General features: G+C 39.1%; 2 protein-coding genes and 1 long non-coding RNA gene across 3 annotated transcripts in view; all 3 read left to right on the plus strand.

Moving 5' to 3' along the window:
- LOC104691452 overlaps positions 1-4,306 on the plus strand; it is a 170,199-nt gene extending 165,893 nt beyond the window's left edge. Inside the window, exon 21 of the mRNA XM_039549741.1 lies at positions 1-4,306. This exon is cut by the window's left edge and continues 2,704 nt beyond it. The gene's annotated coding sequence lies outside the window, so the exon portion shown is untranslated.
- Positions 4,307-36,066: 31,760 nt separating this feature from the next.
- C2H1orf216 (chromosome 2 C1orf216 homolog) lies at positions 36,067-43,971 on the plus strand. Its single transcript, XM_039550155.1, has 2 exons — positions 36,067-36,343; positions 36,929-43,971. Exon 2 carries the CDS (start codon positions 36,954-36,956, stop codon positions 37,740-37,742), a length of 789 nt encoding a protein of 262 aa, XP_039406089.1. The 5' UTR covers positions 36,067-36,343; positions 36,929-36,953; the 3' UTR covers positions 37,743-43,971.
- Positions 43,972-52,661: 8,690 nt separating this feature from the next.
- Positions 52,662-74,760, plus strand: LOC120409770. The gene is made up of 3 exons (XR_005601570.1): positions 52,662-53,625; positions 72,983-73,022; positions 74,556-74,760. It is a non-coding gene; the product is annotated as an uncharacterized LOC120409770 (long non-coding RNA).
- Positions 74,761-144,179: the final 69,419 nt, after the last annotated feature.

The following is a 144,179-nucleotide window of genomic DNA, read 5'->3' on the forward strand; positions in this document are numbered from 1 at the left end:
TGCATTCAGGTTACTAATTTCTAGCTTTCCTCTTCTATCCTTGCTATTGTTGTGGACACATGCTCTCCTTTGAGCACAGCTGTGCCACCTGAAGAGATCATCTACAGCTGCTTTTTCATGCAGGAGAAGCTCCCATGGGAGCTTTCCCTCACCCATTTCAGATTGAGCAGCAAATACCTTCTGCTCCAGCTGCTCAAGCTTCACGGGGCCACGTTTAGCCAAAGCAGGTGTGAGAGCATTCACACAAGCAACTCTACCAGCAGTTCTGAGTGCAGTCATCTCTGAGAGAAGGGTGGTGAGGACAGGTGGGAGTGATGCTGTCATTCCCTCATCCAACACAACTGTGACTGAAGCGGATTTCTGCCCCCTGTGAGTGTGTCTGGTTTAAAGGTTTGTTTGGAAATCCTGTGTTTCTTATTTGATTATGAATGTTGTGAGTGATAAGACAGACCTTGAGTTAGGAGTCCTTACAGACAGCCCACCAGCTGATGATGAAACATGGACTTTAATGCTCATTTTAGACTGAGATGAAAAAGAAAGCCGGAAGTGTGTGCATATTACATTACATAAAATGTAATTTATGAGCTTTTTTTATTATTATTCTCATTATCCTTTCAATTATATACTCTACTGCTGAGAAACTCAACCCGTGCTTAATTTACCACTCACGTACCTTGGGGTAAAAAATAGCACTAAAATGGGAGTTGCCAACCAGCTTCAGACTTAACAACACTGAAGAAGGAATGGAAGCCTCTGTATGTTCCCTGAACACAATGGACACCAGCCTTAAGAAGCAAATAGGATAGTAGTTTCCTCTAGTACCTGTGCCAGCTGCTCTGTGAAGCCATGCAAAATTCTGTGTGCTGGATAAGGAGTCGCATCCACCCTGCAGGCTGCAGACTTCCAAAGCCCACTCAACAGAGCCATATGCGGTCCCAGATTTTATGCTCCTGGGTAGGATGCAATACAAAGATGCTGCGATAGATACTGCTTTGGGTGAGGGACCCAGTCAGAGGAGTTCTCAAGGCTTCTGATCAGATGGGACATGAAGAGGAGAGAAAAGGGGCTTCATGCAAGGTCAGAGCTTTGTCAGCTAATACTGCAGTGTTTCTACCGGCTCTACAAGGTTCCAGAAAGGGGAGTGATTTGCCTGGGTAATTAGGTCAGGATTGTAGCAGTTTGGCTTCCTTTTATCCTTGTTATGTGGATAACTCAGATTTATTTTTTCTTCTCCATGGACTCAGCAGTACAATTTCAAAATTGACATGGTGCTTATCAGAAGTTAGTAATTGGATAGTGCAACCCATTTGTTTGATAAAGCTGAACTGTTCATTTTTGGTTTCTAAAAGCTAATAGGCATTGTTCCTTCTTTGACATTTGATTTTAATGGCTGTAATGTTGCTCCTGTCTCAACAGCTATATGTCTGGGTGTTTTCCTTGACTCCACGCTTCCTCTGCAGGAGACTGTTTTTAACACTTTAGCTTCTGGCAAATGTAGTAGTTTCCTCACTCCTCCATATGCTGCAATATCCCATAGAGTTGGCAAAGGCAAAGTGCTAGGATTCAGGGGTGAATTAAAGCTGAAAGCAGCGGCACAGGTTCTCCCAGGTCTGCATTGCTTTAGTTTATTCAGAAATAGTGTAATCATAAAAAAACCCCAACCCCCAAATCCTCTCCATTATAGTTTTGCACGAGCATCATCTTAGGAAAGATGGTTAGGTGAGGCAAAAGTTTGGTATAAAAAGGATGTGTAAAACTCCTCTGACTCATTTGCCACTGAAATGTGTTTTCTGAGGTACCACTTTTGTTACTATAGGACTGGGTTATTGCAGCTCCTTTTTCTCCGGCCTTTGAGGAAAATCAATTCATGAACTATGCAACACTGCTTCAAGGCTCTTTTTACGAGACTAGCCTAATCTACATATGGCATTGTGCCTACTTTACAGTCTTTTAATTGGCTACAAGCAGCTTACCATATTGATTGAAAAATTCTTCTTGTTACATTTAGAGCTATGGCTAATTATGATCTTTCTCTTCTCCTTGTCTTCTTGATTTGTAGTTCACATCTTCTCAGGAGCTCACTCTTCTCTTTCATCCTGGAGTCTCCTCTACTGGGTCTTATTCCCTCCCTGGTTTCATAAAACCTCATGGCTAAGCTGCTGGTGTTAGAAAGATACTGAATAAGATGAACCTGGAGCTCAATGGCAAATTCTGCTTTCTAAATAAATACTGGAAAGCTCTTGGTAGTATCATTACGTTATCTAAGATTGGTCGTTTAGAGAATATTTCAGTAGCAATATAGAAAATATAAACCAAAAAAAAATCAACCCTAAATATTTTGTGTATGTTTTATGAGGGCTAAAGAGAGGTTACAGAGAAAAGGTCAGTCGGTAAATAAAATGCGTATTTCCTTACAGTGAAATACAGTAGAATCCTTACTCAAAGGGCTGTTAAAAACAATTGTCACTCTTGATAACTGTAAATGTGTAGCAAAGTTAATTCATCCACTTATTGTTATGGAAGGAATACCAAAAGAAAATGCTATGATAAAGTATTATTTTCCAAATATCTGACTGTAATAATTTCTCCTAGATGATCATCCAATGATCCATGAACTAATAACTCCTGCAAAAAATAAAAAAGTGTTAAATATTGCAGGACATCCATCTTATTTTTAAGACTGTTGCATCAAATTGCTGTACAATCCTCACTGCTGATGTAATCAATGGGAAATCCGTCTAAGCAAGAAAAATGTGAAATGGCATGCCACACTGTCATGAGTAAAGCTGATTGAAAAAATTCCACTTGACACCATGTCACAAACTGGGGGCAGAAATTTTAGCATAATTCAGGAACTCAAAAGAGAGCTATTCCAAGACCTGGAAAATGTCATCACTCTCTTTGGAGTAAAATGTGTGAAATTTTTTTATTGTTGCATTCGTTAGTATCCATATTTCCTTCTTTTGTGCCTTAGTTTACACATTTAATTTAAATGAGAGAAAATGTGTTCTGGCTGAATGTCATATACATGTTGTATATAACAGAACTATGATTAACTGTGTGATTAATTACCAGTTGCAACTAAACAATTCAGATGGATAGTTTCATTAAGAAAACAACATGGGGTCATTATAAGGTTCTGGTCACTGCCCCAAGTCTTAGAAAAAAATATAGTTCTCTGAACCACCAATCTGAACTGGTGATAAAATATCCCAAGTAGGCTCACATTAAGCTGGATAATATGCAGGCTGCTTGATTTGTATTGAATATGTGTCTGGTGGCTGGAACCCACTGTAATGAACTAGCCCACAAATCACGGCTTAATGGGAATCTACTTATACATATTGCTTAATTAAAAGTTGTGAGCTTATTAACATGTGTCTTTGGCACTGAGCTTTGGGGATGTAATCTCTGTGCAAATAAGACTAGGTTGTAAAAGTTTTATAGATTGACAATGATATTAAATTCCATACCTTAATAACCCATCATTTTCTCAAAGTGTGGTTCCCATTCTGTATTTATTCAAAGCTGTGACAAATTGTTTGTTTGTAACCCTTTACTCCATAGGACTTTGTGTGCTTTCTTTATCTCAGAAATGGTATTCCTGATGTCTCTTCTACTTCTGTCCATTTTTTTTGGGTGTTGCTAGATTTCTGGCTGGCATACAAGCTCAGAGACTCTTTTTTTATTATAGAGGCACCCCATGGCACAACACTTTAGTTAGAATTGTGCCAGTGTTTCCATTATAAACCTCTGGTTTTATGGATTTATAACTTTACTGTAAAAATTTGCTTCAGGCTTAAACTTGGACTGGAAGTTCCAAGAGTGGGAGGGAACATTTTTTAACAATTAGAACAAAAATCTGCAGTATGTTGCTCTTGGTTACATGACTTTCTTCATTTCTGTATGGCTAGTTTCAGAAACCCTTCTGTCCAATTTTCTGTTCAATTATTTTTTTTTTTTTGGTCTGTATCACATTTATCTCAGCTAATTCCACTTCATGTTCATTACTGAATTGATATTACTTAAGGAAAAAAAAGGAATAAAGCAATCTCTTGAAATGCTTTAAAAACACAAACTCTTTCCCTATGGAAGTACTTATTTCAACGTATTTGGCACCTCCCCTTAGACACTTGGCAATCTGATTATGCTATATGGGGCAGAAGAAGGGAGAAAATTGGTAAATGGAGATGGATGAGCTTTCAGAGGCTGTTGCAAGATTCTAGTGGTTTTCATGTATATCACATATGCCATAGCTGTCCCTTCAGAAGAAAATCACACATTTTCACATTACACCCTCTGAATCACAGATCTGTGAAAGAGCAAAGCAAAGCTCTATTCTCATTAATTTTGCTGTCTTTCTCTTCAGGAACTCAGCTTGAGAAAAGGACTGTTAACTGTGGATATACCTCTTCCCCTTAATGCCTCATTCCCCATGCCCTCACCTCAATGTCCCACCAGAGAGCAGACAAGGTTTTCCCGAGCTGACCTGTTTCCCAAAGAAGGGTTAGGAACCATTTCAAACAGATGTGCTTCTTCATGCGAGAAAGTTGTCTTTTTTGCCAGAATCATATCACTCTGAGTAAGTGCAAATGGAACCTGCTCTCCTTAACGGACTTGAAAGTGAGAAGTGAGACCTTGAGTCTCCATGAAGGACTTGAACATGGGAGGTGAGATCAGTCTGAGGGGAACTGCTCTAAGCCTCATGATGTTTACCAGAGGTCTACACAGTTGTTCTACCCTTGAGGAGACAGGAGGGTGTGTGATACACCTTCATCTCTGTATTTTACTATCATGCTGTCCCTAAAAAACATACCTGGGGGACAAACAAGCAAGGATGGGTAGGATTCTGGTATGGCAGATCTGTCATATCTGACATAGACAGTCTGAGACCTGTGCATCTGTGTCTAGCCCGAGGTTTTTCTGCAGCAGCATAAGTACAGAGCACTATTGCCATATCTCTTCCAAGATTTGGTGTTACCAAACCAGGATGGTTACCAATCCTTGGAGATCGACATTGAGAATCTCACATTTGAGTTGCCCTACAAGAATGCATCTCCTCCACCCTGGAATTCAGCTTGTGTTCAGTTGCTGTCCTGAGGCCCAAATGCTGTCGTGCCTTCTAAAGCTTTGGGCCGAGAACTTTGTGGTAGATCATTACCAGGAGCCTATCACAAAGAGAGGTTTGTGTTGAGGAAAAGGAGGGAAGGAAGGGTCTGCCTCTGGAGAGGGTTTCTGAATGGTCTGGATCTAGTTCCTACTCCAGTCTTTTGTAACATGCTGGACGCTGCAGTGGGATCCCATTGCAACAAAGCAGCCAGCAGATCTGGACCAGGCTGTGATATCTCACAGTCCTGATTTGTACAGAGCCTGACGCAACAGGTGGTCCCTGTGGGAGTTTTTACAGTGAGCATCATACAAAAATGAAGGATTAGTCACAAGTGACTAACAACTAGACAGTTCTTTCTAGAAGATGAATGTGTCCTGATTGAAGTAATTAAGTATTGTTTTCAATATACATACTAAAATGGACTGTATAGTTACTCTGCGTTCACAGCAGTTAACACAACTGCAGATGACAATTGAATAACCAAACTTATAATAGACTATCCATGAAGGATCTTCTATTTGTAGCCCACAGATTTTGAGTTCTGTACACAAACTGCTTTTATTCCAGCTCCTTCCTTTTTTTGCGTTCATCAGCAGTTCTGACAGCTCAAAAAGGAATTATTTCAGTTTGGCATGAAACTCAGTTATTTTGAACAATTGATTAGAAAAGAATCAAGTCAGATGTGGTTTTGATTTCACACTTCACAACTGTATAGCAAAAAGGAATTTTCAAACAAATGATTGTTTCAACCTGAATTGTCAAAACATTTAATTACAAAATGAATGCACTGACAGCGCTGAATTTCTTGAAAGAAATTATTTTGACAAGAAGTTCAACAACTTGTCTATATTTTCATAAATCCATTTGATGGCACCTTTTTGTCTCATAAAAATTTTCCCTGCTTTAATCTGAAAGCCAAACTATTACGACCTGACCCAGGAAAACAATTAAATACCACTGAAGCCTGGAACTTGAAAAAGCATTTGAAGTGTTGAACATGCTAAGTTTCTGGCCTGATTCCTTCTGAAACTCATTCTTTAGAAATCTACTCCCTCTTAATTTGATTAAGTAGCATTTTATCTGAGACACCCTCCATTGTGAAGAAAAGGAAAGTAAGAAGAGCTAGCTGGCAGTTAGACTAATGAGAAAATGATAATTTCTCTTATACCCTGCCAGGGTCCAGTAAAATACTACTCGCATTAAAATAAAGTTATATTTCCCTAATCTTTTAGAGATGTGTGATTCTTTCAAAATTATATTAAAATCAAAGATTTATTACTGTCCCAAGCCTCAGCCCATTTGTTCTAAGAGGTATGTTTGAATTCCAGGGAAGAAAAAGGAGAATTAATTGCAAATCTGTCTTACACATTTTTGTATCATATCCTTTTCACAATTTTATATTATTTTGTTTTTATAATAAAATTGAAGCTATGTCTTTTGAATATCCTGATTCATTAGGGAGCCAAGGGTTGCTTTGGAAGAAATGTTTGAGTGTTATTTTACCTGGGTAAGAGACTCAGACGCAATAACCCTAGCCTTTGCTGTGAAACACAGACAGCTGAGCAATTAACCCATGAAAGTCCTCACTTTGTTGCCCTTCTCATGCACACTGGTTGTGAGAAAGCCTCACAAAGGGCACCCGGAGACACAGCCAACTTGATGCCAGGGTGCAAGGAGAGCAAGGGACAGCCAGCAGGGGTGGTGCCATATGGGACGTGTCCTGGGGTTCTGGTGGTGCACCACAGACTGCCTGGCTGCTTTCATGGGGGGGTCATGGCAGTGGTTGAGTGTTCATGGCAGTGGTGGAGGCTCCAGCAGTGACAATGCTGCACAGAGTCACAGAATCTCTCATCTAGGGGAGCTTGGTGTGCAGCTGGGCAGGTGCCTTCCTGCTTTTGGGGCTAGCCCATCCTCATCCTCCCATGCTGCCGTGCTTGCTGACTCCCTGAGGCTTTGGAGGAACATGTGCTGGCCACACAAAGGGACTGTACTAATTCTGTAGCATCTGCGGCACAAGTGACCACAAAATGGGCAAGACCTGAGAAAAATCAACCTATTGGTGCAGCTGCCTTTGGCAGGAGCTTTTCAGCTACTGCTCCTTCTGTGCTCCAGATGTCAAGCACAAAGTGACCTGCCAGAGGTAACTGGGGATCACAGACACTCCTGAGCCTTAACATAGGTCCTACCTACACAAAGACAAGCTGAAGCCATTAACTCCACTCTTTTTGGGTCCTCTGCGTATGTGACTCAGACTAACACAGCACAAGAGTATACTTTCTCAAAGCCCTAATTGATATTCAGACATAACTTTCTTCATATTAATGGAATTCACAGTTAATCTTCAGGGAAAAAATTCAGCATTTTTTTGTGAAATTAGGTGTATATTGCTTAATCAAGGCTTTTCTGAATTAATTCACTAACAATAAGTATTCATGCTGGTTCTTTTTCAAAAGTCTTTGTTTCAATACAGCTAATAATTTTTAAACAGTTACAGCTAATTATCAAAGAAAAACTAATGAGGCTGTTCATGACAGTACAAGAACAATTTCTGTTAAAATATTATACTTTTTCTATCATTGAAATGCTCACAGTTTTTTTTAGGTTCTTCTATACTGTAGGTATCCCAGGACCAAATTATGTTTTATCTGCTACCCCAGAATGCCATTGAACAGAATTTCATTTTCCATCAAAAACCCTCCGGATACCCCAGTGCTTTACAGAAAGAGGTGCCAAATCCTTCCTTCACCAGTCCCAGATCAGCTTTCTGCCCAGACATTGGACCTGACAGAAAAAATGCAATGCAATCCTGACTACAGCACCAAGAACTTAAATACAAGAGAAGCAAGGCCAAGAGAAGTGAGATCTAGAGAGACATGAGTAAGTGGGTTCAGGGCCTTAGGGCCAAAGTTGCCTTTGATCAGGCTGAAGTTTACAGAGTGCAAAGTATAGAAAGAGTTATTTCAAACTGTGGAGTAGTGAATGCCCACAGTGCCTGACACCTGGATGTGCATTTCACTGTACAACCTTGGATGAAACACTGCTCTCTCTAAAATCAGCTGGAACTTTGACCATCTACACCAGGGAGCTGTCACGAGCGCTGCATGGCAACCAAAGAAAAGGGGTATGACAATATTGTAGGATGTGATCCCCTTCACCTCACTCAGGAAAATAATCAGTTATTACTCAAGCAACTGAGGCGGAGATAAACTTCTTTGGTGATTAAGACAAACAAGATAGGGCTGCTGGTGTAATATTCTGAGAAAAGCCATTTTTTCTCCAGATCCCATGAAAATGAAAAAAAAGAAGAGACAGAGACCAACAATTCTCTGGATGTGTGGGTTCCTAGATGAAAAATGGGATCCTGATAGTTGAAACTTCTTGAGCTTACTGAGCAGGAACTGAAGGAATACAAGGTAATTTTTTTTGTTTATTCAATAATGGTCTTAGAGGAAGTCAGTGCAGTGAAGAGATAAATGAAAATGTTCTTCCGTTGTTTAAAAACAATGAAAAAGAAATTTATTCTGACCTTAAACAGAATCATGAAAAGATCAGTGTATCTAATTTTAAAGCAAGTCCACATACCCATCTGGGCATATCTAGAACACTTGCTGAAGGACTTACACTGTAATGCCAAAGATTGCATTGTTTTTTCTGGCCTCTTATGAACATACGCAAAAATAAAAGGACTCTCTTTATCCACCATGCAAGTACAGCTGAAATATTGCCAGTGCAGGCTTTTCTGTCTTGTCCTACTGTTCTATGCATCCCTAAAGGTAGGATGATAATTCATTCTTTTTTCCTAGAGCACTCTGGACCAAAATACTAAATGGGAGAAGGACTGAGTGTCCTAATTTTGGGGAATGAGACTAAAATACCAGTATTTTTGACCAGTATCATTGACTAGTAGGTAATCATGAAACAGTAAAAGCACACAGAGCCTAACACAGTGACCACAGAAGACAGAGGGAATATTTCCATTAGCTTCCCCTGGGCCCTTTGTGCTCTTGGGCTAGGTTTGATCAACCAAAACCAGCAAAAGGTATATCTGTGCTGCAATAGTTGTGTTCCTTCTGAAGCAACTACCTAAAATTGTTCCACAGAATCTTGAGTGGCAAAACTGTAACTAAATCCCGTGCTACAGGGATTTTTTGTGCTCAAAACCTATCTAAAATATACAGTATGCAAAACATTAGTCCATATTTGTAAACATAGCAAGTGCCTTCTAAGGCTCAAAGTCTACTTAAAATGGTCAAAAATGTCTTGCCAACTTGTTACATAGGGATTGCAAGCAAAACATTAAGATCACCTACACTTAAATCCACTGAATTAAACTTTCTAAAAGTAAATATGTATGCTTGGGTCATACTTTCTTCTTTCCTAACCTGGATGTGCCAAGTGATAGGGGAAGAGTTGCTTTTTTTTGGTGTGGATTGGTTTTTTGTTGTCATTGCCTTTTGTTTTCATTTGTTTGTGGTTTTTGGTTTTGTTCATTCGTTTTGAGGTTTTTTGTTTGTTTTTGATTTTTTAATTTGAGCTCAGTTGAGAAACACAAATCTTGGCATTGTCACACCTGATATTTGCTGTATTTCCTATGTAACAGTGTGTTGTATCAGAAGGCTTGAATAAGCATTGTTAGCACCTGAGATTTTCTAATTGCTGGCTATAATGAGCACCTGATGCTCCAAGATAATAAAATTTCTTTTCACCTTTCCCTTGTGAGGACATATTGTGCTGTGTTTCTCTGTGCTGAACAGAAGAGTGACTCCTGGTGCCAGATGAAATAAAATCAAGATATCTCCCAATAATTTGAGAGCCAATATATGTCACTGCTCTAGCTCCCTCTGCTCTTGACATCATTTAAGGATTTCTGTGTGAACCCACCTGGGAATGACAGAGACAGACAGCAATCAAGGCAGACCTTCTTGAAGACACAGCTGTAAATCTGACAGAGAACGAGTTTATTTACTCCTTTGCTTCTTCAGACCTTCACAAAGCCATTTGGGAATTACACTGGGATGGATATGTGAATATGGCCCCTGTGAACTTTCGCTTACTGAGAGAAATCTCTTACATTTCTTATTGCACACAATCAGTACATGAAACTTCCTTGGCAACATATACACACAATATCAGGAATTTTACCTCTACTCATCTCAAAATGTAACAAAACCAATGTTTTCTGATAAGGAGGAACTTATAATTAGGCAATGAGTTCACTCAGTGCTGCTGACTCTGCAGTTCTAATTTGTGGGATCTGAAAGCGTCTGCTTTATGAGGAAACAAAGCCTGGACTGGATAAAAATTTCATAGTCTTCCCCATGCTGCTCTCTACCCCTCCTTAACTTGTGAGACCAGATGTGCTTTAGAGAGAGAATCCTTTCTGCCTTCCCTTAGTCTGCATTCATATATGCTATCAGAGGTCTTGATTTAAGAATTACCAGCATTGGAATGAATCTCATTGCTGTTCATGAACACTGGTTAGATTAAGTATATGTCTTTCACTTGTTCATCTTTTCTCATGTGATTGCATTCAGCAGTGCTGAACATCCTTGGATGTAACCCATTGAGGAAGTAACTTGCTGTACTGGGCAATGATCAGCTGCAGGTTCTGAGGCTTCAAGCAACAGACTTAGATTTATACAGGGCATTGAAGGCAGGGCAATAGCTCTGCCTCCATGCCCTTGCAGGAGCAATCCAGCTCCAGTCTGAGAGCACATATATAAGTGGCATATATAAATATATTGTGGCATTGACTCTGCCATCCTTTTCTTGTTTAGTGCAACATTCACATGAAGACTTGGTAAGTCACTGCTCAGTCTAAGAATGGGTGGGTTCATACACTTGCACGTGTTTAATTCCTGGGGCATGGCTTATTTATGCCTTTGCCTGCAGATATTTTGTTAACTTTTTTTTGTGTGTATGTGTGTGAATTTATTCTAGCATTTAGACTTCATGTTGTTTAACACACTGCAGTTTACTGCCTCTTATTGAATGATAGTGGGAGAACACTTTTCCTATTTTTAACCATTTTTGAACTGTGCTTCCACTAACATTTTAGTTTACAACACTGGGACCAAATGCACTTACAACTGTGGTATGAGTATTACTGTGTGGCTTTGGTTTCTACATAGTTAAGCTTTAGTTAAGACTATCCATATGATCAGCTGGAACAGTTTCCAATTACTACTTGGGGTTTGGCTGTTTACTTCTGTATTTCAAGCTTTCAACTCATGTGAAAAGTAAAATTCATTATAAATTTATCTATATTGTCATAATTTTAAAATTTAATTGGAATTGTTTTAACAAAAGCAGTGTGTTCAAGCAGCAACAGTGTTAGTAGATTTCTGGGAGAGAAGAAAGGATAAGCTCATACATTCAGTGCAATACCTGCAATATATCTTAAAATCTTGGTATCAGTAAAAATCAAAATGCTTCCTACGAAATAAAAATATCTGATTTCTTCTATTCCTAAAAAAGCACACAAATCTCATGTTAATTTTTTTTTCTCTCAGGTCAATGTTGCTTCCTTTCTCTGGTTCTTCTCTTACCTTTCTTTTTACTCACTAAAGGCTCCGGTTCTTGATCTTCTCTCTCTTCTGAGTGCTCTCAGCATGAACACAAAAGCATCTCCTTTTGCTCTGCTACTGACTCCCATTGTTACCTCACCTCTGGACCTGTTTCCTTCTACTCAAAAATACCAGCTCCTCTCCCTCTCTTCTGTCTCTGAAGTGTCTCAGATCTGCTCTGAAGTCCACAAGGCTCTCATTCTCTTCATTTTCCATGTGCAGCATATCCCTGTGCTTCTCACCACTGCTGCCCACCCTCCAAAGCATGCTGTTGCTCCCTCCTGAGCCTTGCAGATACACAACTCTACATCTTGGAGAAGGTGCTGCTTTCTCAGAGCCTGTCCAAAGCAATCCAACCACTTTGGTAAACAGCTGGAAGGCCACTCCAAGGAGAAGTCTGTTTGTTAGTTGCTTTGGCTGTATTACTACTCTCCAAGTATCTCTTCCACACTCCCCTCAGTCTTCTACACCAAGTGATTATGTTGGCTTCTACACACCCCTATTCTCCCCTTTTTTTTTTTTGCAGTGCTCAAAAACACTCTTGCTTTTCTTCACAATTCCTACTCAACCCTGCCTCATGACTCTCCTTTAAATTCCTCCTTCAAGCTCCTATTTTAGTGTGTTGCAAAAAAGTTACTGGGCTCTGCCAAGTGCTCGGGAAGAATCTGATAATAATTTACTATTATTCTGCAAAAAAATATTATTTCATTTTCCCTCCATGCTCCCCTGTCTGTCTGACTGTCTGACTTTATCTCTTGTGTCTTGTGGTTTTCTTCTGGAGAGTCTTAGGGTTTTGTTTCTTTCCTTTGCATTGCTTCCTTATAAATTTGATTTTTTTTAATGCATCTGGCTAAGAATGGCTTTGAACAATAGTGATGGATACCGGTCTAGCTCTTGATATGTAGCTGTCTGTGGATAGGCTATTGAAATGGAGGAAAGTAAGAGTGCTGCACAGCAGAAGTAATCCTCACATTGACATCACTGAGTGCTTCATAGTTGGCAGAATAAACCCAAACAAAGTAACCAATACTGTCATGCAATATTTACATTTAAATCTAAATCAGGACATACATATGGAAAAACTGTATACGATGACATTGCAGATTGCCTTTTATCAAGTAGGTCCTTCAGGGTAGCAGCTGGATTGGTTTTCAGATAGGAGCTTCTTAATCCAGGCAGATGTAGCTCCCATCAGAAGTTAATTTGCAGAGATATTCACATATGCAAATCATGTCACAATGGTGAAATGCAACCACGTAATGACTGGAAAATGTTATACCCATAAATCATACTACCACGATCATCAAAATTTCCACTCAGCCAGTACAAATTCAACAGCATTTATGTCTTTCCAGCTTTTAGCCCATAAAAAATCTGTGTTTTTGGAGACTGTGTTACACTGGTGATCTTAAAACTCCCAAGTCTGGTATAATGAGTCCTCAAGTGCGTTATAACTTACCAGTAATTACATTTCAACATTTCTGCTTTCAGCAGTTAGTGTTTTATTCATAAACATTTAAACACTGAATTAGGTATAAAATAAGAATGTTGGCAACAACCCGGCTTAATTTCATTAACTATTAGGTAAACGTAGTATTGCTTCTTCAAATAATCCTTGGTTTGAATGCTAAAGATGTAATGAACTTCATGGTTCATAGCATCTGACATTGCTTAATTAATGGGTGCATTTATAGTACATAGGCCTTGGTAATTGATTTATATGCATGATTTGCACATACAGCTGTTAGTTCCTGTAGGAAAGTCATAATTCAAATGTGTGCATATATTCAAGATATGGGGAAAGGGGAGAAAAACCCACCTCACAAACTTGTCTAGTTCCCAACAAAACACAATAACAAGCAAATAGCACAAGAAAAATAAATAGCATCAGAAAAAAACTACCAGAAGAAACATTAATGTGATCACTTTGAGTTTCCACAGCTCACACATTCCAAGTGGAAAACATGACAAAATGCTTCTCAGCATTTTTTTCCTCTTTACAGTAGATGTGGTTAAGTCTATATATGCCCACACACCTCTGTGAGTCTGTTCATATTACAGCGTATGTAGGGTGAATGGAGTCCACATTTTCCATGCCCATTTGAGTTTCTCTCCCTCACTCAAATGCACATAAACACACCCAAGGTATACATAATTCAGATTTAGGAGCAAGAACAATAAAGCTAAGAAAAGGTTACGCTTAATATTACACATGTTTAGTCTTGGGGCAAATCTTCTCCTAACCGAAGCCAAACATTGGAGGCGAGGGAATTCAGCACAGGTTTTCTAGCCTGTCCAACAGATTACTTCTGAAAGCCAAAGTGGTGTGTTGAGAAGTCGATGCTGAAGAATAACTGAGCTCTGAGTGGAAAGAGGTCTCCTGTGGCAGTTTAAAAAGGTTGAGGAAGAGAAACAGCTATTTCTGGATTATCCATTACCTTGGAGCTAAGGCTGCATCCTTCCTAGTACTTTTCTTGCTGTTCAGTGTATCCCAAGCAACAGTCCCACGTGCTGAAGCAAATGTCCCCATTCCAGCATGCAGAGGTCCAATTCCCCCATCTTTCTCCCTTACACTGACACCTACCCCACATTAGAAGCAAACTTTATTTCAAGGGTCCTTGCAGGAAGGGCTTGCCATTTTAGGGTTTTTGGTTTCGGTTATCAAAGCATTTCATTGTACGTTAAGGAATGCAGAGTGCAGGCAGCTTGATGGCTTTCACAACCCTGGCTCCATTTCCTGGTGCTCTAAGGCAACACTTAGCTTTTCACTCTCCAGACCCTTATAGGCTCTACATCTGCTATTCTAATGCCTGCATTCATCAGTAGACTGGCAATAATAAATTTTCTTCTTTCCTTTCTCTTTTTTTTCCAAAGTCTCTCCCTTGTACACACGTTTGTCATTTCTTCACTATTGACTGCTGACTGGCCAAACCTCCATAAACAATAATTCCATTATAATGTAAGCCAGGGGCATGGCTGGCTTTATGGTTTGACTGGAGGCAGGTGAAAGGGTGGAAAGGAGATTATTTTAAACTCTTAATCATCACTCATCTTTTTTCAATATTCATTGACAAGTTGTAGTGGAAACTATATTTTTTCTTGTGAACTGAGGCACTCTTCCAGATTCTTATGCCTCAGTATTAGCTCAATGCTTTCCTTCTGAGAGTTTTACTGCAGTCTTCTGAAATCAAATCTTTCCCACAGTGTTAGTGACTATGCCCTTACAGTCTGGAAAGGTGTAGCACTGAAACTGGTGGGCTAAAATAATTTACATCAGCAAGACCTAAGAGGCATAAAGAACAAGAGCTGAACAAGCCTAGTCCCCGCACAGTGCAGATGAGTTTGTGCTGTGTGGATTGAAAGTCTCATACACCAGGTATCACTTGAGAAATGCTGCTGAGAAATGCTGGGTGATTCCATTTGATTCAGAAGGTAGAGAGTTAAAAATAGAGATGGTGGTGAAAGGCAACATCTCCTTTTCTCCTTGTTGTAGAGAAGTAGAGGGATTCAGGAAGCTGTGGAGTGGTAAGGACCAGCTCAGCTCTTAACATCTCCAGTGCAGCATTGATGGGCACAGTAGATCTGTCACAGAAGAACTGAATCACAGAAAAATTTGGCTGCAGGGATATGGTTCATGTCATGAGTGAGCTCGGAGCCAAACTGTATGACTATATAAATATCCCAATGTTCACTTCAGTGGTATGTCTGTTTTACTGTCTCTACATGAAACACACACACTGTTCCAGCCTTCCTGGAAATGGGCAGTAGCCAGGATTTAGTCCATGGAGGGAATTGCTGTAGTTGCTGCTAACTTTTATAGTGGAGGAATCTGAAAGGCAAAAAATTAAGCTATGTTTAGGAGACATTCTATTAACATTGACTGATTTATAATATATGCATGAAAAAAAGAAGTAATTTGAAATCCTAAATCTAAAGAAGATGAAAAGTGGGAGAAGAAAACAGAAAAAATATACCGCAATCTTTGAGTCAGATGATTAAATGGCTTCTCCCCTTCTCCTCCTCAGCCTGATTTTACTGATCTGACACACTGGAAGTATTTCAATTATGGGTTTAGATTTTCAGAGGAGTTGGCCTCTGAAATTATCCTGAAATCATTACATATTTTTCAGAGCAACAGAATGAGTTTCTTGGAAGATGTAGGCAGAAATGGTGATTATCTAAGATAACAAATACTATGTAATATAAACATTTTCTGCTAATGCTTCCTCCTCTCCAATGTATAATCCAGTTCTCATTGATTTCAAAAGCAGTTGGGTTTCATCTGATCACTAGTTATTAAACAGCTTCTAAAGCTATAAAAAAATCCCAAAGCTTTGCTAGAAATAATCTTTGTTTTCTTGCCAGACTGTAACAATAATAACAATTATATCTAAACATGCATATACACACATTTCCTTTCCATTTTTGTATCTTCAGTCATTTGGAGTTCTTCAAGCATTTTATGCAGGTGAGTAAAAAATAATTATCTTTGTTTTGCAGGCACAAAGGGAAGGTATGGTTGAAGTTGGCAGAAAAAGGAATAATACTGTGAATTTTCCACCAAGTTTAAAAATGATCACGTTTATATGAAAACTGCACTGTTTCTTTGCCCAAATAGGCTGTGTTCAGCATTTTTTACCCTTTCTTTTAGTTCTCCCAGCCTCCTTGAGATGAGGTTTGAACTCTCACAGCAGTCTTGGCAACATTCTCGATGTTAATTTCGACAATTGTTAGAGCATGTGTTCCTTCAGTTCGGATAGGACCGTTGTTAGGTCTGCCGCTTCTAAGAGTCTGATTCTAGTCCCCTTGCTTTCATTTGGTGTGCTTTTTCACACCACATCAGGTACAGGCTGGCACTGCCAGCAGGGGCCAGCCCCTGGCTGCCCATGCCTGTCCCTGTGCCCAGGCTGTGCAAACAGGCAGCGTTCCTATGCAAGGGCAGGCAGAAGTGGAACACTGGGGCATGTCATGCCCAGGAGGTTTTTTTTTCCACTCCAAGCAGTTCCCTATCATTTGCCCACAGGGCACATGTCCTTCTCATCATGCTGCTGAGCAGAGACTGCTCATCTGCAGCAAGGTGACCACAGCCCTTCCCCTCCCCAAATCTGTCCTTACCCATGCAGAACCAGCAGTATCTGCAGGGATAATGGTAGATGAGGAGACAGGCAAGACTGAAGGTGTTAGTTGGTTTATTAATGTGGCAGGATGCTGTTTATTATACATCAGATAGCACTGAAAAACTGATTTTTCAATCAGTATTAATGTTTCTTGCTGGAGGGGTGAATCTTATTGTGTGCCATGTCCTCCTGACTGGTTCTAGAACGTGTTCTTTCCCATGCACTGGTTCCCAAATCTGTGGGTGTTTGCACAATGTGATCTTGTGATTAAAAATAAAGTTTCCTCTAAACAGGTTCCTGGGGAAGTATTTGTCTGTTCTGCAAAGGGATTGCAGTTAATTCTAACTAAGGAACACTTTAAAACTATTAGGAGAGGGTAATTTTAGCAGTTCTACAGATGATTAAAAAGTCATTTTCTAAAATATTCTCACTGGAGGTTTTTTTTCTTTTCTTAAAGAAAACATTTAATTGCTCCAATCAACCATAGCTACTTTCTGTTCATGATGTAATTTGTATACAAGGTATATAGTAATTTTTCATATTTGATTAGGAATATATTCCCTATAGTTCCTATCACTCACCTTTAATTGACTATAACTCACTCCTCATTAAAGAAAGAAGGACTACAGTAAGATGGAGAAGAGAAGCACTCTGGTTTTGCAGTAACATGACCTGGCACACTGGGTGATGTTCCTCTGATAGCTTCTATTTTTTTTCCACTCCTGCGACACCAGCAGTGGAAGTCCCACCTCACAGATAGGTCAGGTCAACTTTGACTTTTTAGTTCCAGAATTTACCTTGGCATCACCCACCTGTGTACTACAAAACCAGTCTCTCCAATAAGCAGAAGAAATTCTGGCCAGCAAATGCCACCAACACTTGACAACTTGAAATATGAAATAGCTTAAATGGTCAAAGAGTGTGACTCCTCTTCCCATCCTGGGTGCTGAAGTTGGACCTCTCTACCATGCAGCAAAGAAGGCTGTTTCCAACACACCACTCCTTAAGGACATGGCATGGTAAGTAACAACAGAGTGCATGTATTTTAATGTGTTTCTAACACCCTGTTTAAGCCCTCAGTTTTTCCTGATAACCTATCTTCAGGTCTCGGATGAGTAGTGACACAGGAAAATCATGTATCCAGCCGACATGCAGCATGCTGGCAGTCTTGCCTGTCTTTGGATTCTGTCTGTGCAATAAATCCAGCAAGTGATACCGTGGTAGGTATTGGTGAGCAGTGTATATGGAAGGGCAGCTAGGCTGCCACTTCTCTGTAGCTTCCTCTTGGGATTACCAGCTTCATTTCATTTTAAAAAACAATCCCAACAAGCAAGTGCTACTACAGAGCATTGAGGTTCATTCAGTATCAAGGGTCTGCATTACCTTGCTTCTCATTCTTGGGAGACACCATTCAGTGGTGTCTTAACATCCATCGCTTTATGCTTTATTTTTATGAATTTGTTTCCTCACTAGAATAAACCCAGACGCATTTTCTGTGGTATGACTCTGAATCCTAATTTTTTTTTTTTTTTTTTTTTTGAGGGAATTGTTTTGTCCTAAGGATCATGCAACACTCAGCTGCCCATGGTGGAGCAGTTCTGTAAATGAGGTTTTGGCATGGTACCTGGCACATCCATTGCTGTGAAGAAATAGCTGCCAGTGACTTAATCACTAAGACCACTCTAAAATTACTTGTTTTCAAGGACTCAAATCCCAACTTTCTCTTCATCATTTTTAATTTCCAGACCTTGTGTGATAGCCCACTGAAACCCAAAACTTCTGTATGTTTTCCCCAAGAGTTTTCTCAGAAGTTTTGAAAGCTGAAGCATTTTTATTTTCTTTATAATAGTTCCCAGGAGCACCTGTCAAGGGCTGGGTACTCTGGTGTCATAAAAACATGAAACAACAGAGTGCCTGTAAGCAAAAAGCAGCCACGGTTCAGAGCAGTGGAGCGCTGGCAGTGACTTGTTGGGCTCTCCCTGTTGATGCTGGCGGTGCCCAGAATGCTTTAGTTAGGCCTTTGAACTAGGAAAAAAAAAGACCTGATGCTGCCCAGATTGTTCCAGAGCATGCCTGGCCTTGCCAAGTGTGGACTGCAGCTTCCCCTTCACTTGTAACCTTGGGCTGGAAGTAGTCACTGTTCCTGCTGATGCCCCAAACTCCATCTACCTTCCCAGATTTCTTGAACTCTTTCCCTACATGCAGCAACCTGTCTATTCTCCAGGTGGTTCCCTAAGAGGAGCAGTGTCCACACCTGTGTGGCTGTGACCATAGCTAAGCTTCTGCTGACACAAGCAACATCATTCTTTTGAGTCACCACAGAAAACTGACCTCACCCAGGATGACTTGTACCTTTAGCAGCCAGGGGACTCGTTAATGTGAGGTTTGGCCTTTTTTTCACCTTCTGGCTTAGTACACCACAGTCTGATGGTCTGCAGGAGGAGGTGGGGGCTAATCAGGGCACCCTATTATAAGTCCTTTCCCCACTCTTTATATTTCTGTTCCCCTGAGCCACCTCTTTCCAAAAACACAGTAGCTTTCATCATGTCATAACAGAGAATACTCCATCCAAAAAAGAGATCAGTGCTAAAGAAACCATTACATTGCTGTGCAGTGTTCTTTGTTCTGTAATATTAAAACCTGGTAATTTGTTGTGACAAACAAATAGTTCATTTGTATGACTACTTAGTAGCTCCATTTTTCTCCCTGAAAACCAAATACTTCATTTCATGACCCTCTATTTCCAATAGAAATTCCTGTGTTTGTGTTGAACTGGCGAATTTACACCATTCCACAAACTTTCATCAAGTCATGGTTCCTTGCTATAGGCCCTTCCGTCTGACCTCACTAAACAGTCATACCTTCCCTTTGCCCCTGGACACCTATCTTTCTTCACATCAGTTAATTTTGCCCTCACAAGTGTTGTGGACACATACCTGACTACATATGCACCTATGGAAAAGAGCAGAATTTAACAGGGTGATAGCTGCCTCTAACATAGGTAGCTTTATGCTATCTGTGACCAAGGCTCTGTGTAGCTATCCTGAGACAGTAACTTTTCTGCCTGTTTTCTCATCTCTGAAACCTCCTTTGCAGAGGTTCCTTGAACCCATTACCTGAGTAACCTTTCCTGAAAGCTCAGTATTGCAGTAATTAAAAAAAACCTTCTCCTTTTAAGGAATGGAGGGCTGTCTGGCTGGTGAGATGAGTCCTGAGGAAGCAGTGCAGAGGGGTGAGGGGAAAGGAAGGATGCCCCAGACACCTGTGTTGTGTTGAGACCCACCTGACAGATGGCCTTGGGTAGATTATCACATAGAGCTTTTGCTGACAACTGTCACCTGCCTTCTAGATGGCCCTGTAAGTAAGGATGTAAGCACATGGAAATGGATGTTGGTAGCTGTTGTGTCCCCTTTTGTGTGCTCTTTCAGACTTTTGCTTTGTCAGGAATGTTAATAAACGTTTCAAGTACATATGCAGCTATCTGTTTTCTACACTCATGAATCCAAACAACTCTTAAGCTAATCTGTTAAAATCCATCCTGGGGTAATGTGCTAAACCAAGCTTGCATTTTAAAAAAATTAAATGAGATCGTTTGATCTCAAAATGTTACATGTTGTTTATGTGTATTAACTCATTTCTGTCCCAGTATTGGGGACAGGGGTTGGTTTGTTTAGTTATCTGAAAAACCAGATTTTTCAGATTTGTGCCAAGCTATAAACTTTTCATTTCTCTAATCCTAGCACTCAACATCATGTCCAATGAAAGGCTGTGTGTAGCCAGAGACTGCTCTGACTTTGCAGGTGGTGGCTCTGGTTGTCTTTACAGTTGTTTAGGTGAATGCAGGCCTGGGAGTAAAGGCATTATGCCAGCTAGACCCTCTGCCTTTCCAGAATGGCTGAGGGTTGGTACAGCTTCTGATATCAATCTATCTCAGATGATGCCATCACTAAGAAATCCCAGAAGGCAGCTGTGTCCTTACAGTGGCCCCCTTGCCATGCCCTGTATCACTGCTGGGGTTCTATCTCAACTGAGGAAATGGAGTAGAAAGCTTTGGGCTATCTGGGCGTGCATTTTCACAACGAGTCTCCCTGGGTGTAGAGGTACAGCCCTTTGTGAATTTTCATTGTACTTCACAGAAAACATCAGGTTCAACCAAAAAAAAGCTGTGTTATAGCAAGGAAGAAAAACGATGGATCAGGTAGTGAAACAGAAATAAAATTAAGAATGATTTCAGTTTAAAAAGTTTAAATGTTTCCACACCTCACAGGCTCACTGTGGAAACTTGACAGTCAAATATTAAACAGTACACCATCTCACTGAATTTTATGTAATTATAGTAACAATGTTATTAAACTTGATATAGTTTTCTTTTTAATTTCAATGAAACATATTTCCTGATCTTTTCATAAAAATGACCTTTGGGAACCATAGAAATCTAGACATTTCTTTATTTGTGCTGCTGCATCAGCTAATGCTTCCAGTCAGAAGCTATATTGGAAAGCACATGAAAGCCCTTATATGATACAGTAATATTGCAAGCTAAGTGTTGCATTAGAACATTTTATACTAACAAGCTGAAAGCTTTCTTCTATGAAATTACTTGATGTGTTTCTGTGAACAAGATAGTGTCAGCGGATCTGTAATCTTTTGCAAATATTTCTCTACACTCTTCATTCTATTCTGGAATTTTATACATTTAGACAGAATTTTCTGTCTTACAAACCTTCTTTTTATAATACATCTTTTTCACAAAGTAAAAGAAAGGCATATATATACATATAGTTTAAATAAGCCATTATTCATCTTTTAAAAAAACAGACAAAACATTTTTGATGGCTTTCCATTATATATAGTAATATAAAATATTATTATAAATATTACTATAATATATAATATTGCTATATTGATTTTCACTGTTGATTGAATTTTATAGATGGCTGTGATTTCTGAGAACTGTCCAACAGACAGGATGTTCTGAATGGATCAGGAAATCTTGAAGTCTGGGCTTAATCCAGTCTTTCCACGGACTTTCTTCAAAGGACATAGCTTTAAAAAAATGAGAGTGCTCCCACGCATATCAGTTTGGAGTTAATGAGGAGAAGAAGCCTAAAGGACACTGAAAGCCCTTTTTGTGCTCCAAAAGGCTTTTTGAATGATCTGAATACTTCAAAATCAAGTAGTATTTGAAAATCTAAACTGGATTCACAAACGGCCAAGTCTCCAAAAATCACAGGCAGCTTCTGAGAATATGGACTTTTAAATGCTGGTCCTTAAATCCTTTTCTAAGCACATCTCATAAGAAACCCAGCCCAGTATTCAGAAAGTTGGGGAAATGAAAAATGATGAGAAAAAATTTCTCTTACTTTCAAGTATTCATCAAGTGAGGAGAAGAAAACATCAGAAAAGAGCAATTATCACATCCATACAACTTTCAAAGCAGATCAGGAGTAACAAAGGGGTTGCATTCTGTATGAAGCATTGCAATATGGATTGGAAATAGGAATAAATAAATAACACTATAAATACATAAAAATAAACTTTTTTTTTTCAGAATTGGTCTACTAATTTAGAATAAATATGCACTGCAGAAGTTGTTTTCTGACTTTCCAAACTCTCTGTGAGAGTCAGGTCAAGTGAGGAATTTGGAGATCTGAGGTATTGTAAATATCATTCTGCAGAAATACATATGAATATGTAAACCAAACCACAGTTTTCAGATAACACTAAGCACTCTATGTCAGATCCATCAAAAATTAAGCCCTTGGATCAAACAGATTTGCACCTGCTTACCTTGGAATTAACTTTAGGGCATGACATCAATTAGAGTAGGCAGAGCTGTGTTCGTCTCTGCTAATGACAAAATGAAATGCTGAGTATCGCCCCATTTTTTAACAGAATGGGCCAAATGCTGCCCTTGGTTACATTCCCAGGCCTCAGATAACATGAGTATAATTGAAAGCAGTTTTGGTTCAATATTTCTTGTATTTTAGAAGCTATGGAGCAATCAAGAAATATGACCTTTTAGTAGTCCACCAAAGAATCAAGTTCTGTTCTGTATGGGATCCAGACTAATCAATATCCTATTATGATCACAGCCTGTTTTGGCTTTTTTTTTTCCACAACTGAGACACATTGGGAGTAGCTTGGACAAAACATTTGTCCCTGGAACAACTGAGACTTGGCAGATGCACAAACTATTATGGTGTTAAACCCATGCTTTTCAATAAAATGACATGAGTGTTTAAGCTGTATCGTACAATGTAGTGCAAATATACCCAGGCTTAACTCATTCAAGCACTTCTCATTAAGCCAAATCTCCAAACAACATTCACAATGAGAGAGAGTACAGAATGATTTTATGCATTAATAAATACATAAAAACAACAAGCTCCTACTAACTTGTCAGGTATTGTAGGGATTTTACAATCAGAAGCATAGGATAAAGTCCATATTGGTACAATTTCTAATTTTTCTCTTGGATGACAGAAGACAGAATTGGCTGAAGGAAATCTGAACCCCACAGGGAGCCAATAACTTTCCAATGAGTCAGGGTATCATCCATCATTTTCAAGCACAGGGCTGACTGATAGATTCTTTGACTTGCTGAAATATGGGGTGAGATCCTAGGGTGAGTTCAATGGCATTTCTCCAGCTCTTCAGCATGTTCAGACTTCCACTGGTGAGATCAGTGCAAAATAAGGGTGGCACTACAGGTGTGCCTGAGCACACATGTTGCATACATGTTGATGAGTAGAAGGAAAAAAAGCACCAGGCCTGTTCTTATTTAACAAGACCATCTCAAAGGAAGTAAAGCCAGCCTGTCTCCATGTGCACTCAGCTGTATTTCAGACCAGAAATAAGGAGGAAAAAGCACAAACCCTACTCAAGGTACATTTTTCCTTCAGAACAGTTTTTTTTTTCTTAAAACCAAATAGCCACAGCCCTGTTATTAAAATCAATAATGAAATAGAGTCAGGTCATAGTTGTTCTTTGGTTTTTAGGCTGAACATTTCTGAGGAATAAATCTAGTGGACTTGTAGGTCACAGTAACAGCAGTTTCACTTGTTTGTGTTTGCCTCCCAGTAAGGGTTGCATGTGTGCATTTTACTGCTTAAAAATATTACACTGGCCATCATGGAAACCGTGGGGTGAAGGATAAGAACTCTGTAGCCCTCAAGTTGTTTGCAGTGAAGGGGATTTGGGCAGGGGTCCTGCACTGCCACATTCCTGCAGCAGCGTGATGATGCATGGGCGAGATGCACCAGTGTGGAGCTGGAGCCTGTTGTCACCCAGTGAGTCCACGCCTCTTGAATTTGGGTTTCTCTGCAGTGGCTACAGGAGGCAGTGAAGGAAAAAAATGGTAGGTGTAAAGGCCTTTTATTGAAACTTCATACTGCACCATATTTAATATGCCTTTCCCTGGATACTTGTTTGGAAGAAAGAAAGAACCTCTAGAGTCTCTCAAACTCCTATTTGAACTCAGTAAAGTGCTAAAGTAAATGCATGAAACAGTATTTTTCTTATTTATTTATTTTTACACACATATATGAGCAGGGCAGGAAATCTGTAGTGTATCACTGTATTCTGCACCTGCTTGATCACTCTTTGCTATGCTAATGAAAAACTAATGGTATTTGACTTTCCTGTTTGCAGGAGGCAAGACAACTTTTTATAAGAGTGAGCAGAATTATTCAAAAATGTTTTAACTCCTCTTGGAGTCAAAACCATGCATCCCTGAGGCCACGGCTTGAGACCTGGTAAGCCATGAGCTAACAGCGTATGCATCCTTAAAACTGAGATAATGGGAGGTCTGTAACTGTTGTGGCATGAACACATTGGCTCTAAGTATCTGAATGAAGTTGATCTTTTACATACTAATGTTCCATTGCTGCTAATAAAAAAAAAAAGAGCGACATTTTTTTCAGAAGCAGGAGTAGAAAGAAATATTACTAATACTTTAGTAAGATCTATGGTATTCTCACTGCAATGAAATGAGAAAGGTCAAATTTTCTCTCCCATCCTTTTTTTTTTTTGTATTCTCTAACTTCTCACCCATCTTTGTTGTACTAATGAAATTAAGATATCCTTCATGATATAACTGTGAGCTAGGGGGATCTAAATTACCTTCATCTGGCATCATTCCAGTATACTATAAATGAAGTAATTGTCCTTGACTATAAAATTTGCATTTTCAAGACTTAATTGCTATCATTACATCTTTTTGTAATTCTATTAATTTAACTGAATGGAGCATTTGGTTTTATGGTAAAAAATTTGCATTAAAACATTGTACATCTAAATAGAATTTTAATATTTGTGTCAAAAAGCTCAGTACAGTTGTCCCACAGGACCTAAACAATTTCACATGAAGAGACTAGGAAGCAGTTGTACTTTAGGTCAACAAACAGGTTTCCCTTTGGTGAATATTAATATAACTTGCTGTAACAGACATCGTGTGCTGAAAATCACTCCTGCCTGATCTCTGCAAAAGTGTTATTAATCTATGAATTCCATACCATAATTCTTAACAGGAAATGTATTTGCCCAGATGCAGAGGAGGTAGGATGTATGTTTGTTCTCTCAGGAAACAAACTTTTTTATTCTTCTTCCTTTCCTTATTCTTTTCTGACAGAACAGGGTACTTTGGTCAAAGACTGTGGACAAATGCTTAAAGCAGTGTGAGGACTCTGAAGTGGCTGAATACATGGCAATTGCAGCGATGTCATGTGCACTTTTTTATACATGGGGCCCAGTGGTAAGGTAAGAATGTGTTGCCAAGTGCACCTAATTTGAAACTGGGTCCATCTTCTTGCAGCGAATTTATTTGGTATTTGGGGCTGTGACCTCTCATTAGGTCTTTGGAGGTATCTAAGCCACTGGAGCCCTTGGGAAGTAGGTACCCAATGGGTCTGGGGTCCCACTCAGGCAGCACTATGGGCAGTCACTCCAGGCACTACAGGAAACCACTGACACATGGATGAGTAAACAGTGTTTCATGCTGGTCAGAAAAGTCTATGCTATTTTCCATTTTGTGCTAATAAATACTACTGAGTTGTATAGCATTATTTATGCAAGTAATCAAGATGGATTGGCTTTACATTGAATATGTGATTTTTTTTTGCGTTTTTTTGGGGTTTTTTTTTAACATATGAGTAATATTTCACAAGAGGTAGAGTGTACTAGTGACAGAAATCTCATTAACTGCTCTTAATATATGTTGTATTTACTGGACTTCATAGTCATTGTGTAATTAAGCGTCACAACTGGCTTGTGAAGCAGAAAAGATGAAAGATATCTCCATGAAAGAGATTTATGGGATGGCAAAATTAAAGACAGATTTCCATAAGTGTATAGGTACCACTTTTTTTTGGTTTTGGTGGCTAAATATCTCTGAGGGCCCAAAACTCTTGCAAAGCTGTGTAGTGAGACACTGGCACCAGGCTAGACCCAAACCTGGGAGCACAGGGTGAAGCCTCTATTTGAGATCATGGCTTTTGGGCAATTGCAATAGTGGGTTTGCCTTCTGCCCTTGTCTCTTGAATGGGAATCACACTTACTCACTGTGGGGATTTTGTGATGGTTCAGGGTAGGCTGGAAATGCAATATAAAAGTCATAAGAGCAGGTAACCTGCTTCTTCTACAGCCATCTATATATGCAACATTTCTGTGGGGGTATTGGCCTTTATTAGAAAAACTTCAGCATCACAGATGGGGGGCGAAGGGCTGACAAGAGTTTTATTTCAGTGCTGAATCTCCCAGACCTACAAATATCAGCTCCACCGTGCCACTGGAGTCTGCTCTGTTGTTCTAGGCATGTGCACAGGGTACAAAGGCTCACAGGGGATCTGCTGTACACAAAGACTGCATTTTTTCCACTTCAGGGAGGACTCTGAGTATATTCTTTCTTAAAGGGTGAATTTCATTTGATGTGAACACTATGTTAAGGCTGAATTTCTAGGCAGATTATATGACAGTGCATTAGAAGAAAAAGAGCAACCCACCCCACCACCACCAAAAATCCCCAAATCCAAAACAAAACACATATTCTTTTGAAAATCCAGGTCTAGCTGTTAGCATCAATTATTTCAAACACCTACTGACTTTTCTGGCACATCTATCTCAGTGAATCTTGGAAGTGATTTTATGTGCTTTAAGCATGTGATCACATAATCAGCTTCTGCAAAGCAATGCAAAGGATCCTGAGCATTGTCCTGGCAGATAGTCAAGTCAGACCTGACACAGAAACAAACATAAGGGAACAATTGTTGTCAAAACACATTGCATCACTTTGCATGGTAAAGCATTTGCTCTGGTAATCCACCATGCTGACGTGTCCCTCTGCTGATGGCATCTGAGCAGGGACTGTATCCTTAAAGTTGACATGTGCATCACATTACAGCAGTGATTTTGTTATATATCATCGGCATAATAGATATTCAGAAGAGATTCATAATCTTGAAAGGTGGCTTGAATCCACAGATCTCATCCATGTTCTGGTGACTCAGAGCATTTTGGAAACTCATTTTATAACATCTTACGCTGGCTTGGGCAAAGGCAAAGTAAACAGTCGCCTAGGGCAGCAGACTTGGGAGAGGGGCAGTCCAGGTCTCCTTTTCTACTCACTCTCTGCTGACGACAACAGGAATACAATCCTTTCACCTGCCTCTCCACTGTCCCTCCACTCCCCTTTTCAATTTAATTCTTATGGAAATCTAAAGACATCTTTTTGCCTTCTCCCAGTCTCTTTTTCTTATACACTCTCTCTCTAAAACTCCTGCTGGTTTCTCCCAGCTTTTCTCCTCCAGGGAGATTCCACTGCTTCCTACTTGGCCTGTTCCAGGACTGTGAGAGGATTCCTTGTCCCCTCCCAGCCTTGCATTTCTTTCTGCAAACAGCTGTTTATTACTTATTATTTGCCACCTTTGCTGAACAGCCTCAGCCATCCCCAGGTTTATGGAATTTATAGCTCATTTATAGAATGAGCTATGCTGTGAAAAAGCATACCAGATCATTTGCCTGTTGATAGCCATTGCTTTAAAAGAGCTTTTTGGGGAAAAATCCAGATAGCTGTAGAAAACTTTGTTGTACTGCTTATGACTCATGAGATTAAATGAGACAAAAGTAAGATGGTGTCAGCATGTTACTGAATCCCTGGAAAGGTGCGGTTTGCTCTGTTGGTAACGCTAGTCATGCAACATAAAATTAGATTGCAGAATTCATCGCCATGGGATGTTACAGAAGCCAAAAGGCATAATTGTCTTCAAAAGGAAATTAGGAAAATTGTTCCATCAACGACTGTCAAATGCAGTTATCTAGATGCAGCATCAAGCTCAGGAAACCCCTAAAACACAGGCTGCTGGAAGCTATTTGGCTGTAGCAGTGCAAGGATCACCCTCTCCATGGGTGAGAACAGTTCCTGTTCTAACTGTGTTAAGGCTGAACTTTCAGTCTCTCTCATTAATACATACCTCATGGTTAAGGTGAACTGCTCTAGACTTAGTCATCTGAAAGTTAGCATCATTTGAAAGTGAAGTTAAAGGAAGCTTTTTCCAAGAGGGAGTTATACCTGTCTGTGTTGAAAACACTAAAGGATGAGATAAATTACCTAGATTAAGTGTCCTGTACTTATGACTTGTACTTTTGTCCATTAAGTTTGATGGCTTTGTCTGTAAAAATGAATAGAGTTCAGAAAGGAGTTTGTTTTTCCAAGCAAGAAAGCAAGACCTCAGGTAGTCTGTGTGGGTGTTGTTTATGCCTGTACTGTGTCCTTCCACACGGATTTATTTTTCCCCTGTCTCAAAGCTTTGGATTGCCTTAACTTGCTCAGCTTGGCCAATTCCACGTCCTTCTGGCATACATAATATGCATTCAGTCCCTCAACCTACACTGAAAGAAGCTCAGAGGTGTGCCACCTCTCTAAAATGACAAAACAGCAACCTTCATTTGGGAGTAGTGCAAGTTTCTGAAATCAGTAATTTGACAAGCTGTGGCAATTTGACAAGCTATGACAGAAGTCTCTGGGAGCTTCTTGCACATCAGTGTATGCACAACTGCCATACATAAGAGAGCAGCAGATCCTTCACTCATTTGACTCATTATTTTTGCCTAAGGAAGTGGAGCTCACATATGTAGGCAGGTATTTGTTAGGGGTTTTTGCTGCACTCATTGCCTCAGATCCCTACTGGCAATGGTTGTTATCAAGACAATCTTGTGAAGGGAAGCAAGGAACTGTGAGTAATTTGCCAAGTGTGAGGCCAGACATGAGGTTTTTTGCTTACTGCTCTCAAAGTCTTAATTAGTACAATACTTCCACTAAGTATTGGGATCTCTTCAGGAGTCAAAAAGGTGCTGCTGGTGGTGCCTTGGCAGAGGGTCTGGAAAGGAAGGGGGAAAGCTTGCAAGGTGACAAATAATACACTGACAGTTGGCAATGACTATATTAAATGTTCTTTTAATGCTCTTTAGGTAGATCTCAAGGAGGTCCAGTAAAAGCATGACTGAGGATAAAATTGTGCCCTGGTGTCACTGGAGTTAATAAGAGATTGCTAGTGTCTTCTAGGCATAAGGAGGATTTTGAGCCACTCATGCCAGTGGGGTTCTAGCAGGACGTTTTCTTGGGGCTCAGGGAGGTTCAGCTAGGGTTCAAGGTTCAAGCAGAGAAGGCTGCAGGCAACAAAAGTGGTACAAGGAAGCATTACCTCTTTTTGACATCCAGAAACTAACTGTGCTCACTGTTTCTAGGAGGGATGCATTATTTTTTTTGTTCAGTCTGAGACTTTAGTGGGATTGGTATCTCACATTCTTCTTTCTTAGCCTGTTCTCTACTCAATAAAGTAGAAATCGGACTCCGTATTTCTTCTTCCTTTAAAAAATAAGTATCTGTGGATACACATCTCTAAAATAAACCTCCAAACATTTAAAAGCTCATCTTTCATTAATTGTGTGTATATATATATGTGTGCGTGTGTGTTTGCATCTATCTTTTTTCTGTTACTTTCTAATCCCTTAAAAATTTTTCTCATAGAAAAGTGATAGGGTTTTAGCTGATAATTCAACAGGTAATGAATTGGACTTTGACAGAGACTCAAGAAAAAGCCTCTGGATGTAAAAATGAACCTGTTGATGTGAAAATACTATCTGTACTAACCACTAGAAGCAGGCTGCAAAAATCCAGGTTGCTGAGCAATGTCTAGTAGCAAAGTAAGAACATAGTCAAGTACAACAAGCCCTGTGGTCCAAGTGCCTTCTCTCCCTCTTGGAGTCTGTTAACTGCTGTAGCTGAGATTTAGATCAATTACACTGCATATTGCTGAGATCATGTGTTTTGCTGACAGACAGGCTTGTATCCTACTCACTCTCATCCATCTCAGTCACATTAGCAGCTTCAAAGGTATTAAGGAGTGAGACAAGCCTGACCTTCTTCTCAGCCCCAAATGACCTTGGGGAATTTTTTGTGTGTGTGTGTGTTTGTGTGTGGACAACAGACAGCAGGTGAGTCTATGTAGACGCTATTAGTAAAGCTGTATGGCTCTGCAGCAAGGCATTCTGAATGAGAAAGTAGAATTTCTGAGAAGGTGTTTGTAGGTGCACACTTTTCAGTGCTTGATACTGACCTGCAGAGTTAAGCTTCTCATGAGTCAATTTAGTATTTGTGGAAATGGTTAGGCTCAAACAGCATGAATGCATCCATTTTTTATTTTCTTTTTAGGTGCTTCATCTGAAACTGTTTTTTAACAAAACTTTTTGTATTAAATGTAATTTCTGTAATATTCTCCTTACACACCATTTTGGTTTAACAGCTAAGGCAGAAAATTAACACACTTTTAAAAGCATTTACTGTTGTTTAGAAAAAAAAATCTGCTTAGCTTCTGGAAATGCCTGTATGTTCATTTTAAGTTGTAGAAGCATTAAACAGTTATTTTTCTATCCATTTATGGCTTAGCTCCATTTCCTGAAGTTTTCCTCCCATGCATGCTGAGTTTTTTTCCATCTGTCACCGTGCTCTGTTTATTATTCTTACAGCTTAGAGTTTTCTTCTTCCTCAGCTGCCAGTTTGTCAGTTATGATCAAGTGTCAAAATGAAAGCAAGCATAAGCATCAATTACCAAAAATTACATAGCCTGTTTACATATTCATTAGAAGAAAGGATTTTTCTCTCAGTGCATACCGGATGTGAACTGTAACTAGACACGTGAGTTCTCTACATACTCATTTTCACATCTGAAGTCTAACAGCTAGGTTGGGTAATCCAGTATTCACCTGCCAGGCATGGAGTTCTTGCAGTACATGAGCAATACCTTTAAATCTTTTAATACTGGTGGTTATTCAAAATATTTCAAGTAGGAACAATTTTTTGGTCTCTTCTCCATAGGAAGACTGTAATTCAGCTTACATGATCTTCTGCTTTAAATTCTTTTGCGTCTTCTTCTCTCCCTCTCCATCACTTTATTTTTTCCTCAACAAAATGATGGGCATTCTACAAAATTAAGGTTAAGAAAAATAGAAACAGGAGCATCAAACTGTAGAGGGTTACTTTTAATTTTGCTACCATGAAACAAAAGCTTTTCTTTGTTATGGGGGAAAAAATAATGAAACCATTGATACATTAGAATTTCCTTTTCACCTAACAGTTAAGGGAAATTATTTTTTCCAATTCATAATTTTTTTCAGTGTATAGTCAGATTTTCCTTTTTGGTATGAAAATTAATTATAGACAAGCATATACTCTCAATTAGAAGCAGAAAAAGTAAATGGGGTAAACTGGCAGTTCTTAAGGTTTTTTAAGTCACTACAAAGATTTCTATTTGCCTCCCCACTAATTTGTAGGGTATATGCTGCAGACGTCCTTGTTGCAAAGCATTCTTTAACCACTCTAGAAACATGAAGTTTCCTTCATGTTGAAATCTGCTGGAATTTTTAAGAACTATATTTAAAGTGCTTCTTATGCAGTCTGTTTGGCCCATTTGATGCCAGTTGGGTCTGCCTAATATAAATTAGTTTGCTGAGATGGGAGAAAAATCAAGAAAAATCCCAGATTTGTGTACCCACAGATTGTCCATTCCCACCTTGGCCTCTGTGACAACCTTCAGCTCCTTGTTGTGCAAGGTGAAGTAGATCCCTGAGTTCATAACAAGACTTTTTTGGACTTTGGAAAGTTCTTTGTGGCTGCTTCAGCATAAAAACACAGCTCTGTGGAACTGATGGCAGGAATGTGCACTTAGACTGGTTTGGGCAATGATGCTGTTATTCTTTCACTTGGTGAGTGGTGATTGAAATTGTAAACTAATGCTTTCTGCATAGATGATGGGGGAACAGCTGCTGCCTTGAGGAAAAAGCAAAACATTTCAGTTCTAAAATATCTTTATAAGGCCATATAAATGTATTTTTCATTTTTTGTACCTGGGACTAGCTAAGCCCAAGCAGAGTTAGGGGTAGAGTTGCCGAAATATTGCAGTGAGAGTTGTCATCAAGCCCTTCCTAATGTTTGGGTCACTTTGGCACCTGCAGTCTTAAGAATTCGAAGCTTGCATACTCAACTCAAACTCAGTCTGAAAGCAGTGTGAGTCTACTCCTTTAGAGATTTGCACCTCTGACAGGCAGCTCTGTTGAGGCTGGCAGCAAGCCTGCTAATTTTTACCAGTTGTGGCAGATTGTTTCAATGTCTTTTACCCTTAATATAAAGATGGTCTGCTCAAATGCCTGTATTTTCGTGTTTAAAGCCATTGAACCTTTCTTCACTGGTAAAGTCATGTATTCACTCTACTTTTCTTAAATGTTTCCAGAACACAAAATTGTGCTGCATCTCTGTACATGTTCCTAATTTCCTTCTGTCTGAAAGCCATGGAGATGTCCTGCAATGCTTTTCCCTGACTCTGAAATATCTAGAGCATTTCTTGATGTCATCGGTGGGCTCCATTTTTTATTTGTCTGTTTGTAGAAGGATTGGAGAAACTCCTGGGTGTGGATGAGCATGAGAGCAGAACGATGGCAATTCCTGGCTGGCCACTCGCCCCTTGGGATCCTGTTACCATCCGGTGCAATGCAGAGCAGCCTGTAACTCCTGCCTGTTTTGGGTATGAAGGCAGAAGAAAGGGAACATATGACTTTCTTCTACGACTTACTGCCCTGTAAAAGGATTTTAAAGAATCTTTGGGGAAAAATTTAGGCCTGAGATGCACATATGTGGATCTCATTGAGTTCTTACAAGGCCATGTGAGTGTGTACATTAACAGACAAAATATGGCTTTTGATCTTTAGGAGCAATTAATATAAAATATGTAATTACACTCCTGTGTAATAGGATACTTTTTAATACTTTGTTAAAAATACTCCCCAAACTGAAATACAAAACAAAATAGCATCCCAGGCCATGGTCTTTTAATGGCCTATCTTCACCGATGCTGATCTCACCGTTAATGCTGTTTATAAATGCATTTGGCTGTTATGCTTTGAAATTCAGTAAAAGATTTGCACTTAATGTAGTAACAAGCCCAAGCACCTTCCTGTCCTTGTTTCTGCCCATGCTTGAGAATGGCATCACATTTGGAACAGAAAGGAGAAATAGTTGTCTTGGCTATCTGCAGGGACTCCCCTGTGCCCAAGCTTTTTCTGCTACCACACAAAACCCCACTGTGATGGTTCAGCTCTCATTCCATCAGCCTGCAAGCACAGAGACTTTCAGCACGTGCTTACATTTATGAGCCTGCAGGTAGCCCAGCACCTCTTGTAAATACTGCCTGAAAGAGTGTGATGGATTAAAAGCCTCTGCTGGCATAGACCTCTCAGGGGTGTGCAAGACTGACAGCTTGAAGGTGGCTCCCAGGGTCTATCGGTACCTTGAAACTGCTGCAGTTGCATCAACCTGTGAGTGAGTGGTAATGAAAGGCAATGAACCTCAACTGAAGACATCTTGGCTTTCGTTTTACCTACCTGAAATTCTCAGTGCGTTGGTCTGACCTAAATGTTCACTGTGAAATCTGAAGCAGCTTCTGCCTGGAAAGGTTCCCACAAACGGGAAAACAAATTCAGGGGTGAGCAAGTGGCATTGAGCAGAATCTGCCTGAGACAGGTTCTTAGGACGAACAGCAAACTCTCCTATTTCTTCACCAGAGAAATAGCACAATGTGCCTTTTGAAGACGAAACTAACATAAGGTCTTTTCAGGTCTCTATTGGTCTGTCAAATTGCAAATAAAAGGGAGATAAACTGTAGGAGCCACTTCTTCAAGGTAACAGTCATAGGTGAATAGGATTGTTGTGTGATATCAGAACAAGAATTTACACGTTTCCATTGAAATGAGGTGTGCTCTTGTTCCCTGTTCACCATTCTGTCAGTTACACAAAAGAGCTTTCTCCTGAAAGGTTTCCTTAAGTCTTCCCAGTGTAAGACTGGTTTTGCTCCCACTTTTGTACTGGAGCATCTCTATTTTGTGGCTGAAGTGTTTATTTAGTATGCATTCAGGCAGAAACTGAATCTAGAACCTTTGCATCTGATCCTTTAGCTGAGATTTTATGAAGTCATGAACAATGGAGGGAAGTGCTATAATAGAAAGATGCATGCAGCCCTAGCCATAAATGATACTTGTATTTTAGCAATAGTAATTATGTATTTTTTGCATAATTTTGCATAAATGCCCATTTCTATTTTGCTGGTTCTTTAAGTCCAATGGATTGAATATTTTTTTTTTGCTATTAAGCTTCATATATTACAGATAAAGTCCTAATATTCTATGAAAAGCCATCTATATAAATGAGTTTCGATTGGAGTCCTACTGTTTAGTTGATTGCATCAGATGCTATCTATTCCATTCAGATCCACACCTACAAAACATTTATTATTATTTTTGGTGACAGTAATTTGGTGTGCAAAATTACTTTTTTGTCTCCCTGCCCATCTCTTTAAGGAATACTGACTGTAAAATTTTGCTGAAAAAGTTAGAGCAGCAGAGAAGTAACAAAAAAACAAAACCCAGGACCTAAAAACAAACAAACAAAACTACAAGAAACACCCCAGAAACTAAAACTCTGTTTTTTCATGCCTTGTTAGACTATTAGAAAATACTTATGTTGCAGCAAATTGCTACAAATGTAGAAGTGAGGAACAGAATACTATAGCTGATAGAAAAGTACTGACATAGCTGGAGATCAGGTACACTACCTAGCACCCATCCCCTGTCCTCTTTGGAGTGGGAGATATGCCTGCAGTGCTTTGGAGACAAGAGAAGCTGAAACCAAGGGACTCTCTCCATAATGCTGTATTGCAATGAACCTTTTCAACATGTTAATACAGTAAATTCCCCATTATCTGAATTCCATATTCTTCAATTACCATAGCTTGTGATTCAGATAAATGGGAATTACCAAGATATAAACTTGCACTGTATATTAACTCACTGGATATTAATCTCTTCCGAGTATTATTTATATAATCTACAGCATGATTTGGCACATAAACACAGCAGGTTTAGTTTATTTTACAAATTCAGTGCAAATTATCTCTTGCACCAAAAAATGCATTCAAGTTATACCTTGGGGTACAAATCCGAATTGATGTTAACCAGGCTTTGTGTGTTGAAGTTTGTAAGCATATCCTAGCAGACTAATCAGAAAGAAGGCTAGTCAGTGCAGATGAAAAATAAAAAAATATTATCTGTGTTGCAGCACACGTAGAAGTGGAGATAGGATCTACTTTCATTTTTTTCCAGCTGCAGAAAGATTTTAGATAGTGTTTTGGATTGCTTCTTTCTTCTATTTGTATTAGCAGAATGGAGTAGAGAAAGTCTTGGGGCAACTGAAGCCCTGTGGTAAATTGATTGAAGTAGATGCAGGTAGATCATTTGTGAATTTTGTTCCTGGCATTACAGCAAGAGATGATGCTGAAGGTAGCTTTTCTGAACATCAGAAGTGCAGATAAAGTTTATTGTTTTGTGGGATGGTTTAGCTGGATGTAGTGCTGCTCTTTAAAGATTAGGCCAGCCTCATTAAACATGGGTGTACATTAACCACTTCGATCTACAGCTTCTGCCTGTCTTCATGTTTAGCATTTGGTTGGTGCTGAATGCTTGCTTCATTTTTAGGTTTAGCTTGTTCATGCAGCTGAAGTTTATCTAAGCTTGCTTTTTCTGAACGAAAACATGCACACCAGAGTCTGGAATGCCTCACCCTCTTTTGGTGCTGTACTACCTCCTTGCTGACTGTCAGGGATGGGAAGGGCCATAGGTATTGCCCCCTGCAGAATGGGTGAATGAGGTGTGTTTGGTTTTGAGGTGGGAAAAAAGTGCCATCCAATCCTGGTATTCATTTTGATGCTCAAAGATGACATAAAAGCCGCATGCCAGGGAGGAATGCCCACTGAGGAGTAAGAAAGCAGCCCTGCACTCCTCTGTGATTGGGACTGACTGTGTTGTTGCTGGGTGGAACAGCGTAATGCTGTTGCTGCTCCTGCTCCAGCACTGTGATGTTTCTGTTCCAGATTGTGCTGACTCACATTCAAGAAAACATGATACACAGACACAATGCACTGTAACTCTTTTCCTTCCCCCCAGTAACCTCGGTAAGTGTTTGATTTCTTTTTCCTCTCTTTGGCTAGTGTGGTGCTAATATAGCTTTACTGTTAGAATTAATAGGAGGGGGAAAGGCAACCTTGTAAACAAACTGGTAGCAGACAAATTAATCTTGGAGAAGGCATTTAAATGCAACCTACTGTTTGTGGTACCTCCACCTCCCTTTAAAGCTGATCAATCCTGATAACTCGTCCATCTCTACAAACTACACTTGTTAGACCTGTGCTCTTAAATGGGAGAAGTGCTTACAATGCCCATTTACAACTGTATTCTGTTTAATTAGTCAGCACAGCCAGTGCTGCAGGGATAGATTACTTGCCTTTAAAGATTTGAGAATGTTAATAGTACAGTATATCATTTTAATTATTATTGGATTAATGTTGTGTCTCGAAGAACATCTAATGCAAATCACAAGAAATGGCCTGAAGTGACCCAAGGGTTGTGCTTTATTAGAAAAGTAATAGGTCCATTGCTTAAATATAAAAAGAGGTTCTTTCTTCAAATGTCACTCTGCACTGGGCTTCTCTCTGTGTGTATGTGGAAATGAAATCCTTTTACTTCCACTTTGTCCACAGAAAGTTTCTGTAGCTCATGCATTAAATGGCTGAGACAGCAACTGGAATATCAAGAGATGAAGAGGAGATCCAAAACAGCAGTGATGATGAAGACAGATTTCCGACTCATGGTGCTTTAACAGCATCCCCTGATTGCTCTGCCAGCCTTTTGCTAGACGGCCTTAATGAAGACGAGGGAAGCTCAGCGGTGCCAGAAAGACTGTCTGTCCTCTCCAGCAGGGCAGTGGCCCAGGTAAAAGCCCTGACTGGCCCAGAGACAGTTAGTGGTGGCCAGGCACAGAGGACAGCTGCTGGGCTGGCTGAGCATCCTCTGGCAGCTGTGGATGCATCTTTAGATGCCTCCTCATGTCCTGAGGCAGCTGATAACCTGCTGCCTGTGAACATTGCCTCCCTGCACTCCAAAAGCCCCTGCTGTGATGGCGAATGGAGTTCAGAGGTGCTGCAGGCCCTAAGGGTGCCCGCTGAGGCCAGTGAGGCCCTGAAGGCTGGGACTGACCCCGGAGACTGCCACACACAGCAGGCACGGAGCGGCACCAAGAGCAGTATGGCCTCTTGCAGTTTGGGCTGTGTGATTTGGATGAAGACCACAAAAGTAGCGGAGGTCTTAGAAAATAAGAAAAAGGAGGAAAAGGAAAAGTACCGTCTCCAGCTAGCTATGTACCGACGGCTCCTGCTGTTGCGCTCCATCAGGAGTTTGCATAGGCAGCTGGAGCAGCAGCAGGCCAGGCTGCAGGAATGCTATGGCACAGTGATAAATACAAAGAAAGAAGTGTTGAAACACATTTGCTCAATCTCACCCTCACCTTCACCATAATCATGTTGCTGCTTGCAGAAATGAGCTTTGCAATGCCACCAGAGCTGCCAGTAAGCTTGCGTGCCATAGGGGTGGTGTCCTCATGTGCGCCAAGAGTGGAGAGGAAACAGCAGCAGCAGCAGCAGAGCAAGAAAAGAGGAGAGAAGGTAAAGTGTTGGCCCCTGAATTTGTCTGGAGGATAAAAGAGCAAGGGTGAACCTGTGCAGGAAGCTGACTCCTGATGCCCACTCAAAGCCTCAAGGCGAAAAGGATTTTTTTGCCATATAGGTTTGTAAAAAGAAAAAAATCACCTCAAACTGGGAACCTAGTCTGTCACCTGATCTGTAAAGGTGCCTGGATGCAAGGTTGCTGCCTGTTGAATATGTGATATGGCACATGTCCCTTCTAATTTCAGCACCAACAAAATTTGAACAGAATTAGGGTTTATTTGTCTGCAAGAATACCTGAATCTAAAAAGCCAGGATATTTGAAACACTTATCTCAGGCTTGATTATATCTACCTAGCTGGCTGTTTTTCACAAAACTGCTAAGGACACTGTATGTTTGCAACCTCTACTTTCCTTTAAAATTTATTCAGATTAACCAGAAATTATTGTGGGAAGGTAGGCCAGCCAAACACACAGAGTAAAGGAGTGAAAATGCCTAAGCCTGATTTCCTCAGGAAAGTAAGCTAAAAACAAAGGCCTCGTAGTCTGACACTTGCACTGGAAACCCAGGCTGGCAGTGCCAGGGGAATGTTCAAGGTCTGCACAATTATTAATCTGCTGCTAATTCCCAGTGGCACGAGCATCTGCAAATCAAGCATATTTTGTGCCTTACTGCTGTCATTTAATGGAAGTTGGTGACAATTAGCACTTTTTATCCAGGTGTATTAGACATGTGGAAAACCCTGGAGCGCTGTTTCTCCAATTGCAAGGTTAGGATGCCTGCAGGGAATTTGATGTCAGTATGTAACAAACACGCAGGGAAAATGAAAACAAAAAGATGCAACTTTTTTGTATGCATTTAAAAGGCAATGTGAGTCACTATTATTGAACAGCAAATTGAATAGTTGAACGTGCTGTTTTAGAATCGGAAGCAAAATATGTTTCAAGAAGAAAAGGTACAAAAATGTTTCCTTTTCTAGGATTTCAAGGGATATGGAGAAATCACATTTTTTTTCAAATATATTTCTGATCATGCCAGCTTTCCTTTCCCCGTTGTTTTTGTTTTGTTTTCTTTTATATAATTGATTAACTAGATAAACAATCAAACAGGTTTTGGTGTGGGTTTTTTTCTGCATGAAAAGGCAGGTCTGCTTTTAATCATCCTATCTTTATGAGAATGTGTTATATATAGGAAAATTGTTATTCTCACCTTTCTTTTAGTGCATATAGAGAGAGGGGTATATGTGTATTCGTGTATGCGTGCACACGCACCTCCCTGTATTCAAGAGGTTGTGAAAGGCTGGTGCTTCTTTTTCTGTAGCAGAAGCAGGAATAATCTCTCAAAATAATCTCTGCTGTCTACGAGGAGTTTGGTTGATTAGATTCACATGCACACATCTGCGAACAAGGTATTGAAGTAATTCAACAAATGAAGTGCAGCACAACATTGTCATTATTCCATCTTTGTATTTCTGTGCACCCAAAATTATGGAAGCCCCCTGGGTATGCACAACCTTAGATAGGTTCATTCATTTCCTTGGGCCCTTGTGCATCCTCTCATGCAGCACGAACCAGTAACTTTGAATGCAGAATTACCATAGAAACATCCTTGGCATCAAGGAGATATTTGAAGGAGCATCCTCTACTGCCTCATTTGGGGAATTCAGGTTGCCAGAGGCCTTTAGTGGGCTACAGAAGAGAGCTGGTGGTCGCATGTGACTGGGAAGCATTACTCCTGAGCTCTGATCCCATCTAGCTCTCTGCTCAGCCTTGGGAAAGCTGTTCTCTCTCAGCAGTGCAGGATTCCCAAAGAATGCTTAAATACTAAACTCACCTCAGAGGTAACCTGTTCTTTCTTCACGTGCCTCTCAAGAAGGAATCAAGGAGTTGATCATGGCCAATAGGGCTATGTAAAGATTTTAAAATTTTTTTCACCCCCATACCTCTTGAACTAGAAAAGCCTTTTTGTGACTAGTTAAGAGTAATTGTTTTGTGAACCAAGTACAAGCAAACCACTGTGGTGTCACCTCCTTTGGGGAAAGATATAATGGGGAAGGGTCACATCTCAAAAAATTGCTGAATTTTGAAACCAAATGTCAAATTGTTTCCATTAGGAAGACAGTCAAAATGAATATTGTTGTTAATGTTAGCCAACTTTTCTTTTGAACTGAAAAAGAATTATTTTTTAAAGTGTATTCAGGTTGACTAATACTATCATGTAACTTTCCACTGAATAAAAATAGATCAATGAAAATATAACACCGCCCCCAAACTACAAAAAACCCTGTTAAAACAGAGTAACTGTTTTGCCTTAGTAGCTGCTGAAGTACAGCATTGTCCTATATTTGCTGCAAGAGTGCCCTACATTACTGCATAGAGTTACCTATAGTGTTATATTTGCATTAAGGAGTGACTAGAATAAGATCAAGAAATACTTATAACAGCCAGTGCAGAAATAGTTAGTCTGTCAATCTGTCCAACTGTAAATTCTTTGTGGCAGAACAGTGATAGTCTTTGTTTTGTACAACACCTCATAAAATTTCTTGATCCTAACTGGGATCAGTAGATGTTCTGCATTATGAATATTAAATACAGAAAGATTTGTGCATGAGCAACGCTGTCTGATAGCTGGTAGGAAAATGAAGCCAAGAGTTATTGTGTGTGTGCACACTCTTTCCATGTAGTACTTCTATGGATACATGCAAAATAAATATTAACTGAGGAAATAACATCAGTCTTTGCAAGAATTTACTTTTTAGCTGGTGCTTCTAGTGTGGTTACTAATAAGTGGAGTTGGAAAAAACAGTTAAAAGCAATATGATTTTTAAAATGAGTTTATTTTAGAAGCTTGGAAAATGTGCTATGGTTTTTTTTCCTTGTATGTTTTACTGTATTTTGGGAGTGGAAGGCCAGTGAGAAAGTTTCAGAACACCATGGGTAACTCATGGAGGTTTTTTCAGGCATATCAGACTGAGCAACAGTCTCAGGTTGAACAAAAGTGGTTCATCTCATATTATTTGATTTCCTCATGTTCTTAAGGGGTTTGGTAGTTTGGGTGAGGTCCAATGAAATTTCTTAGAATTTGTATTTTTATCTGAATTCAACTCATGGCCCTCACAGGAACTGGGGTAATGATGCCAAAACAAGCATTTTCAGTAGGGCCTTTCTCTCCATTACCTTACTGACTTCCAGAGCCTGCCAAACGAACAATCTCCGGGAGAAATCTTCCCTGCAACCTTACAACTTGTGTACTTTTACAGCAAAGGTTGAAGGTAAATGATGCTGCCTGAACCGTAAGGTCCTGCTGCTCACCTATTTCTGACATGGCAGAAAATAATCATGGGTTTACTGTGAAAGAGTGGAATATTTAAAAGGTGTCAGCCCTCTTGGAATAGTTGCTAACACTAAAAAAGTTGTAGCTTGTGCCAACTTGAAATCAGAAATATTCAAGAACAGAATGGAGTTATGTATACCTAAGGGACAAAATGCATTACTGAGATGTTCTTCAACACAAGTGCTTTTCTTCTGCATCTCCAGCATTTCAGTTAGCTAAACTGCTGCCCTGGAGACTGGTCAGAACCATGTTTTTGCTGTTTCGGTTGTTGATGGCCATGAGTCAGCCAAGATAAACAGTCCCCTTAACACGTTCACTTACTACCTTTTGTGATGTAGCTATGCAATAGATTTGTTCAGTTCCCCCTTCCTGAGATTTTCTTATGCATCTGTCATATTTTTTAATTAGGACAGTGAAGATTTGATGGGTTTGAAGTAAATTAATGATGTTGTGGTAAACTTACAAGTCATGTACTACTAAATGCAGATCACTCTGCCTTGTCCTTGGAACTGTGAAAATTATGGACTCTGGTGATGACATAAGCATACAAAACATAGATTTAAAGATGAGGTTGTTTAGATCATCCCTGGATGATGAGTAGACTTGGAGAAACTCTTTAGAGTCCTTGTCACAGTTTATTTCTATAAATGTTATGAATCTAGAATATAAATGCTTTGGAGAGCCCCTTTTGCTTATGACTGTTGAAAGCAGGGCAGTAATGCAAAGATGGATTTGGGATATGCTCGCGTGGGACCATACTCCAAATGCACTGGGCAAGGAGTAAGTGTTCTTCATTTTTAAAGCTCAGAGATTCAAAGTGTGATAGCTAAGTGCCTGGATGGTGGATGGAGAATAGGAGTGGAACTACAAGGACAAGATGTTTCAGGGTTTGATTTTAATGCGGCATGGAGAATGTCACACTGAACAGTTTCTTTTCTCAGTTAAGGATAACTTTTTACTTCTTCTCATTCCTGAAAAAACTCTTTTGGATCATTAGGCTAGATGCATACTAAGAGTTGTTTGTGCACTGTGGGAGCTGATACCCATCACTGAAGTTGAATGATGGTAGTTATTTTTGCCAAAATTTATACACACAACTTACTCCCCTAACTCTGGCTTCTACCTAAATTGTAATGTATTGAAGGTGAGTGTCCCGCTGACCTCCAATGTCATTTGAATCCATGTCAGGACTTTGAAGTATGCCTTGTACATGTTCCTTCTCAATTTTGATGCATTTTTCTCTCCTAGTGTCTTCAAACAATTACAAATGTCTTGTATGGCACTAATCTTTGTCTTTCTGGCTTTTCTACATTTTGAGAAGGCCTTCCCATAAATCTCTTGTGCTATTAAAGAAAGGGGAGTTAGTTGTTTGTTTTTTTATAATTTAGTGAAAACTTGAAGAAGAGGAGAGGGTTCTGTGAAAACATTTTTAGAGGTTTTACTAAAATGTTTTGAAATAACAAAGGTTCTCACAGCTGCAAGTAAGTTTCCCTAATTGTATTTATCATCTTCTCACACAATTTTAGCCAAGTCTACAAAACAAATGAAAAAGTTTCCTCCATCTCTGACAAATGAAGTCTCCAAATCCACAGCCCAAAGTGACTTCTGTGTGCATGAGAGGCAAGGAATTCTTGAGAATCTCAATAAAAGTTCCATTCTCCCTTTGATGAGTGGGGGTTGGAAAGGAAAGGGAATGTGTGACCATTCATCACAGCACCAGGCTCGTTAGTACCCAGGAACTTTCTACTCTAAATGACAAAGAGTTTCACTGTCACCAAAGAGAAATTGCTGCTGACCTTAGACCTCTTTTTGGAAAGTAAAATAATGGAGCACAGGAGCAGAGTTTGATATTTGACCGAATTCTACACAATTATCATGCATGTGTATATAATAAAATTAATTCTGTGTCTCTGCATTGTAGCCTCAGGCAAGCAGCGTACAATCAGTTTTGTATGTATAATAGATCACAGAGTTGTTCATGAATAATACAAATGCATTGAGCAGATACTAGTGAGTGAGGATGTTTGTCTTTGCATGGAATCGAAGTGAACATGTAATATTGTGATAATATATATTTGATGAATTCAGGTCTGACTTGCCTTTGCCATAGCCTGCTAATTCCCCGACAAGGGTTGCCACAATAATTGAGTTTCCAATAATATTATGATTATTTCCACATGATAATTTAATTGTAGGTATTTTTTAATATTGTAATAATGTAGATTTGTGATTATTATGCATTTGCATGCAGATTTTCATGGTGTCTTGGAGCACATCCCTACATTTATAACTTAATTTCCTCTATTATTGCATATATATTTTGGGATGAACTCATTAATGCAAACTAAAAAAAAAAGTAGGTCTTTTTGGTCATTTTGCCTTTATTATGAATGGTTGAAAGCTTTGCTCATTTTTTTAGACTGGCCTAAACAAGTGAATAAACAAAAGACAACTGTAATTCATGGATGGATTAATTTAAAATAATAATGTAATTACAAATCATGGCAGATTTGTCTGAGGTAATTGGGATGTAGACTGGTACAAATTTTGCTTTACTGAAACAAAGCTTGTTTAAATGAATCACCAAGTTTAGTAGAGGCTGTTTTCCATTCTTCCAATTCCCCCATATAATGTGATGGTAAAGCAATGGTGGCTCAAAATTCATGGGTGCCTGTACAGATGGGTATAACAAAATACAACCTGGAACTTCTGTACCTACCTAGATATTATTTTGGCAAGCAAAGTGTCCAGTAAGAATAGAATTGTGTATACAGAGTCATGACAGCAGCAGGGGTTTTAATCAGTTAATTTGTCCACTCTGGAAAGAGGCTGGTTGCTTGCCTTATAACAACCTTCAAACTGTTAGAAAACCTGGCCTGAAACTGCATGGGACAAAGGGAGGTAGAAATAAACTCTGTTCCCATTATTGGAGGAGACATTTTTGTGATCCTGTGAGCATTCTTCTTCAAATAGGAGAGTTCTCTTCCAGACCTATCAAAAATTCAAAGAGAAGGAAATGCCTTTAGCTAATACTTCTGTTTTGAAAAGAATCTTCCCAGGAAAAATGACATAGGCTTTGGGTGTTGTTCATTTTTCTGGTACGTGAGTTGGAGGACTGTCCTCTTTTTATCCGTAAAATCTCAGCTCTGCAAATTGAACTAGGGTCACAACAGAGTTCTTGGTCTCTTTCAGGTTGTCCATAGCTGATATGTTCATTTTCCACTGCTTGCATGGCAGGAACATGCAACAGGAACTAGGAGAACTGGCCTGGTCCAAATCTTCTGAAATGAAAGTCCAAAACTAGGCACTGGAATATCTAACTTCTTGCTCTCCTTTCACATTGCTCTTTAGTGCACATCAATGCTACTGTTTCCAGTGTGGTTTGGTATCTGCTTTCTACTTTCAAACATTTTCCTCTAAATTACGCACAGACAAGACACAGTGAGATTAAGTCCCTTGTCTTTCTTCGTTCTTTGTTCTGTGGACCTAAGACTTGAACAGAAAAGCTAAAGTCTGATTTAGGCAGTGAAGAGAACAGTCATGACTCTGCAGTATAAGATGGTCTCTCTAGGTTCTGCAGCAGAACAACTGCTTGTATAGGTAAATTAGATTCTGTCCTGAAACCCATGAAGCCTTTTGTAAACTCCATATCTTACCAAGAAGTACTTTGATAACTGGCTTTACTTGAAGCCGAAAGTATCAAAACATGAAGGTGGTCCTGACAGAAGTTTATAAATCTATACTCATGCTTTTGGGAGATCAAGAGATAGTACAACATAGGATCTGGAAGGTCAGTCTAACTGCTATTTTGTTTTATAATGGCCTACCAGCACAAAATTAAGGTTGTCTTTTACCCTGTGGCATTAGATCTAAAAATAATCTCAGGTGTTGTCATATATGAAGTACCATGGAATATAAATATATCATTCTTTCCATAAGTCTTGGATGCATTTTATAATTCTTGCTTGTTGTGAAGAAACTTGAGATTGTGTCAGATAACAAATTATTTATAATCAGATGAGTGTCTCCATTACTATATGTTTCTGATGTTACTTACACAGATATGATAGGTGGGTGTACATAAAATTAGAAGAAAGCCTGTTGGAAAGTACTGATTTGTGTCATATTCATGAGTAATTTTCTCTGATGAAGAAACTGCTTATGTGCAGAGTCCAGAGTATGTAGCTGGCCTGGCCTCTCAACCCTTCCAGCATCACAGAGGTTAGGACTTGGAAGTGCTTAGTTCCTTTTCTATCTTTACCTGATGGGTTTTGAACTTAAGTCACGTGTTGCAGTGCTAGGTTTGGTTTAGCAAGCTGCAGCTTTCCCTGAGAGCTCAGCAGAGCTGCTTAGGGCAGTGCGACCATTTCGCCCTCCCATAGTCCATTTCGGACGGCTCCGCTCTCTTGCTCTGGCTAGCTGTCAGCTCTACAACTCAGTGATGGCAAAGGAGGCGAGAAGGGTCTCTGCATGAGGGTTTCAGAGGACCCTTAATGGTTACATCTTGTCCCAGTGACTTCCAGAGGCAGTGAGACCTCGTGATCCGGGCGCAGGGGGTTTTGTCAGATCGCAGGGGTGGTACATGGGCGGAGTTGGGGTACAGGAACCAATAGGGAGAACCGGAGGGAATGGCCAGGGCTAGGGGCAAGGGAAAGCGGGGGGAACAGTATGGGATAAGAGAAGCAGTGGGTAAACAGATCACCACAGTCACCCATTTGCTCAGAGATTTCAGAATTGCTCTAATGTTTTAAATTGGGGGAAGTGGAGTGGAGCCCCTCAGCCTTTCCTATTTGTACTGCTTCTCATTGTGTAAAAAAAGTTTAATGGTCTTTAAGGTTCCTTCCAACTGAAACCATTCTATGATTTTGTGTCCCTTACTTTGCTCACAATGTGTGACAAGGAAATGTTTAATTTCAGGTCACTTGGAAGGAAGGCTTCTTTTGACACAAAATCATTTGTTGTTGCTGCTTTGTTCCTTCAGTTGAATGGAAAAAAACCCAACAGAACACCTTCAGTTTTCTTGCAATAATTTTTTTCCATTCGTAGTTGTCTCTGAAGCAGTGGAACTATGTCATTTCTGCACGAGGCAGGGATATGTTTTCTTGTGCACAGACCAACACTTCCCAGCTTATTCTTAAGGAAAGCATCCCTCAAAAATAAGGAGGTATTTATGTATTGCCCATCTTCTCTAGTGCTTGAAAAATGCATGATTCATGGCCACTGGTTGTTCTTCTCTTAGTGGGGAAGGTTTATTGGCCATAATCCTGGAAGTCTGGAAGTCCCCTGTGTGTCAAATGATCACTGATTGTATTGGAAAAGGATGCTTCAGTGACAGCAGGCAGCCCCTGGGCAGAAAGAGGTGTCCCTTGTCCCTGAGCAATAACCTGTATGGATGATTGAGACTTGTTGATAGACCTCCATGAAAGTCTTACCTACTAGTCAGGGCTTAGCAGTGTCTGGCTAGTGAAGGATCCCTCAGTACAGGATGCTTGAACTTGATTTGTTACTCTCATCAAGGAGGGCATAAAGGTAGGCAAGAACTGAACATGCCTTGAGGCCCAGGCAGATGCAGTTTTACCACAGCCTCTGTCTTATGGGAGAGAGAGAAAGAAAGAAACGGCTGCTCGAATTTACAAAATATAGTTATTGACTAATTTCTTCATCAGCAAGAGCAGTAAGAAATCAGTGAGGTCTCTCCTGAGAGATCAGTGGTGTCACCTCACATGTCCTCAGGGTGCCAAATGGTATAAAACACTCACTTTGAAAGTACTGCACCGTGATAAGCTTCAACTCCCAAGGGATGCATTGTGTGTACATTTTGTTATATGTAATGACACACTGAAAGGGCAGTGAAGCTGTTAAGGGAACGCTGCATGTCTAAAAAGAACTTATTTTTCTTTCAACCAATAAAAGAAAGAAAGAGTCTTTCAAAAAAGCACTTAAAATAATATCATTTAAAGGCAAGAAGTGATAAAATACTAGAGAGAATTCACCTGTCAGATGAAGAAACTTAAAACATGAGGTCTTCTATGTAACATACACAATTCAAATTGGACCATTTTCCTGGTAAAGCAAGAGACCTCTGCAAAAAACTTTTAAAATAGCTGATATGTATACAAAATTTTAAGGCTGACACAACCAGCATAATGGCAACAGTTATTTAAAACAGTAGATTTGAAGAATAAAGAATAAATTGTAGTAATTTCACGTAGTCATTCTTGACAATATATGAGAGGCTGTGAGTTTCAACAAAACCAAAGTTGAATGTGAGACTCTGGGAGTTTCTCAGCAAAGGTGATTTTGTGGAAAAACAGTTCAGGGCATATAAAAAACACCCCTAGAGATGACTACAATGCTAACAACAACATTTTGAAATGAAGCTAAAAAAGACTCATATTCCCTTCAACATAATTCCACATGGACACATTCAAAAATTCTGTACGGCCCCAGTGTGCCAGGGCCCATTTTCCAGCAGAAATACTTCTGCCTACAAAATATATGGAAATGTATGTGAATGTTTTCATGTATTTCCAAGGCAAAAGTAGTTGCCTTCCTTAAACCTGACACAGAATGAAATCTGACTATATGAAATCCCCGTCAGCAAAGTGACAGAACAATTGGGCAAATGCATTTCTGATGAACTTTAAATGTGAAATTATAATTGGACAAATAATTCATTTGATATTATTCAGAAATAAACAAGGACTGGTAAAAAATAGAAAAGTGAATTGGATGGAATTGTGCAGTTGTATCTACTATTACTTCAGTACTAGCCATCAATCACTGTCAGTTAATTATCATTAAGATTGCATAAAAAAAGGCCCCTGTGGGAGTTGGATAGGCTGTTTCATTCTTTCATTAAAAACAAGATAAACAATATAAACCTTGTTTTAATTTTTGGTTTTATTTATTTTGTTTTGGTTTGGTTTTATTCATTTGGATCTTTTTGTATTCAAAGAAATTATGTGAAAAGGTGAATCTTGAATAATTGTTGTGAGTTATCATATGGATTGCAGAGACAAGGAAATAGAACAAGGGATTCAAAATTAAAGTTGTTATTTGTCAGGAAAGGTTTAAAAAATTTTAATTTCTTTCTTTTTTCTGTCCTTCCAATATCCAATTAAATAGTCTTTCTGAGTTGGAAAACTTGCTGGATTTTAGGAAAAAAAAGTGCTTGTTTTTTAATTAACTGTACGGTTTTTAATTCCCTAGGGTTTATATGCCCAGTTTGGAAACCTACCTTTTAGAAAAAAGAATTTAAAGCTAAAGTTATATGACTCCAAAAATTGATTCTTCAGCAGAACACAAACCAGCATGAAACTCCATAAAGATATAACCCACAGAAAATTTTGGAGGTTATGAGCTGATCTGTGCGGCTCCTGAGCACTTGGCTAAAGACAGAAACAGGAATGCAGTTGTGGGCAGGAGCAGCTGCTGTTATTTCCAGGGTGCATCCCTGCACTGCTGAGTAGCCATTCACACTCTTAAAAGTGTCAAGGTTTATCAATAGTGCTCACCAGCATCACAAACAGTGGCTGGTACCTGGGCTCTGTGTAATTTCTGCCTTGGATATAAAATTGGTTCTGTCAGCTGGTGCTTGCTCAGCCTGAGGATCACAGAGCTCTCCTAGCCAAGCACTCTCTCTGCAGAAGCAGGCTGTAGAGATTAAACTAAGCTAAACTAACTATGATTTTATTTATTTATATAAATTTATATAACTGCAATCTTTAGATAACTTATTATAACTTACTATAGATTATAATTTATTAAAATTATAAATGATATATTTGTTTATAATGGTTTTATAAATTTATATAGCTATATAAATCTAGTCAATTTTATATAAATTTATATAACTAAACTAACATGCATTTTTCACATCTTTGAGTAATTGTTTGTCATGGTAAAATATCTCTGTTATAGGAAGCATCTTTTGTTTGTGTTTTGGGATTTCAGTTTGCTTTTTTAAGTGAGGCTTCCTTGTTAACTTTTTTTTCCCTCAAATGACATAAGGGCCTCGTGAACAAGAACAGTTTAAAGTCTGAAGCCGTCAGGGCCAAAGGCCTCTCTGTTCAGCAAAATAATAATTAAAAAACCTGAACCCTTGCCCTTGGAATTAATCACATTTTGGTCAATTACTCAAATAAACCTCAGAGCTGGAGATTTAAATGCAAGTGTTCCCACACAGATGTCAAAGAAGCAAAAGGCCTGTAAATGACACAACTTCAAACTGAAATGAACTCTTTAACACTGCTGAGCAATGGTTTCTAATGAGGACAAATGGCTGAAACTAGAGCAGAGCTGTCCCATTTAGGTCTCTTCAGGCTGAATGCAGCCCATCAGGACAATTCATCTGCTCCTTATCGACCTCCTCCTCTTGGGAAAGCCTCTTTGCCCACACCCAAACTACAGGCAGCACTTGGGGTGTGATGGTCAGCCAGATGGTCACAAGATAGAGACCTGTGATTGGATGAGGTCAGGTAACTCACATTGTCCATGGATCCATTTTATTTTATTGGGTATATTCTGATGTATCAGGAGAGGTTATACTTTGAATAAAACCTCATCAAGTAAGCTCATTTCTATTCTCCTATCTTTGTTCCATCATGTGTGGAGTTTCATCCTTCTTATTTAGCTATTGGAGAAGGAAGATAGTCCAGTGCCAATTTTATTTTGCAAGGTTGGATCAATGTTAACATGTCTGTAAACTAGTAGAAAGGGGAATTAGGCCATAGCAGAAAGGGACAGTGCATCTTGAAAGAAAACTAAGACGGAAACCCTAACCTCTTCTAATTTACATATGGTGACATTTTGCAGAAATATTGTAACATTAGCAGTGGCATAATGAAATTCTGCCTATCAGCCGTGGAAGGAATAATGTTACTGTAAAGGTAACCTGTCCACAGTTTGTTATCAAGAAAATATTCATGGCAAGAAACATACATTTACCAATGAGTGTTAAGAATAGTAGTTTTCCCTTATAGTTTTTCCTCATGGGCTATCCATCTTCCCCTCCAGATTTACTGCATGATCACTCCCTTTACATGCTAATTATGTGCTGCTCTGGTGAATTTGTTAGTAGTGACACTTCGGGCACCCAGTGGGACTGCAACTCATTATGTGGCAATGTCCAGATATATCAGATATTATTAGCTGTCATTAATCTGCTGTGGAAGCATTGAGAGCACAGCCAGGAGAGAGACCAGGAAATAGAGTAAAAATGAAGTCTGCAGCCACTCTGGCCCCCAGAAGGTCAGAGGGCAAATCAGCAGGGGAGAAGAATACACCTTAAAATGGCCAGTGCTTAGCAGCAGATTTTTAACCCATTATAAACCAGTGTTTCTTAGAAGAGGAAAGATAAAAAGAAACTATACTGCTTATATTTACTGACTGACTACACCTTACTGGAGGAAACAGGAATACAGCATCTCAAGCTAACTTTTTATAAACTGTTTTGTAAACTGAATCAAAGCAATAAAAGTGTATGAATATGAAGAGTGAGCAACACGCAGTGTCCATCTGAATGTGGATAGCACTCAGGCATAAAGCTTTGAAATTAGGCACATGTAACTTGGAATAGGATTAGTCCCCCCTCCATTTGAATGTTGTATTTTATGGAACTGGACCTGGCAGTAGAGAAAATCCTGCAGAAACGAAGAGGTAGCAACCTGTTTCTGTCCATCCAGTCCATAATTTGCCTGTGTAAGGGGTTTGCCTCTAGACTGTGAATGCCCTGCTGATCAGCCTTTGCTATGCAGCTTTAAAAACACAAATCACAATAGGTTGTATTTTTGCTATTGATTCTGAAAACTAGTCACTTGTAAGAGTTGTGCATATCTGTGTTTGTGCAGAATTAATTACATCTGTTTGGAGTGAGCAAATAAAAGCTGAGGAAAGATTCTTCCCAGAAGGCTTCACAGTCTTTCCAATCTCCAAGACGACTTGCAGAGTACTGTCCAGAACTGTAAGAAGAAGCATTTTCTTTCTTTACATCAGCTACTAAGGCTGGAAGAAACCAGTCAGGCTTTAAGGCAAGCAGGGTCTTCTCTTGTCTGAAATTAAACAAAAACCAGCAAAGCAGAGGTTAGAAATCTTTGAGTTTGGTGGTGATGTATTACATAGACTATTTTCAGACCAGGGGAAAGGCAAGAGGTTGGTCAGTCTGTGTGCATTGGCAACTTACAGGTGCCTTTTGCTACTGTCAAAGAGCAACCTGAAAACTCGGTGACCTTAAAGTAAAAGGATGAGATAGACAAATTTAAGAGAAGAAAAACTGCATTGTATCAAGGAAAGTAAAAATAATCTTTTGTTTCCAAGGTTGCAGGGACCTATGCTCCCTTATTTAGAAGTTTCAGTGCTTTAGTTAGAAGATTTGTACAAAGACTAGAGGAAAGAAATCATCCTAAAATTCTTCAACAAATGACAAATACATGTTTGGGAAGTTGGAATGAAGTTTTTCATCTAGTTGCTTGGATATTTCCCAGTGAGCCACCCATCTGAGTTTCATGAAGGAACTTGGGAAGTACTGGTTTTATTCTTGTGTAAGGGATCTAATTTAATGCTTCACAATTTTTCACATACTATGACCTTTCTGTGCTCTTATCCTATCTTAATGAGGGTAATAACAGGAAGAATAAAAAAGGCCTGATGTTTTATTTATAGAACTGTCTTTAATTAGACAGACTGATAAACCCATGCAAAAACAACCACCATGGGATAAGTCTTAGGTTGTCTTGAATTCTGCACAATCCCATGAAATAGAAAGCAATGTTAGTATTTGGTGAAGTAGCTCCCATTAAGACTTCCTAAACTAACAGCTGTTCATCAACTCAGGTTCTAGGAAATGCTTTAAAAGTGATTTTGGTGTAATTGTGGGGTTTGCAGAAATACCTTGAAATATTGGGGAGTGCAGGGTTAGCAATGGGACAGGTGGTGAGTACCCAGGGAAATAATGAACATGTCTTATCATTGGTCTTGAACCTTTGCAATTTTGGTGTTCAGGAGGATTGGTTTAAATTTATGTGAGAACAATGAAATATGAAAATAGAGTTACCATCCAATGGTATTAATGTGGACTAAAAAATTATAAAATCCAGGTGCTATATGAATACATTCAATAATTCATTCATAGTTTCTTTGTTAATCTTTTTCTAGTGTTTATGAAATTTTACACATATGGCATGGCTTGCCCTTTTTCCAGGGAAGTGGAATAAAACTTCATTCCAGTTTTCTTTTCCTTTGAGTTCTTTGAATAACTGAATATGAGGTGAATACTGTTTTAGTGGGAGGTTAATGAGTTAGAGGTCAGGCTTACAGTGGAAAAACTGCAGTCAACCTCCATGGTTCTGTTTGCCAAATTTGCACTGACGAAGCTATTACAGCAGGCTCACTTTTTTTTTTTTTTTTTTTTTTTGGTAGAGGAATATTCCTGTGATTTGCCCATCAAGATTATGCTGTCTTTTCAGTGCCTGTGTTGCTCCTTAAAATCCTGCAGGCACTTATTTTCACATTTAACATGATACGCATGAGTAACCCTCTCTCAACTGGTGGAACTAGTCAGGTGTAAAACTCTGATGAATGTACTCTTTAGGGCTGGGGCCCAAGCAAATTCCACAGAACACAAAGTGTGTTACGTTTTACAGCTCCCTGCATCATTTCAAGTTCCATCGTCTATAATAAGATGAACAGTTAGGTCTTATCTAGAGAAACGTGTATCAGCAATGCTAACAGATATCTGCACAGCTGTCTTTGATACTTATTGTACTGAAAATGATGTGTTAGTCATTAAGTACAGTCTTTAAAAAGGTGATTAATAGTTGTACTCTTTCATATACATACACAGAATTGTTTTCAAAGTAAAATCCTAGGGATAGGTTTAAAAAGATTGTAAGTTGTAACATAATGGCAGGAGAAGGCCATAATCTTGAATATGGATTGTGGAGAGTGCTGGAATGCTCTTTTTCTTGTGGCTCAGACCCCTACCAGCAATTTTACCTTGCTGGACAAGCATGAACACCTTTAGGAATATCTCACTGCATTTGGTTTTTTTGCATTATCTGCTTTGCAAAAACTAATAATGTTAGAGATTTATAGTGTTTAAAGCGTGCACAGTTAGTTGAAACTAAGACTGCATTCATCTTTCTGAAAGTTAAAAGCAGTATCAGCTCTGAACTCATATATTTTATTTGCCCAGGAATTTCTTTGGCCTGTGAGCTGTTAGATCAGTGGGAAATACTCTCAGAAGCTGTGGGAGGACATTTCCTCCTGAAGTTTAGGATCATGACATGAGCATCTGATTCTGCAACTCCTCTGCAAATGTGTGCAAGTGGCAGGGCTCCGTCACAATTCTGCTCTCCTTACCTCCTGCAGCTCTTTATAGAATGCAACACCTGCACAGTAAGTGGTAAGTGTCATAAATTACCCCACCTCAAGTAAAGGGCAATCAATACTTGGGGTGACTCACTGTTTTTGCAATGTTTGCTAGGAAAAAATGAAAGGAGAAATGAGTTAAAGTTTATAGTCACTGCAGTTTTCTGATATGCATGGCATTTACTCATTATCATCATAATCACTCATTTAGGTGACTAAGCCTCTTGCAGAATGAGATGCTGGTTAGCCTGAGTGAAGAGGGGAGGATCTGACCTGATATTACTGGGCTGTGAATGGTCATTAACATTTTATTTTAAAGAATTTTGGTACAACTGAGACAGGAGCAAGAAAATGCAACCAGAAAGTACAACCACCAAAGCCTATGGCAATGTTTCAAGATTATTTCTGGAAAAATCTAAAGATTTTTACTATATTTTCCAAAGTCACAGATGTTTTTTATAATTGCCAGTACTTTCATTTTGTTAGCACTAAAAGAATGGAAATCAGAGCCCTCTTGCTGTTCTTCTATCTAGAAAAAAGGTAGGAGTGTTTTGAACCACAGAAAAATAAAATTTAAATGGATAAAACAGATTAAAGAAAGACTTTTAAAAGTGTTTGGAATGATGAACATTTAAGAATTCACGTTTTCCTGCCACAAATCTTTGCAGAAATTGCGTTGCACGTGTCCATGCACGTGTCTGTGTTTATATGTGCTGAAAATACATATCGCTGTATCAAGAGTGAATAACAATTTCATAAGCCTCCACCAGACAGTGGTAACTGTTCCTTTCAGATGAAAACAAATGATTTCACAACCAAATATGGAAAAATACTCCTTAAATTCACTTGAATTTCTTTTAGTGAGGAGTTACATTATGCAGTACCAAAACATAATAATTTCCTAGACTTATTGCAATATGTTTCTAAACACATCAGGTGTTTACTGAGGTTTTGTTTCCTTAGAAGCATTGTGGCTGTGCATTCAACTTTTGAACCTTATTCTGCAATGTTGTAGAATTAACTGCCTCTGGAAAAAAAAAGAAAGAAACAAACAAAATCTCCCAAAGCAACAATAGACAAACAAACACAAACCAGAAACTCCAAAACAAACAAACAAAAAACACTGCTGAAATTTTGTCAGGAGAAAAAGATCCAGAGGTTTGCAGGTATTTTTCTATTCACCTTAACAAAGCCAAGGTTCTGCCCTGGTGGTCTGGACCTGGATCTAGCATAACGCTGCATTAGGTAGATGCCTCCCCTGGATGTGTTAAAGATCCTAGTGATCTCCCTCACTTTCTTCCTCCTCTGTGCACCCAAACCTCCCCTTGTTTTGATGGCATCCCCTTTTGAACAGCTTTATATGATTGCTTCCATCCACAGGTTACTTTATTCAAGTTGATTTGTCACAGAGCACTCGCCCATTAGCAATCTCGTCTGTAGCCTGCTTTAAAATCTGCTTATGGTTATGGCCAGATAAAAGCATGTGAGGTCAGTTTGGTAGAGCAGAGACAAAATACTTTAACATAAGGTTTTCTATTCTGTGCAGGCAGCTAATAAAAGTCCCCGCAGGTGTTGAGAATTATCCTTCTCTCGGAGATTTCTTTACAATCTGAACCTAATCTTGGTGAAAGCTTTGGCAAGGATAGCTGGCACATTAATTAAATTACTTTCCCTCCCCCACAGGTCTTATGCTGTAACTTTGATTAACCACCTCTGTGCCCAGGAAACAAACTGCTGGATAGGCACTATCAGTTTTGCAGGTGTATGGATGTTAGAGATAACATGGGATTCCTCCTCTATCTGGATAGATTCTCCTTACTCTTTCAACACTACACAGCTTTTCCCTTAGCTACAGCTACAGGGATCCTGCAGGTGTATTTTGATATTTTAGTATGAGGACCTTCTTATTCAATGTGTATCTCTGGATGGCCTCTGCTGAGAAGTTTCAGATCCTTAGGGGAAAATGCCTAACTACTCCAAAGCTCCCCCTCTATTTAAATGACTTTTCCTTGCTGCAGTATCACACCCGTGACACATCAAAGCTAGTAGCTGGTGTGGCAGGACATGCATTCCCAAATCAGCCTCAGTGACGAAAGCTGATTTGCAGTGACAGGTTTCATATCTTATGGTGTCATTTTCATGAATGGCTTTGTTAATTAAATTTAATGTGGAACAAGAGCTTGCTTACATTCTGCCAGGCTTAAGATGTTCTTACTCACACCTTACTTAAAGAACAATTCCTACTGTTGAATAAGGGCTCCAGGATTTAGCCCTCTGTTAGCAGTCTTCCATAAACCCTTTGTTTTCCTAACATGTTAAAAACCAAGGCTTAATGGGTTCATGATGACATCAGTTATCAAGATTTGTGTGGTGTTGGCAGATGTTGAATTTTCAGTGGAAAACCATTAAACAGATTTGAGTCAGGGCAAGTTTCACAACATGCACGTATTATACCGGTGGTTACATGTGTTGACTTCAGCTTTATTTATTACAAAGGAAAACAGGCCTGTACTTATACAACAACAGCAATGAGAAATTAATCTTCCCAATAGGAAAATCAGTCTTGTCTTGTTAAAGGTACTCAAAGTTACTTGTTGAGCATGCTGAGCTTGCAAAAACTATGTCTGCAACTTTCAGATTTAATAAATCTAAAATTAAATACTAAAAATAAATATAAAAAAAAAAGATTTTTGGTTACCTGGGCCTTTTTTTGGTATCAAGTGCAAAGAAGGTAGTATTTCAGAAAGTGTTGAATGTCCATTTTTTGACAACCTTTCTTTCCAAAATGTCTCAAGTTAAATATGCTTATTTTCCTCTCCGATTGGATTTGTTACTTTTGAATGCTCATTGCCTGTCAGCTCAGAACACAGCAATTCTGTACTAGTTCTAATATTCTTCAACATTAAAAAGTTGCTTTTTGTCATATGAGTACAAAGTTTGCCATATGTCAAACTTTGCCAAAGTTTCTCATATGAGTACAAGGTGTTATTGTCTAGACCAATGATGGTGTCCAGGCCTACACATGGTGTGATACGTGCATAAGAAACATATGCCAAACACTGAAACCAAATACACAGGGAAAAATAATTCTTCAAATAAAAGCAAGGTCCAATGTAGGAAAAAAAAAAAAAAAAGAAATCCCACAACAAACCAAGGTGATAAGAGCAACAAAAAGCAAAGGAGAGCACTCTCCATTTTGTGTATGTAGTAATTTGAAAGGAGACGGATTTAGTTGCTGCAATGTTTCGTGCATACATTAATTAGGACTTCAGTTTGGAGATTTACTAGTGCAGTGTACTGAAACAAAAATGTATTGTGTCTCCCTTTCTATTCAACTGTAAATGTGTTGGAGATTGTATTTTCTTGGAAACTAAAGTTCCCACAGTTATTACAAATTACTTCAAATTCTGCTTATGCATCAGGAGGCATCTAATCTTAGTCCTTTTGTTTTACCAGTAAAGTTCCTCTTATAACACACCTTTTTCACACCCAAAGTTTTTCTTGAGTCTCTTGACTGTTGATACTGCTAAGGCATGAAGTTTTCTGAATGTCAAAATTCATACTGACAGCACCTAAAAGATTTCAAGGGGTACATCAATTTTTTTTCAGTCTTATGGCACACTGCATAGAGAATCATTAGAACATTAAAGGGATATATTTCACTTCTGTGTGTTTAAAAATAAAAGGAAAACCTAACATTCTATCTTATGAAGAAGGACTTAATTTTCTATTTTTTTAGACACTTTGAGGAAACTTTGCTTTTCAATATGCTGATTTATAAAAATTGAAACTCTTTCCAATATGGCTTTTATTCAGAAAATCTTAAAAATAATTTCATATTGAAATATTGCTTTGATATTCTGGGATTCAAAAAGATTTTTAATTTTTGTCAGCTTTTCAGTTTATTTTCTTCCCATTTGTCTTATTTAACATTATAGCTGCACAAAATAAGATCAATGTGTTTTGAACAAGTAATGGAATTTTCCTTCACTATTCTTTCCACTATTTTAGGTTTAGCTCCAGGTTGGAACTGAGTCAATTTTTTCTATCTTGCAGTCCTGTGTAAAACAAAACTTTGACTTCAAGGGAGGGCTATTTTTCATCAGGCAAACAAACAAAAAAAAGACCTTTATTGGGTCCACGTAAAACCATAGTTTCTTCATTAGCACGATTTTTCCAGTACGTGAAACCAGTCACCTGATAAAAATGTTATCGCAGATGATAAGCTTTGAATTAGGACCTCAGTTTTCACCAGCTGGAGAACAAATGATCATCCACAGATGCAAGTGTGCAAAAGGAAAACATTCTTTCCCAAACTTTTCAAGTAAAAAACAAATGATTAAATGTTGGATAATTATAATTTCATGAGTTACATGATCTCCTACTTACTACAAATGGGTAAATAGAAAGACTCTGATTATTTACACTGCTGACTTGCCCCAGGTTTATGGCATTTATTATAGTCAGTAATGTTTATGGCAAAATTTTTCTTAACAATAACATTTATAATATTTTAATGTGTGTGTACGGATGGAAATAGTACATGAAAGAATTTCAGCGCAAACAAACCTAGACCTTTTTGCATTTGGAACTCCTCTGTATTATTTTAGGACCCCAGTTCTCAAAACAGTTATGGTTAACTTTATTCACACAATTCCAATGGGACAACTCATATGTAGAAAGCTAAATCTTCTCTTAAGTGTTTTCTTCCTGATGTGCATGGGGTGGGGTAGGTATGTCTAAACATATTCCTGAACACGCTGAACTGTCTCTTCATTCTCTGGAGCATATAATTTTAATTAAATAAATATACAGGGGTTTGTGTATGGATGAATGTACAGATATTTGCACAGGTATTAATTAATTTATTCCATGAGTATCAAGTAATTATCTCTTTCGCTGTAAGGGCAATTTGCTACCACACTAAGCAGAAGGCATTCTTTTCCCAAACAAAACAAACATAGCACCACTTTCAGCTGAAATGTTAGATCAGTATTATAGTGTGTTAAGCATGGCATCATTATTCTAAAACCAGCCACAGAGATATAAAATGCACTGTGAGACTGCAAACTGAGCACAGTTTGATTGCAGGACACCCGGGTAGAGGAGTTTTGTATTAGAATATACATCGCATTTATAATGGCTTCTTCTCTGAAATGTAATTAGGTTTTTTTATGAACTGGCAAAATATAGTAAATAAAGGACTCAGGGGATTTCCATATAGCCATATTTATTCCCACACGTCTTTCCAAATCTTAAATGGTTGTCTTCCTTAGAAATGGATTAGGACAAATTGCATTAGGACACGATCGTGAATCTGATTAAGGTGGAACCATGATCAGGTTTTTCTTTTGGGCAACCATGTTTTCTTATAACAACCAGAAGACAAAAAAGCCTTTGGCAAGATGTTTCAAAAGGCCTTTCTCATATGCACATAAAAGCAGTTTTCATGCTAATTCAAAAATTGGTCCACACCTATAATTTTGTTATATAGCCAAGACAAAGCTTTGGGCAAAATTTTTCGGTAGTATACATTTCAGCTACAGACTTGTGGTTTCAGTGAAAGCTCCTAAAAAAGAATTTCCATGCATAATTTCCTTAAGGAGAACACTCTGAAAGCAAGCTGCAAGAGAGGCAGAAGATCAGGCATTGATTCCAAATTGGTTCAGGGAGAGGAATGCTGAGAACAAAACCATCCCCAGTGGAAAACTGAAGTAATATACAGAATAAACACCTTTTCGAATGAACACACTCTCAGAAAGACCCAGCCCTTCTCTTCCTGTATTAGCAAGTGACCCAAGCTGAGAACATTATGTGACATTATTTGACAAAGAGGGAAACTACATGGATGTGTCTGTTGATACACAGAAATGCAAATGTTTGGAAAATTCCTATCTCAGCAAAAAAAAGCACTGTTTCTTTCTTCTCCACTCCTGCCTATTTATCTTTTTTTTAAACAGTAGTTTCAACTCCACATAGCTAAAGGGAACTTAATTGAAGTGTTGTTACCTCTGTGTCATTGTCAAATCTGTCGGTGACTGGAAGGGTCTGGGAAGGACATCTTCGTTCATCTCCTTGGGGTTCCACGGCATATGAGTGTTTTGGTCTCTCAAACTAACATGTAGAATTCAGCCGACAGGAAGAACTCCACTATAAGTCTGTAGAAGTCTATATAAATAAATAAGTTCCCTGACTCCAAGGACTAGTGTTTGGCATATGAAAATAAAGAGAATTCGTGGGTCTAATGAATAAATTCTGGAAACTAAAGGAGCTCCATAATCTTTGTGATTAGTATTGTAAGTATCAGTGACATTACACTGCTCAAGTAACTCTATCCATCTGCTTTATGGCTAGTCTTACTGGTTTTTACTTGTTTGGGGATTTTTTTCCAGTTTAGACCAAGATTCAGTGATGTTTATTTTAAGTTGTTCATGTTTGACTTGATATTAGCATTGTTTTGGCAAATGTAAGAGTCTGAATTCTTCACGTGTTTCACACAGGCAGAGACCAGAAAAAAAAAAGAACAGATCTACACTGTGGTCCGAATTTCAGAGTGTACCCATCTGAACTAGATTTTTCCTGAGGCTGGAAAACATGTAGCTATCTCTCGTGTGTTGTTCTTGGCAACTTGCTCTGATTTCATCCAGAAGCTGAGGGCCTGACATGAATGTGGGTGGAAGCTGGAGTTAGTGACCCAGAGAGTGAATCCTCACTACTTTTCCAGGCTGACAATCCTTAGGTACTCCACCAGACATTGCATGTTTATATAAACTGTCAGAAAGCATTTTGAATCAGTAACATTAGTTCATAGTCTGGTGAAATAATGACCAGACAAATGCAGAAACCCTTTTTTGTCTTTTACTTCCCCTGGCATTTCTAAATGGATTTGCTCACAGCTGGGACTTTCAACACAACTAGAGGAGGATCCGGTTCAGAGGGAACAGAATCAGCAGTGATGGGGCACACTTCAGGATTTCTTGGCCAAGCTGGGACGGAGCTCTGAAATAAAAATTTGCATGCTCTCCCTTGGGGTCTTCAAAGCAGAGGTTCAGCTACATTTCACAATAATAATTTTCAGCTGAAACAGGAAAGGTGCAAAAACGCTACCCTGATGTTTCCCAAACCATCTGTTAGACACCACCCTGTACAATAGAACATGCTCATGTTCATAGAGTCATGACTTGTACAGTTCAGACCTTTCCAAAATTGTTAGAAAACACAGGGTCAAAAATAATTATGGTGAATTGGGAAATAATTATGTTAATCAAAAATAAAACAAGCTAAAATGGGAGAAAGAAAAGGTCAGTCAAAACTGTCACACCAAGTTTTCTTATCTATTGGAGTTTGTCTCAGGTATGTTCCTCTAGTTTATAGAAATATACGAAAAGAGAGTGAGCAAGACACAAATACACACACTTATGCTAATATAAAGAAAAATTGTTGAGATCAAAAATCCGAAATCAAAAATTAAATTATTACAGGATGTAAGAGACAGAACAGCTTTGGTAAATTATTTAGATGGATGATGTGTCCATAATAACAGGCTATTATTTTCAGAAAATGTAGTCCTCTTTTTCTCAGTAATATTTAGCCTCTTCAGTGCAAATTTTACTTTGTAGAAACTTAAACGTTTCTGTGAAATGCAGAGCTGGTTGGGAAGTCAGATAAATTTCCATGAAAACAGTTTCTTTACCTGTATTTAAAAGTATATCCAGACATTTTCGGAATCTTCCCAGCTCTAAAGCTGACTGAGCTGCGTACTAAAATGGGGAAAAATTTTACATTGTCTTTGTTCCACTTATTTTTCTTGACCATTTTAGCTTTTGTTTTAAATTGATAACAGACCATTCCAATAGAATTGATCATTTTTTTCTAAAATGGAATTTTATGTCTAAAATGTTAAATGAAAAAATTTCAATTACATGTCATGTAAACAATGTTCATATTTGATTTTCCCACAGATTCTCTGCTTGGAAAGTTCCTTTGAAAATTAAATAGTTCATACAATCTATCAGAACAGTTATCTCAATCACGCAGTTTTCTTATTTTCTCTGATTGGGTAAGGTTTTATAAGCTGCTTTCACTTCTGCCTGAAGAAAGGTTTATTTGTTTCACAAAATTATTTTCATTTCATGAATGAATTAATCTCAGCTGCAGACATAAAAATTCATTCTCTTGACACTGTGTTTGTACCAATACTTGTGAGAAGTAACAAAGATGAAGCAAAATTCAATGTTTCTTAAAAGTGTCGTTTATTTTATTTTTCCCGTTAATTAACTGGTACCTTGCAGCTTGACCATCACGGTAAATCTGTTCTTTAATTTCTCTACAAAAAGAGGTAAATTAGACACCAGAAGGCCCTGCAATTCAAAGTATGTATGGAAAGTGATTGGAAAACCTGGGCTCCTGGTTGTAATTATTCATATGATTTACCTGCAGTCATGTCACTTTTATGGCACTAAAAGATATGTTATATCTATTTATTCAGGTAATTGTTCCAATCAATTTCTGTGACAAATGTACTTAAATCCAATAGGGTTGGGTGCTACATTCTTAGCTATCTTAAAGCTTTATGGAGTTATGTCAGATGGAATATCTGGCTAAGGAAAAGGTGGAAATGGAATAGACCAGAATAATCCCTGGGACCTTTTTATCTCCTTAATTATTCCTGTTATATTTCAAATAATTTCTAATGAAGAGATGTGCTGGAAAGACTATCACAGTAATAGAATAATGGTGGCTGGAATGAACTTTTGGAGGCGTCCAGTCCAACTCCTATGTAGAGCTCCAATCTTTAGCCCATGCAAATGCTCTTCAGCAAGACTCTCTCCAGTTTGGCCCTGTCTTTCTTGTACTGAAGGGCCAAAAAGTAGAGACAGTAAGAGACCTGCTTTTTCAAAGTTGTTATTTGCCATCTCTAACAGCTACTGTAACATAAAGTTATTTTGGCTAGATTTGTTCCATACTGCTGACTTTAGACCATCTGAATATTTAGCAATTGGAAAAATTTCCAAAGCTTTCTCCAATTTCTAGCTAAACATCAATTATCTGTACTATTGGAGAGCTCTTTCTCTGTCGATAAGTATTTGTATAAACAAATACAGTTGTCATATGCCCTCTAGATATGTTGGACATGCACAATCCTGCCTCTTTGAGTCAAAGAGATCACAGGTGTCACTGAGGGAAAACAAAACTCTGTTAAAGGAGGCTGTGAAAAACATCTTGGAGCAAGGCAATTAGGGCAGCAGTGTCTCTTCTGCTCAGAACAAGTGATGGGTATGGCCTGTCTGACCGGATGTACGATCCAATGTATAAGTTCATGAATGCATCGCCCACCATTCCCTCCTGCTACCACATCAGCCTCACTGCTAAGGAATTCTTGCACTCTCAGCATCTAAAGATCTCAATTAGTTCTGTGCAATGTCTAGCATGCGTGTCTGCACAACAGCAGATCTAGCACATCCACTGAAATTGGGAATAGACCTCATGACAGAAGAGCCTCAGATAGTTGATCGACAGACTTTGAAAGTGACTGGGAAGAAGTCATTCTGCTAAATGACTGAGTGAAGACACACCACAAGTATGTATTAAAGTGTGTGTATACATGTGGAAGCATACACATGCATGCACAAATAAAGTTGATTTGTTTCTTCCCTATTTCAGCAGTTTGTTTCAAAAACCACAGAAATTTAGATTATCAAGTGCACTTTATTTAATCATCTTGCAATTACAAAGTCATATATATATTGAAATGTAAAAGTCATTAATGTGGGTCAGGTTGCTAATATGAATAAGAATTTAACTGAAGGGGTTATATACAGCTATCTATGGTTAGCAACTGGAGTTTTCTGACAAAACTGTTACGGAATAATTATGGGATTTAAAAGCTGGAATAAGGTTATTTAAAAAAATGGTGTAAGGTAATGTGAGCCAGAACTCTCAAAGTCCCTTAATAAGAGTCCTTAACTCAGTGTTAATACTTTATTTAACATAATGTGCTGTGCACTCTTTAAATTGTTAGCCTGGAACAGAAGATTTATGTTGCTCTTGCATCCAAACAAGAATTAATGCCCTGATCCTATTTGACTGGAATTGTTAAGCACTTTTGTTCTCAGGGTTCTATCAGAATGATAACAAAAACATAAAATCAGCAAGCTTTTTAACGAATGTGGGGTTAATTTGAGGTGCCCTGATTTACAGATATTAGAGTAATGCTCTCTCTCAAGTATTTACTGAGGTGTTAAAAAGTTTGTGTTCGCATTCATCGCAAACAGTTAGTGTACTGCAGTTTCTTTGTTTCCAAAATATTAGAAGGTTGCAGTTAAGAAAGCTATTGGAATCAAGTACCTTTTTGGTTTTTCTTTTAACAAACAGTGACATCTTTCATCATATTTTGAGGGAATCTCAAGTGAATACCGCAGGTGGTTCTTTTGATCCTATTAATATCTTGGTTTTGTTGGTTCCTGGTTTTTTCCAGGTGTTGTTTTTTTTCCCCCTTCCAATGTTTTAGTTTAATTTTATGTATTTTGTGCCTGTATTATGGTTTACTCATCTGCTTTAATTACTTTTATTGGCTAATCTTGGTACAACTGGATTTTTCCAGTGTAAAAGGCAGTGAAAGCAGTGACTGATGCAGTTACTTGCCAGTATTTCACTACAGGTGTGCAATATTATAGTCAGCTGTACAGAGGACTTTCACTGCAGATCTTTTTGGTTTAACTACTGAAACAAATGTGTGCACTTTCCTTTCTTTGCTGATTATTTCCCCGTGGAGTTTTGCTGGTAAGAGTGGCAGACAGTCCCCTGTCCTGCTGCTGGTGGTTAGAGCTGTTCAAAGGAACTAAAGAATAGGTTCATCAGAACTTTTATGAGAAAACCTTCAGTCCAGAATATTCAGAAAAGCTAAGATGTTTTTATGACCTGGCATATAAAGCAAGGTATATCTTCACCTTGACATAGTTTTAACTTAATAGAACCTCTAACAAGAACTATGTAGAGCATTTAAGTGATAACATGCTTACATATATTCCTGAAAAAAAAGAAAATAAGTAGAAGAGAATAAATGTTAGCTAGTGAATGCTTGATGTGCACACAAATGAAAGGAAGAAAGTGGAAATAAAAGTTAAAGCCATGGCAATGAGAAATGACATTTCCTATGGGCACAGTAAAATGAAGTTCAGTGAGAACCCTAAGTGGCATCAATGGAACTGTCCTGAGATAAGAATAAGAGAATTTCTAAAACTAGTGGGATGAACACCAGCAGAGAGTTTGATGTTTTTCCAAGCCCTGTTAGGGCACTTCAACTTCCTGTGCTCAGCCAGACTTGCCTGAATATTCACCAAAATGTGATTTCTGATGATTGTGAAGGTTGGTAGCCCACCTCAGCTTGAATATGAGCAGGAGAGTGATTGGTGACAATAAAGAGGACATACACACTGTACTTAAATATCCTACAATAGTTAATTAGGCAGATTAGCAGAACTTCAGTCTGTGTGTATTTATAGTCTGATATAGTCCTTCCTTTCTGATCGATTCTTTCAGTCCTAAAGTATGTACTATTTATTTAACCCTGCAGGAGAGTGAGATTGCAGTTACCAATTTAACCTTAATATCTGGGTTTGAGAGAATGTTTCTTATGAATCAATGCAAGTTTCTAGCAAATATACAAAGCCCTTCATGTATAAAGCATATGCATAAAACATATCCCTTCACTTCCTCCAAGTATGAAGGTCTTCAACTTATTCAGTGGTTGTCTCCTTTCTTCTGCCTCAACCATTCAAAAATAGCTAGAGCCCTGATTTGAGAGCTGAGAAATAAGGGAGAGATGAACACTTACTTTTCAGTTTTGTGTCCTTCAGTCATTAAATCCTTCATGTCATGTGGTAGGAAGAAATTAGCTGGGAAAAGATATGATATTTTAGAACCACTATGCCTCTCACTGACTTAATCTGGCTGATTTAGCTGTCTCAAACTGGGCTTCGAAAACTCTGGCAGTCCATAAACCCAAAGTTTTGTGGGAGCGGTCCTGGAACAGCTAACAAATCATGCTATATGTGTGTTACATCAAACAGCTCTGAAGCCCTGAAAGGATCAAGATCCAGAGACTCCATAAAGTCCCTTGAGACTTTTACTTTTGCTATTGGTTGTACATGCAAAACAGTCATATACTCTGGAGATGAGAAGGAGAATGAAAGCCTGAGGAAATAGCATCCATTTCTGAAAATGTTACAATAAGTGACTTTGCCAAGGTCATGCGGGAAATGGGAGTCAGACTACATAAATCTAAAGTTTTTAGTCATGCCCCCCCAAAAGCACCCTTTCTTTCTTTCTTTTTTCTCTTTCAACTGGAGCTGCCACAACCCACATATATGATCTAGATGTTGTCCGAAAGAAAGGAGAAATGAATTTTCAAATTTTCTTTCTGTTACATTGTCTGTTTATTACACACAGTGTTGTTGCACATAATGCCAGGATGTAAAATGATTCAGGGACTAATGTCTTCAGTCATAACAGGGGAAAACAGAGAAGCAGTTGGATAGTAATTTCTCACACTGTTCTGCCATGGCCGTTCTTTCTGCTGTGATTTAAGAAAGTGCAGGCAGTGGAAAAGGTTCCCTTTGAAAGTGTTTTAAATGTCAAATATAAGATTCATTTCTATACTGCTTTAATCCAAATGCCACAGGTCTGAGCTAATCTATCAATCTGACCAGGACTTCATGTGTTTTACCTATCCAAACAGCCATTTCTTGAACTAGAAGTCCTGCTAACACCCATGCATAATATCAGTGTATTTTTTAAGAAAAGACAACATCCATTTCTTAGTGAACGTGTGCTGTGGCATCCTTAGGCTCTTTTAGTAAGGTTGTTCGTGACAGGGCCTTGGATATGTACTAGCTGCATTGTGCCTGGTTGCTATACACTGGAACAATGGGCTGGGGAGCCAAGAATATGGGAGGGAAGAAACCCCAGAATTATTCAGCCAGTGGAAGAAAATCTGTAGTATTAAGGATATTTCATATAGAGATGCTATGTCTAGATCTGATCTCTGCTGTCATCAGCCTGTGGCCTCTGCCACAGGGACCCCGGAGCTGGCTCTGGTGCGTTATCATCTGCTGATGCTCTGCTTGAAAAGAGCAAGTCTCTCAGAAAATTGGTCAGCTCTGCCTGTGAGAGTGGATCAGCTGTTATTGAACAGTCTCTTCTCAGTCATTGCAAAGGAATATATACCCTCCTGAAAAATATATGCCCTCCTGCAGCTCAAAGTACAACTATTCCCAATTTTTAGCTGGGAGGTCTTAATTTCCCTTTTGATATTAGATCTTTTCCTCCAGGAGAAATTTACAGTCTTCTCCCATTTTTTGTCTTATTTTTCAGTCCTTTATTTGTGTGATTCTTCTAAATTTTTCCGATTACTTGACCCATTTTTTTATGTATGGACATCAAAGTATATTCCAGTAGCACTTTTCTCATTACCAGATGTAGCGTTAGTATCACCTATTTGCTTCTCCACAATGCCATCCTGTCTGGGACATCAAGGTAGGACAGTTAGCCACTGCAGTACACTGAGTTTCCCCTCTCCAGGGTGTTCAGCATCTTTTTTTCTGGGCTATTGTTTTCCTACATCATGTAAGGTCTACCTTCTTTGAGAGAAATTTCCTTAAAGATATTTCTGTGAATTTTTTTACTGACTTGGAATACATATATATATATGTTTTGTTGGGGTTTTTTTTTTTCAATAGAGATAGTTGTGTACTTTTTAAATTTCAGTAGAGTGGAAATTTCCACAAGAGGACAATACTACTCTGACATTTGAGGAGTTCTGGGGCGAAGAACTCAACAACATGGAGTGGCTAAAACACAGAAATTGCTGTCTGACACTTAATTCCACTAAAGCATAAAGGCTGTCTGACAGAGAGTCCATGTTTTCTAATGTAAAATAGAAGGATCTCAAATCCCTAAGCTGTTCAGACAAGCAGGGATTACTTACCTGAATTTTTATTTTTTTTTTAAACCAAAAATCTACATGACCTTATGATTTACCTAAATCATAACGAGCAGATTATGGTTATTCAGCCACTCTCCTTCCAGGAAGAGCTGCTCACTGGTTTTGTGTTGCAGGAAGGTAATTATGTTCTGTGGGAACCAAATTTTGAGTCATCAGCATGGCGATGGTAAGGAAATATCTCAGCCGCATCTCCCTGCACCAGTCTGTCTCAATGCCCTTACTGTGTCTTCTGTTTCTTAGCACCCATCTTCAGGCATGAATATCCAGGTGTGATTGTTTCCAGAAATGCTGCCAGGTAACAGGTATTTCCTACGGTTACATTTGTTAGGGCAGGTTGTGTAAAGCAAGCACTGACACTGGTTTCAGGGGCAACCTCGGCAGTGCTCACTTTCTCCCATTTACTTCACAGAAATGTTCTGTCTTCCAAACCTCTTTTTCATCAACCCCATAGCTCTTGCAGTTGGTGTGGGGATTATTTCCACACAGGCCCATTTGCTTCAGGTAAGCCAAGCTGTTAAGGTACTGGTTAAGGAAAACTAAGGTGAGTCACTGAGACTGAAATTGCGTTGACCACTTATGGGTTATTTGTTAGTTAAATTAAAATATTTAAACCCAAACTAGTGAAGTTGAAGTAGGTACAGTCTAAAATGGAGTCTACAGGGACTTCCATCCAAATACCAATATCGGGTTCTCTTTTTGAAGAAGGGACCAAACAACACTCTAGTCAGGAGCAGATGTGCTTTGTATGAACCTGTGGAGATAAAATGAAAGTACTTTTGTTTTTCTTGAACAGGACCATGCATGTAAAGCTACTCTTGGACAACTAACACTATAGGTATTTGTTATTTTTCTCTAGTGAAATAAAATAAAAAATTAATTAAAGGTTCCCATCATCTTCAAGTTTTTTTAATAAGCAAACCAAGTGCTTCTGCAAAAGCTCTATGTAGGCATGGTTAGAAGAGGAAGGGAGGGATCAGATTATTACACAAGCTGTTTGAAGTTTTCTTTTGACCATAATTAAAGTCAAAGAGCCAATCTGCATTTTATGTAGCAATTTCTTTTCTTGGAAGATGTGTCATCCTTGAAAATTAGGATGTGAAATACTGATTCTGTAAAATAACCTGGAACAATTCAGATGACTCAGGAAGGTCGAATATCCATCCTGAGCACCTAGATTCATATTATAATGTCTCTAGTACAAAATCCAAGATTAGACATTTGTTAAAGTTTTTATTTTTTGCTGATTTAGGTTTAGCACTGGATTTTGGAAGGGAGTGTTAAGACAGAGACCGATTTTTATGTGGGTTTAGGAGTAGGAATAGGAGATTTGGGAGTTGCTTTCTTTTCGTTGTCCTTGTTATTTTTTAATCAACGTCAAAAAAGAGAACAGAGAGTTTTTAGAGTTCTGCATTCATTTTTCCTTGCTACTAAGAATGATGTGTAATAGAAATGCTCCCCCAGGTTTGAAACAAAATCACTGATAATCCAAAGGTTGTCACTGTTGAGCAAGTATGATAGTACATTTATGTTGCATTAAGATTTGTTTACTATCCTGGCTAGTTTTCTAGTTTGAAAAGTTTTTTCTTTTTTTTTTTTTCCCCTTTTCTTGTTTAAACGTTTTTTAAACAGGGAGTTCTGTAAAACTGAATTATAAGTGTAATTCTTGTGGTCAACAGCAATTAAGACTTGAAGCATGTGAAATCTGGCAAGATGCAGACGTTTGGGTTTGGTTTTTTTCAGGTTTTTTGGGGTTTTTTATGTTCTTGTTTTGTCTTAATGTGTAGCTGAAATGCAATATGACATTTGGAGAGCCAGCTCTTCCTCTGGGAAATCCATTCAAGTAGTAAGCACAGCCATGTCTAGAATGGGACTTTTGGAAAAAAAAAAGATTATCTTATTCATTACTTTGGAAAGGAATCAAAGCAATCAGAAGTACTTGATTTTTTTTTTAACAGAGAAATTCTCTCAATCAAAAGCTAAACAAAATATAATGGGTGGGTTAAAGGGCCCAGGCCCTACCTTGTTGATTTTACTCAGATAAATACTTCCATTGAGTAGGGCAAATATACTGTGTCCAAATGGGCTCCTTTAGGGGGAGTGGTCCTATTAGAAATCATTGTAATCTTTGGCAATGGCAGAAGGAGTCCAAATTTCCTTTTTAACAGACAGGCTAATCAGTAGCAATTAAGAAGCAAAGTAGCAGACTAATAAAGTATACTTGTCACCAGTTGTCATCTTAGTGATCAATTCACACCTCCACGACAATAACATCGGCCCTTCAATGCTCTAATGACCCTGAATCCCCAAAGTGACAGAAGGATTAGGGCAAAGATAATGTGCTGGAAAGGTGCTAATGAAGTGGCGGGGTTACAAGATGAGTTTCATCCTTGACAGACAGCAAAAGGGAGTGTTCCGTCCCACTCCAGCTATGAGATTCACATGGATAAACTCTAATTGACTTCCATTTCCTGTCAGGATCAGGACCTTAATTTAATTAATTAGGGTTTTTTATTTTCTTAGTTAAATCCGAAACATGCATCTTGGTGTTTTCTGAAAGTCGTAGATATTTCTTAGGTAAATAAGTTTACTCTCCTGTGTTGCTTTTTACTTATCTCTGCAAGTTGTATGTTGCAGATATTTGTGTTTGCATAATTTTAATTTTGTGCAATTAGTTTTACAGAGATTTAATTTTTTATGTCTTTAGAATGTACACAACTGCTTTTCCATGCACTGATTGTTTTAAAAAATGAGAAACAGAGTATGTAATTAGAGTATAATGTCATGTGTTCAGCAAAAAAATGGTGTCACCTTCTTGCTCCCCATTACAAGTGGATAGATAGAGATAGATAGATAGATACTGTGTGGCAGCAGCATTTTGAGATGAAATGGTGTTCTAGTAGATGTTGCTGGAAATACATATTTTAAAATGTCTGCTATGTTTCACGTATAATCAAAATAATCCTGTTCATTAAATGCCACCTGTCTCTTGTTAAATTATACTTGAACCATATCTGTAACCCATTTCGAAAGAATATGTTGATATTAAAGATGGAGAAAAGGGTACAACAGGCCAATTCTGGTATTTTAAACCCCGGTCTTCATTTGATGTTACTCTGCTGCTTCATTGTAGCTAATTAACTTGTATATTGAAAACCCTTTAGAATGATTTGATACAGGGAGATGTGGGAATACATCGTGCTGGGATTAGCACATTTATATTGCTGTTGCTGTGTCCCTGCTGTTTGGGTGCAGGGGGAGGTAACCATTTGAAAATTTAGCTGTATTAGGATCATTTTCAAGTGGTATAAATTCTACTGCTAGCAATTTGAACAAAATCTGCTTGACTTCAGTGGGAGATGTATGGATAGATTGCTGCTGCACATTCTAGTGCCAGATTTTGTCTTGAAAGATTAGTCTTGAGAAAATTTATTTGTTTAAATTATTTTGTGATTTGTGTGTGTGTGTGTGTGTGAGTGGGAAATAAAGGGGTTTCAAGATTCTAACATTAAAAAGTTGTATTTTGAAACAAGGTATTGTAACTTCTTTGATAATCAAAATAAAATTTTAAATATGTCTGTGTCATGCCTTCTGTTTCCCTCAAGATTTTGAATTTTCTGGTTTCTAATTTTACAGTTAAGCACTCAAAAAACTAGCTGACCATGCTGTACATATTTTTCCTATTGTGTACTTTACACCATACAGTACTATTTATAAGACTGTAAAATATTGCACATGTGCTAATTAATTAACTCTTCCTAGAAAGCTTAGCTTTCTGTGGAAAATTGGCTCAAAACTGGTTTCTTCCCCAATTTTAGGAGTAAAAAATGAAAATTGATTGTAATACAGAGCACAGGTGTAAACTTCCCTATGCTGAACACAAGCCAAGGAACATGGCTCAGGCATTTATGAGAAAAGTCATGACTGACACGTTTCAGCACCAGTAATACATCCATGAAGTATCATGAACTTGAACTAGGAATGAATGAGATCTTCTAGCGTGTCATATGACATTTTTTTTTAATTACCTAAATTACTTTATAATACATTTAGGGTTATTCATAAAACCAAAAAAGTCATTTCTGTGGCAGACCTTAGCCTAAGCTTGTAGTATTAATTTTGATGCAGTTGCTATGATGTGTCACTTCTTTACACCTTGGGAGAGAAATGGAGCCACAAGACCTGTTTTGTACAAGCTGTAAAAGAGTTTCTGGAGAGAATTGACTTTTTGCCATTAACAGCCAGGGATGAAAGAGAGCTGATGGTCCAGCCTAGGAGATTAAGGCAGTGTCTCCTTGCCAATTCCTATCCACTGTCAACACACCCTTATGAGAGGTAAATACTGAACTGCAGGAGTTTACTGTGGGCTTTTTTGTTCAAAGATGGGATCAGATCGTATAATTTATAAGGCTGTTGAGTTCACTACATGCTGAATGTGAGATAGGCAGTATATAAAGGTGAATATCTTTATTGCAAAAATGTGGTCTGTATTTAATATTCTATATCCATACATGTGAACCCTGTAATCTTCTGTTACAAACCAGAGTTGATCTTTCTTTACAGTTGCAGTACATTGGGGTAGAGGTACTTTTAATTTCACTTTGATATAGCACGGTGAGCCATTTTTCAAACAATATGTTCAGCCAGTCTTTTATTTATTATTTCCTTTTATGCTTAACAGATTGCCCATTCAAAATGGAAGAGCACGAGCACTGTTGCCTCGTCGGTCACCTTGCTGTGAAGTTGCAATGTAGCAAATGGCTAATGTATGCATACATGTGGGCACTGTTTTAACCCACATTTCACACCGCCATAATCAATTCATTGGTTTTGAAGAACAAAACAAAAACAACCACCCTTGTCCAGCTGCAGCAGGCAAGAGTTGGGACATATGCTGGTGTGAAAGAGGGAGTAGAGCCGGACACCCCTGCCGAAAACATCAGAACAAAGGGAGCGCAATTGCCTTGGCAAGGCTTGGGATGACTTAAATGCCCTATTGTATGAAATATGAATAGGTTGGCATTGTGAATTGCGGCGTGGGGGGCTCCTCCGCGTCGCCGATTAGCCACACGATTACCCAGATTACACGGGGAAACGGCTAAGGTAAATAAGGCCAGCCTTCTGCCACCTCCTCTCTGGGGCCAGGAGCGGGCTGGCCCAACCTCCCCTGCTACTGGGAGCTGGAAGGGAAGGGGATGGAGGAGAAAGGGAGTGAAGTCATAAGCCCTGTGGATAACAAAAATAAGGATTTCAAGGGCAATAGTGTAAAAACTTCTTTCTGGTCAAGTGATCTATGGGCATTGTTCCCTGCTACCACACAATGTACAAGCAAACTGCTTAGTCAAAAACAGAAAAAAATATCCTCTCCATTTTCTCTCTCTCCTCCCAGGTTAAGGGACAGCCACTGGATGATGATCACAAAAAGTGTGGTAGGTGCAATCTGTGTCCTGGGATCTTCTCTCCCCTCCATAATCTTGTGCAATCTTGCAAGATTGGTTCGTCCCTCCCTCCTCACCACGCAGCTCTTACAGTCAGGGGGTAACAGTGCCAAACCCATGTTTATCCAACCTAGGGCAGCTCAAGGAGAGATTATTTCACTATGCTGGGGTTTTAAGGTACATATAATCAGCTGTGATCCAAAATAAATTCACGTCTATATTATCTCAGTCTCAAATGAGATTCAATATATACATGTTCACTGTATGAACTGTATAATGTGAAATTTGTGTGTATATATTATGGATTTCAGAGTGTCCAGCAGTCCCACTTGTTACTGAATCACTGAATCACAGAATCAAAGAATATGCTGAGTTGGAAGGGATCCACAAGGATCATCAAATCCAGCTCCTGACCCTGCATATCACTGTCCCCAAGAGCCATACCACATGCCCAAAATCTTCTTGAACTCTGTCAGGCTTGGTGCTGTGACCACTGCCCTGGGGAGCCTGTTTCATTGTCCAACCACCCTCTGGGGGAAGAACCTTTTTCTAAAATCCAACCTAAGCCTCCCCTGACACAACTTCAGGCCATTCCCTCAGGGCCTGTCACTGGTCACTAGAGAAAAGAGATCCATGTCTGCCCCTCCTCTTCCCCTCATAAGGAAGTCATAGACCACAATGAGGTCTCCCCTCAGTTTCCTCTTCTCCAAGCTGAACAGACCAAGTGACCTCAGCTGCTCCTCATATTGCTTCCCTTCAAGGCCCTTCACCATCTTTGTAGCCCTCCTTTGGATGCCCTCTAGTAGTTTAATGTCTTTCTCATATTGTGGCACCCGAAACTGCCCCAAGCACTCGAGGTGAGGCCACCCCAGTGCAGAGCAGAGGGAGACAATCCCCTGCCTTGCCCAGCTAGAGGTGCTGTGCCTGATGTCCCCAGGACACGGCTGCCCCTCCTGGCTGCCAGGGCACTGCTGGCTCATGTTCAACTTGCCACTGACCAGGACCCCCACGTCCCTTTTCATGGGTCTGCTCTCCAGCCTCTCATTCCCCAGTCTGTCCGTACATCAGGGTTGTCCTGTCCCAGATGCAGAATCCAGCACTTTCCCTTGTTGATCTTTCCTGTTGGTGATTGCCCATCTCTAGTTTGTCAAAGTCTGTGAGCAGGGCCTCTATGCCTTCAAGGGAGTCAAGAGCTCCTCCCAGTTTTGTATCATCTGTAAACTTGCTCAGTGTCCCTTCCAGTCCTGCGTCCAAGTCATTTGAAGAGCACAGGGCTGAGGATGGGGCTTAATGGGAACCCCTCTAGTGACAGCTCACCAGTCTGATGTCACCCCATTCACCATAACACATTGTGGCTGACTTGTGAGCCAGTTGCTATAGATGTAGACTTAAGTGGTCTCAAAAGTGAAAATATTTTTGTCTCAAAGAAGTTGTATCTTATTCTAGCTTTTCAGTTGAAAAGGCTTCTAATGTTTGTATGTTTTGTAGCATCTTTTACAACAGTAATCTCCATCTCTTTTCCAGAATCATAGAATTGCTAAAGTTGGAAAAGACTATCAAGTCCAACATTAACCCAGCACCCAGCATGTTGACTACTAAACCATATCTCCAAGTGCCACATCCACGCATCTTTTGAACGTTTCCAAGGATGGTGATACCACCACTTCCCTGGGCAGCCTGTTTCAGTGTCTGACCACCCCTTCAGTGAAAAAATGTCTGTAATATCCAATCTAAGCCTCCCTCGGTGAAGCTTGAAGCCATTTCCTCTCATTCTGTCACTTTTTACCTGAGAGAAGAGACCAGACCCCACCTTGCTACAACCTCCCGTTGCGTAGTGTAGAGAGCAATAAGGTCCCCCCTATCCTCCAGAGAGTTTAACTGGAGGTGCTGTGGGATCTCCCATCTCATTGCAAAGGTACTGTTAGTGCGTAAATGAAGACACAACATCCTTGCAGGGAGGAGCCTTTGCACCAGGAGCTCTTTGACGCAAATGATGTTCCCTGCAAGGCACTCAAAAAACAGCTGGGCTCCCAAAGGAGACCGCAGTTCCCTGGGTGTTTTTAGGGAAATTTTGGTGTCTATAACTTACAGTTGCTCAGAAAATATTTAAGTGGGTTAAATTGAGACCTGGTTTTCCCTAGAATGGAAAAGAATCATTTTGAGTCAATCACTGGAAACACTGTTTAAAATGAGGGGAAAGGGGCGGTTTGACTTTTGTGATTTTCTTTCTATTTAGTTTCAGGTGACCTACTAACAAAATTCAGCACAAGTTTATGAACAGTTTTTCTTGTCCCAAATTTGCATTCTTCCCTAAATAAAACATTCAGCTGGAAATTTTTGCCCAAGACTAACTTGGACTACTATGTTGAGATTATCAGTTAATGGCAAAACAGATTAAGAAACCAGCTACTGAATGAGAACAGTAACTCTTTAGTATTTAATGTATTTTTATTCATAATATTCAAATAGGGTTCTAATTATGAAAATATTCACAAACCTTAATAGATCTCAGAGAAAAAGGTGCAACTTTCACTTTTGCTTTGATACACAGTTGGAAGTATAAAACAAATTCCATATCCTGTCTCACTGCTACAGAGATCGAACAATTGGAGTAGGAAGAAAAACCTCAAACCCAAAGTAAAAAACCACTCAGCAGAACTTAAAAAAAAAAAAAAATTAAATGAATACCCATTGCTTTTAGCAGTGCATATTTTAAATCTTTATATTTCTAAATGTTGGAGAAACCCCCCAAAATATAATCTCACAAAAAAGTATTCCCTGATCATCAAATAGGGTGCTTGTTGTACTTTGCCAAAAGTTCTGGTATCTGTGAACTCCTTGCCCTTTCTGTGCTGCAAGCACTGATACCAGCATCATAACCAATTTAGCTAATTGCATCATTTTATGTAATCTAAATGTCTCTTATTTTTCTCTTCACACCATAATCTGCTGTGCACTGTGACTTTGTCTAGTTATATGGTATTTGTGTTTCACTCAGGGCTGGGTTTGTACCTGTGTATATGCTTTGTATTGAAGGTGCAACCTCTTGGAGAAGTTGTGTTTTTCTAATGACATATTTCCTTATATTTTGGATTAGAAAACACGTCTTGAATGTACTGAACTTTAATGATAATTTCTGGTGAAGTCAAATGAAATTGCCTGGTTTACAGCCATTCTTTATTTTGAGACAATTTTTTTTTTCTTTCTGCATAGCTGTCTTTATTTGCAGTCTCTGGATGTCTAGAGCTTTGGTTATGGGCACTTCTTATTGTTACATTTATCAAATTCAATCAGAATAGTTCAGTGGGATAGAATGATTTGTAAAAGCTTTATACTGCCTAAAAGGGGTGCAGTTATTTATTACATTCTTAATTTTTAATTTGATGATATTGTGAAATTTTGCATGTACTTCTGGTTTAACATATAATTCCACCGGTTATCCAAAGAGCTGCACTGTTATTGGGCATATAAGCTCAGTTCAGATCTTTCTGTTGTCTTAAAATCCAGTACCCTACAGTATTGTTTTGAATGTTTGCCATGTTTGTGTGCTCAGGAAGGGCCTGGCAAGCCAACCATATGTAGGTAGCATGCCAAATAATAGCAGAGAAACTTCCTAAGCAGGTTTCTTTCCAGTGACCTGTTTGTTGTTTAGGACATGCAGAGATTATCGATCGAGCAGCGAGAAGGAAGGGTAAATTGATCTGATAGTGAAATGATGCATTTTTTGCTGAGCAGGGATTTTTCTGACGGAGAAGGAACAAATTGACTTATTGGTTAATTGAAGGGGAGAATTGACTGGGAGAAACAGTGAGAATTTGATGAATGTCATCTGCAGGAAAGTAGGGTTCTTCAAATATATGTATAAATAAACATTTATTTATTTTCTCATTTGTCTGCCTCTTACTTAATGTGTAATAGAGATGGGTGGCTTTACATTGACTCTTTTTGGCAAGATGGGTAGGCTGACTTTGTGTGAAACCTTTTCTCTTTTTAAAGATGGCTGGAAATGTTCCTTCATTGAAGTCTGCAAAAGTTTGTTGCTGCTGTTTTTTCCTAAAGCTATGCGTTCTGTTTCAGTTTATTAAGTCTGCCAGTGTATGTGTATGCTCTTTGTCACTAGCTGCAGTTGTCTAATCCTGGCCTGGGTTTTAATGCATATAGGGCACCTAACTTCCACGGGAAACAACAAGAATGAAAAAGTTTTTTTCTTTAAGTAATCTTCCAGATTTCACTAGGCAACTCTCTGTATTGGTAGGACCAGAACTGCTCCCGTAAGTACAGCCACTGGTCTTGCATCCTTTGAAGAGCGGACCATGACTTGTTCTGTTTCGCAGGTACAACAGTAGTCTTATCTGTAGTGACAGCTTCTAAGTGCTACAGCAATAAAAAAAATAGTAAAAGTGATACCAACAACACTCATACTAGTAGTAATAAATAGTTACATATTGGTGCCACATACATATTAATTACCCCAATGCTTAATTTAAAATCTAATTAATTTAGAATTAATTTCCTAATTTCTGTCTGGATGAGGTTGCCATAACCTTCATATGGTGCCTTTAGGAGACCAGAACTGTTTTCATTCCCATTTTACAGGAATGGCATTGAAGGCATCCAAAACTGTTTTCTGAGGACTCGTAACTCTTAGAGTGTCCTCAAAGAAGTTTCTGTTCTCTCTTGGAAAGACTGTGTTTTTAATGGGGTTAGGGAAGAAGCCTATTTAGGAAATATTCCATGTTGTGGGGCAGCAAATAGCTGAGTCCCCAGGGACCAGTGTGGTTATTGGAGCTTAGTGTTGCAATGTTACAATAATTTCCCTCTTGCAATGCCATTACCATGGGGATTGTGGGGAAACTGAATGCTAGGGACTGATCTGACTTGTGAAGAAACTGTGTCTGTCCTCCTTCTCTGTGTACCCTTCCAGACTGCTCAGATGTGCAATGGCCTTATTTTTATAATTGTTAGGAAGGAGTCAGCTGCATTTACAGCAGGGATATTGTAGGAGTGAGCTCTGTGAAGAAATAATAGTAGAGATTTTAAACTCCCAAGAGGAGAAAGAAGGACCTTTAATTAGCAAATAATAGGTTTAGCCCATAAACTACTCACAAAAAAAAAAGTCACCAGGCATCAGAAAGGAAAGGGATAAGCAAAAATCTTCAAATAATTTACACATTAAAAGAATTCTTTTTTGTGTCTGGGGCATTGCTTTATTTTGAAATACATTTGTTATTTTAAAAATAATGGAACAGCTTCTCTTGAAGACACTCATCCCAGAGAGTGACACTTAACACTTGTATGTTGTTGAAGCTTGTGACTTGGGGGGAAGGGTGTTTGGGAAGGGTGTGCAGCTGGAAAATATCTTCAAATTTGAATTCATAATGGGAAACTTATAAACATACCAGAGCTGAACAAATTTTTCAGTGTGAATAATTTATATGACAATATCCCTCATAATATCAGGCTGCTGGAGTTCTGTGGGATGGCTGGCACTGTTTGACTGACAGGAGGAGAGGTGTCACCATCACATGATAACCTTTGCTCTGTCTTGCATCGACTGGGATATCACCTTGAAGTGAGCCAATCCATCATCCTGCTAAAGAAAAGATAACAGCTGGCTTTTTCCATACAACAAAAGAGTTTGATTGAAGGAAGCATTTCTCCATTTACCTCCCTAATAACTTAACAAGTTTTCCCTAGTAGAAAGTGGAACTTTAGAAAGTTTCCTGCAAAATCAAAAGCTTGCCCGCAGATTGACTGTTAAATGTGCGCTGTGTGTTTGTCAGAAATGCTCTAAGTGATACTGAAGCTGACAGAATACAAGCAGGAGCTGACAACTTCACTCCAGTTTCAGCTGATTAAAGGCTGCAGGGGCCTGGGGGCCCCATCTCGGAAAGAGGACCTCTGCAAATGCACCAGAGCACTTCCAGTCTGCACATTTTCATTGGCTGGCTCAGAGTACTACAGGTATTGCACTCAGTAATCAATTTCTGCCTCAAATTTTGGAGTATTTGAAAACCAATAGAGAAAATAAGTTAAAAATGCAAATGAGGATCACCTTATTTTTTGTATGCATATTATATTATGTGCAACAAACGGCAGTGTAAAATGCAAGAATTGCATATGTGTGTACATTTAGAGCCATTTGCGGCTCTAAAGCACAACTTAAATCTTGAGGTTGGGTCCTCTCATAGCCTTCTCCCCATTCCCATACCTATCATGCATATTGAGCTCTTGCAGGCTGAGCATGCTGGCTGCTCAGTTTCAGAGCTCTTCCCAAGGCCCTGTAGCCAAGGTGCTCAAGTATAACCAGGGATCCAGCATGACCTAATCAGAGCCATTGAAAAAAAAAAAAAGAAATTATCAGGATCAAAGAGTGCTTGGCACTGCCTGGAAACAAGAGATGGATCACAGGTCCTGCTTTTCTGAATGTTTTCCTTTATAATTTCCAACTCCTACCAAGTCTGCAGTGCTTGTGTATGCTGTATGTACCTTGTGCTTTAGCCTATGCTGAATGAACACCTAATTGCGGAAATCTTTTCCTCTCTGTTCTTTCACAGGTCAGTTTTGTATGGTGGTGTTTTTTTTTTCCTTCATTCCATCACTAATGCAAAGAGAACATGGCAAACAAATATCCTCTCCCAAACATGAATAATAAAATACCACTTTTTAAAATATTTTATTTTACCAAAATAAATAGTGAATTTTTCCTTGCATTATTTCTTCCAGGACCTTTCTGTTAAACAAGACAACTGCATTTCCCCTTTCTTCCCTAAATTTAAATGTCAGTCTTGCTTTATTAGTACCAGAAGTCAAATTCATAAAACTGCTGATTAAAAAATTCATTCAATCTTTAGAACACTTTGGCAAGGTACTTTTAAAAACACTTGAAAATAAGTCAGAACTTGTGGCTTAATAATCAGAACTGCAAGCACAAAATATAGTAAGTCAAGTAACAGACATTTGTTAACTTTTTTTATATTAATCCATTAATATATTTTTAGAAATGCTAAATATTTAAAGCTCCAGACCAAGAGCTATTCTTAGGGTGATTTCTTCCCTTAAGTTGAGCTCAGGTAATGCTTTTGATCTCCATTTCCATTCACCTAACTGAAAATTAATTTTTCAGAAGTGGATATTTGCTGAGAGGAAGACACAGAAGATATGCCTCCAAATAAAAGGAATTAAGGAAATATATTTGTCTTGATCCCTTAGTTGTTTATAATAATTTAGACAAATTGTTGAACAGTGTATCAGTATATCAACAGAGCCTTTCCATAGTCTGAGTCATCTTGTATTGATTTTTAAATGGGAGCCAGAAAGACCTGGGGGCTTTTAAACTTCAGAACTCGAGGAATTTGTTAATTTCCCCACACTGAGTAATAAGAACCCTATACAGGCATATTTCAGTGTGTATGTATCTGGCTGTATGTGTGTGTCTGCATGGTTTTTTGTATACATACATACACTTACTATTTACTATATACACATATATGTGTGTGTGTGTATATATATTTATATATACACTCAGGCATGTATAAAATACATGCCATACATGCAAACGTGCATACACATACATGCATTGTCTTAGTCAACTTTTCTCCCAGTCTCCTTTGAGCTTTTCCTTTTTGGTTTTAAATCACTTTTTGATTCATTTAAGGCTCTGCTGGACCCATTAAATTCTGCCTCAGATGGTATATCAAACTTGCTTTAAATTAAAAAAATTACAAAAAATAATTTTGAGGTAATAGAGAAGACTAATACAAAGATAATACAAAGCAATAACAAGAGAATATAATTTCTGTTACTGGAATAGTTTATTAAAAAAAAACCAAAACAAAACACAAACAAGAGATATAAATTAGAATCCTCACATTAAAAATGTGTCCACTTTTAAAGGGTGGTTCTGATGTTTTGCATAGGATTTGGACTGCCAAAAAAAGAGGATGAAGATGCTTATGAGAGAGACCAGGAAAGAGAGCTTAGGAAAGAAAATGTGCTCTGCAGAAGTAGTTCAGTTTGCATAATTTATTTTAAATATGGATCCTCTCTGGTGTGTGAGCACTCCCTCCCTCACCACCCCCACCCCCCTCTTTCTTTTAAAAATAGGAATTTCTGTCCTGCTTGCGTTCCAATATTCCAGTTCAAATAGGGTGCCTGGTGGTAGCTCAGCACTTGTGTACTTGACTACTTACTGCTGAGGAGCCTTGCTTGCCGGTAATCTAGATTTATGGTAAGTCTACCCTTTCCCTTCATCTACAAGGTCCAGGGACATTTGGGTAGCCAATCTGCCCTTAAATATGTCTCTGAGGAAATGGTGCTAATTAGTATTGGAATTTACAGCCTTTCATTTTATTGACTTGTCCTACTTTCTTCGATAATTAACTAATGAGTAAAGTAATGAGCTATGTTAGTCAGTCATGATGTTCAATTAAACAGCAAATCAATTATTGAAAATAGTTTCGGACAGCTCTGGTGTCGTCACAGGGAGAGTGTGTACGTGTGCGTGTGTGTGTGTGCTCACATGTGCTTTAAATGTGTGCCCTAGATGTGGCAGTGTCCCTCCCTGGAGGGCACCTGGCTCCTGGAGGGCTCTGTGATCACAGCCAAACCAGACCAGTGGTCCCTCTTGCTTGCCGTGCCCATGCTCTGTTCAGCTGGGCTACAGAGTGTCCTGACACTGCACCTTCACAAGCTGAGCTTATCTGTAGGGGTTCTCAAAGCCAGAGAAAGATTGCTGTGAATTAGGGAGCACTTTTCCCAATGGGGAGATTGGATGTTACAAAGCAGGTGTTTCTGTTCACTGGTGCGACCCCTCTGCTCTTTCTTGGCACATGCAAACTTTCCCACTGGTGAGCAGGGTCACCAGTCCCAGAGCTCAGAATTACAGCAGCAGGGACTGACACACAAATGTGTGTCCTCAGAGCCCTATCTCTCTTCTGGCCACAACAATATCCACAAACAACAGAGAGGTTGGCAGAGAGTTTAGGGTTTTTCCCCTTTGAAGGCTTTGCATAGCAGCCTGAGCAGCAGTTGTCCATGGGAAGAGGCTTCTAGGACCGTCATGTCGCGAGTCCCCTGCACCAAACCTGGGGAAGCACACACAGTCTTGTATGGCCAGTGGCAGGTCAGGTCACAATTTTCTGGGGCAAAGCCATGACATTGGGCCTGGTACAGGTGTCTGTTCATGCAGCACAGACAACTTCTTTTGGCATGGGCCTGGCAAAGACCTTTGTTGGCAGGATGAGAAACAGGCATTCATTATCTCCCTTATCTGGTGAGTTCAGTTTTGTGTAGGAAATGTAAAGGGCAGTTCCAGAAAAGAAAGGTGTAGCTGACATCATCATTCACTAACTTGCTGGCTGTTTAGGTTTAATTATTCCTCTTTTGGAACTTTTTACCCTTCCTGTTTCCTTCAGGTCTTTTGCTTCATCTTGTCTTCTGCAGGAGCTGGTAGCATGGTTGCACCTGCTGCTCATGACTCTTCAGGATTTCACACTCACCTTTCTGGCACCCACCTTAGCTCTGTTTGGTGTTGGAGTGTACCACAGCATCATTCCCTCATCCAGCAAGCAAACCTGTCCTGAAGCTTCAGAAGTCTGTGAACAACTTTAACTGTGCTGTGCTCTACTCACACAAATAAATTTTGGCTTGCCCTGTCAAAAGACTGCTTCGTTTTGGACAGCAGCGGCTTTTAGAGAGGACTGTAATATTGCATTAGGCAAAAAGAAAAAAAAAAAAAAAATTTAAAAGATAAGGTCACTAGACTGAAAGTTTGGGTTGGGATCAAAATTTTAACCTAATATCATTCAGATATGCTACCAGAAAGAACATTCTGGAACAGCTCTGTTTGAGTAGCAAAGCAGCACAAATAGTACCGTGCTATGCTTGTAGGTTCTCTAGTCATAAAAAATATTATTTAGTAATAACAATAACCACCTAATGATGTTTTTTTTCAAAGATAGTGAGCATGCAGAAAGCTCCCCCTTGCCTTCCAAATTCAGAAGGAAAAGCAGGCCAGTGAGCAAGCTGCACAAATACAGAGAGAGGAGATTAAATGCACTGGCCTTAGCCATCCAATTGAATCATGATTCATTAGAGAAAAAACAAGCCGAAAGAAATCAAAGACAGTTCAAAAAAGGCAACATAAAGTTTTCATTTCCAAACAGTTTTAATTCACTGTTTGTGCTCTTTACTGAGAATATGCAAGGAGCACAAACATTCCCATATGATTTAAATTACAATTTACATATGAATTACATTAGAAATATGAGCTACACTAAAGAGATAATTAGTGCTGTCCTGGGTTATGTGAGCACAAACAAAATTAAATAAGAACAATTTCAAAGCCAAGTTTTGTTTTGCCTTTTCAACTAAGCTGGTTTAATCAGTGATAATGACTGAAATAAATCCACTACATACAAAAAAACGCACAACGTATCATACTGTGTGAAATGTCATTACTACATCCTGTGCTTTGGTAAATCTCACAGTCAAAAAGGAATACAACATCCCCAGTGGGACGATACACAAAATTTGCTCCTGCTGGGTGCTCAGCACTGGAGGTGATGGTCCCTAGGGCTTGCAAGGACGCAGGACCCACAGCAGGCCAGCATTGCTGCACCACTTCAGAGAGAGTAACAGAGAGGGGAGGGCTGTGAGGGTGTGTGACAGGGATTTTTTTTAACATGACATATGAATGAGAAAGAGCTGCCACAGGAAAAAAAGGTCAATGTTAGCAGAGAGCAATGAGAGGGAGGGGAGATGGAGAATCACTGAGCAGAGGAGGGGGACAGGGGAAGAAGAGGAGAAAGTGAGAAGGATAAAAAAACCACACAGAAGCCAGCTACCTGAACATCAGTGCCTCAGCCCCTAAATAGAGCTATGGTTTATGACTACCTTGCCTAATGAGCTAAACTCTGGTGACCATAAAACTGAAATATAATTATGACATTAAAGATGCCTATATTTGAACTTAATTATTAATTAATTTAATGAGAGAATAGGAGGTTGTAAAATTGCTAATTAAACGGCTCTGTAAAACTGCAGACGGCAGAGGATTTACCAAATGATGAATCCCACAACAGTATTTGGGCTATATCAATATTCTATTAATATACAGTATGCCAGAGGTACTGGCTAGTACGCTACTCACAGTTAAGCCGATGTGACAGGCATACAGATTGAAAGAAAATGAAGGACATAAAATTCCAGGTGACAACAACCTTGAAGACGATCTCTTCCCCCACCTCTGTGGCAATTTCTGAAATCAGTTAAATAAACTCTGAAATGCAGGATAAAAATCAATCTTACCATCGCAAATGTGAATAAATTGGCTTGAAGCAAAGGACCCACCTATGGCCTTTGGGCACTGTGGTGCTGTGTCGCTCTCTGCTTGTGAGCGGGAATGGTCAGAGCGAATCTGGACTTAAGTGCAACAGAAAGGGAGGGATGCAGCATGAGTGAGTGTGTGTGTGTGTGTGTGTGTGTGTGCATGCTCACAAGTGAAAGAGAAGCTGAGCAAGAGCAAAAAATAACTGTCCCCGTGTGATTAGTGAAATTAAACTCAAGTGAACCTTCAGGGGCTGAATTCGAACCTACGGGAGACAATTTTAGAGATTCCCACATTGCACTATCAGCATGTGAGGAATTTCGTTGTAAGATTGGAGTGGCAATGCCATTTGGATGACATTAATTTAAAAATACAGGGAAGGGGCGCAGGGAAATGTTTTCTTTTAGCACTAAGTCTAATTCAAGGAACAACAAAAGAAAATGCATTGGGGTATCTAGCCCTGCATATCTCTAAATGTCAGTCATGACTAATTACTGGGATAAAAGAAAAAGAATAAATTCAAATATCCCTTTTGTAGGAAACAATGAAACACCTCTGGGCAGTGTAACAAAAAACATGAATAACACTAGGTTAACTGTAGGAGGTACATTTTAATATTTGCATGAATCCTTAGAACTGTTGCTTTTTATACCTGCCATGTGGCATAGCTTTTCCTTTATACATTTTGGTTTTTAAATACCCTGTTGACATCCACAAGAAGGAATTTAATAAATAATATCAACAAAATCATGTGGGAGGGGACTTGCCTTTCACTCTAAGGGATTCAATATAGTCATTATAGTAACATCTCCCACTTCTGAAAATGAATGGAGGATCTTGAGAGCAAGGACAGGAGTTGTATGCCCAAGTCCTTTTTCAGTTCTGAAGAAACTACATAAATTCTCAGTGCCTCAGTTTCTGCCTTCTAAGCTAGGAATAAAGGCGATTTTGTGCCATTTGTCATTCATGTTTCAGAACAGTAAATGGAAACTTGCACGTAATTTCTGAGGAAATGATCTCTAGAAGTTGCTTTTTATTGGCAGGTTTGGGAAAAGACTTTAGAAGTGTCACTCCTTACCTTTTTTTTTTTAATGTCCATCTTTGTTTATATAAGCAAGATAATTTAAAGCAGCTATGCACTTCACATGATGGTCTTGTTACCTTGTCTCAAACACACAGTATTCAATCTCTTGATGCTCAGAACCTTCACCGGTGGGTTTTGTATGAGGATCTGCAGCTGAAAGAGCTGCTGCTTTAAAAAACCTTGATCCCAATTTAGAAAACTACTCTGGCTGGTTTCTATCTTATTATATGTGCAATTAATAAATATGAAAGCTTCTATGCATTTATCATCGTTGTATCATGCCCTGCAGTTTTATAGATCCAGTTTCTCAAAAAGTGACTTCATCTACCAGAAATAAAACCAGACAGACTTCTTCTATTGTATAGTCAGCTATCAAACCTGCCCCTTGACTGGAGGCTTTTATGAGATCTGAATTGTGCTCTTTCTCAGTTTTCAAGCGTAGCAAGACAAGCAATGAGTTAAAATTGGTGGGTTTATAGTAAAAAGGAATTTCCAAACAGCTCGTCATCAGCACGTTGCAGGTTAGACATCTAGAGCACCAAAGAAATTGCCTCTATCTCCACCAGAACTACCCCATGGTTAACTTTATTACAACAAGGTCTCACTCTTTGCTAGAGAAATTCAACTTGCAGCGGAGTGGCTGGCTTGAAACAGAAGAGAAAGTAAGGCACAAAATCTGGGGATGCCATTACCTCCAAGTTCCCTCGATGCAGCCATTGTAGCAGCCCCCTACGAGAATAGAAATATTCGAGAAAGGCTAAATACTGGTTAGTTATTGTCCAATCAAAATCCAGTTGATATTTTCTGTGATACTTGCTGCCTTCCAGTTATGAGGAGATCCTGGGTGAGGAGTGTGAGAAGTCCAGCCAATAGCTCTAAACCTGAATTTCATGGTCATCTTTGTAAGACTGGTCACTACAGACCCTGGGAGAAACTTCTTTTGTCTTGTTTCTCTGCTCGGAGGGCTGGGGGCTGGTCACTGTCACCTGTCAGTGATTTTAGGGCTGAGCAGGGGCAGACGTCTCTCTGGGTGCCAGCAGCAATGGTAGTAGTGCTGCTCCCAGCCTTGCGTCGCCTATCACCCCAAAGTGGGTCACAGCTTGAAAATCTCTAGGATTGCACATTCCTTAAACTCTATGGGTGCCTGTCAAGCTTGATTACCAGGAGAGAGCTCCAAAGTGAGAGCAGTTGTGATGAACCATCACTGGTACTGCAGGCGTACATTAGGGTCTCACTGTGATACTTGCGAAAAGTTTACAAACCCAAAGCTTTCACTGATCTGATTTAATTTGAGGATTTAAATTTTAATCTGAGGATTTAAATTGTTTGTTTTAATCATTATTTAAATCTTCAAGGAGGTTAACTTGGTTTAAGTTATCTTGTGCTTTTGTTTGCATTTGTCATTTTTGTGCCCTTTAGAAAGCTTTCCCTTTTTCAGTTGGTTGGTAAACTCTAAAATATGTGACTAAATGCATCCTACTAAGTAAGCTGCTCACTTTGTGTATTTGTTGCTGATCAGTAAGATATTTTATATCTTTGCCCATTCAATTAGCCAGGGTTTTAGTTTAATATAATTTAACTTCTTTTTTTACATTACAGAACGTTAGAATATGGTGAGTGGTGTAAGTCTTTTTCATTAGGTGAATACTATTTTAGTTTTGGTATTTGTGTTAGAAAATATTTATAAACACCTCACAAAATCTTTAAACAATTTAAGGAAAAAACACTTTAAAATAGCTCTCCCTAAGTAAATAAATCTGTCCTAAACCCAATGGATGTGTAGAAGGAAAAAATATATTTACTTAAACAGATATTGTTGTCACTTAATTTCATATCTGCTGTATGCATTATAACATAAAGAAAAAGCCAAGACTTTTTTTAAGCTTCTAATTGTTTTTGAATGCCAATTTAATTTTTCATTGAGAAGAACTAATTGAATACATTGAAATCAAGATAAAAACGTTTATAATTCCTGCAAACAAAATTTCTGCAGTCAAAAATTCTAAACTGAAGTAAAAAATTGCTGAATTTATTTTTTATTTCTTTATTAGTGATTTCGCATGATAGTGTTTTGAATTCTTTTTAAAACCTCAGTGTGAGACTAACACTGCTTCCAATCTTCACAACCTTGCAGAGACAAAAATACATACGCAAAAGTAATAAAAAAATAAGTTTCTCACTCAAGCGTGAAGTCTGCAGATCTGAAAGTTGTACTTTGAAGATAGAGGACTACTGTATTTATCAAAATGCAAAAGAATTTTCATTAGTTCCTGTCACTGCTAACTTTCTTTAAATCAAAAGAAATGGCACAGAATGAATAACAGAGGAAATATATGCATTTAGCTTTTCCATGTCAGGAAAACAGGTCAATTATTACATTTGGTGTGAAATCTGAAAGGTAAAAGGTGTTCTCCCATGTATGCACATTACCAGTATGGCAAAAGTTTGGAGTGGAATTAAATTAACAACTTTGTTGTTCCACAAGGCGAATAATCCAGCTGGCTCCCCAAACTAGCTGAAAGAGGCTAGCAGCAGTAAAATACATAAGCATTTTAAAGACACAGGGATCAAGTAGATCTGTGCAGCATTGAGGTGACAGGTACCTTAAGATTACAGGATGTTGAAAGAAAGAACTGTTAATTTTTTATTACTTTTCCACAAGATCAGAAGTTTTTCTGAAGAAAGATAAAGGAGAACTTTGGGATCTACAATCTACAGAAAACTCTTGCCTTTCATTTTGCCACCAGATCACACCTTTGTATTAATCTCTGTACCCAGCTGTCCTCACTGTTTATCTATGAACAACCTGTGAGGTCCATACCTCATTTAGATAACTATCAAAAACCCTCCTCCAATATAAAACTGTTTAGAGGACAGCAAGCAGGTTTCAGCTGATGAAAAACTGCTGTGAATTCTATAAATATTTTTCTTCAAGGAATTGCACAGTTTCATATAATGCCATGAGGAAGGTTGAAGCCTGGAAACACTTCATGCTTGTCATGTCCTTGAAAAATCTAGCGGGGTACCTCTCTTGTGCTCCAAATCACAAACCAGACAGCACCATAAACAAGAATGAGTCAATCTTTCTGCTCCCAAGCTCCAAACGTGTTAATCTTTTCCTGACTCCGTGAGTTTTGATTTAAGTCTGGAGGAAAAGGAAGGGGAGGAAGCAACCTGACCAAGGTCTCAAGCTGGGTTCCCAGCAAGGTGTCTCACAGTGTCCTTCTGCTGCAGTAGTGTGTTTTGACTACAGCTTGTCCAACTGAGAGAAGGCATCAGGAATAAAATCACTCTACAGACGACCAGGATAGCTCTTTAGTCCACTTTTTTCCCTATCCATGGTTGTTAGTCATGTTATGCGTGATTGCCAAACTATTTATAACCCCAGTTGGTCAGAACAGTGCTTAAAAACTGTTCTAAATACAGCTTCCCTGTCCTAGATTTAAGTGGTACTATTCATACAGTTAAAACTATGTATCTGTGTAAGTGCTATTCTGCATCTGTAGGGAAATTTTAGACTTTGGGCCCACCTTAATCTTTGGGGGTTTTATCCCTTCTGTTTTGTGAAATTAGCTAATTCTTATTTGTTGTAAAATAACCTTCCTTTATATATTAAAAGCTTACAGAGGAAGCCACAGTCATGCATGAAAAATATGTTAAAAACAATAAAAAGAAACTGAAGTATATAAGAAAATGTGGAAAGATATAAGTACTAGCTATAGAAAAAAAAATCTAAATGCAAAGACACCTTACCTACATATAGGTGCAGACTGAGGCAATATTTTCTTGTGAAATAAAAATCTAAATGTATACTATATGTAGATTTATAATTTAAGTAAATATTGCCTGAAAAAATAACAGCTGTCTGTTTTCATCAAATCCACTTGAGAAATTAAGGATAAAAAGGAAAAGGTTAGCAAAGCATCTCAGAAATGAAAATGTTGCAGCATATAAAAAAAGTAATTCTGAAGAACTAGAGGAAAGGATCATAATACCACCTTTTTTTCTAAAATGTAGAGATGCCTTGAAGGAGGATGGGAAGGTAAAGGCATGCATGTCGTCTGTGAAAGACTTCTAATGCCCAGAATACAATTGATCTGTGGCTTTATCTTTCTGCTTGTGAAAGAAATTATAAGAACTGGGAGGTAAGCCAGTCTGTGTTCTGGGATGGGGTGATAAACCCCCAAATTCTTTAGTTCCTACCATTAGCAACAGAAGAGATGCCTGACACAGTAAATCAATTTGGAAGGATTAAATAACAATTTGGTCTTTGCATTATGAAAATTAAGATCCCATCTGGTCTGAGTTTGCTTCTTGTTTACAAATGCCTTAGTTTGAATGAAGAATAGAAAAAAAAAAGAGTTATTGCTCATTCTCCCAAGCAAATAGGAAATCCATCTGATGATGGTCCCCCCATCACAGGCAGGTCAGCAGGATGTCATTTACAGGCAGCCATGGTAACTGCCTTTCAGGTAGCTACATTTCTTCAGGTAGCTCCCTGTAAATACATGCACTTGGCCATGCCTAAGCTTTTCTGGTGACATCATCTCCCTGAACACATATTTCTCTTCCTTTTGATGTATCTTGTCACAGTAACATGTTCTTTCACTGCATCATCAAATTATATTAGGACACATGAGAGCAGTCACCCAAGTGGATGACCTCGCTCTCGCCCAAATTTGATCTAGCTCAGTCATTTCTGGTGACTCAGGTATGTAAAACAATTCCCAAGAAATGGCTGAAAAAACCTGCTGGTCCCATGGGCTGCATGTGCATTTGGGAATACCAACTGCAGTGAGCAACTGGTAACTTGATTGGTAACTTGTACAGTGAACAATTGTGTAACTTGAACAAGTTCAAATTACACAAAGGATTTAAGTAATATGCTGGAAAATACCCCAACCACAAGTGGAAAGGCCTCCTTTTCTTCCATGCTTTCTTCTTAGGGGGTCAAATTTGAAAATGCAACACACAGTGAGAAGGTTAAAGATAATAATGGGTCAATCTAACACCCTTCTTGTTGTAATCAAGGGGGAGGAAAGCCTCATGTGTACACGTGATGAACAAACATAAATACCTTACAGCAATGTTAACAGATTGTCCTGGTCCACCTATGCACCTGTGATGTCAATACATTTACACATGTTTATACTCATACATGAGAGGAAAATTTATTAAAGGAGAGGGTAAATGAGTAGTATCAGTTTCACATTTGAGTCTCTAAGCCACCTTCAGGAGTAGTTTAAGAGCAAAAGGTCTGATTCTTTCTTACACTGATAACATTGCAATGTAAAATAAACTTGAACAAGGGTGAAAATTACATTTAATCTGCCCAGTCTGATGCAAGATGGAGAGTAGTATAAATGAGAAAATGTCTTAGAAATTCTCTCTCTGCCAATTGTTTAATATATCAGCATTAGCTGCAGTTTAGTTATCCTCTAAACAGAAATGGCCTGGTGTTGTATGGGAATGAAAGTTTTTATTAAATGGCTTGACTTGAATACAAGGAAAACGAGAACATCTTTGTTTCCTCTTTGTTTTTTTCCCACTTGTATCAGTTGCTCTAATGAGAGACATTGCCTTTCTCAACATGCTTTCTCTTCTGTCTCTTTACACCAGCATGGCAACAAGAACATTATTACCATAAAAGTATGTGTTACATTTCAAAAATACAGCAGGAGAGAAAATTGTAAAATTCATTTTTCCTCCCCCTCTCTCCCCATGCTCCTCAAGCTCTTTTGTATTGACACTTTTTCCTGCCCTGCTTATAGTGAGGTTTATTTCTTCTCCAGCAATGCATTTTAGAGGCGAGTGGATCACAGTTGTGTGTTAAATCATGAACAAAACCAATCTCTCTCCCTCTCCCTCTCTCCCCCTTTCTTGTTGTCTGTTCTTTTTACTTAAACATAGCTTCTAGGTTAATGATTCATTCTTCTAAACGGCTGCTGTGCCTAACAGATTATACTGTAAAATCTGCCATTCTGTTTATGTTTAAAATACGAGATTAAAGCAGTGGTCATGCTGAGGGAAATGCTTCTCACACAGAACAAGAAAGGATCAATCCACATCTGCCGAATCCAGGCTGTTTTAGCAGAGTCTGCCGCTTTGGTGTGCTGCCAGACCCCAAAGAAGCACTGGTGAGCTTTGAAACTTCGTAGCCATTGTTAGACTGAGCACAGCAAGGACCTAAAATAAGGCTTATCACACACTAAGGTACCTCTGAAAGTTACAGCAGCCTAGCTGTCTCTAAATTGCAGGGAAAGCACTTGAGAAATAAACTATTGAGTCCTAATCAGAAATGAAAAGGTGAAAGTTTTCTATAAAAAGTAGCCTGTATGGTACCTTTAAAGTATATGGGGCTAGAATTTGCCCCTGGTACTGTAGAATCAATATCCAGGTCATATATAGTTAAACTATCACTGGCAGAAATGCTCTTTTTTTATCATGTCATGCATTAGCATAAAGGCAAATCAGAGCCAAAGTTACTTTTTTTTTTTGTTCCTGCAGTGTGACTTACTCACCAGATCAAATAGGTTGATCCATAAAAGCTAGTTGGGCATGTAATGCCAGCCAGATATTAGACTGGAGACTTGTATACACTTGAAATTTACAAAAATAGCTCATTTGAAATAATTGCTCTGAAACAGCTATTTGGGCAGAAAAGCTGTAGGGATATTTCTCAACCATTTCAGATTAGTTATCTCAGTAAATTTCTAAGTATAGACAAGCCCTCGTGATGTGTCCTGCCAAATGCAGATTGTTCTATTCAATTAGCTCTCATTAAGGAAGGCAGAGAAGGGTAAAAGTAGATTCTCATTAAATATAAATTTTCATATTTATTAAGAAGAAGTGAGAATACACAAATTCAAATTCACGTATATTTTTTACTCATTAAGTGAAGCAGGCCTTCTAAAGAAGCCATGAGCCTACTCACTGGAGACTTAAAACGTGTCTGGAAAAGGTTGTTTGGTGTTTGAGGGACCTAGGCTGATGGGGACACTGCCTTTTAGGTGAGGGCCTGAATCATGGTTATGAATCATGATTACAAATTACAGTTATTTCAAGGAACGGTTATTCTGGAAACATGGGTTTTTTGAGATTTTTTTTTTCTCCACGAAATTTTTGGCTCTATTTTTAACCAGGATGGGGAACAGTTTTAAATAAAAGGCAGTACTTTCAGGGGCAAGGAGTAAAAACACTGTATGCTTCTCCATAAAAGTCAAAGCCGTCCATAAAAAGACAACACCTTTTCTAACTGTGGTGTTTAAAGCAGAAGTGAATGTAAGCACTGTGGAAGCAGGGTTTGAATGGGAAATCCAGACTTTGACCCACTATGTCTGTGAGTAGAAAGTGCTGCTGCTATTTGGTACTCAGAGTAGTCCTTGGCAGTGCTGTGCTGAAGCTCCTTTCCATCCTTGCAGTGCTGGCCATGACCCTCCCCTGTTCCAGAAAACGTCTTAGAGAAAAAACACCTAAATTCTTTCTAAAACCTCGTGACTAAAGAAATTACTACATGCATATGGATTAAAAGCTAGACTGTTTATTATACATATTTAGAACTGAATTGGACATAGATTACTATTCAGGCCAGACTAAACACTTATAATTTAACAAACCAATGCTAGCTATAAAGAGGGGGTGAAATAAATGTTTAATATATCCTATATCATCTTTCCCCAAATGGTTTCTATTTATCATCCAAGTACCTAATCAATGTAACTACATATAAAATCCACAGATTTTATAGTCCAGTAATAAGTACATGCAAATTATGTTGTCATATAAACATACAGGCACAAAAAGATGTATAATACCTATCAGACTAGTTAGCCATTATCTTAATTACGAAAGGATTATCACTGCAAAGGCAAGGCCATAATATAATAGGAGTTCTGAAATATGAACAATCTCTAGCTATATTTACCATTAATTCAGACTGCACTTATATTTTCATTTCCCTTTTTCTACTGTTTATTTTTTTGTTAATGTTTATGTGTCCCTTTGTAAGCAGCAATATGGTACAGCATCCCATCAAATTCACCATGAAAGCTCCAAAGAGCCATCCCAAGTATATTAATCCTCCATAAAAATAAATAAGCTATATGAGACAGAGCATTTCTATAAGGCTCAAGTGTTAGTACTAGCAGCTGGACCATGAGGTGGTGAGAATGTGTGTGCCAACTTTGAGATTCATGCACGAAAAAGCTTTTTGCATTTTTTTTTCTGAGATGGGTTTTGTTAGTGATTTTTTTTTTCCCTCTTAGTAAAGATTTTTCTGTAATAATGACACTGCCTTTATCCTTCTTTCTATTGAAGTCAAAAATGCTTTCGGAAGGGCAGGCAAAAGGGGAGTCTGAAAGAGATCAGGTCACACAAGAAAGATGTTTCACAGTTGAGACTTTGCAAATACAATATAGGAAAAACAACAAATATAAGTAAAACTTCATCTCTTCCTAACATTACATTTGCTCTGATATATTTTCTGAAAGCCGCCCAAGTATAACTATTTATTTTAACTAAAGTAATCAAGATTAATGTCAGCAGTTATGACACACGCTGTTTGCTAAAGAACACATAGAACAATTGCTCAAGGCAAGCTTCATTAAGAAATCAGATAAAATTAGTAAAACTGATTATATTTCAAAACTCAGCAGCGGCAGCAGCTCAAATTGCCATTCAGGAGCCTCCAATTAACACAATTGGTCTTGTTCACAATCAGCTTTGTAATCTCATTAGCCTATTATATTTTAATCATTGGGATAACTGCACAACAAAACTTATTTTATTTTTGCACTGACTACTGATGGCATAAGTGAACGTGCAACATACTTTTTCTCTCTCTTTTTCTTTCCTTCTTTTTTTTCTCCCCATTCAGAGAACAATGCAGACTCCTTAGAGCATTATCCTGGTTACAGATTATTACCATACACTCTGTCAGAGCTAGGGATCGCTGACAGCAGGCATCTTATTTGGCATTAATTGGCAGGGGACTAATTGCATAACTGACATTGCTAGTGAAACTTAGAAAATGTAAGCTAGGGACAGTGCAAAGTACCAGAAGAGAGAGAAAGAGAGGGGAGAAAGAGCAAACGAACGCCTGCAGACAGCTCTGTGGACACACACATATAACTCATTTGCCTCCTTGGTGTGCTGCCTTGTTTCATAAATGTGTTCCAGAGATATTGGCGCTTGTAAAAACACAAAGTCTTTCTGTCCTTTAGGTACTGGCAGTCTGCAAATGCCTACAATACCAGTGTTTCATTGATATTGAGTATTGCCTGCTGCAATGAGATTATGTTCTATTGATGGGAACTGGGGTGTAACATAGCCATCTACAGAAAGCAATAGGTTGCCCTATTTTCAAGCTGAAAATGCTATGTATTTTATGAACTGCCTCTATCTTGCACACCAGGGATGTCTCTGTGGCTAAAGCCATAATAGGATTTTCCTAAATGATACAGAAATACAAATACTCTGACTGAGCACTTTTCTGGGCTCGTCTTATTTACCAGCAAGCTTTGATACAGTATTTTGCTTCCATCTTTTAAAGGACATTTTCAATTTCCCATTTCCCTTACGAGTGTTTCCTGTAAAGGTGTCAATAACCACTAATTGCGTTCTGCTTGGCCAGTCTGCAAATCAAAACAGCAGAGGCAGCAAGCCAATATGCATTCAAATCCCGTTACTTGGCTGCCTCATTCTCAACTGGAAAGATATGAGAAGGCAAACATTCACACAATTGTATGCCGGGAAATTTGGAGTTGCTCCTGTGATCTCCAAAGATACCTATGCAGCTGCTGTTAATTCTCAGACTTTTATTTTAAGAGGCTTAATGCTGCGGTATTGCAGTATTGTTTCTTTTATCTTTGGTCCAGAAAATGGCATGTCCTAGATCTGAGCAAATGTAAAAGGAAATAGCTCTGCAGTAAGAGCAGAATGTATGCAAGAACTAAATTAAGAGCTTGCTCCCACAAGCAGGCAGGCCAGTGACAGAGCATGGAGATTTTACTGTTTTGGTGGCCTAAGAAAAGGATAGGTAGGATTTAGCTGTGTTGCATATCATACAATGAATTGATTACATACATTGATTTGATTACTTTTGCTCTTCTTTCATGACTTATATGTCATCAGAGTGTTGATTTTCTTAAATCAATTTGTCATGCCAAAGTGTTAGCTGCCTGATTTCTGCTTGTAATATTCAGCCTGGAGTTTGGTTGAGAGCAGTCTGTTGTCAGCATTTGCTACTGCAGCTCAAACTGTTTTGATTTCACAGTTATGAGGGTCAATTTCCTTTCCTCGTTTGTGGAATGAGCTTTCCATGGTGTCTGCCCACCAACAGAGGTTTCCGAAACACTTTCCACAGATATCTTTTTCCAATTTCACTTAAAATCTTCATCTTAGGCAGAAATTTCCACCAGAGAAATTTGTACACGGAGAAAACCCTTACAGGAAGAATGCCCAGAGGAGCCAAGAGAGCCAGCTCAGGCTGACTGAAAACACCAAGTGCCTGTGTGCGGGACAATCCACTTCCAAGCCCATTTTGTTCTGTTCTGACATGGAGGGGAAGCAGAGGTGGCATCTCTTGTGTGTCTCCCCACATGGCCCATTCTGAACCACACTTGGCTGCTAGGGGGCCACAGGTTTTATATTTCTGGTGACTGTAGGGATGACCCTTCCTGATGATGCGGGAGGATTGCTGAGTCACAGGGTTTTTCTCTTGTAACCAAGGATCCAAAAGCAGCAATTTGTCCCTCTTCCACAAGGCATGTGAGCAGATGCTTGGAAGGAAGATAAATTAGCATTGAGAGAGCATGGGAGGGTTGGAGATCTTTCCTTTCATCTGATACCTAGCAAATCTGATTGTGATTATAACAATCAGACATTTAGAAAAGATGAAAAGGTTATTCCACCATATTTTTGGGGGGCAATACTTTGAATAGATGATGGATTTAGTCATCATTTTGCCTAAATGACTTCCACTGTTAATTGCTTTTAGTGTAGTACTCAACTTGTAACCTTCTACCCTGTTCTGCTAGCTTTCTATGAAAGGCATAAAATACACTTAAGAAACTGGATGAACCAGTGCTATGATGCTCCCCTTCAAACTGAAAAATGCTAGGAGATGACCATAAAGATACCAGCTCAAGCTGCTCTTTGCCACTAGATGTCCTACAGTGGTACAAATGGCTGCAGTAAGTCAAGGCTGGCACAATGTTCCTGCTGTGGGATATTCAGTGATGTTTCTTTTGTTGTCACAACAGACTTAGCAGTTGCTGTTGTCTCCTTTCTTCACACCATGTTTCGCCTAGGTCTTTGAATGAAAGCAGGCTCCAAAGGGCACTGATCTCTAGACCAATGTGCCTAAACATGTTGATGTATCTGCTGTCAGGCCCCTTCCCCATTCCCTGGGCGTTTTGCATTATCACTTCACTGCAGGAGTCAGTTGGTGAGGATTTCTACTTTCCTGTAAAGGTTTGCTGGGGTGGGAGCAGAAACCGGCTTGTTCTTAGTATCAAGTGGTGCTGTGGTAGGTAGATATTGCAGAGTGTCAGCCAAACCAAACTGATGCTGTTTAATGCTGTAAATCATGGATTCTGACAGCTACTGGCTTACCGGTGTATTTTGTTCACCAAGCATATTTTGCATGAGTTTCAAGGGTGATGCTATCAGTGGTAGTAAGTGGACTCATGATGGCAGAAATGCACAGGCAGCAGCAGAGCACCAGTGCAGCACAAAGCCGTAAAGGGTGAAAGTTATTCTGATGTTTAAATGGAGTTGAATTCTGCTTCAGAATCTGTGATTGAGCATTTCTGACCTGCAAAGGATAGCTCCTGCTGCTGTCATTCATGCTAATTGGACCCTTATCTCTTCCTTTGCTCTGGAGGCTTAACCCTGTTCACTTCAGTGCACTGTAGAGCAAGCTGCTTGTCATCAGCTGCAGTCAGAGTATGTGTGAATATTCTCCCTCACTACACCTGCAAGGTGTATTGGAATGAGGTTAAGTTGCCACCTCTCACACCCATGAGACAAACGAGCTACTCCCAGGCAGTAGACTAAGGTACTCAAAGCCATGGTAGTGCCTCCATACAAACATACGTTGCTGCCCAACTGGGAGAGACCTGTACCCATTTTGATGGGAAACACCACTATGATGTGATGTCACCAGTCATGGTGGGTTTGAGAGTTAAAATGCACTCAGTATTTAGGGATTTTCTTAATAAAATATTTGTGGCAGTTGTGAAAGGCTGGTGTAGCTTTATAAATGCACCTAAAGACAATCATTTATGACCCTTCTGAAAGAAATGGCTTTTTCTTTCATAATTGAGACTGACATATATTAATTTATTCCTTTGCCCTTTACCAAGGTGGTTCACATTTTCTTTATATCAGGTTCTTTGCAGCTCTAGCCAGCCATTGTAAGCCTGAGACCACAGCTACTACATTGCTTGGCCGGGCTGGATTTTAAAATGCCTACACCTTGGTAGAATCACAAGGTTTCTCACTTACAGAGCAGCTTCTCTGCTCAGACCTAGGCTGCTTGGGTACCGTGTGCCCTGCAGCCGTGTGCGTCATCTCCTCTGCATGCCTCGTTCTCCCCTTGCTGTTCTTTGTTTCTGCCATTTCCCAGTTTTTTCACTACTGGTCTGGGCACACAACGACTCTGGAAAACCATAAGCAACGTAAATTAAAATGATGTGCCTTCGATTTTGCACCAGCGGGCCTCAGTTCAGCTTCAGAAGTTCATTTTTAGTCTTCTGGTATGATAGTGACTCCCTCAGCAGCTCAGACAGCAGCAGCAGATGGGCCTAAGAGTTATGTTTCTGAGCCTGCCTGCCCCTCCTTGCTCTTCCTGTCTGAGTGCTCACATTTTGTGTTGTAAAATCACACAGCGTGTATCCTGACACCACCCCCAACAGCAACAACAGAAAAACCCTGGGACTCACAGAAAATGTATCTGTGGGACCGAAAGATATCTCAGGATCCCAGGATCCTGCTTTCTGTGGTCCCAGGTTGCATTCCCTAGTTAAGCACCATCAATATCAATACTTAATGGTATTCTCTAAGCTCAGGCAGTGAAGAAAATAGGGTTGTTATCTATCAAAGCACATTTTAGCTTTTGACAAGTAAAAAGCAGCATGGGGAATGCAGTAAGTCTGAAATGAAAGCCTAAAAGAAAACTCATATAACATCTGGTGTCATTTATCCCCTGTTGGCCTTCCATAGTGTGATATGATGAGCTTGTTCTGATTTAAGATCAGATGATTTGGTTTGAAAGAGGGGAGTGGGGGATGCAGGCAGTCTGGCAGCAAATTGGGATACAAAATCTGCTCAAATAATTGGAAACACGACAGATTTTCCTTAACTGATGCCAGTGGCATCTTAGTTTATCCATCTCTCTCAGCTGAATTTGTTAAGTGCATTATCTTATTGGTTTTAAAGTTTTCATCTCACTTATTTGCAGGGGAAAATGTGAGCAAATCAGTCATGATGGATTGCCTAATTTTCTGGGCTGAATAAACCAGTTTTATAAGACTGTTGATTCCTGGGTTATTAGTTAATAGAAACATTTATCAATTTCTTTATAGAGAAGGGGAAAAAAACTTTAACCAATGATTGCATTTTAAAACTTTCATTAATGTTTCCACATAATGCTTAGTGTTGGACATGAATATGGTAATCACAGATTTAAGGTTGGCTTGAAGCAAATTTTTTTTTGTCCTTCCTCTCTTCTCTTTTTTTCTGTAGAAATTAGAAAAAAAAAGTCAGGCAAAAGGATGTCATTAGATTGGTAATTATGTTGAGTGTTCTTTGATCAAGAAAAGGGGCAGAGGAAGAGAAAGATCATTTCCTAGCTAGCAAATGCAATGCCTGTTTCTATTACCAATTTTCTCCACAGAAGCAGGACCTGATTCTGTGAGCTTGAACCCTTTCGACTTATCAGTCTCTGTCTTCTTCTTCTTCTTGACTCAAGTGTCAGCTGGATGTTAACCCTCTCTTCTGTGTGACTTGAGCACAACATTAAACTTGTGCTTGAAGGTATTCTATGAAGCCTTTGAGGTACTTTGAGGTACCTTAATTAATATACAAGTTTTTGTGTGGTTCACAATGGAACCTCTGAAAGTGTTGGCTTGCTGATAGAGATCCAAGTGATATAATCTATGTACTGACTCTATGAAAAAAAAAAATAAATACAAAAACACTTCCTAAAGACAAAAACTCTCCCTTCAGTCTTACTGAAGTGTCATCAAAATTTGTTTTTAAATGCAGTGTCTCCAAGCAGATGAAGACCGAATGTAAACCGAGGGGTGATATAGCCAGTGTACTGCATTAGATGTGGCACTATACACAGCCCCAGCTGATGTTCAGAGGGACAAAAAGATGTCCTCTTGCTCTCACCGAGGTGTAGCTTGCCCCCACGCAGGGTGTAGCTGTGCCGGTTACCTGCACTTTATAAAGCCCTTTGCATAAAGGTCCTTAATATAACTAAGAATCTTCGCACATTGATCAAACCGAAGTATCATTTAAAAAGACATCAAGTTCAGAGCAAGAATACATCATGTGTGGACCGGTGAATAATGAACTCATGTTCTAAATGAGATGCAGGATGTCCATTAAATTTTTTTAACACCTCTATTTCCATTTCCATCTCCTTTTTAACATCTCAGATACCTGTGTCGAGCCGCGGTTCCAGAAGTGCAAAAGACACTTCCTTCAGAATAAGAATGAAGGGAGTTAAAAAACTTTTATGCAAGTAGACTTTGCTGTGAAATGTTATCTTTTGTTAGTTCAAAGGTTTCTGAAGATATAAATTCTTCACAACTGCCCTGAGGTACTGAGAATGTAAATTGAATACTTTACAATTTGTAGACTGTTCCTGCAGTAATGTGTATCTCCTCTGTGAGTGAGTGTTTAGGGATTTTTCAATTACTGTAGTCTGAAAACTCTCTGAGATTCTTTAGGGCAGAAAAAGGCTTCCTTCTCAAAGTTGAGTCACTGATGTTCAAATTAGCTGCCAAAAGCATTCTAATGATCTGTGTTCCAGATTTTGCTAAACAGTGAAAAAAATTGGCCCATTTCACCAGGGGAAAGGAAAAAAACACCCCAAGCCTTTCCTCCCCCACCAGAAGTATTCAAAGGTTAGGCATTTTGCCAGGGTCAAGAGTGAGATGAATTGTTGACAAGAAGTACACCTTGTTCGATAGGTCAAGGTCATTATTAAGGGATTCAAATGAACTTCTTTACATTTCCAGGGCTGTAGCATATGTGTGGCCTCCAGGCTCACCGTGTTGTTTAATAGCTTTTGTGAAGCTGTAAGTTAAATGATAAATTGGTTGAATACGTCTTTAAACCCAGTCCATTCCAAAACTTTATACAGTATTCTCACAGTTTTATATACTGTGATCAAATGCACTTTACAGAGCACGGTACCAATGGTCAGAATGCCAACATTATGCCAGCTGATTATGATTTAGCAGTGTTTACCACAGACTACTCTTGCTACAGTTTATTGCTGCTAAGGTCAATAACTAATACAATATAACAGCTATTGCATCTCCAACAAATAAAAGATCCCAGTGTATTTCTAAATGCAATGTGCATCAAAAATAGTGCAGTTAAAAACACTGGGGGTGATAGAAGTCTATAATATTAAGTAACTCATTAGGACATCATGAGGATCTTCTGTGGCAGCCAGCAGGGGTGACCATCCTGATCCCTCTCACTGTCCAGGGTTGAGCTGCTTCCTGGTTTGAGAGCAGGTGGGTGGGTGAACTACCACACCAGGCTGCATCATCTGTGGGATCTTTCCTAAACCCATGCGTTGGTCATCTATTTCCAGATGCAGAAACTAGGTAAATAGTCCCCAGATGAGTCGATGCAATTCATTTGCCAAGGTTTGGATTGCTCATGTGGTTTCTGCACAGTGATTGGTCATTTTGAGCCACTTCTGACACAGAAAGTGGGGAATGTTCTCTGAAATTAAAAGGCAGCAGATTAAAGTGTAATGAGACGGAGTATTTCTTAGAATCATAGAATAAATTAGGTTGGAAAAGATCTTTCAGATCACAGAATCCAACCGTTTACCCAGCACTGCCAAGTCACCGCTAAACCAGGTCTCTCAGTGCCACACCCACACGTCTTTTAAATACCACCAGGCCTGGTGACTCAACCACTTCCTTGGGAAGCCTTTTCCAATGCTTGACAGCCCTTTCCTTGAAATTTTTCCTAAATCCAATCTAAATATCGCCTGGCTCAATTTGAGGCCATCTTGTTTGGCACAAGTGGTAACTGATGGAATTCGTTGCCACAAAGTGACATGTTCTGAGCTGGAAAGGGAGAACTGAGAGAAAAACTCAGTTGTATTTGAAAACTGTTTCATTCTTGTAGCCTTCAGAATGTTCAGCTTTAGTCTGCTACTCTGACTTTGCTTGATGAAAACACTTAGTGAATATTGCCAGTCTCCTCTCAAGTTTTTTTCCTGCCCTGATCCTGTTGCTCTCTGGCCTGTATTCTCTGTTTACAAACCTTGTTTTCATTCAGATCCTACCTATTACAATCCAAAGATTCACCCTTTTCTATTTCATTACTCCCTATCCACCAGTATTAATTTGTTCCAGTGCATGCTTTACTATTTAGCTCTGTGAGAGTTTCTAGTCATCCCAGAGACTTTGCAGCCATTTAAATTATGCAAAATGTGTATGCTTTTAAAACAAAAAGTACACAGCCTGCCCTTTTCAGTCAGTGTATGAAATGGTGTTATTGTAAATGAGACCCATGTCTTTGCAGTGTATAAATTCAGTTCACAGTCACTGGTGAGCTTCTCTTCCTTGCCTCCAGCTCTGCCAGTGGCCCCTTTCTGCACCCACAGTGGGCTGGCATGTTTCCGGCCATGCCGAACGTGACACTGTCTCTTCTCTGCAGATGTGCCAAGGGTCAAAAGTCCTGCAGTGTGCTCTTCATAGACCATCTGCCCTATGCCTGGCTTTCAAGAGTGGGATCCACAGGGAGGAGATTTCTCTGCATAGGAATTCTTCATAGGATACAATGAATGTATAATTAAAGAGGATTTTAGTGCAAGGAAGTATCAGAAATGTAACTTTGGCCAGCCTGTCAGAGCTTAGGCACACCAGAAGCTTTACTGTGACTTTGAAGAAAAAGAAGTCACAACTGATAAGCCTCCCTTAGCTGATCACTTCTTAAACAAACTCCTGTGATAATTCCCCATTGATAACATGGGAAACAGGGAAATAAGGACACTGACAATTCGGTTAAATGCCGCAGTTTACCCCTGAGATCCAGGAAGTAAAGAGTCAAGAGCAGCTTGGTGAATGCACAGCAGACACAAGAGTATTTTTCACGAGCTTCCTTGCAACCCAACTTTTTAACCCTGTGCCTTTGCCTTTTCCCCAGTACTACTTAGTTGCACAAATTATCCAGGATAAACTGAGTAACTGGGCCAGATTACGCAGTTTGATGTGTTTATTTCCGGGTGAGCAGTTTCTGGGATCTGTTAATGTTTCCCGGCTGGATTACGGAAACGCCGAGTTCCCCCCTTTCCTGAACATGTTGGTGTTCTTCCCCACTGGTCCCTTGCCGGCGAGGATGACATAATCTGCCGTCGGGCCTGTTCCCTGGCAACCATTCCATTTCTTGGCTCTTTCCAGCTGAAAGCCAGTCTGAGTCACCCTGCACATTTCCAGTGTATCAAACAGACATAGGCTCGAGTTAATCTTGTTAGCACAATGAGGCAGTTTTCAAACATTGCAGCAAATCAAATCATCCCTAAGGACTGGGAGGGAGGAGAGGGCAGGGGGAGGGTGGGGGAGAAAGAGGCGAAGGCTAACCATCAAAGGTGGAATAAGCACAGAAGGAGCCCGGCTTCTACCTGGACAGCAGGCTCCTCCAACAAGGCACCACCAGATCCTGCTCTTCCCAGTGCCACCTCCCTTCCCACTGGTCCCACAGCATCCATACTGTGCTCAGAGTGGAGGCAGCAATGGGCAGAGACAGTGAGAGAGCTCATCTATCTGCAAGGAAAGAAGCAGCTTTGATGGTTCCCCAGTGGATGTAATTGTGCTCATTACTGCCCATTTACATTTCATCACTCGATTATCGCAAATGTCTCATTACTGTTGATAAGGGTTTGCTGTTGAACTACTTGCTAACTATTCATTCCTGAGCTTTGCTGTCATCAGGCAGACCTGTGTAAGACAGGAGAGGACTGGGGAGGGCAGGGGGAGAGGGGGAAGCATTGAGAAGACATGGGGAAGGGGAGGAGAGACAGGAGGTGAGAAAGGTCTTCTATCAGATTTGATTAAAGGCTGTGATTTAAATCGATATTTAATAAAGTGGCTGCTGCCACATAACGCGTGCAATTCCCCATGCAGGCAGAATCATGAATCCGAGGGCCTTGCTGCCTGCTACATAACTCAATTGGGTTTTGTGCACTGGTCTGGCACCTGTGTCTCTGAGCACAGCGCCTCCGAGGTAATGAGTTTATGAGCCGATGAACAGAGCTGATAGGTTCTAAATGGATTAACTAGGTGTCTGCAGCCTAGTGATGAATACATCGGGAAAAAAAAAAAGGAGAGAGAGAGAAAAAGGAAAAAGGAAAAAAAAAATGTCTGAATAAGCAGAGAGTGATAGAATGTGTTGACAGACACTGTGGCTGTCACGAACCCCACAGGGTGAAACACTGCTCAGCTCCTGTCTGTCAAGTGCTCTCTGAATAGCAGGTGAAGACAGTAGACAGCAAGGCTTCGCAAGCCTGCAGGTGACAGGTAGCATCACCCTGCTGCTGCTCCAACAAGTGCTGCAAAAGGCTAAAATGGAGCATGACTTATCTCACAGCTATGGCCAATCTGGGATTTCCTCAAAGGCACTGCATATGCCATTTTGGCTGGTGGGCCTGCCTTCACTTAGAGCTTAAACACATGCTCCAGCTAACCTGCATGTGTATTTATACCCCTGGGATATAAATTATTGTTGCTATTGTTGTGGTCTCGCAGTGGTTCCTCAAGCAGGGTTGGATTTCTACAGTGCTGAGCCTGCACCCACACATCCACTGTAGGCCACTTCCTGCCCCTAAGAGTTTTTTAAGTGAATAAACCACAAGAGCGAAGAAAGAAGCATTCTTGTGTTCCCAGATGGGAGATACGAACCAACAGATTAAATAATTTGCCCAAGATTCCATAGGAGAACTGGAAATTGAAGCCAAGTCTCTTAAACTCAGGTCTAATGCCCTAAATGTGGAGTCATCCTTCCTCCTGTGGATGGGGCCATTGAGTCTTATAGTCCACGACTGATCTACAGAATATGTTGTAAGTGGAAAATAAAATCAGATGGATTTTAATGGTGACCTCTGTTTACTGCCATTAAGCTAAGTAGGTTGAAGGATTTAGTGGGTTTATGTCTTTTCTACCACCCTTTGTATTGGCTGACAAGATACATGTTTTGAAAGTGCCATAATCTGCCACAACACTGAAAAATAATAATAATAAAAAGCCATGTTTGTGTATGCAGACATTACACAGACAAATGAACCTGTGTCTGTGTCTGCTGTTGCAGTTACACAGGAGTTAACCAGACTCAAGTAGGCAGCTGCTCTTTAGAATATGTTTCCTTTTTACCAAAAATTGAAAACTGAATACTTTTATTTGAAAAATACTTCCACAGTGCTCATGAGAGTTATATTTTGGATTTTTATCCCACCATTGTTCTTGCTGTGTGATTCTCCCCAAACAGATTACATTGCATATAATTTTCACCTCTTGCTGAGCTGCTGCAATGAATTATGGAATCCATTGGTTTCCCATAGGAAATGAAGTCAGAAATATCAGTACCCCAGATATTTCAAAATTGAAATCTTTAGTTAAAAAAAAAATAAGAAAGGAGACTTTTGCAAGAAATAGCAAATTTTCTCTTGTTTTTGGGTGAAAAATGGAGTAATTTTCAGCCTTAAATATGTTTAACATAGAACAGAGTAGGCATATCAGATAGCTGCTTACTATGTTGTTGCACATAAACCACAATTTAAAACCATTGTCTGACTGTGTTAAGCAATGATTTCAACAGTCTGCCCAGCCAGGGTGCATCCAGGAGAGTGAATTCTCTGGGGTATTGCTCTGCACCCACATTTACTGGTTAATTTTTAAATTCTTGTCCCAATTTTTAGTATGTCTGTTTCTGAAAGGAAAAAAAAATGTAATTGAATGAGTTACTTTTTTTTTTCCTATGAAATAACTTCTACAACAAAATTGTATGCAATTAGAGTGGCTTGAATCATTCAGTATTATTCAGACCATCTGGGTAAACTATATAATGCCATCCTGGCTATAGAAAACTGCATTCAAAAGTATTATGAGAAGAAGCAGGTTTTTCTATAAGGATTAATTTTGGAAAAGGAAAAGAAAGTTATGGCCATGGAGACAAAAACATCAATCAGTAGATGATAAGATAACAGTTGGTTCTGTGTAAGGTAATGCAAAAAGCTCCAATCATAATGCTTGTCTGACTCACTTAATCTGTGAGGGATTACCTTCTTATTTTAAATTCACTGTGTATAATCCAGCCAGATCTCAGCCACACAGGTAGCTGAAGACTCTGGACACAAATTTTCTTTCTGAGTTCTGAAGTCTCTGATGTCTGTAACTATTAAAGATACAGTAAATGCCATGATTATATATACATAAGTCTGCATTAAACGAACAGCCATTAGTAGCAACCAAAGTGCATCTTATTACATATGTGTCTTAAGAGTTTCTTCTTGTTTATTAGTAATTCAGTGTTACAGAAACAGGTTAGAGTACAGAATTTCCCTCCTGAAATTTAAGAGGATAAAAAAGATGAACTAACCTCTGCAAACAAGAGTGTGACCCACCAAAAGGAAAAAGTACTCTAATCTAAAAATACCAGTGTGACAGACATCAAATGCACTATTGGTGGACTCACCATGGAGGGATGTGCTGTGGTACAACATGAATACTGATAATTTTTTAAATGAAATCTTCAATTCTGGTCAAATTCTGTTTGCTTTGCTCAAAATTTTATTGTCCTAATTGCTAATTTAGGTACTGCCTAATTACTACTACTATAAATACTACCAATTGCTAATTGGTACTGCTCCTTACCAATGAATATTACTGCTTAGTACTTCTCCAATTGAGTTGTGACTTAGTTCCATAGATAGATCACTTGTTCCAGACTTAACAACGTGAGTGTTGCCAACACTCCTACCATCAGTTTCTCCATTGTATATGGAGTTGGAAAAATGTAAGCCCTCAGGTCAGTGTACACAGCACAGGAAGAAAGAAAATGCAGCTGCTTACATTTGGCTGACCAGGAGATACCAAAATAAAACATGTATCATTCTAAATCATGTGTCATTCTAATTCCTGGTGTAATTTGGAAAATGTACAAACCTTTGAAAAAATATTTTCTTATCAGAATGATCCCTCTTATTAAAAATATGAATTAAATATTCCTGCCCTGCCTTCCCTCCAGAATAAAAAGACTGTTATATAAGAAGAGCAGTTGCCTCCTGGCATTAAAACATGGACTGTGTGCATCCATTTGTTCAGTGGAAATCATAGACCCTTGAGTCACATGAAATGGTGACTCAGAATCAGAGTGAGATGACCTTGGGAGACTGTCTGTCAAGCCAGTTCTGACACTTTTATTGTCGTTTGTGATCCTTGATGATACTTCGTCTTGCTTTCTGAATGGTCCTAATTGTTGTCCTCTGGAAAACTGAGATCAGTCAGAAATATTTTCTTCCAGGAGGTAACTCACTGTAGGGACCCCTTTGGTTGTCCTTCTGTCTCCTCCTTCTGGTTGCTGCCCTCTGTGTTTTCCCTGTGTGGAGAAGGTTTTTGGCCACCCTACCAGCACGATACTGCCAGCTCAGCCCAACAAAGTCCTCTCAGATGCTTTAGCCAGCATTTGCTTCCTCCTTCTCATCCATTCCTGCAAGGAGTATTAATGTCCTGTCCCTTCTTGTCTCCTACTTCACGTCTAACCCCATGAAGTATTAAGGATACATGTATGTAAGTATATTTCTGTTCTGAGGAGCAATCCACGAGCAGTTTCTTCTGTTGTGAAATTTTGCACCACTGAGATATGCAAACCTGCCTATAAAACAGTTTAGGGTGCTGAGCACTCACAACTTGTACCTCAGGAAGAGCAGTGAAGGTGTTCATCTTGCCTGGGTCTTGGCCACGGGGGCATATCACAGGAAAGATTTAGTCATACCTCATCCGAGAAATATTTTGCAGAAACAGCTCAATGAAGGCATCTGGACCAAGAAAGATAATTAAACCAGGACAGAAACAAAGACAAACTCCTTTCATAACCTAAAGAGAATCTGACCAATTGAGTCCCTTTGTTTGTATCAGCTAAACATTTGTGCATAGAAATCCAAAGGTTAGAATAAATATTTGGTGCCTACTTGGTAATATCCATGAAACCCATTTACATGTTTAGACTTTTCCAAATCTGCATAACTAAACTTCAAGCATACGTGCAATCAGCTTCAAGTTTTCCAAACAAAAATAGACCAAGAAAGGGGGGAAAAGTAGCATCTGCTACATCAAACCACCCAGGGAGATTGTCAATAAACAGTGCAAGGACCAGGTCCTCCTGCAGCTCCTTATTTCCTACGTGTCATATTCCATAATGGCCATTAACTGAAAGCAGAACATTGAAGATTGCTGGCAAGGGGTTGTTGCTTTTTGGTTTTTTATTTAAGAAAGGCCAAAACGTGTTTGAGTGGGAAGCACTGGCAAAACACTGGGGTGAGGAGAAGGAAGTGTGAGAAGCAGCTTCCTGATCATCAAAGTGAGAGGAGGGTAGAGTTGCTCCAGTTGTGTCCCCTGCAGCCACTGGAGTGACCCTGGTGGGGCTAGGAGAGTTGGAAATGAAGGAATGAAGTTAAGAATGGGAATCAGAGGGTGAGAGTCTTTTACTTTTTTTGCCTTTGTTCTTCACCTTTCAATTTTATTTTAGCTGGCAATAAATAATTAATAACTAAATAATTTATTTTTAATGAAAAAATTTCTTTTTTCCAAATCAAGTCTGTTTTACCCATGAACATTGATAATTTTATTGATAATTTTTGGTAAACTTTCCCATCATATCTTTCCATCTCTGTCCTCTTGAGGAGGAGTAGTGAGAAAGGAGTGCGTGGCCAGGGCCAACCTTCCACAGAAGGAAAGTCATGATAGCAGTATATAAGAGGATTTCCTTGACAAAAACAATTACAAGATTTTTGAATATCAGGAGGCAATCTATGACTATATGATAGAGTTTATAATAAATAACTGGAATAAACCATCCAGTGTGTGTAAGCTATTATATTGTGCTGAAGCAAATGCCAAATCTTCCTGGCACACTTACGTATCCCTTAGGAAGAGTTACTTGCCATCTTATTTAATGAGTGCTCGTGCATATTGAAAAAGAAAAGGTGATTTCTATCTGTGCTGTTAGCACAACATTTTGAGTGGATAGAGTGCTGACGCCTTGAATTGAAAAATATACAATTTGCTTAATGTTACATGCTACTTAGAACTGTATCCCATATGGGACTAATAAGAAAATTAGAATAAGAAACATGCCAATATAAGGAAAGGTGAGAGAAAAGGGTGACAGTTATTTTATCTGTTACCATTCCATACTAACAACAGCAACTTTTGCATTTTTGTTTGGGGTTTTGTTGGTTTGCCTTTTTTTTTGTCTTTTTTCCCCCTTCCTTTATTTTTATTGAAGATAAGGCTCTCTCATGGTTTTATACAATGCATAACATAGAACCCTGTCAGCGTGTATGTTATGTTATATGTTATGTTATGTTATGTTATGTTATGTTATGTTATGTTTTCCCCTTGACTGGTCAACATGTGGTAGACATGCTGTCATGGTAAAACTGGCAGCACTGGAAAGACTCAGCATAAGCAGTATGGAAAGTGGTTGGGGTAGGAGTAATGTGTATTTTCCCAGTATAACTGTTGCAGGGTCTGCCAGTCAGAAGAAAGCCTGTGCCAGAAGGGAAATGGTGTCAGAAAGAGCCAAAACCTGCTGACTATGGAAGTAAGGTGTTGCTTTCATTTATTGTACCTGGGTTATGTGCTGTCAACCCTTTGGCAACAGCTCTGAGTATGTGACCGTGGCTCAGTGCGTGGCAGTACCACTGTACCTCTATAGTCCCTTTTCCATCAGATCAGGATGTGCCATTCTGTGCTTTTTAACATGTGGGCTGCAATGGGGAGTTTGTGCCTAAACAAGGTATTTTGGTGTCAAACCACCAGGTCACTCTTTCCTTGAGTTGCAATATGCAACACCGAGGAGGTTGCTGTAAGGCTCCCCCCCACACCCTCACCCCTTCCTGTAAGCAGAGCTTAAAGCAGTAGCCAAGATGTATAGAGAAATTACTTCAGATTTATTTACAGAGACTCATTGGTGTTGAACTAGCAGTTTTCTATTGTGTCAGCAACTCTCTATTGCATTTATTTGTTACTGTGACATTAGGCAAGAGTACAATCCTATTAAACCTGTACATTACATTTCACGGAATTGTAAGCCTTTTTTATTTCACAGAATGAGAAGAAATATGAATTCTTACTGCTGAAAATTCCTGATACAGCAGTCAAGACTAAAAATACTGTCACTCTCAGAGTAGGAGCTTGGTGGGGTTTCTTTAAACCCATGTATTTTATAATAATTTCATTCCTAAAAAAAAATTTACTGATTTTTGACATTCAGTGGGATGATAAGGAAGATACTGAGACTTCTATTGGTGAAGAATCAAGAGTAAAGTTATCACTCTGTTCTTTACAGCTTTGGCATCTTGTTTAGCAAGGAGTTTCTTTGTTTTGAGTTTAACCTCTGTTTTGCAGTTAGACCATTGATGCAAGGTTTTAAAACTCATCTGTTAAAAACCCAGGTTTAAAATGTCAATTCTTTCTAAGCCCATGCTATGTAAGATGCTCTGAGCATTTAGATGGTTACAGAAAGATGGTGGGTCTGGGATTTCCCCACGTGTTCTCAGGGCCAGCTGAGGGCCTCACTCTCAACGATCCTGCAAAAACCCTCAGCAGAGACATTCTTCACAACATCCTCAGGTAGCAAAAAGCACTCTGTTGAATCATTGTTCAGGAATGCTTTGGTTTTCTTCAGGGACAGCTAACATTTTGTAGCAACAGTGCAGACCCTTTGAAAAGTCCATGCGAGTAAATGACTGCATAGTCCAAACTTCCTTTACTTTTTGTGAATGCCTGGGGCATAGGAAACAGATCATGATTGGAAAAAGAGTGTTTGGTGAGACAGGCATTTAGTCGTGTCCTCATTTAGAGTATAAATGGAGGAAAAATTGTATTTGTGCAAATCCCTTCCAAAAAGGGAGAGAATGGGAAATCAGCTTTGAAAGTCTCTCACCACTGTGGTAAGAGTGCATTATATCAGAGCCCATAAATGCAGCTTTTTTTTCTGCTAGCACAATTAACTATTCTAATTAACACGATGGATTCACTGGAAATTATAAAGAAATGAGAACTTGACTTTCGCTGGAGACAGAAATCTTTGGTCCTTTTTCAGACTCTGGATGGGAACCCAACAAATTCTAGTTCATTTCTTATTTATGTCATGCATTTGGTGTCACCTTGTACAAATCCCTGTGTCTCTACATCTGTTCTATCTTCCATAAAAAGATAGATGTTTTGTAAGAGTGTGTTTGTAAGGCACTTCAATATTTTTGTGATCAATCCCATTGAATTTCTGGGGATGAAAACTCTATTTGCAAAAGATTATAAGATCTGATTACAAGGTCTGTTGAAATACTTCCCTACTGGTTATTTTATTTGCTATGATAAAAAATTTGTTGAAAATTTCACTCTGCCAACAATTTCTATACTATTTGTAATACATAGCAGTGCAAAGTTAAGTTATGACAAATTTTGGGCTTTAAAAGAGGGACTGTAAAGTTCTATTTGTACTTGTTGTAAAGTTCTACTTGTACTTCTCAATGTGAGATTGTTTACAGCAATATGAATTTTCTGAGGCAATTTTTCCATGGGACTGCACTGATTTACACCAGCTAGAGACCTGGCCTGTTGTTTCTATATTAATACTAATTGTATGTGAAGTTACAGGAATTGTGAACATTGACAGCAAGGCTATTTGTTTTCTGCCATGTACTTGTATCTAGCAATGCCTGAATATTTACATTTGTCTCAATATTGTGACAAAATAATGTTTAGTACAAAACTGTTGACTCAATTTGGTTATAATTTTCTTTTTTTATGGGTCAATTATTATGCAAACAGAAATGACTGCACGTGTCCTATTATTAATTTTATCATTTTCAAATGTGTAGATAGTTTTGAATTTTAAATCCCATACAGAATAAATACTTACATCAACATATAAGTTATTTGCAAACTTGCATGCTGTGAATCATATGTGCTAACATGGTAATTGTTTGAATGGTTGAGATGATTTGAGGATGACCTTCAAAATCTTAGCTGGTGAAAAGTTAGAAGTATGGGGAGTTCTGTGAGAGCTAAGCAAAGTTTATCAAAGTTCAGTGTTGAAAAAATAAGATGACACTTATTTTTGTACTTTTGGTACTTCCTAAGGTAATTGGTAATTCTTTTTGTTTGGCCAAATATTTGCATAAAAATGTACCTGTTTTTCTGATTCTAAGGGAAGATTTTTATCCAGCCTAACTCTCTAATGCAATGTAAGAGGGTCTGGGGTAATACTGCTAGCTAGTATGGGGTAATTTCTAGCTCTGGTGAATTTCCTTGGATAAATGTTCCCCGTGGAAGTGCGAGCGCAGAGGCCACCAGAAAGCAGGGCCGGGGAGACAAACGGGGTCCTCAAGACTGGGACACTGGCAGCAGGGATGTCAACAACCCAGGCAGTTCTTTGGCAGCCTGGTGAGGCTGAGCTGAGGCACAGCTGAAACAAGATAAAAAGACTTCTCTAAGGCACAGACAGGATTTTGAAGCTCTTAAGCAATCCAGTGTCATCCAGGTCAGAAGGCAAACTTTTCCTGCTTTCTCCAGGGTGAGTGAAGAAAGAGAAGGCAGTGTTCCCTGCTAGTATTCCAGAATTCAGGCTGAGTACTTCCCATCCCAGAGTATTTTCAAAAAGTGAGTCATGGTTGCATGTGTACAGCATGAGGCACCTGAAAAATGCCAGATCAACCAAAACCCTGAGTGTTTGATCTCTTTAGTTTCAGTCATCTCAAGATGGAGAAGAAACTTGGAGCTGGGAAAGTACTCAGAGTTTCTACTCATGGTTGAAAGGGCAAAATTAATAATCTGTAATGGCTGCTTTTCTAATCCGTTATATAAATATCAGGGCATCCCCAATTCCTTGGGCAATAACCTGGTTTTCATGCACAGGAATATCATGTCTTGAGGGAGGACATATTTAACAGCAAACACCACTGTAGGTTTCATATTATAAAGGAACGTTTTTAAAACTTCTTTCTGTCACTGACTTTTTTTTGAGCTAAAGTGTATTTTGCATTACAATATTTTACTACAGGTGTTCTGGGTATTAATGCAAGCTACTTTAAATATATGTGTGTTTGTGTGTGAATATGCACTATTGTACTTTTGATCTCTGTTGAAAAATGAGGCCATATCACAGCAGAGTATTTTCCCTTCAGAGCAGCACCTTCTTCATCAGCATCTGTAGATGGCAGCTCATGAGAATGAGACACCCTAATACAGCCCTTAGTGAAATAGATCTTTAATTATTTTTATTAATTTTTTTTTCATGAGTTAGGATCATTAAGCATTTTCATTAGGACATGTGGAGGGCAAGATCCTTGAATTCTGCTGATGGTGAGTCAGGAATATGTGGTGAAAGTTACATCTAACATAAATGTATTCATATTTACAACACTGGAAAAGACAAAATCTCAAATTTATATCCAAATTTAGAGACCAGATGCAAAGTCATGTTTGGCTAATCTACCTCTCCCCACCAAAAGTAGCGATTTTTGGTTTTGTTTTTAATAGAGACTCTCAGCTCTTTTGAAGGGGTGTGTGTGTTTTTTTGTAAATATTGTAAATTAAATGCTAAACAGGATTCATTGTATCAGGAAAAATACTTGAAAATCTGTGTGTTACTTTTCAAGGGAAATCTTCCATCTTCTAAAAAGTTAAATGCATTAGTAAATGCTGATGAATAGAGAAATATAATGCAATATGTAGGGGGCCTTTGGTAGATTGAGATGGCTGTACTTTAAGTCTTTTAACATAATAACTATTGTAACATTGTTTGGAAATGTTTTGCAGAATTTTGTAGCTGAGAGAGAAATAATCCAGGGCTCAGAGAAGACAGAAAACATCTTGTATTACAGCAGTGTAAGAAGGCAAATTAATATATGTGAATGTTACAAAGTTCAGATAACAAGTATTTTGTTTCCACTGATTAAAAATGGAATAGCAGAAGAGTTTGCAGAGATTTATAAAATAAAAAGTGTCCTCTTAGTTTTTAATACAAAAACATCTGTATAAAAGAAAGGCTAGCATATAAAAAGTCTCAGAAACTTTTATCTGATCACTGGTAAGTATTGGTCACCAGTAAGAGATCAGCTGTTGCTAATATTTTTTTTATGCAAGACCATTTGGAATCTGGCAATGATACACCAGTTCAGAAACCACTTTGTGGTGACAGCTGACAAACACCTTCCTTCTTAGTGTCAGTCCCAGTGATACACTAGGAACATAGGCTGGGAGATGAAACAAATACTGTGTGGACAGCTCAGAAAACTCCCAGTTTGCAATTTATTTTTCAAGATGAATTCAATTTGTTTGCTACATTAAAAAATCACCAAAAAGAATAGCATGAAAGACAAAAGAACTGGCCAACAATTGCAATTTGGAAACAGTGTAATTCCCTGTGTGTTGCTCTGAAAATTGTTCCTTTAAGAATAACAGTGTTGTATCAGCAGTCTCTAAGAAATCACTAAGTTTCTGAGACGAATGATTCTCTCACAGCTCAAAAGAGAATGAGCTATGTCAATAAATGGTGAGGTGTCATCAAAGAGGCCAAAAAGACTGCAAAGGTTTAAATTATCACCCTAAAGTACTCTCATGATGTAAAGAGCATTTTTTTTTTCTTTGCAGCTTATTAGCATTCTCATTCTTCTAAAAAAACCAGGTGGAAATTTTTTAATATCAACATGTATTAGAGTTTTCCAGAATTATTCCTGTTCCATAACTATCATGTTGCAGGGAAAGTATAGAGTTGATAAATGGAATAATTTCTGTGCCACAGATAGCACACCTGCCACTCACATGTCACTCACTTGGAACTGCACCCAGGTGATCAGAGAATTTCTCACACCACCTTTGTCTAAAGATATTTCTTTTTAAAGCACTTTGTCATGTCTTTCAAGATCTATGTTACCGTTGTGGAAATCTAAATGAAGTCTCCTTCCTCTATTTATTTTAATCCAAAATATAGGCATATATGTGTGTATATAAAAAATAAATATTATTAATTATAAAAGTCTTTGTAGATGTGTTTCAAAGTTTAGAATTCCCAAATAAAACAATATTCCCAACAGCATTTTCCTCATTTAAAATTATTCATATGCGTTCCCCAGAGTACTGGGAAAGCAGATAGCAGAGGCTTTTTATATACAGCGTATAATTGACAAAATCAGGTTCCTGGCACACAGATAAAAAGGTGTCCCATTTCTGCTGGATCCACTTTTTGAAAACTTGTGATGTGTTTTTTGATTCAGTCACTGAGGGTGATGCCCAGAGAAGGGATGGGATAATTGTGGGGAGGGAAGAGACTCGTGTTTCAGGAAAACTGATTACCAGAGATCATCTGGGAGCCAAGTGAAGAGAGTGTCTGTGTGGTCCGAGGTCCACTGTCCCCATTGTTCAGTCTAGTCTGTCTCTCAATAATGAACTAGTCATTCTGCAAGCTCTGCCTTTGTAATGGAGCCAAGAATAGAGGGTGCTCATTTCAAACAAACATCCCACTGATGCTCACATTTGCCCCTACTGAATTTCATGGATGCTAAACTATTGCTTCTGAAAATGCTGCTTGATTTCTCTTATCTGTTCTACCCTGTGAGAAGGGGCAAGGAAGCAAAGGTTCTCCTCACATGAGGACGGACAAGTCCTTTTCTGTGGAAATGTTGGCAGGTCCAGATCTTTAAGCTGGAGGAAAGCTTAGGCTCAGGAACCTGGCATGTATGGTGCTGCAGGCATCAGCAGCTGGTTCTGCCTCTGAAGCAGCAGCTGCTGTACCTGGGGCTGAATCAGGGTATGCTAAGTTTTAACAGGGCTATTCCTAAACTTTTAATCTTCTAGCATTGTGTCTGTTGCTTTGGAGAAACAGTGAGCTGTGAGTAAAACTATTTAACAGTTTCTGTCAAAAAATTCAGTGGTTATTTGACTTAAGTAGTTGGGAGATATTTTTCTGGAAAATGTTTCAAGGCCAGAAGGTGATGCTATTTTATAAATGTTTTCCTTCTTTAAACAGCTCTCTGAAGGGGTTAGGTTTGGTTTTGACCATTACCTCAGATAGTTTTCATGAACACATTTTGGAAGACGGTGGCTGGGCTAGTTTTGTTGGAAAATACTGTTTCCCTTTTGTGAAATTTTATTCTAAATTATTATTTGGATACATGTATTGGAGCTTGTAATCCTAAGATCCTCGAACACATAGAAACCTTCCAGAGTTAGAAAAGATAGCACATCTCTGTGTTTAATAGTCCTGACAGACTTTACTTCTAGGTTCACTTCTAATTGTTCTTTTATCCCTTTTATTATTTCTGGCTCCAAAATTTCCTGTAGCAATAAGCTCCATATTTTAATTACATGTCAACTGAGAAAGTATTTACTTCTGTTAACTTTAAACAGACTGTAATAATTTCATGTTCTTCAGAATGAAAAATAATTATAATTGTTACCTATTCATTTTCTCCATGCCATTTGTGGTATGCTTTACTTTTCTAGTATCATAATTTATTTCTTTCTGAATCAGTAGAGTCCTAATCTGTAGTAGGTCTCCTACACTGCTGATCAGTGGCATCATCTCTCTTTTTCTAGGAGACAGAATGCCAGAGGGATTGTGTTGTCCTGGTCTGTGCTAAACTTGGAGCTGGGAGTAGAAACAACTCCTCTGATTTCAAGTGCTTTGACACAACCTAAGAGTAAGGATGGTTCTGTGTGTACTTTTCTCTTACCATTTAAGTTTTAATGCATTAGTGGAGCAGAATATTTGTGGTGTTCCAAGAAGAGTGCAGGTCTAATTCATACACACCTGTCTGAACAGTGAGGGAGCAGTCACCTGCAATCACAGCAGTTTTCCACCCAACTTCAAGGGCACCCCAATGATGACCAATTTGCAAAAATCTAGTGATGAGTGCACGCAGGCAAGTGTGGGTTTATAACAGATACCTTATGCCAGATTCTGCTTAGCTTTAAAACAACATCTGGGTAAAGGTGTGTGAAAGGAGGTGGAGATCAGTATCACAGGACAGTGAGAACCTTGAAGAGCTCTCCTGGTGCCGTGTTTCACTATCCGACAGCTTGGCTAGAGGTCTGTTTGGGTCAGGCCCCAGTCACACTCCCTTGGTGAGCTGTATCCTGTGGCACTTGGCATTCAGCAGACTGCAAGAGCCAGTGAGAGCTGGCTGATGAGCAGGAGGTTCCTATAGCAAGAGCAACTGCAAGAAAGGGAAGATACGTAAGACCCGATTTCACTGCCAGCACAGCCCACTTCAGAGTAGAATTTCTGCATGTGTTAAAGTAAAAAGTGGTGTCTTTTTATCACAGCTGTAACTCTGAGACAGTAGGTGAAAATCCTTGGAAGCTAAGAAAGTTGGATAAGTTCTTGTTCTTAACGGGTGTTTTTAAGAACTGTGTCTATAGAGGTGTTATTCTCTAGGTGTATGTCATTCAGTATTGCCACAGCTAATATTGATATTATGATTCCTAGCTTCAGCTGAGCAAGAATTTACTGTATGTTCTGCTATGCACTTTCAGTGAAATGAAAATATCAGTTCAAATATTTTGGAGAGTTAGATATTCTTTAATAAATTAATTATCATGTATTCAGGTATTCTTTTTCAGTTGTCTGGGGGGAGCAAAAGCAAAGAAGGAAAAAGTAGGAAGAGAAAAGTAGAAAGGAAAAGTAGGGAGAATAATAAGGTGAAAGTTGGGTGATAGTTTTCATTTTACTTGAGGGGGGGAAATGGAGAACTTTAATAAAATTAGTGTTTTCTGTCCTAGGGTTTAGTTTTCACTTGTGACAGGCCTTTTGTCTAGATCTACAGCAGTGAAATGGATCTAGTTCACTTACTTGACCATAATAATTATTAGGCAGACAGAAAAACATACTTGCTTAAGAACTCTGACTAGCTAAAATGGTAAAGGATTAAGCCCATGGACTGAGACCAATGCCTAAGATTTTTTTCCCTATAGTTGTGGTTGTTTTTATGTTTGCATTGTATTTAATTTCTTCAGCCCACACAGCAAACTAGACAGACAAAAGAAAGAGAAGTAGATCTGCAAAAATGCCACCATCTACTGAAAAATACTGTAGGTCTGCCCTCTTCTGGGCAATAGGGTTCCAGAGCCTGCTGTGACAGGTTTTTGGTTTCCCTCATACTATTTTCCAGCCAGTTGTGGAAGATTTTTAGGCCTGCGAGCTGAGACAGCTCCTCCTGTCTTCTCCTCCCTGTTATCTCAAACTGTGAGACCATCCTTCTTGCACCTATTAGACATTAAATGATGTCAGGAATTAGGGGTATGAGGTCATCAGCTTGCTGGGAAAAGAAAAGCACTGCCCTCCTTCATTGCGATCTCCTATGGAACTTGCAGTGCTCCGGAGGCAATGCTTTAGGATATGCTTAACACAAACCCCAGTCTCTCCACATGTTGCATGTCTTGCACAGTCTTGAATGACATAATACAATGTCTTCTCACAGGTAACATAAATATCTGTGTTAAGCCTGGATCATAATAAAAGAATCATAAGGAAAAAGAAAATCCAAAGAAGGAAATCTCAACTTAAAGACTTAGCATAAGGAAATAATCTCTCTAATTATGATGTGCAGTTTCATCAGGCTCTTTCTGCATCCAGAAACCCAAAATGAGCGTTTGCTCAGAGCCAATAAAAGTTAACTCTTCCTGTCTCTTCCATGGGTAAGTGAGTATGAAAGCATTTCTCTCTCTAGTTATTTTGGGATCTTCTATTCAGTCACTTGACACATTCTGATTCTCAGTTGCAAGCATTTTAAATCCTCAGTGGTTTTGAAAACATAAAGGTGAGGGGGTTTTATGAACATTTCCTTCTTTAGACCACCAGACTCTGGATCCACCTGGACCCAGTCACATTTGCAGGGCTCTGCAGTAGGCTTAGGGTGCAGCCTGTACTGTGAAATGGCATGGCTGGCCTGGCTGGGTTTGCTCAGAGGGACATTGTTCAGGGCCTGATTGCTGGATTATCCCAGTGTCTGTGAGGGATGTTTGCCATTCCACATCATGGTCTGACATCTTGTTATAATCTACCTTACTTCTGCCTGCTTTCTGAAGGCTTGGCAGTTTTCTTCTCACTTAGACAGTGTATGTGTATCAAACCTCTGACTGTGGATGAGAATGCCTGGAACTAAGAACATTCAAACCCCTCATTTTCCTTTTGTGAAGCTCAGTTTTCATGGTTGCTTTCCAAAAAGACAATTTGCATATTTCATCCATTGTTAGTAAACAGATTATAAGGCACTCGTTTGTGTGCTAAATCACAGCAAACTGCTTTGTGAATCTGATTCTCATCTCCCCTTCATTCTAACCTGGCTTAACTCCATTGATTTTGGTGGAATTACTACTGATTGATGTTGTGAAAGTGAAGGGAGAATCCAACAAGCAAATTTCCCTTTTGCACATGAGCGTGCCAAAAGAAGTCCTAATTTACCGTTGTGAATCTCTTCCAATATAGTGCTGGCTTAATTTCTTTTGAATTACTTGGCTGGAATGTTACTGCAGTGAATCAGGCCCAGGATTCATATAACTATCTTTGTGTGCTTCTTTCTCCTCATTTGTTTTTTTCTCTATGTGTATTACTTCACATGAAGACTGAATTTACTGTCTGCTTTGCAGGTGACATGCATATGACTTTATAAGGAAATGCATTTTTTGAAATCACAATATCAGTTCAACAGAAAATGGCTGCTACAAATGGGAATTCCAACACAACAAATCTTTGTTTCTGGTTATATCATACTAACTAAATAACCTGTAATTTCTCTCCAGTCTTTTTACAGTAGTATCTCAGTGTGTACTATAATTACTGAATGCTTTTGCTGCAACATGGCTTTGGTAATGATGTGAAAATGCTTCTCTGCCTCTTCTTTTATCTTGAGAAGGATATACATAACACAATATAGCTAAATGTGTGATAACTGCTTACTCACACATAGCTGTATCTAGCCATAACTACACAAAACTTAATTTTTCAGCAGTCTTTTCTGGGTTTGGTACATTTACATATTTGTTATAAATCCAGTCTGTAAATTAATATACCTGTGCATTTAAGAATAAAATACAATACAAATGAGTCCATCTTTTTAAAATCCAAGTGAAGTATACATAAAAACTGATAAATACGATACTAAAATCAATATAAGAAACTGGCAAGAGTAACTGAAAGATTCATATATTATGAATCTTTGGCAGAAAGAGAATTTTCTCGTTGTATGAACAAATTATACAATTTTGCATCACCTTGTTTGCACTTACTCTAGGCAACTTACAAACGTAATATCGATGAGGAAAATATTTTCCATGATCCAGGCTTCTTTAGTAGTGGGTTTTGTACACTTGAAAAATCAACAGGATTTACACTTGTTAATTACTGAAGTGCTTTGAAACATTTCTTCTCCATCTCTGTTTGCTGTATACCCTACATACGAAGCATAAGATTACAATCAGCTTGATTGTTGTGTTTCTGCAGCCGATTTAGGTGGAAAGCAGAAAATCTCATATGAAAGGTTCCCTCAGATGCTCTTCTGAGAGAGTCCTTGTGAAGAGGAGAGGAAAACACTGGCTGAGAAGCAGTAATGATGAATGTTTTCACTACACTACAGTTGTAATCACCTCTGCACGGGGTAAAATTTTGCTCCACACATCTACTGCTATCCCGGAGTGGCTCTTGAGGCACAGTTACCTGGATCCATGATTTCAGCTTTCATAAACGGTAGCTCTCTGGGTCCCTCCTCCCTGTGACAAAGGACTAGCTGAAGTATAAGAAGTTAAAATGAGACCTCATTTACTTGGGTGTTACTGCATATACAGTAATGATTAGAAGAAAATCGGGGAGCAGGGAAAGACTAAGAGCACATTCACACACAGAGACACACAAGAAAAAGAAGAGATGACCTGAATCTTTCACAAATAACCATCAAGGTATCAGTTCCATAGAATGCCAATGTTAACATTATTACAATGAAAAATAATTAAACTAGAGTGATTTGAAAATAGCACTAGCAATTCTGCCCAAACACCTCCTAATGAGTAACTAATGACAATTATTACCACTTCTTAGTCAAGCTCCACACAACAGAGCTATAGAAAAATAATTTTCCTGCAGCCCACTGTAAGAAAAACTGTTCTAGATCCCCCAAACACAGGAGATGGCAACATCACCACCTTTAATTTAAGTTTTGAATCTATAACTTCATATGCTAAGTAGAGAGAATAAAGATATATTTGAAATGTTAAATGCTTTTAAACATTTCTTAATTTAGTATGTCAGCATGTCAACAGTATTTTAAATATTGCATCACATTTTCAAAGAAGTAATGTGGTTTGTTGAGTTACACCCAACTTTGTACATTAATATTTTCTCTCTCATGCACTCAAACACATCTGAATTTAAACATGAAAACTGTGCAGAAATGTGGATGGATGGATGGATGGATGGATGGATGGATATCTGCCTCCCTTAGTGGTTTGTATAAATAATATGTTTATAAAAGGAGTAGAGGAACACAATTAAAATGAAGAGTCAATTGTTACTAAAGAAAATAAACACTTTCTGGTAGACTTACAGTATCAGTTGCCACATACTGTTAACTGTATGTGTCCAATGTCTGAAAAATTGTAATAATTATTAAAAAAAAAACCAAAAGAAGCAATATCTTCATAACAATTGGAAAAGTCTGGGCTGTCTTTTGCTTCATTTGTGGAAAGTGCAGGGCAATACTATTCAATTTCTGTCTGCTTCAAGACAGCATCTGTCACACTATAGGACTGGACCATCAGTGTATGCAGAGGATAAGCAAGAAGCAGGCCAAGAGAAATGAAATTGGTCTAATGCCAGCGTGGCAGTGATTGAAAGAAATGAGCTACAGTGCAAATACAAAATCAAGTGCTGGGAGCTGCCATGGGACAACAAGGAAAACTGGAGGGTCAACTTTTTTATTCCCTCTTTACTATCAGAACTAATGGTATAGATAGAGACCAGACTGTTTGTTTAACATGGTCACTTTCTGCTTGACGTATTTACTAGCAGGAATATCAAATCACGTTGTCCCCTAAAATGTTGTGTACCCCTTGTGCTCCCTCTGTTTCAAGACCAGTCGTAATCAATCAGGCCATTAAGTGCAAGAATATTTTCTCACAGCATCTAAGGATTTACAGAGTATTTCACAAAGGAGAACAAAGCCTGTAGCTGTGACAAAGAAACAAATGACACACACAGCAGTAAATAGGCAGTGGCACAGCAGGATATTCATACCACCAACCTCAGCCACCTGCTAAGTTAGGTGGTGAGGAGTCCCAGGCTTTTTGTGTAGTCAGTGAGGAGGGAGAGCTCTTCCATGAGGCAATTCAGAGAAGCAAAGAAAGTCTTCTCATCTGCTCCATTGCTTGTGCTAGATAATTTGATGTGGGTATTATGAATACTTCCTATAAAGACGTAACAGGAAAACAACTGCTGCAATGACTGGAACAGGCATCACAGCCCCACGTCCAATTGTTTTCTTTCTAAATTGTGGGAGAAATATGTTGCAGAAATGCATTCAAATTCAGAGTTGTCCTAGCTAGAGGAAAAAACTCTGAGAAAAGCCTCCTTGCCAATACTGTGGTGGATTCAAAAATTCTGGGCAAGCACAAGGAATCCGCAAAATGTTTGTGAACAGTACTTCTATGTGGAAGAGAAGATATGTCTACAGGAACTACTGGTGCTATTACCAGAGCTTTCTGAGAGCTTCGAGAGCCCAGATTTTATACTACAAAGCTAAAATATCTTTGCAGTTTGGGTCATTAATTTGTGTTAAATTGAAACAGAAGGAGCCAAGTCCATGTTGGACCAGAAAGAGAGTTGTTCTGTTGTGCCTGTTACATCCTGTCTGGCAGTAACATTCTGACATGATACAAGGGAAAGGAAGGAGTAAGGCCTCTGGATTTGAGAAGTAAGAAGGGCAAGACTGTAGGGGTACAGGTGTTGCTCATAAAACTTGACTGAGGGAATTTTCTCCAGCACTCATGCTTGGAATGCCAGCTAAGAGAGGATATCTATAATGAGTGGATAAACTGCAGATGGTGTTTTGAAGAAAGGAGAGTCTAATTTGAGAATACAGAAGAAATTATGTAAAGAACAGTTTCAGTTCTCGTTGTTGATATCTAATACTGGTAATAACCTAGTGTGAATCTATGTGAGTGCCTATTTCTGCCAACCCTGCTTTCCATCCAGGCTGCAATACTGGCCAGTGCTTTAATGGCACAATCTGGCCCAAGATGGGCATCGATTCAAAACAGCCAACTCAGAAATGAAATACATGGAAAGGGAAAAAGCAAAACAAAACTCCATGTGAAAGGAAAAAGATCCAAACAGCTGATGGTCTTCCTGATCCCTGAATGTATGCCAATTGTCCTGAGGCAGTGAAGTAGCCAACAGATCATTCCAAACTTTGAAAGGCATCCATATCACTACTCGGTCAGGCAAGGGAAAAAAACCCAGCATATTAAAAAAAAAGAGGAGGCAAAAAAAATACCCCAGCTCTCTGTCAACAGCCTTTATAAAAATGTCTCTTAAAAAAAAAATGGATCTCAGGATGGATTTCCATTCAGTCTGTCAAAGCCACATTTACCCACCAGGTCTGTGCCCTGCTCAAGGCAAGTTTACCATCTCACAGCAGTCCTCATGACTCAGGACAGCCAACAGGGATGACTAACGAAATTGCACTTCTGTGAACTATGGTAACAAGCATGTGGGGCACACTGCGCAGAGGAATAAGTAGGAAATTCATACATGGCCACCTTGTGTTTGCTTGCTTGTGGGGGAAAGAAACACAATCATCCACATTCATAGAGGGAGCAAGCAAGCTTTCCAGATCAACTTGCTCCTTCATGGTGAGACCAGGACACGAGCCAGACATGTCACTCTCACTTTCTGCCTCTTTTATCTCTCGCCACAACTAGGGACTGCAGGGAGGAGATTGTTCTGGCTGGAAGCGAAGGGACACAGGTGGTACCAGCAGCTGCAAGCTCTTTAGCTCTTGTTGGCTCCACTTATTAGAACATGCATTGTATGTTTAATACATTGCCTCCCATGGTGTGGGAGCAAGAGTTGGAGGCTGAGGGTGCTGCCCCATGGTCTCTTGTATTGCTGGGGAGGGAAGGCAAGGTGGAGGCTGCTCCTAGTTAGAGATAATTAGAACCTAGGGCTCCTGAAGAGAATTTGGTAACTCCACAAGAAAACCAGCTGTCCTTGATTACAGTGATATATTAGTCACTCTATGGTTGCTGTGCCAGTCAGCATTTTGCATACAGCAAATAAATGCAGAGATATTTTCTAGGCAGAAATATGTGGGGACAAAGTTCTATGCATGGCTTACCTCTGAGATGGGCTGATTTGTTTGTTTATTTGTTTTTATATTGCTAGTTATAAAGAACAAAGGATTTGGGGAGGTCTGAGCCAGCTATCTTCCTTTTATTTACTTCTTAAATCTAAGGATCACCATATTTTTAGTCTTGCCAAACTCACTTTGTGTGTGATAATGCTGTTCACCTATAACACATATGGGGGAGGTTCTACCATGAACAGTATGAATTGAATCAGTTTAAATTATCCCATGCTCCGATAACTGAGTAAAATTTTATGAACCGCTATTGACACCTGTGGAAAACTATTTTCCGTGCTGCTTATTTCCAGAAATATTATCTGAAAAACACTGTTTACTCCTTATAATCTTACTTTTAAAAACTAGCTGGTCATGATCTGTTACTTTTAGTCAAGGTTTTAAAATAAAAATCTGGTTAACTACAGGTCTAGAACTTTTGATTATAAAGGTTATTGGAACGTGTTTTCAGAGAAAATAATAAAAAAGTGTGGAAACAAATGGGTGAAGGGGGAGAAAAATGCAGCACAGGGTCATCAATGTAGATTGTTACCACACTCAACTGATACTACTTTGTGGTAAGATTTTCTTAGACAAATGAAGTGCAGAAGATTTTGTCTGACTGGAATTGTGTGAAGCACTGGTATCACAGGAGTGGAAAATTACCGAGGCATAAAGGGAGGATTTGGTCAAGAGCTTTGAGGTGGGGCAGAACAGGTTAAAGGGCATGTGACAGTATTTTGTGCTGAAAGTGTAGGTATTGCAGTTACAGGTTCCTGCAGGCTCAGTCTTATGACAGGTTTTACTTAATACTTGCATGATTGACCATGTCATATAATGCAAGAGAGTGCTAATGAAATTTGCTGAGGTTTTCCTAACCTTGGGAAACCTTGGCTGCAGAGATATATAGCATACATTCCAGAAAGGCAATATGGATGGGTGCCTTAATCAATGGAGGGAGAATACCACACAAGATATGAGCAGTAACATGAAGTGCTTGGTCACTTACCCATGAAGCAACAGCAGTTTTAGGTGCCTTTTGTTAGAGCTTCTTACCTGGAAATAACAGAAGGGAAAGAATTGGGCATGCAATCAGTCGAGCACATTGACGGCTGAGAGCCATCAGGCCGATCCTGTGGAAAAAGGCAAATGCAGGCCTAGGATGTATTGACAATGAATAAAATCCAGAGTTCTCAGTAGAAAATCCATACCTATGTCAAATAGTTGAAAATAATTCTGATCTATAGAAACAAGTTTTGCTGACAAGATGAAAGACCACCTAAGTTTCTGAAATGCTTGAAAACAGGTATTCAAGTACATGCCAAAATAATCACAGTCAATTTATTTGGCTCATTCTGCAGATTGCCAGATTTTACTCACACTTTTGCTGTTCTGTTAAATATAGTCTTGAGCACTTTTTCACCTATGTTGCAGAATGACTATGATTTTTCCCCAAGCTTCTGTCCATTCCCTCCCCAAGCTGTTTGTGTGTCTAACTGGAAGCAATGGGAAGCAGTTGAACAGTTGTAAGGAAGAAGGACACTCACAGAGGACAAAAAGAAACTGCTATTTGCCATCAAATGAAAATAACTTAGCCACATGCAGTCAAACCCTTGATGGGGACTGGGAGAGTTTCTGCAGTACCACAATGCTTACCTGTCACATAAACAAGACAACACACATCCCACAAGCTCCTTTATGCTCTCCACACCTCCCACTCCCAATGAGCGGTGTAGTCCTGAAGCAGTTTTATTTTATTTTCGAATGAAATGTGCAATTGTGTAACTCACTGTGGCATAGTTAACAGTCCTGACATCTAACTTATGTCTTTCTTTAGGAGATGTTGAGGAAACAGTATTCGAACACTTACTGTTTACCCTAAACAGTCACCATTGGGATCCACCCTGATATCAGAGTACTTCTACTACATTGTAATACCCTCAGCAGAGTATTTTTCTAGTTCATTAAACTCTGAAGTATATTAAAATATATGTTGTCAGGCTAGTGTACTTTAAATCCAGTGGAAAAAAACAAACCCTCCCATATAAGTTATACCCAGCTTTGTAGACTCGCTAATACGTTTTGTTTGTGGTGTTTTGTTCAGTACTGTTACCATCCTGGCCTGGAAGATAAAAATGCTCATTTACTAACCAGCTTTTCCCTTATCTCTGTTAGCCCTCCCCCAACATGAAACTACAATGGAAAAAAGGAAGCATGAAGTACTTTAACTTCTTACCCAATGTCAGTGGATCATACAGTCTCTAGAACCAAGATTTCCATGTGCAGATTAACATTTCCTGAGACATTAAGTCAAGTAATTATAAAAACAGCTTGATTACTACATGTAATCAAAGCCAGGCTTGCTGTTTTGGACCAGTTTTTTCCAGCCAGAGTAAGTACTGTTATTACTAAGTCTTGCTTTTCCTGGTTTTCATCTTGCTTACAGGCTGGAAAAACAGAAATGTCATAAGTAACTGAGGGAAAACTAGGCTAAGTAGAAACTTGTCGTGGATTTGGCCTCATTTCACTCACACCCTTTCCCAATACTGCAAATACACTCCTGAGAGCAAGCATCAATGCCATGCAAATCTAATTGGAAAAGTAATAAACAGAAACCTATTTGGATGGTTTTCTTGCTGCTTATAACCTGGGAAGCCACCTAGAAATTTAATCAGTTTCACTGAGTCTGTTGACATGTTGACAAATAGGAAATTAGGAAAAAATATAAGTAAAATCAGGTACATTCTGATGCCCCTGATATTTGTGTTTCCTGTCATATACATAAGTCATTAGAGAACATTAACTGGTATCTGTCTGCAACTTCTCTGCATTTCCTTGTGTCCTATTCCTGTGCTATTTTATTCCTATGAAAGATAAAAAATTAACAGTCTGTAGATCAAGTAATTATAATTGTGAGGCCACAGGTTGATAGGGCCTATGGAGAAATGTCTACCTTTAAAAATGTAAGTATAATTACTACATTATGTCTTGGAATAAATGTGAGAGAGGGGGAGCTGCGGACTTCTGTCATGGCTATTGAATCAAAATGAAGAGGAAAGGAAACGTCACTGGCTAGGGCAGAGATTGGGCAAAAAAGTAAGGTTGAAAATAACCGTGGGGCAGATTCTTGGCAGTTTTCATTCATTACCTACCTTCTTCAGTATTCCTGCTAGTATTTCTGTTTTGTAGAGATCTTTAAGATGTGCCAGGCTAACTGATTTTGCATCTCCAGGGCACATTATCTGTGCTGCTCGTGTAGTAGTGCATCATTTTGATCACAAATACAAATAAGTATGCACTTGGAGGAAAGCTTGTCTCTCCCACCCCCTTACTCAACAGCTGTCAGGAACCACTCCAGACCTCAGAAAGAGGCTTACATTTGATCCCCAGAAGTCCAGTCTGTAAAGATAGGATGGTTGATATTCTTTCCCCTGTAGACCTAGTTGTCCATCCTAACTTTCCTATTCTTCTCCTCCAGGAAGGCATTGAGGAATTTTACATGAAGGTTGTCTGTTGGGAAATCAACACTTGTTCTCTTCTCCTGGGAGGTGACTTCCTTGAATGTGACTTGATCCCAAGAGGTGACTGTACAGATTGAACAAGTAAAATGCATACAGAGGTTTCCTCTCCATAGATGATGCTGCAATTAGGAACTTGTTAAAAGGCAGCTGACAATCTGTTGCCATATTTTCAGGCTTTAAATGAACCCTTTGGAAACCTGCACCTTTGCAAAGGTATCCTTACTTGAAAATGACTCCTCTGACCTCTGCAGCCTTGGCTGCCATCTTGGAAGCAAGGAAGTGAAAAAGACAAAGCAGAGAGGGAAGAAGGGAGTCAGTGGGCAAATGAAGAAAAGAGGAAACCTGGAATAATACCCACAGAAAAGAGTGCAGCTCCTACATCATGACAGGAAGATGGTTAACCCATGGGTTATATGTATAAAACTATCATAATTTGGGAAATACAATGGTGCTAGCTACTGGAAGTTGGGAAGAGAATTTGCATGATGTCATGCTAGAAATACTTTCTGCTGCTCTTAATTTCACTACTTCTCTTCCTTTTCTTCTAACCTGCTGGGTAACTTAAGACAAGGCTTGTAACATGCCTAGGCCTCTGTTTACTCATTAGTGAAGTGTGTACAGTAATATTACCTACCTCAAAGGTTAAATGATTGAAGCTTAATTAATGATTTCTTCTACAATATCTGTCGAAAGATACTACACTACTGCAATACTCCTACTCTATTATTACAGTTTTTAAATTCTATTATGCCTTCCCAGCCTTTGTTGTCATCATGCTCTCTTAGTATTTATTTCACAAAAGCAATTGAGAACTCTTTCAAAATGGGTGGAAAGAAAGGGAAAGTCGTGTAGCAATAGGAAGGCAATAGCACTATATTAGAAACACATACCTGTGGTGAATTCCAGCCATATATGGAGCCTTTCAATGTGGGGCCTCTGTGGGATGTGAGCAGTACATAATTCCTAGAGATAAGGAAGGATTTTTCTCACTGTGCTGCTGTTTTGTGCAAACACAAGACCACAGAGAGGACCATAAACTAAAATCTCAGCCTTGTCTTAGATGTAGATGCTCAAAAGAAAGTTTGTCTTTTGATACTTCCAAAAAACCCCAGTCAGTATTTTGAGACATGCATTCATTTTTTACTACATTACACGGAAAAGAGAGCAGACCAACAAATAAATCTATGAAATATTTGAAGGAGAAAACAAAGGATGTAGTAAGTGGCTGGACTTACTTTGTAGCTGGATGAAATTTGGGCCAGTGTGCGTCTAAGGGACAAATACGGGGCATTTATTTTAAAATCTGAAAAAGGTTTTTGCCCACAGGATCATTTTCTTTCCTGATGGGGTTGAGGCCTGCCAGTGCTGGATCAGCTAAATCTGGGCTTGACCAAGCATATCATTGCCAGAAGCCCTGTTCCTGGCAGCATCGCACCCCTTTGTTTCTGCCCTTGGGTGAAAAGGCCCTTTGCTCCAGCAGGAATGGAACCACAGCCTGAGTATGGTGAATGCTGGTGGAAGCCAGAGAGTTGTCTCCTGCAACTGTGTTTGTGGAGAAAAGTGTCCAAAATATCTCATCCTTTGCCTCACACCCGTGTTTGAGCAGAGCAGTTCTGTGGCCTGTGTGGCACCTGCAGGACAGCACACTGTAAGCTAATGAAAGTTTGCAATCAGAAGGATTCATCGCAAAAAGAGAAAGTGAAATGGGCAAGTGAAATCTTACTTGCTCTGCTTGGATTAATAAAATTAAATAATTGCTTTAAATCAAGTGTGGAGGAATATTATTATTCTATTATCAGTATTAATATTTATGTATTCTAGAAGGTAACTCTGTCTTAGCATTTAGATAGCTTGAATTGGACTGGACGATTTTTCTCTTTCATTTCAGGGTAAATTTGAAAGAAATTAGGCCTCCAAATTTTGGACAGCATTCTACCACCAGCAGGAGTAAGAGAAATTAAACAGGTGGCCCTTTTTCTGGACCTTTGACTTCTGGAACACGTTTGAAAACTCTTCCTGGCTACTGATGACATAAGAGTGAAAATTAGAATATGATTTTTCAGTCCTCGACTGAGTTTGCATTGTGCAAGCATCTTCCTTTAGACTGCGAATTGTGCAAACTCCATATGAAGTTTACACAATTTATTCCCTTTTTCAAGAGGGAATAACCAGGGAACCCCAAACCCCACAGTGCCATTTTTCCCATGAACAGAATATAAGTTAACTTAAAGATTTCTAGGAACTAGAAATGCATTTCTGCCATTTCTCTCTTAATAGACCATAGTAACAAAACCCCCTTCTATTTCCACAGACAAGCTAACTATTCAACTTTCTGGTGATTATTTCATGGTTAAGACACTGATCTGAGATACAGAAGATCTATGTAAAACTTCTGGCCCTGCAATAAATTCCTGTGTGACCAGGGGCAAAGCAATTAATACTTCTGTGATTTCATTCCTTGACTGTAAAACAAAGATGGTATTGCCTTGGCCTGTCTACAGGAGTACATTGCCAAGCACCTTCCTCAGCAGCAAGGTAAAATTTTGGAAGGAAAATAATTATCTTCTTCCTACTCTTCATCTTCCAACCCTTTAGCTGTGTTAGTACAAGTGTTTGTAGGATCTGGTGGGGGGGAAAAAAAGAGTCATGGGCATTTAACCTGAATTAGATCACTAAATTGGCGGGTACTGAACTGAGGAGATAGTGCTGGGGACCTGGGGTGAAGCAAGAAAGCTTCAGCTGAGCATCTTTACTGAGAAAAAACTAAATGGAATTGTACCCCATCTTCTAGTTGCACATGAGCCCCACCAGCACAGTTGTTGTTTACAGCACCGTAGCTAGACAGCCAAATTGCTATTGGATTCAAATTGTGATAGACTCTAGAAATGAAAGCATTTGTTAAATGACTATTGTCCTGAACAGCTACTTTAGAATTGGATATGTTGATCAAGGAAAATATCTCTGTTTTCCACTTGGGACAGTGAGTACAGGCTAATGAAGTAATTTGTTGACAGTTTAAACTGCATCAACACTAAGAACTGAATTCAGTTTCCTGCAAACCCTGCTAAGTGTTTTTCTCAGAGGACTCTCTTTCCTCCCCACCAGCTTGAAGATTGTTCACATAAATTAAATGGATTCAAACTGTACCTTTAGTGGAATTAGTAAGTGTTTCTGCCAGGAAAATATTAATCTCCAAGAGATATGTTTTGGACAGGGCCTTGTAGTATCACACAAACGCAAATAGTAATTATACTACTCAAGTAGTAGTATATGAGATTATAAATCAGAAGGAATAAATCTTTCCTGACCCAGAAAACAGAGGCATTCCCATTCTGCAGGCCAACACTGCAGCTTCCAAAAAAAGAGCAATAGCCAGAAGTGGAAGTTTATGGGTAGATGTTTGTGAATTAGGCAGCCAACAGCACCCCCCACACAAGGGCCTAGCACTCCAAACCAGGTGCCTCTGCCACCATTCCTTCATCCACCAGTCCCTTTTGCTGTCCTGCTTGAGGAAGCACCAGGGTTTTAACAGCAAAAGAGATGTCACAACTTCCCGTGGGCTTCTCTTGGTGCTTGGGGCTCCATGTTGGTCCAGCCTGTACTTGTATGACCTTGCAGGACTGACAAGACCTGCCCTTCTCCCACCTGAGTGTGGCAGGCTGCAGAGCCCTCCTGGGCCAAGCAGCCAGGAATCCGAGGAGCTGGCACAGGCACCCCATCTCAGACACGCAAACAAAGTGTGTGGCTCTGCCTGTTGACATCTGTAGCTGAAGAAAGGGCTTTGTCAGTTGATTACCAGCATAATTACAGAGCAAGGACACGGCACCTTCTCCTCCAGTGGAACTCTACAACCTACCTGCAACATTAGTATCTGTGTATGGTTGATTGCTCTCTGCTGGGGCAATCATCTTTCTTTAATTTAGGACACTAATGATATCATAAGATAGTTTGATGACAGTGTAATTCTTTTGATGTTTGTTGTTACTGGATATAACAGCTGGTTTTGATACTATAAAACACAACATTTCATGTCCTCCCAGGGAGTGGAAAGGGGAAGAAAGAGGGTGGTAGCAGGGAGACAGGCAGAGGAGGAGGGATAGAAGGAAAGGGAAGTCATTCAGTGCTTGCCTGATCTGCTGTTTGGACTGAATGATAATTTTTTAGTGCAGCAAAGCTGGCAGCAGTGTTTTTGCTATCAGGGTTTTTACCGTGCTTCTCTGCTTATCTCTCAGCATGACCACTGAAATCTGTGAGATCACACTACGAGCCATGGTATCCTGTCAGGTTTGAAATTATTTCCGACAGGCTACAAAAACAATTGAGCCCTCACTTTGGCTGCTTTTACACTAGTTGAAGTCTAATTTATAAGATAGATCATTCGCTTCACTGGTTCTGTCCTTGATACTTTTCAAGCTATGGCTGGTGTTGGTGACTTTTGTTTTGTGATTCTTGTATCTTCTGTGGGTTTTTTGATTTGCTTTGTTTTTGGTTTTGTTTTCTTTTTTCTTTTTCCAGCTCATATCCCTATTTGATAGGCACAGCTTCTTTATCCAAATGCGTTATTTCCCCGCAAGTAGCTACTTCACTGTTCATATCAGCTGTGACCTTCACAATACATCACGGCCTGCCTGAGCTGAGATTTATTTAATACTCTCTAGAAAGCTCTCCAGTTAGATTTTAATAGTATTTGTTCTACCTTTGTGTATGAAATAAGAGAAAGCTTATTTTCCCTTTAGACCACAGGGTAATGCACAATTACTACTAGGGACTGCTAAAGCATTAGATAATAGTCATTTAAAGCTACAGTTTTGCTGAGCTCTGTTAGACCTGTTTAGTTACAAGCCCACTCTTTGTTATGTAAAATTGGGAAATTAATTGAAATCATACTTTATTTATAGAGAAATACATAGTGAGACTGGGCTTAAATAAACTAACTGGGCTACTCTGTTCCCACCAAAATGCCTTTGAAAATCTCACCTCTGTGGGATTGACTGTAAGAATTAAATATTCCTTTTGAACCTTTTGTCTCTAGCACAGAACACAGTGAAATAAAATTTCAGTAAAATATGAAAAGTTAAAACTTGCACCTCCTCTATGCTCCTTTGTGAATTGAAACCAGGTTATATGATGAATGAAATATACCTATATTTTAAAAATATTGTGTGCAGTATTGTTTTCCTGCCAACATTATGAACATTTAGCATGTGAGATAGTCAGGGAATGACACCCGTGTAAGTAAAACAACATTGTTCCTCTTCACATTTTTACTCGTCTACTTTCTAAAAATCCAAGGGTTCATTGAAAATCCATGAATTCTTTGTACTTTATATCTTTCAAATATTGTGCATTCATAGCATCATAAGGGCTTCTGATCCTGCAGCACTAAGCCCCATATTTAAATGAATCATCCCAGCAGACTTCATGCAGCTCTTGGTATGTGAAAAGCTCAGTGAAAGGAGCACTGTGGTCAAAATTAGGAGGTGGAAGTTTCATCCTTCTTCCTATGCCTTGTGGTTTTCTGGGACAAAGGACTCGGCTCCACAAAATGCCTTGTTATGTTTGATGGATTACTGCTGTAGCCTGATGCTGTTCTAGAGTTCCTGTTTCACCATCCATTAAGCAAGGCCTGTGTTACCTAGCATTTTAGTGAAGTCCATGGACAAGTTTTTGATGAAAAGCATCACATAACATGTAGCTATTATTAAATGCTGGCCAGATCACTGTGCACCTTGTAAAGTGTTTTTAGCCAGGCTCTAAAATCAATGAGAAGACACAGGAACTTGAATTTCTTCTGTGCTAAAGAACTTTCCTATTAAATGGTGATAGTTTTTAGGGCTTAAAGGGAGGAAACCCACCGCACAGAAGATGTCATGAAGATGCCATTTGTTATTTTTGCAAACACGATACATTTATGCCATGCCATGACCATTCCTCTCAACAGCAAGACTGCTCAGCTCAAGAAATGTGAAATTTCTGTTTCTACACTTCTCTTTCTATGATCTTTTTGACTGATTCCAAGGTGACAGACGACTGGGTGGCAGAATGTGTGATGGATAGCTTGATTATTTTAACAATTAAATATGTGATGAAGAGCTGGAAAGGTTCCATGTAAGTCTCATTTTCACCCTGGTTAAATATGGTGTGCATAATTAATTTTCAAATATGAGAGGGCTCCAGCAAGAAAAGAAATGAAAGAAAGTTGAAGAGATGGTGAATATTTTATCAAACGTCACTCATTCAAAACTCATTAATATACATAGTCCAGGAGTAACCATCTCTTACGAAGTTAAATGCAGCAGTGCTTATTCTCTTGGCAGATTATCTAGTTTATTGTTGAACATAATGGTTTAATATCATCTATGGACCAAACCCAAGCTTGTGTGCCTCTCAGAGAGGCCATCAGAAGGTGAAAAGTCATGACTTTCTGTGGGGAGGTCAGAGGTAATGCAAATTTAAAAGAAAGGAGTCTTTGTTTCTTTGGTCAATACACAAGTTTCTTTAACAGTAAAGCCATATGAGCCACTTTTCCTCATCCACAAGGGATTAATCTTGTCTACCTAGAGCCATCTCAGAGCTCTGACCTAAGAAAAAGGACTTCTTCAGCACTCAGTGAAGTGAAACAGACATGTTTGGAGAGATTTCGACCTGCATGTGTCAATCATGCATCTTGTGCAGATACCACCGGTAAACCTCTGTCTCCATCTGTGACCACTGGTGATCAAGGATGAGTGAACAGTCTTGTGTTCCTGTGCTGGCAAGGTACTTACATGCATCTGAAGTTTGGCATCCAAGTCCCAGCACTGGCCTTTCCCTATTTAAGAACACAATTGCCTCTTTCTTTGTGCTCTTTCTTCAGCTGGAGACAGTGAATTCCCCATTTGCTTTCTGAGACCCTGGTTCACACAGCAGCTGGTTAGAGGTGAGGAAAATGGCACAGTGCTCTGTCACAGTTTTGGATTTAATAGAGCTGTTGAAATCTTGGACATTCTTCTTGAAGGAAAATCCATTACTTCAAAATTTATGTGTTCTAAATCACAATATTCAAAATGCCTCTCTGTGCTATTATTTTTTTCTTTTTTTTCTGGCTTTTTTTTTTTAAATATGTAATTGTGAAAGTGTTTTTTTAAAAATAGTCAACTAAATGTTCTATTTTAATTTGTTGGACCAAATCTACTTGTCCTTTTTGGGCCCTGTCCAGTATTCCTCTGAGCTGTTTGAATGCCACAGATGGACACATTGTGGTCCTTATCTTTTCCCAGAGGAACTAGGCTACTTTGTCAGACTGAAAGCTCCAGATAGTCAGGTTCAAATATGAGCTAAAAGGAACTATACCTCTCCACATCATAAAATCAGGGATTTAAAAAACTGTTTTCCTTTCAAAAAATTAGCAGGGAAATCCTGGCTAGTTCTATAACTTAACTTGTGAGCAGTGTGATTCATAGCTAGAGAATGCTTTGAAGATATATAGTGCTATGTAAATGCTAAGAAATAATAATTATTATAATTAGAATATTATTAACTATGGGAGGAGAGAAGATTAAACAATGGCTTCATTATGAAATGCTTTGGAATGAACTAAGGCTGAGGACATTTATTAAATGCAGTGCCATTCTTCTGTAAAAGAAACATCCTTGCTCCTGCATGCTGCTTTCTGATCTTAGTGCAGGTCTTTACTCTTTCAGCATGAATCAGATATGAGCAAGAATCCTAGTATAAGGAGGAAAAATGAGTGTAGTAACAGAGGCATTATTGTATTCTTGCTGCCAAGAAGAGACTGCTTTTATTCTCAATTACTCATCATGGCTGGCCACCAAACTTCTAGATATGTAATCCAAGAGACCTTGAGCTTCTCAGTGAAGCTGGAGGCAACATCCTGGTCCATCTGAAAAGTCAAACTTTTGCTATGTTGAATTTTCCGCATGTTATTTCTTCTCAACTGACACAGTGGACATAAACTTCAGAATGCCTTTCTTTGCTTTTTTGAACATTCAATCTTTTAAGAGGAACCACTGATTGCTATGATTATTATTTACTAATTTTGTTTGCTGTAGTCCCTAGAAGGGACTCATCAAGCTCAGAACACCACTGTGCTATGTGCTTTTATTTAGCATTTCACCAAAGCCCAGAATAACTGAAAATTATCTTCCAAATTGAAAGGGTCTTTATCACCTTGCTAAAATAAGGATTCAATCTCAAATAAGGAGAAGCAGTAATATCTCATCCCTTTGCAATCACTGTCAGCCTACCAATTACAGACTCCTTTATTTTGGCTGTTAACCACAGTGCTACGAAGTTCCTGGTTGAAATAGGGTTCCCTCTACATCTCTGGGCGCAGCTGCCAGAAGACAGCAACTCCACCAAAAAGGGTGTACTGGAAAATATTTCATTGGCTCCCATCAGTCCCAGTTTACCTCAAAATGCACTGCCGTAGAAGACAGGAAGTGGAAGAGTAAAAGCGGCAGCTTAAAAAGCTATTCCATTTTGTGTAGACAAATGTGACTGCCTGAAATATGGCCCCTGTGGTAGTCAGTGGCATCCTCAACGTTGATTCAATGGGCCCAGACACTCACTGTCTGTGGCTGATGGACAGAGATCCAGGCTAGGTGTGGCGGGCCCAAAGGAGGCAAAAGGGGGACACAGTGTGTCCATGGCTGGCTGGCCTTTATAGCGCCTTCTTTATAAGTGTGCATTTAGTTTAGGACAATCTGTGGTCCTGTACATCATGAAAGTAACTGCATCCAGGAAAGCAAATTGAAGTTTGGGGCTCCTTCAGAGCTCTTTGTGTGATAATTTAGATGGGTAATTTCTCTGGCATTTGTGTGACTGGTCAAGCTCACATTTTGTTTCTTCTCTGTCCTCACCAGTTTTATTCTGCTCCTGCCAAGTCAATGGTGAAGCTTGTGTTGACTTCACAGACTGCACAGGCAAACTCTGTTCTTCTAGCGGAGCATCATATGCTAGGAATTTTGATTCATTTCCATCAAATTGTGTTATGTAGCAAATAGTAGTGTCAGTAATTCTTGTTAAGAATCTGAGTTATCACCTTGTATCTCTGCAGATTACTGAGTCAGATCTAATGATCAAAGAACCTGTTGATCTTCCACATATTTTTGTAGCATTTCTTATGGGCTTCTCTGTAAAAGACAGTATGTTATTTTCAGTATACAGTAAATTTTATCTAAAATGGTGGGTTTAACAGTTGGTACGTTGGTCTTCTATAAGGAAAACAAGTCTTCTAAATGCATTCTTTGTTGTTATTTGCCTTTGATTCCCATTTACGGTTTCTTCAGTTGAGGAAAGTCATCTGTTCTTTAGAATATCTTAGCACATGCTGAACTCCCAGAGTCAATTGCCCAAACCCACTTATTTATCTATTTTCCCCTGATTCTGTCACTGAATCCACCTTGCTGTCCTAGAGCTATGTGAAATTTATTGTAAAGAAAATCTTAATGTTGCCAGTAGATAAAGTAATCTTTAAAAACAACTAACTTCTTGAGAAGTGAGACAGTGCAATTTTTTAAGCAGCACCATGTGCTGTCAATATCAGCAAGAGACTGTGCAGCCACTGGCTGTTGATAAAATGGAGATCAGTGATTCCTTGAGTCAAGGTCACAGACGATAAAATGACAAAGGCCCAGAAGCAGGGACAGAAGGCCTAAATATCAGATCAGCTTTTGTGTCTTTCAATAGCAAAATAATTTCAATATTTAACTTCCTTTTCTGCCCAAGCCTTCGAGGTCCACGGTGGGTAAGAATTCAATCAAGTTCTCTTCTTCATCAGTTTTAAACCGTTCCAAGAGATGCAAATCACTTCCTAACAGGGACCCCTCCTGAGCTGTGTTTGCATTTTGTAGAATAATAATAAGAATGTTTTAAAGCTTTCCACTTCATAAAGGGGCTAACATCTTCTGTTCTCTATGTCGACTGACTCTTGAAAGAATATGTGGTACTGTATCTTTGGAACATTAAAATGAAAGAGGTAATCCCTTATTCTGCAGGGAGTTTGAAACCAAGACACTGCAGATTAAAAAGAACATCTTGAAGAGATTTGCTGATGTGAGTCTATTATGAAACATAATTTTTACAGATTTCAGCTCACGTCAGGAACACTTTCTTTACTATAATTGATCTATTCCAACAATGCCTCTGGTTAGTTTGGTGGTCTATTGTCATTATTTTTAAAATATTCATATTGTGCCCGGTCCTGACTGGATGCTCTTTTAGAATTCAGTTGGCATTTTTGACTAAATACTCATTGGAGATCTGTGCCAAGATAACAAGAGGCAAACACTTCTGCCAAGGAAAGAACTATAGGTAGAGGTATACTGAATGATGTATTTCCTCTAGATTGCATTGAAATAACTATGTGTTCAATCACAATGACAAAATCCCAACTGTGTGCTGCTTACATTTCTTCTTAACTGAAACTGGCAGTGGAGGGATAAGGTCTAATTAGCAAGAGTGTCCTTGTCTGGTGGAATAACATAAAAAATCCAATAAAGTATTTCTTTTCCAGCAGCATTTATACTAATCTTAATAGATCTCTTCCAACTGCATCCCAAAGACATGATGGCTTGCCAAGCAGATGGTGGAGAAAACTAGGCTGGCCAAACACCCCAAAAATTCTATTTAATGGCAAATTTTGATATTTCAAGTCCTGTTTCCACAACAATGCAGAATGAAACCAAAATCCCCAGTAATTATTTACACACACAAGTGATGACTCCACAGTAGCTTCTATCTTACCTACTAGGACTCTCACCTGAGATGTGAGAAATAGAAGTACGAAATGTTGGAGAAAAAAAAGAGATAAAACAGTGCAAAAGTATCACAAAGAAGAAGACAATAGTGTCTCTCAGTATCTGATCCATTATTCTGAGACTTGTAGCATGTGATGGCTTCTGAATGCATTCTGGTCCCCAGCTGTCATGAGGCTGAAAGGCAGTTTTCAATAACTTCATTTAGAATTCAATCTTTTTGGATTCTAAGATATAAGCAAAGATGTCTCACTTCAGGTTCTGGGTCTGTGACGGTATTTTATCACTGTTTCACTTAAGTTAGCATTTTTTAGTTAAAAATTCAATCTGCAGGGCTTGTGGACATATCTTGATGGCACCTTAGAGTACACTTTGTGATCTGTGGTCTGCAGACTTACTGTAATCAGTGAGTCATATTTTTAAACAATCCTGATGTTGTGCATCCTTGGAGATTGAAACAAACTCTGAGAGTTGCTGGTGGATTTATGAATTACTGAATTCAAGTGCTACTAAATATTTGTGCTCTCTTAATATTGTGTAGGAAAAGAAATTTCAACATAGTCTTAGAAAAATGCATCTTCTAACAAGAAAAAGTTTTATTCCATCACCTTATCCAGTTATTTTGCACTCTGTAGGTTGGAACTACTTTGCATAGAGATTGTTTTTCCTCTGATCTCTGTAAAATGCTCAGCACAATATAATCCTCATTAGAGCCTAATGACATAACTGACATCAAGTGTGTGCATACAGATTTCTACCATGAAAGAAAATCTCCAAGTGAATGTCCTGGTGCCCCAGTTAGTTGCACATACATATATAGAGACATACAGATATATGATTAAATATGTACTTCTTTGCATCTGCATGCACATTGGAGATTTTCTGAATAAAATTTGAGAAACAATTATGCAAAAAGAAATGTAGCTAAATGTATTTGTCTCTGGTGAAGAAACAATGTGAATTTATAGAGGGAAAGGCAGGCACTTGAGTGTCTTGCCTAGTTTAGAAGAAGAGAGAAAAGTTTCAAATTAAACCATTGGCTCTGGGAGACTCAAATGCTTGCTGCAAGTTAGAGGAAGAAAGAGGACTGTAGAACATCCAGTTAAAAGGCTCCTTCTGGCTACCTATAATGCAGATATAACTGATTCTGGAGGAGGGTATCTTTCCATCTCTCTGGGGATACCAGAGGTAAAATACAGTTTGCTTGCTCACCACCACTGCCCCATAAACTAGTAGAGCAGAAGGATGGGGGAAGGTGAAGGACAGAGCTTTTGCTGAGCAGAATCAAGAGGGCAAAAAATTAATTGAACCAAGTAGTTGACCAGCTGTCTTCACAGCATCTTGGCTTCTGAAGGCCCTAGTAGAGTTAGGATTCTGCAGTGCTCTACAAAACACTCACCTCGGTTTTAAAAGGCTTCATTGCGCCTTATCACATCAAAGCAAAGCATCTGCATGTTTCAGTTGTGGGGCATCATGTGTCTGGCTCCCCTCTGGCTCTCACTAATCCCCTGGATTATCACAGCTCTCTAAAGCAGCTCTTAAAAACCCTGTGAAAATAGGACTCCAAGCGGGTGTGTGAGAAGTGGGGACTGAAGCAATAAGGTTGCCTGTGCCTATGGAATTCATATAATCACAGCCCACATTACCCAAAAAAGGTGTTGAAAAGTCTGCTTTTGCCCCAGCTGATCCTAGACAATACTGGCTCTCAGTGAGACAAAACAAGATTGAGTCCGGTTCATTCATTTGCTGGAACAGATCTGAACTGCTGCTACGAGTTATAGCTCATGCTGGGCACACCTAGGCACTGCTCCTCGATGATCTTCCATCATTCAGGTTTTTTTCTCTCTTTTCCAAAGTCACCATTTGCGAATTGGGGAGTTCTGCAAAGTGATGATGCCCCCCTCAGAGGGGCTGTGGTTTGTGCAGGGTAGTCTTTGGCACAGGCTGCAGAGAGGAGACAATGAGGGAAGCCTTTGCTATGGAGGTGGCATCTGACCTTCTATTGTTGGGGTCTGTCCCTTCAGATCTGTGTGGAGGAGATGGTCTCATAGGGCTGCTATCCCAGCAGTTCAGGTATGAAAAAAAGAGGGCTTCAGCCTATACTGTCAATCCAGTGTCTTTCATAATCCTCAAATCCACTTCAGAGAAAAAAAGCCAAGTAATGAACACCAAAGACAAAGATTTCACTGTGTAAAGGAGCAAGAAGTTTATGCAGACAGTACGGCTCTTCTCCTGTCTCTGGTCTGTTGCCTGCTCATTCCCAAAGGAGAATATAATAATCCCCATGAACGTCATGGTATTGAGAACTAAATAATAGTAAACCCTAAAATCTTCAGTAGTTCATGAGAATTTTTTTTCCTTTTCTCTCATTTAAAAATTAAAAACATTATGCATGTCTGACATTGACACAAAGTCTGGAGAACTGACCCATAAAGTAATTAGAAGAGGAATTCACCCTCTGCTCTGCCCCCCTCCCCAACCTTTCCCATCTCAAAGGCAGATCAGATGAAAGGCAAGCTCTGTTTACTTCCTGATCTGTCTAATTTCAGTAACAAGGACCATCCCGACTTCATCTTCCTGCAGCTGCTAGAAGTGAAACTCAAGAGGCTGCCCCAGGCACTGCAGCACCTTCTCAGAACTGCTTGACCTTAATGGATTAGCGTTTCCCTGAGCAGGTGGCAATTTAACAAGAGGAGACAAACTTTTACACTTAGGAGACCTCTGGTGAATGGCATCAAATTTCAGACGATTGAAACAGAGCAAAGAGACTTCTGATGCCTTCCCACCTTAACCCTGTGCCACCTTAACCCCCTTGCTATGCACATAAGTTACAGCTTTCCAGCGAGGATCCTAAGTCCATTTATTAAGGAATCAAAGTAAAAACAACCTTATATTCTTAACATGTCCTACCTTCACAAATCCTGTTGAATTAAAGGAGAGCAATGGATGCTTTGATTTCAGTCTGCTTACGTCTGAGTGTCTGAATAGGGTGTTAGGAGTATTACTTTAGGCATTTTGCAAGCCTGTGCTGCAGTAAATACATCATATTGAGAGCAATAATAACACCTTTTGTTTTGACGTTGTAATTCTATCAAATAGGGTTTTAACTGGCAGCCCCAAATGCATTGTACTGTAGGGTTTCTGTAGGTAGAAGAGCAGAGAAAATTGCTGGTTTATTTTAAAAAAGAAAAAAGTATTTGTTAATTCCTCCTACACACGCCAGCCCTAGTAACAGGCCAGATTCTAATTTTTCCTAGTGTACTTTCTACTGTCTACTATGATCTGTTTGTTTAAGGATTCATCATAATAATTACAAGTCAAAACTGTCAAACAGATGTCCAAGATCTGATAGCTAGGTGTCAGTTACCATATAAAAACCTAAAGACAGAGATACCTTTACTTCGGCTTCGTTACACTAGCTCTCCATTTGCTCAGCACCTGCAGCTCCCACTACGATGACTTACAAGATTAGATTGTGTGTGTTTTCAGACAAGTTAGTTACTAGATTTTCCAATCAGCAGCTAAAAAAATGTGAGATTGTTGCTTACCACAATATGAAGGAGAGACAGACAAGGCAGTAAAACAAGAGCAAGTAAAATGTAGTGCTAAAATGTCTTTTTTAAAATAAGTAAACCTGCTGCCTTCTGAATAGTTTGTTCTTGCCAACGATGTGTAGGAATCTAATGTAAATGCGCATATGCATATATTTATGTATTTATTTTTCTATATGCCTTTGTGTCTACTATTACATATACATGTGCATATATATGCTTGTGTATTTTTAATTCACATAAGGTGCTACCAGATATTTATTTAGCAGGTATTTATTTCTGGGCTCCAGTATTTTATGTATTTCTTTTTCAGCAGAATATGTTTTGTGTATTTTAAAGTTGCCATGTCAAATGTTTTCAGTGGAAAGTACTGACATACTATTCACTTAAAACCTGCAGTCATTCAAGATCAAGGATGTTGTCCCTATAAGAAAATAATGTCCTGAGAAGCATGGCTTCTGGGATCACATCATGTGTTTGTCCAGTGACATCCAACTGTTCTGAACATATCTGGCTCTGTATTGTTCTGTCCCTAAAGACCTGTATAGCCATATACCATTCATGAATATTAAAACCACGATTATACTTTTCACCCCAGCATAGTTCATCTGTCTGTCCAGATATGTGCACCGGCTATTTTAACTGAAACTGTCTCTCTGACTAGTACCTCACATACTCGTATAGTATTTGCGTGACTTTATGAATACATCAAAATTGTAAAGCTGCGTGTCCTACATGCACATTTTTGAATTTTTTTTAGTAAGGGTGACTTCCCCAGGGCCTGCGCAAAGCAGGAGGAGAAGTAACTGTCAGACAGAGAGATCAGAGAAGATGAGATCAGCGGACTTCTCCCCTAGTCTTGTGGGGGCCCCTCAGACAGCACTTGCTGATACTGTGTCCCTGCCAGTTTTGTGGGCAGTGATACACAGCTGTGCGGGTATGTCCACCCAAAAACCCCCTCCAGTCCTCTAGAAGAAGAAAACTACTGTGGAGCTTAGCAGTAGAGGCCAGCAGGTTTCAGCATGTGGCTTGATTTCAGTCTCTGCACAGTGGATCTCCATGCCCTCCAACTTCCTCTGAGGACAGCCCAACAGGTGCATCTCCTGCCCAGCATACTCAGATGCTTTTTCTGCAATAGATTGGAAAGAGGAAGATATTACATGAGTGAAGTAAAGGCAGAAGCATTCAAACTAATACACAGAACATATCTTTCAACTTCATCAGAAATGTCACATGTATGTGAGAGTCAGGGAAATCCTAGAAATTTCTGGCTCTCCCTTAGGTTTGAGGGCCTATAAACTAATTAATGGATGGCATCATCTCTACAATGCAATAGGTAGATTTTTTATTTGTGGCAGATATAATAACGATAGTTTCTTTCATTAAGTTTTAGTAATAATCTTTATTTAATAATTAATACAAGTATAATTTAATACAGTACAAATTAAAAGTATTCTTCATTTCTCTGTAATGTTTCAGAAAGCCCTGTCAAAGGACAAATGATAGTAATTGCTTACAAAATACATTCATTAGTCAGATTGTATGTAGACATTTACTTTACAATACCTAAGGGCCTTATCCTGAAGACAGTTTACAACGATACTCTTCTGAATAGTAAACTTTTGATTTGTTAAAAGAAATAAGTCATATATAGTCCATATCCTTGCATGTTATAGCTATAAAATATGTACAATCATTTTTGTTTGAACACTGAACTTCATGGTAACTGCTGGTCAGGTTTCTTCCAGAAATCCTTCAGCAGTCACCATTTAAATTATGGTACGAGTCTTACCGAATAAAGTAATATCTCTATTTTCTATAGTTAGATAAAAAGTAAGACTTTTTCCATGAAGGCCTACACAGACAACTCCCACCAGCAAAGGCTCTGTTGACTAACAAGTCACGTTAATTAAGTGAGGCACGTGCAATTCCCTGAGTATCTCCACCACAGTATTACAGTGACAGGTCACAGTCTTGTGGTATTTAAATGAGCAGTGCAGATAAGCCATTATGCTGCAGTGAAGTTGCTGTATCTTT

The sequence above is a fragment of the Corvus cornix genome, chromosome 2 (assembly GCF_000738735.6).
Source record: "Corvus cornix cornix isolate S_Up_H32 chromosome 2, ASM73873v5, whole genome shotgun sequence".
NCBI classification, from domain to species: Eukaryota; Metazoa; Chordata; class Aves; order Passeriformes; family Corvidae; genus Corvus; species Corvus cornix.

Excerpts from the sequence above, each read along its gene's own strand:
- C2H1orf216 (XM_039550155.1), top strand. The coding sequence starts at position 36,954 with ATGGCTGAGACAGCAACTGGAATATCAAGAGATGAAGAGGAGATCCAA.